The 129,094-nt window shown below is 38.1% G+C and overlaps 3 protein-coding genes, 1 long non-coding RNA gene and 1 other non-coding gene across 5 annotated transcripts; 3 read left to right on the top strand and 2 right to left on the bottom strand.

Moving 5' to 3' along the window:
* Positions 1-8: 8 nt before the first annotated feature.
* LOC147820594 (uncharacterized) lies at positions 9-10,864 on the bottom strand. Its single transcript, XM_087204024.1, has 3 exons — positions 10,800-10,864; positions 5,515-5,956; positions 9-1,090 (listed from the first exon to the last, which is right to left on the bottom strand). Exons 1-3 carry the CDS (start codon positions 10,862-10,864, stop codon positions 905-907), a joined length of 693 nt encoding a protein of 230 aa, XP_087060150.1. The 3' UTR covers positions 9-904.
* Positions 10,865-43,951: 33,087 nt separating this feature from the next.
* LOC101726718 (ankyrin repeat domain-containing protein 26-like) lies at positions 43,952-118,132 on the top strand. Its single transcript, XM_087204023.1, is given in 25 exon segments — positions 43,952-45,316; positions 49,431-49,545; positions 49,706-49,879; positions 54,660-54,766; positions 62,254-62,309; positions 63,161-63,196; positions 65,254-65,287; positions 68,096-68,168; positions 68,780-68,916; positions 71,250-71,322; positions 75,675-75,801; positions 76,005-76,021; positions 76,057-76,134; positions 78,375-78,468; positions 81,358-81,456; positions 82,014-82,042; positions 82,133-82,205; positions 84,178-84,315; positions 86,975-87,039; positions 94,658-94,827; positions 98,606-98,776; positions 100,518-100,551; positions 100,925-101,066; positions 115,490-115,703; positions 117,943-118,132. Coding segments are annotated over 25 exon segments (2,655 nt in total). The 5' UTR covers positions 43,952-45,107.
* Positions 79,302-81,351, top strand: LOC147820593 (N-lysine methyltransferase SETD6-like). The gene is made up of 2 exons (XM_087204022.1): positions 79,302-80,260; positions 80,363-81,351. Exons 1-2 carry the CDS (start codon positions 80,195-80,197, stop codon positions 80,990-80,992), a joined length of 696 nt encoding a protein of 231 aa, XP_087060148.1. The 5' UTR covers positions 79,302-80,194; the 3' UTR covers positions 80,993-81,351.
* LOC147820592 (U6 spliceosomal RNA) lies at positions 87,376-87,482 on the bottom strand. The gene has a single exon (XR_015448381.1). It is a non-coding gene; the product is annotated as a U6 spliceosomal RNA (small nuclear RNA).
* A 6,049-nt stretch (positions 118,133-124,181) lies between the features above and the next one.
* Positions 124,182-129,032, top strand: LOC147820591 (uncharacterized). Its single transcript, XR_015448379.1, has 2 exons — positions 124,182-124,323; positions 128,833-129,032. It is a non-coding gene; the product is annotated as an uncharacterized LOC147820591 (long non-coding RNA).
* Positions 129,033-129,094: the final 62 nt, after the last annotated feature.

Raw genomic sequence — 129,094 nt, 5'->3', positions numbered from 1 at the left:
ATGAAAAGCCCTGCTTTGTTCTTTGCATGCTTTTATATCCACCTTCTTCACACCTTCAATGACATTTAGAAACAGTTCTGGTCCCTGTCATAATGAACTCAATCAACAGAAAAGTATATAGTCTCTCTCTCACTCCAATACTGCACCAAGGCTTCTAAATCAACAGGAGTGTGGGGCCAAGCATTGCCAAAATTCTACTTTTATTCTAAGTTAACCTCATATGAAAATTTATGACAGTCATAACTACATCCAAGTAAAAATACTAGATGAGATTTTCAGTCCACATCAACTTTAATTCTTCCCGTATAGAACTCAATACTACGTATTTAAAATGGTCAGTTCATTTCCCAAGTTTCTCTAAGGTTGTATGTTCTAATTAACTGGTTTCTCGGGGTGAGGGGTAACTAGGAATCAAACTTAGGACCTTGCACTTGGCAGGCAATCATGGCACCAATGAGATAAATCCCTGGCCCTGGTTTGTTTTCTAATAAAATTGGGTTTTGAAAAAAATACTTGGTATACTCTCTAATTCCGTACCTAAAAGTGATTTCTATGTCACTCAAATACTGATGCACAGAAATCACCATCACTAAAGCGCCAAAGGAAAAAATGGAACTTCTATGAGAAAGCTTAATTTTGCTTGTTTTTCTTTATGCTCTGGGGTTTTAAGTACAAACAATTCCAAAACATATCTACTAATTCCAAAAACTACTTCCAAATTGACTGTTTCCATGTAACGAACTGGCTCAGGTTCTTCACCTATGGAGAAATCTTTCTTTTCCTATTCCCTAATTGAGCATGTTTGAGACAGGTTCAACTTTTAAATCTTTAAAGCCCATCGTTACAACCCTCTGTAAGAACTCACCCATACCAACAATCTCAGGGGCTCCCTAGTCACTATTCCTTACTTGTAACTGCTTTCAACTTGCCACCATTTAGATACCAACTTCAAGTAAATGACTGTTACCCACAAGACTGAACTCTCCTTCTTCTGCAAGGTGTCCTTCTTCCCTCTGCTCCTATTTTCTCGGCTGGACACAATTCCGTAGTCAGGCAGACTCAAACCTCGTGTAGGGTCACAGTGCATTACCTGAACAGGACAGCAGATACGAGAGTAAACAGACTCAACTACTCCACTGCTTCCTGTGAAAAGAGCTTTGAGAGGTTCACTTCTCGGAGCCTGTGGTTCTCTACCTATTGTCTGAACGGCTGAATAAAATAATGGAAATGCTGAGTCACAGAAGATAACCTGTCCCTTCTCATTCCTCATAGCTCATCACCGAATTCTGTCAGTTTTTCCTCCACATTAAACCCTTAAAATATGCACGCATAGCCATATTTATAGTAGCACAATACATAATAGTTGAATCTTGGAAGCAGCGTAAATGTCTGTCAAAAGATGAATATGTAAAATATGGTATTTGTCTATAAATGAGTACTACTCACCCATAAAGACGGGTAAACTGGTAGAAAAATGGATGCACCTTGAAACCATAATGTTAAGTGAAATAAATCAAACACAGAAGGGTAAATATTACATGGTTTCTCTTCTATGAGAAGCTCAAGATACAAATACTGTAAAGAGAAAATAAAAGACAGTAGAAGCGTCGGGAGCCACGCTACATAATTTTAGGGTAAAATCATTTGGTTAGCCTAGTTTTCTTGCCTACAGCCCAGCTATGGAATTCCGAGACATAATTCCATTTTGGCCTCCGGTCACAACTGAGACCTCAGTGATCCCGGGATGCTGTGATTCTCCAGGACAAGAAACAGCCTGGGAGCTGAAAACATCCTGGGAGGAACAAACATCTACTCCGTTTCTCATTGTTCTTGGATTGTTACATCTTGTTTAGGCAGGATGTGCTGAACTCTCTGCAAGTCTTTTGTTACATTTGTTTCTCCTGATGTGGTGCAGTAAGCTGGGGGCTTTCCTCTTTGCCGCCCAGAGCAGCACTGATCAGACCCAAAGCTCAGCTTCTTCTCAAAGTCTCAGGTTTCTACCTTTCCTGTAATTAATTCCCCTTGTGCTGCCTTGGCTCGCAGGAGACTAGGACTTACTGCAGAGGTTCTAGTAATGTCCCCTTTCCCTGTTCCCTACAAGGAAGTAGGGAGATGAGGGACTGAGATGTGTCATCTACAGGTACCAACTCCACCCAAGAAATGTAACTATTACCTACAGCAAACATGTTCTAATTTTAAAAAGGGAAAAAACTCAATCCTTACATTAGCCTTGTCTTCCAAATATTCAATTATTCAATAAAATTATCAAGTTTCTTGATTCCTGAGGTCTAATAACTTTGTCTAGTATCTCCTGCTTCTTCATAAATTACATAAACTTATTTACACAAAAGGCGTATTGCCCACACATGTGCCTACATATTAATTTTATTGTGACTCCAGCTCCTCAATTTACGGGCAGCTTCCCACTGCCTATTTTAACAATGGATGGATTGGTATTTAAAACTCTCCATATATTTACCCTTCCTTGCTTCTCATCACTACCATTAAGATTAAACAATAAATTTAGTGTCTAACACACAGCATTTGCATGCCTAGCTAATGAAACTGTCAATGTCTCTTGTTAGACCCCCTCCCAAGGGACCAGAGGGTCCCAAGCAATTATGTACCTATGATGTGTATTATTTCAGTATAGAGAAATCCACAAATTATAGAAGCTTCAGGACTCTACTCAGTAAATTCGAGCTGCTATTTGGGTTTTTTTGGTACCAGGGATTGAATTCGGGACCTTGCACCTGCAAGGGAGGTGCGGTGCCACTGAGCTAAACCCCCGGCCCCGAGCTGCTATTATTGTACCTGGAAGGCAAGTCTTCACCTTCGCTCTCAGGTTCATTCCCTTACTTCCCCATTTAACAATTCAGACAAGGCAATATTCTAGACACGACAAGAGAATCCAAACTCCTGTAGCCTACAGTCCAGCAAGCACAAATTTAAGAACAAAAAAAGATATATTTAGAACGAGAGTCAGAAGCAAATTAAAAAAAAACCACTATGGGAAATCAAGGGAAGGCTGTCTTCAATGACCAGCAAAGAAAAAGCTCTATGAAAAGGGCAGCACTGACAGAGACTCACAGAATTTTAGGCAACAGGTAGGGGTGAGGAGTCAGAAAACCACGGGGGAGATTGAGATAAACTTTATTTTACCAGGCTAAGCTGCTTTCAAGTCCTACTAAGGTGTAAGTCTTTTCCCAACAATGTTTCACCCTGACATGTGTGATGAGCACCTAAAATCACAATCTATCCACTATTCTGGGAAACTTTCATAAGGATTTCAGATTATTATATAGAAGAAAAAAACCTTGGACTGGCATATTTTTAATACAAATTCACATGCCCTCCTGTTTCAGATCCATTCTATCCTAGGGGAGAAGAAATTAGTATTGGGACTTACTGACATTACTCCATAGAAGGAAAAGAACAGAAGCTGAGTTGTAACTGTTGTTTCAGTATCAGGTACGGTATTCCTCATATGGTTCATAACTGTGCGGAGCCCAACTGCTTCCCCATAGCTACAATACACACAATATTTGACCATGATGAAAAACGAAACCTTTCTTGTGTCAAGCACTATAGATAATGATCAAGTAAGAACTTGAAATATGTAACGTGTACTTTAAACTTAAAAACAGGTACCATCCCCAGTGTGTGCATTTAATATAAAGTACTCTTGCTGCAGCTAGGGCTATGTAGCTCAGTTGTAGAACACTCAGCTAGCATTCGACAGCCCCTAGGTTTGATACCCAGCACCTTCAAAAAACAAAACACCCTTAACTAAAAGCTTCCACAAAACAGGTATAACCATGAATTTTTGAATTTCAGGGCAATGTCCTTCACAGTTATTAAGAATAATACCAAAGGGCTGGATTTAGCTCAGTGGTTCCGCCACCTGCCTCACAGGCGCAAGGTCCAGAGTTCGATCCCCAGTACCAAAAAAAAAAAAAAAGAATAATACCAAAAGCTTTATTCCTGTTGATTCTACATACAGAGCAACAGTCAAAATTGAACCTATTACCCTTGATAGTGGTCAAATACTGCATTTGTACACACTTAAATACCAAGGAGATAGTCTTCCCATTTTTTAATCTCTGGTATATCTACTACTCTACTCTGCATACAGTTAATACTGTACTCAGAGCAGGAGACCTTTATCCACCACTTACACCCCTCCTCGGCACCTTCAAAAAAGTGATAACAAGTCAAAAGTACAGCATGTTGTATAAAACAATATTACAATGATACTAATATGACAATCTGCTTCTCATCTAATGAGAAAAGTGATGAAACTCTCAATAAATCATTGAAAACAACACACTTCACACTTCCCCATCTGAAAATGTTTATCTATTACACGGTATGGTCAATGCAGAGTTCTAAATTGTAAGACACAGTTAATCTAAAGAAACCCTGGGGAGATTCTATCAACACACAACACAATTTGTCAGCTATATAACGAAAAGCCTTGAGTTTGACATACTCATGCCTTTCCTACACCGCTTCTCATACATAAAAGCCTGATATGAAACAATCCCACAAATGATGTCCAAATGACTCAAAGATGGAAGCAGAGTGATTTCTTAATAGCCAGTGGCTGCCCATGACCTGGTATCTGATGACCAGCTTGTTGAGGGACTGGCCTCAGCTCCCCCTCTCCAAGTTAACAGCTGGCTCCAGCCATTTCTGGAAGTTTCACAGGAAGGGAGAGAAGTAGAAAACGCTACGAGTCTACTCATAGCAAAAACTTTTTTAAAAAGCATTATCAAGAGATCACTCAATTTCAGTCCTGTACATGACTATTTACTTTGCTAAGATTTTGGAAAGGAGTTTTTAAAAACACAGAAAAAAATAGAATGTTTCTGCCTTATTCTGTGCCCCTTACTACAAAAAGACATTTTATTAAATACTACTCTTCTTCCTGGATTAAAGGTTGGTCTCCAATCTGCCAAGCTCCAAATTACTATTAACATTTTATACCCAAGGCACCACGTGTCAATTAAACAGTTCTTTTCTGAAACGGGGTAAGGAGGGACGGGGAAAGCACACAAGCGCTCCACACGGATACCTCGCACTACACCGAAAATGACTACGGCCTCAGACTGCGGGTCCAAACCCAGTCACCTGGCTTGTCTACACAGCCTCGGCAGCAGAGTCCCCCGAGCCTTTTCCGAGAAGCGCCTCCAGCCTCATCTAGTTAGAAAGGTCAGATTGGAGCCGCCCCAGCTCCTGCCGAGTACTATTTGGGACGCCGCCTTAGCCCAACCCAGATTCCCACGCCCGGGACAGCTGGGACTCAAGCCGCGGTGTGCAGCGCATCTCCCGAACTGGATCCCACTTCCCCGGTCCTCAGCGGCTCACAAGCCGCAGGGAAGGCGAGTACGGCAGTTCCCCGCTTCCCCAGCCCACCCTGACCTAGGCGCTCCAGCGGCGCCGTCAGCCCCGGGCCCCGGCACCTTCCGCAGCCCCCGCCCCGGGACGGTCCGCGGGCCCGCGGAGGCTCACCTTGCTCAGGGCCGCCGCAGCGCTCCACAGGCGGCCCGGGCTCCGTCTCCGGGTCCTCCTCGGAGCCCGACGAGTTCCAGCGCTGGTTATCCGACGGGGAGGCGCGACCGGCGAGCAGGAGACCGGCCCCCGCTCCGCGAGCAGCGCCGGCGGAGGCGCCCGGTCCCGGGGCTGAGGGTCGGGGGATGGCAAAGCCAAGAGCGCCCGCTGCTGCGCGGGGGGACCGGGAGGAGGGGCGAGGTCCGCCCGCCGCGCTGCCTCTGCCGCCGCCGCCGCCGCCGCCGCCCCCCGCCCCCCGCCCCCGCGCCTGACCCGGAGCGGCCGCGGGAAGGAGAACGAGCGAGGAAGGAAGCCTGCCCTTCCAGCCCTCAGCCGCCGTCGCCGTGACCCCTGCGCTGCGCCCGGCGCCGCCGCCACCTGAACTCCGCCCCCTGGTGCCAACCTCAAGGCGGGGAAGGAAAAAGGGAGAAGGGAACAGAAAATCCACCTGCGGGGATCCGGATCCACTCACACCTCCGCTACCGCCTCCGCCTTCCTGCCCGGCCCACTATTTCCCCTCCCCTCCCACCCCTCCTCCCCTCCCTCGCCCGGCCAGTCCCCCGCCCGCCCGCCTGGCGTCCGACGCCACGTGCCCGCATTTCTAAAAGTTGTACGTATATTAAATTACTTGATTCTCGTCTAATCTTGTGAGACAGGCATTGTTGCTGTCCTCATTTTACAGTTCAAGAAGGCAGAACTCAATGTGTTTAAGTAACTTGCTCAAAATCAGGAAGAAATTTAGTGGCAGCACTATTAGGTGCACCTAAAATCTCTTGCTCTGAAAACTTTGCAGACCTTTGCAATACAGTGTACCTTCTTGCGTGTTCAAAGACCTTGTCGAGTCCCTAAATACTTTATTAATTACCTCTATTTCATTACATTAAAACCTTTCACTTTACTCTTTTACGCATACTTTTCTCATTATTTCCATTTGTCTGATTTTGAATTCTCATTTAAAATGTAGCATTTGTTTATGAATGGTTTCGTTAAGTAATACGGCACTATTGTTACGGATGTTCTGCAACCGTTATGCTGAGAAATTACTTTTATCCTACTTAGAGCCATACAACATAACTTACAGACTTTTATTTCACTTAATTGTTTATAATATGCCTACTTTTAAAATAAGTTACACTTGACATACAATAAAAGGCATAGAGATAGTTAGATCTTGCATCAAAGTTTATATGTAAAAGTTATCCCTAAGCATTCAAAGAAGATATAGAAAGGAGCGAGAATAGAATGAATTAAATTTGGCATTAGATATACAATCATTATTGCTTAAATAAGAATGCCTAGGATTTTTGAAGAAATATGTGTGACATGTGAATTTTATGTCATTAAATGGCTATAATTTTAAAATATTTCACTTCCTAATAGCCAAGACAGAAAGAAGAACATAAAGATTTACATGAGCTTCATTATGTACATACCCAACATTTCAAATGTACTTAAGTGAAATGTAAATATTAACTAACCCTAGCTAACATTTAATGAGTCCTTATTAAACTGTGTTTGTTTTTCCTTTAAAACATATCTGTGGGTGATTACTTGATCCATATGTCAGCTGCCTGAACTAAGATATAAGAGCTAATATATATACACAATGCCATGGCTGTATTGCTTGACCTGGGACTCTGCACTACCACTAAGCAACTTGGTTGCTTGAGGCGAACATGTAATTCATCTCTCCCTTATGACCCTTAGCCACCAGACTGATAACTCAGAAAAAGAAATGACAAAAAACGGAAATGAAAAATAGACACTGTATAGGATGCTTCAAATACTTAGAAAATTTCATCAATCTACTACTTTATAGAGTTACTTTCTAAATTGAAATTTTACATTTAGAGTATTCTACAATGATATTTTGTAGGACTTATTTACTAGAATGGACACCCATAGTCCAAGTTTGTAAAGAAATTTATTTATGCCATTGAATGAACATATTTAAGTTAACTAAAACTTAAAACAACAAAGTGTAATATCCTGCTTCAAAACCAATACCTTCAATTTTAAAGTTTTCCTTTATAATTGGAAAGGATATTATCAAAATACTCTTCTAAATTCAGCACATAATGTTCCTATAAAATTATATATTACTAAGATATTTGAAGCATATATTACTGACAGTCTTGTTACTAGTTGAGCACATAAAAGTGAATTTAATCACATTGATAGACTCTGCGATCTGAGGAACTCCAAGGAGAAACATATTCAGTGTTAAAAATTCCAACCAAGTCGTGTTTTAAACAAAAGCTTTGTCATTTCATCTTAATACTTCTTTCTACAGATACAAGCCTGTATACATCTCTATAAAATTTGTTAACTCAGACGATGAGGTTATTGTATCGGGGCTATTTTGTTTTTTCTTATAGACTATGTACTTCATATGCAACTTTCTTAAGACCTTAATATAATTTTGTGACACTTTCTTAAGGTTTTCTTAAGATTTGGATGGTGAAAAGAACACAGACATGAAGAAGAGCTTGCTATCTTGGCTTTCCTCATGATAGCCCACCCTGCGTCCTCCAGGGTATACTTTTTCTCTTTTACTTGGCCCAAGCGCTCTCTGCGGAGCCAGTGTCTCCCTCACTCTTCCCTCTTACTGTTTAAAATAATCTTTGTTGCCGTTTCTCCTTGTTCTGTTCGATTCTTTATTTGAGATGGGAAGAACCTGGAATCCAACTGCAGAAGGACAGGCAAACAACCCTAAACCTAGTAACGTCTATTTGGGTAGCCACTTTTAGAAGGAGACTACCTGGTAAACGTGGGATAGGATAAAAAATTCAGGTAAATGAGCTCAGGAAAGTGGGTGATTGAAGAAGGATAGAGGTACATTGCACCTTGGTCAAGCTAAAGAGTGGGTAATATTTAAAACAGGTTTGGAGGAGTAGAATGAACTAATGTGAATTAAGTTAAATTATAAAATTTTTATTGATTCTTTATACTTGTCCATAAGTTCTTTCAACTTACATTTGTAAATTCCAAAATTAAAGTAATTTAGAGATGTCATACAACTGTTATAACCAGGTATATTAGTTATCTATGAATTATTATAAAATAACCAGACAGCATTAAGTATCAAAGCAGGATGACAAATTATATAAACAGTTCATTAATGACTCTATGTATAGCATGTCATAGGCAAATATAAATAGATGATGTGAACCTATTGAAATAGTGAAGCAGTTAATTCTGTACAAACCTAGCACATGACTTCATAAAAATTAAAGAATGAAGTTGTCAATCAAAAGGAGAAAGTTAAGATAGTTTTTATTGTAAATATGGAGAAGAAAAAAAGCCTCCTGGTTTTTCCAGGAGGAGAATTTGAAAAGTGGAATTTCCATGTGGCCTCTAAGTCTAGAACTTTTTCTGAGTGAGCAGAGCATGGGAATCGTTTAGTGAGCACCTGTCACCTACCACAGGGGGCTCTGTGAATTGCAAACGACCAGTTGGAACTCGGGGCTCTCTGACCCAACTACTTAGCATGTAGGGCTTAAAGGGAACTGGGATTTTAGAGAAAAACTGCTTATTTTGCATGTTAAGTTCCTTGAAACTCGGGTGCTTAGTAGGGAGGGGCTGAAGTTCACGTATGGCCCAAAGTCCTAGCACACTATTCTTAATTTTTATTAGTATGGTTTGTCACCCGACTCTCTCAGGCCCTTCCCCTAGCTAGCTGCCTTACTCGTAAGCTAACTAAACTCTTTTTTACAGCATGTTATGTCAAAGGTAGTATAGTAAACTTTTACTTGTAGCGATCATGTATTAGACATTAATTCTCCTCCCACTGTCTGCAGACTATAATGTTTAAATATTGAAATCAGTTTCTAATATTACTTGCTATATTAGCGGTCATATAATTATGATTAAATAGACAAAAAAGATAGCAAACAAGAGAGAACAGTGAATGCTTCAATCTATAAATATTAAGGATTAGGACTAAGACTTATTATTTCTTTTAGGAAATTATTGCCTGAGAAGATAGGACTTTAAATCAATAAAAATCTTTACTGTTTGCTTCAAGAAATTCTTGGTTTTATTCTTGAAAGCTAATTTATCTGAATAAACAGTTTGCTCATTTGAGCAAATACAAAATGTGCTCACTTGGGTGGAGAGTTTGATTGCCAAGCGGTCATTAGTGAACACCTTCAGGAAAATGCTGCTGGGTCCTTCAGGACTGGCCTACTTTGTCACCTACTTTGCCCAATTACAGTAAGTCTGCCCTGTGTTATGAACGGCTGTGTTGCCCTAATATTCAAATGGTGAAGCTTTTCTCTCTGCTTCTTGGGTGCCTGGAGGTGAGCTGCTCTCCGTTGCCGTGCCTTTCTGCCACACTGTTTCTGCCTCACCACAGGAATAAAAGCAATGTAGCTGACTGTGGGCTGAAACCTCTCAATGTGTGAGCCAAAACAAACTTTCCTCCTTTAAGTTGTTTTTCTCAGGTTTCTGGACACAGTGATGCAAAGCTAATACAGGGTCCTCACCGGAATCTAAACGTGCTGACACTCTGATCTCAGACTTCCAACCTCCTGAACTAAGAGCAGTCAATGTGGTTTACGCTACCCAGTCTGTGGTAATTTACTGTAGCTGCCCAAGCTGACCTAAATGCACAGCTCAGGACATAGGCTTTCTGCTTTTGCTCCCTGTGTGCTGTTTTTCTCTCTGACTTTCAGCATGCAGAAAAATCTCACCCTACTGCCTCCACTGTCCACTAGGGTTAGGCTTGGGGTTAGCATTAGGGTTATCCTGGAGTTATCTAACTTAATCTTATTTGAATCCAGTTATGAAGTCTTTCACATTTCTTTTCTGACCTTTTACTCCTTTTCTAAGAAACTACCGTATAAACTTATTGCAGTAAGTTTAATAAACTTAGTATTGCTTGATTAGTAGATTATGCCAGTGGTCTTCCTTGGGAGTAAGGAATTAAGAATCTGATGTGAAATCACGTGTAGAATAAGAATGTCCTTAAAATCAAGAGTCAAATGTCTCCAAGCCTTAGAAGATTAATGAAACACTATAAAGTCAACCTGAAACCCTGCCACGGTCACCCAAGTTGTCTCTTAGATTTCAGTGAACGTTTCAGGAACATACGTATTTCTAATAACCTTTGTGTACTTGTCACATCCCATTCAGCAACCACCACCCTTGACTATTCAGCTGGGAGACATTCATTTTTCCTTCCCCTGCTAACTGGACAGGAGTCAATCTACATTGCACATGTTATTGCCCAATTACAAGCTCACTTTATGAGCTTTTCTTCACAATCCCCGAGGTCTCTCTTCTGACACAGGCCACAACTAATTCGCATGTGGACTTATCAATATCTTGGTGTCCAACTCAAGTTCCAACTGAAGATCTCCTTGGAGTACTGAATTTCCTGTGAGCCCCAAACTCTGCAGAGAGTTTGAGAAGATAAACCCGTCAAGTTCAGATTCATCCATCCAAGCGTCTAATAATGTCTAATAACCAAGCCTGCAGAATGTCCTCTAACAACAGCTGAAACAAATCCGAATAGTGAGTTCAAGGCTAGCCTGAACTGCATAGCAGGATGCTGTCTCACCCCCTCCCAAAGAACCTTTTAAGAGTCTTCGTTCTGCATTAGCTTGTTCTCCATTGCCTTTTTGCCTTCTGCCATGTAAAGATGTAGCAAGAAAAACTTGATCAGATGTCAGTGCCTTGATCTTGGATTTTCAAGCCTCCAGAGCTGAGAGAATGCCTTTCTGGTTTTTATAAATTACCCAGACTGTTATAGTAGCACAAAATGTACTAAGCCATCCCTCATGCTATGAAAATTTATTCCAGATAATACACATTTTCAGCACAGAGGCTTATCTCTTAAGAAATTCTAACATTCTCCCTTGTCTTTTTCAAAAACTTGGTGTGCGCCTCTACAAATAGGTGATAGAGAAACTTATCTTTGTTTCCTAAATGCAGCAAAAGGAACCTGTGATGGGATTTCACCATCAGGTAGAGGCTATAATTGGATTTTGTCTTGGGTAGAGAATAGAACTGAATTTCACCAGGTGCCCATGATTTTTGCCTGAGGAAATGTAACTAAATGGGCCAGAACACCTTCTTTTCCAATTCTATGACAGTAGACTAGCAGAGCCTGAGAGGCACCTCTGTTGTAAGGTGAGGGCCACCCTCTGTTGTCACTTATCCTCAGCTACTGAGGACAAGACCTGGGCTGAGGCGTGTGCTGATGATTAGGTGCCTCTTTTCGGGCAGATGGCCGAAAACTGTAACATCGTGTGTTGTTGACTTGATAAGCAATAAAAACATCAGGACCTTTTGTGCAGTCTCCATTGAAATTCCATGCCCTTTTAATAGAAAGCCTAAGATGCAGTGGTGCTGAGTAGGAAGGAGTTAACGCATGGTATGCATTGTAGGGTCAGAGCTCCACTTAGCCAATGCAAATGCAACACAGCCATTTCCCAGAAGCCTTTCTCAGTTTTATTGGAACACAAACCCTTCCTGCAACTTTGCATGTAAATACGAATGGTAGTTTCCAGTTGAGATTTAAAATGTTTCTTCCACCTCTATTGAGAATGATGATTCCATGTGACGAGAGCCAAGGAAAGGTGCTAGCAAAAGATAAATGGAAAAAATAAACAGAAGGGAAAGAAAGAAAATCAGGGGAAGAAGAAATGAAGGAGAGAAAGAAGGAAGAGGGAAGGAAAGAGGGAAGGAAAGACCCAGATAAGATTTAAAAGCAAATTATAATTATGAAACACTGAATGACACAAAACTAAAATCGGGTTAAGGAGCAGAACTGTATTTGTGAACAAGGGATCTTTCAAGGCACCAGTAGTTCAAGCTGTTGTAACAGAACACAATCAACCGAGTGCCCTAAATAATCAACGTTATGGTTCTGGAGCCTGAGTAGTCCAAGGTTGAGATGCCAGTGGCTTTGCTGTTGGTGAAGGCTCATTTACTGATGTGCAGACAGCAGCCTTCTTGCTGTATCCTCACATGGATGAGGGACAGCAAGAAAGTTCTGGTGTCCCTTTTAACAAGGCCACAAATGTCAGTAATGGGGTGTGCACCCTCAGAATTATCTAAATCTATTTCAAGCAAAGGGCTCCATCTCCAAATAATCTCATGTTGGGAATTAAAATTTCAATGTACAAGGGAAACAATAGGAATGGAACATCAACATTCCACCCATAGCACTATGGTAGCTAACGCCTCTATCATTATCAAAATTTACTAAGAAGGTACCAGAGTTTTCTCTAGGGCTAATTTTACAATAGCAAATTGCATGTCTCACAAATTTTTATTTTCAAAACAACATAAAGAATGGTCACTACCATTTCTCTAGACATTTTTTCCTTATAATCTTTTAAAATATTTTTTCTTTTAAAAATGTATTAGTACATGTTTGTGGTACATAATGATTACATTCATTGTGGGGAGGTGGCACATGCACCTAATGCATCTTGTTTGTTTTCATCTCCTTTCTCTTCCCTCCCTCCCCATTCCATCTGTCCCTTGATCTCCTGTTTTTTGGAAAATGTATTCTTTTACTTCAAGTGATTTCAAGTGCCCTGAGTCATAAGTTTCAATATGTCCTCTTTCACATAGGAAGATTTCCAGGACTAAGTCTGGTTTGTCATATAGGAGGATATGGATTTCTTTTATGGTATATAGAGTTATTTTTTCAGGAGTCTAGGAAAAAAATGAACATTTAATCACAATGGTCTATCAACCAAAGTATATACAGGCCATGAAAGATCTTACTGAGCTTACTTGTATTGCAGATGTTCAAAGAGCTAATAAATAAGGTATTAGTATTTAATAAAAATATTAGATGTGATATAGTCACTTTGGCTTGCCTGAAGTTCGGGCCAATTTGACTTTGAAATCTAGTAGAAAAAATACTGGATTATGGTATTCATTTTAACTGAAGTACAGAGAGACAAAACAAAAACCATCAGAGTTGAAGAGCTCATGTGTGCCTCGTGTTTTTCGTAGTTTTAACCTCTTTTGTATAAAGAATTAGACAAAGCAATGAGAATGAGTTGAGGTCTCCTTCTTCCTTTTATACTTGTTTCTTGCTCCCTTGACAATCTATTCTTTCCAAGGAGATTGATTCTAGGACCCCGGTGGATACCAGATTCCATGGATGCTCAAGTCCCTTATATAACGGCACAGTAGTTGCGTGGAATCTAGGCACAGCTTCTTGTATATGTTTCATCTTCTGTGAGCCAGCCCTCAAGACAGGTGCTGGGATCTTGAAGATGAGTAAAGTCCATTTACTCCCTTGAGGAAGTGACATGTGATTTGAAGAAATATTGGAATAAGCAGCAAAATGCAACAAAGTGTGGCTCATGCTGTGGAAGTGTTTTCAGAACATGTGATCATGTCTGAGCTGATTTCTGAATTCAGAATGGCAGTTAGATAGATAGAAGGATGTGAGGTCCAGCCATGCATTTCTGCTAAGGATTTATTAATGCTGGGTTCCCAAAATAAGTAAGTAGAATTTCCTAGACACATAGAGGGGGTGTCTCAGTCCACCTCAGGCTCCTGTAACAAAACCCCATGGCTAGCTTGTAAACCACAGAAACTCAGGTCTCATCATTCAGAAGACTAGGAAGTTCAATAGCAAAGGAGCTGGCAGATTTGCTGCCTGGTGAGGGCTTCTTTCCTCCTTCATACATGGCACCTTATCTGTGTTCCTGCATCCTGGAAAGGGTCAGTTAGCTCCCTCCTGTACATTCTAAAGAGACATTAACCCCATCCATGAGGACTCTGTCCTCACAACATACTCACTTCCCAAGTCCTAATACCATCTCAACTTGCAGAATTACAAATTCACTACATGGGGTGGTGGAGGAGCAAGCATTTGGATGATGGCAGAAGATAGAACTCATGAAAAGTGTTCTTACCACAATAGAAGAAAAAAGTTGGTTTAAACTCAGAACTTTTTTTTTTTTTATTCTTAAGAGCCAGAATCATTTACTGCTAAGCCAGGGAGAGTTAAAGTGATTAATTAAAGTCTAACCCGTTCTAGGATGATATGTACCCTTAAAATTTTTCACTTATGAAACTGCTCTTTTATTGTTAGATCTTAATAAAATTGCCAATGGCAATGTCATATTAATAAAGATTATTACCTTTCCAAGATAAAAAAACAATGTTTTAAATTAATACCATATGAAGAACAGGAGATGTAATTCAGTGACAGAGCACTTGCCTAGCACAGTTGAGGCCCTGAATGTGATCTGTAGCATTGCAAAAAAAGTATTTCAGATTTCATATAATTAATATATTTTAATAATTATAATTAAAAAGTCTTCATACTAAGAACCAAGTATTTTACCATTATTTTTAATAAATGAAAGATTTCACATACATGATAACATTTGTTTCAAAGATTATTGTGAGGGTTAAATGAGCCAATACACATCGGTACAGAACTCAATATTATTCATTAGGTTACAGCATTGTAAGTTTTCCAGTAGTAATAAAAATGTTACTTGACTTATTTCAGCAATATTGATTTAGTTAAAATATTTCAGTACCTAAACTGCTTCCCATAGTTTCCACGGAATATCACCAATTGGACAGGCAAAATGGTAGATTTCTTAATCTGATCTTAATTAACTGTGAAAGATTTTCAAGAAACAGCTTTATGAACAAAGCGTTGATGTAATCCTTAGAAGTGAGCCTGAATTTTGTGAATTCAGACCTCCAAATCTGTGAGTTTCATATCTGAGTATTCAACTAAACTTAGGTTGAAAATATTTGAAAAAAAGTACATCTGTACTGAACATATTCACACTTTTTCTTGTCATTATTTTTAACAATACAATATAACAAATATTTGTGAGGCATTTACATTTTGGTAGGTAGTATAAGTAATCTAGAGAGGAATTCAAATATGTGAAAGGGTGTGGTTAGGTTACATGCAAATATTATTTTACACAAGGGCATCTATGGAGTTTGGTATCCACAGGGGTCCTGGAAAAATTTACCTTGGATTCTGAGGTCTGACTGTCTTGCTTGGTCATTTTCACAGCTGTTACTTCTATTACAATCTTAGGAAATGTACTACTTTATTGATATATGTGTATCCGTATACCAGATCATGGACACTCCTCTGAAGTTGATTCTGTGTGTTGGTGAGAGATAGGAGCTTGGAATGTGGAGATGTGAAGTGAGATTTCACAAAATTTGACCATGAAAAAGAAATACTGACAAGGAACTTACTCTGAAGAAATCACCAGTTTCTAACGAAAACATTTTATTTCATGGCCATGAACAGTTTTGAGGATGTCTTAGTAATATTTGGAAAATTTGAAATAGTCATTTAATGTCCTTCCTACCTGTTTTTGCCTATTTATAGGGCATTATTAGATTTTTCATGGCTTACCCTTGGCCTTTCTATAGAAAATAGTTTTTTGTTTCCCCTCTTCATATAGCATTATCTACATTTAAAACTTTGGTATAAATTAGTCAGTGTTTAGTACAATTTTTCACTGGAAGTCAATGAACTTAATTACAAACTTCCATCAGGGGTTTCAGATTATTTTCTGTATTGTTTTTCATTTTGTCTTGCTTTTTATTTTGTTTTTAAAGATACTTTGGAGATAATAATCCCTAGCACTTTCATTATTTTAATTATTTTTTGGCTTCTCTTTTCTTGGAACTTATAAGTACAGTATGCCATGCAAAAGTTCCCCCTAACCTAGTTTTTTATATATAGCCTTTAAATAATTAAAGTAATAAGGTCTCTTAAAGGTGTAATTATACCAGAAGGTGTGATGTCTAAATTTTTTAAGCAAATGAGACTATGCTATTTTATAATACTTTGGGAGGAAATATTTATTAGTTAAAGTCATTGGAAAGTTGGACCTAAATCAATAAGCTGTACACCTAGACTGCTTCCATTTGATCTTACATTAAAGTTTCTTCCCACAACTATGGTTTACTGTAATGCCCATGAATTTCACAGAGTTTCATATTAGAAGCAGCCAAATACAAAATACAGCTGCATATCAAAACCAATTTTCATCAAAGTGTCATTATTAGTTGTTTAAAATCTCAAACTAAAGATAATGTAGCTAAAGCAAGTTCCTTGCAGCTCCGAGAACTGAGATTCATTCACCAAATACTCATTGAACATTTACATTTTACCAAATCCTATTCCAGGCACTGATTAGATAACATTGAAGACTCCAGATAAAATCTTTTTCTCAGGCAACTCTAATTCCTTCAGGAGTAATTCCTTTTAGTGGATGATGATGGTTATGTAATTAGTCATTATTCTCTTTTTGCCTTGATTTCTGTGGAGCTGAGATTTATGTTGAAGTCAGGGAGCTTCCCATAAAAATACATTTTCCTGTCTATTTTATTTCTTGATGTTGTTTTATCTGTGAATGCCTAGTAGCCAGGTCTTGCAGCTCCTTTGATGAATAATCCCTTTAGTCATGTAGTCAAGTGTGCACATTTCCAGTCAACGCAGTTCATTAAGAGATTTGGCTCTTGTTATTGCAATAGTCATGAAAAGAGATGGGTAAAACCTTCAGAATGATATTATATGATATTTTCCTTTGGTGAGGAATATGGATTTTCCAGGCAACACAATACTACTGTACTCTTGCACAGGGAAATTAGCACATCTGAGTTGGGTAGATATTTAATGCCCTCATACTCCCACTGCATATTCCCATCTCAAGTTGTGAAGTGTCAGTTTTATTATCTATGCTGAAATTTTAGTGGAAGAAAATTTCCTGAGTTTAGATTAAGCATTTTCTGTAACTCAGTTACTCCTCCATTAAAACACTGACTTGAGTAAAAGGCTTTACCTCCAAATGAATAGATTAAAGGTCTTTTAAATACTGTCAAAAGGGCCTTGAACTGGTGCAACCATTGTGGAAATCAGTGTGGAGGCTCCCCAAATAATTAGGATTAGAGGTCCCATTTGACCCAGCTATTTTCTTGCTGAGTATCTTCCCAAAAGAATTAAAAGCATCATACCACAATAATATATATGCACCCATGTTTATGGCAACACACTTTGTAATAGCTAAATCTTTTTTAAAATTAATTTTATTGGTATATTTTAAGTATACAATACAGTGACATTCATCTTTGGAAATTTGTAGCTTTACATAATCTATCTTGGTTCTTTCTTTTTCTGCATTCCCCTGCCCTCCCTTCAACCCCTCTACCCCTCCTTATTTACAAAGGCTTTGTTTCCATTTTTTCATTTTCTCCCATTAATTCCATTCCCTTCTTTCCTTTTTCCCTACCCCTCACATTTCCCCTTCCCTTTGTCCCTTTTCTTCCTATTTCACATTATCTATTGTACTTTTTAGTCCTTATTTACACTTTCAGTTTCTCACACCAGAGAAACTATTCGGTATTTACACATGTGTGTCCTATTTATCTCACTCAAGAGTATGGCCTCAATGTGCATCCATTTAGCTAGAAATGTCTCTAATTTCTCATTCTTTATGGCTGAGTAGTACTCCATTTTATTAAAAAAACCCTACATTTTCTTTTTTTTCTTTCTTTCTTTTTGATACCAGGGATCGAACTCGGGTCTTGCACTTGCCCAGCAGGCGGCAAAACCACTGAGCTAAGTCCCCGGCCCCAACCCTACATTTTCTTGATTCAGCCTCCAGTTGATGGACAATTGGGCTGTTTCCAAGTTTTAGCTACTACATACTGTGCTTCTATGAACATGGGTGCACATATATCACTGTGGTATGATTCTTTTAATTTTGGGGGGAAGATAAGCAGCAGGGGAATAGCTGGGTCACATGGGACTTCCAATCCTAGTTCTTTGAGGTATCTCCATACTGATTTCCACAGTGATTGCACCAGTCTACACTCCCACCAGCAGTGGAGCAGGGTTCCTTTTTCCCCACAGCCCCTCCAGTATTTGTTATTGGTTGATTTCATGATAGCAGCCATTCTTTCTGGGGTGAGGTGGAATCTCAGTGTTGTTTTCATTTGCATCTCTTGAATGAACTGTGATATTGAACTACCACAAACAATCAACAGTGGGATCTCTTCTTATTAAAAAGCTTCTGCACAGCAAGAGAAACCACCAACAGTGTGAAGAGACAACCCACAATGTGGGAAAGAAAGTCACCTGCTCTTCCTCAGACAAAGGTCTACTATCTCGAATCTATAAAGAACTTAAAAAGATCAGACCTCCCAAATTTAAAGACCCAATCCAAAAATGGGCATCTGAAATGAACAGACATTTCTCAGACAAAGAAATAGAAAGAGCAATAAACAGATGAAAGAATGTAATAGCTAAATCCTGGAAACAACCCAAATGGCCATCAACTGATGAATGGATAAATAGATGTGGTTTTTTTTTTTTTTTTTTTTTTTTTTAGTGCAATGGAGCACTACTCAGCCATAAAGGAAGATAAATTTGAGCCATTTATAGCTAAACAGATGCAACTTGAGACTATACTCTTAAGTGAAAAAAATCAGATATGTGTAAATATCGCATTGTCTCTCTAGTGTGAGAAACTGAAAGGGTAAATAAAGACCAAAATGTATAATAGATAATATGAAATAGAAAGAAACTGTTCAAAAGGAAAGCAAATTGTGAAAGTGTGTGGGGGGGAAATCAATAAAAGAAGGAAACAATGGAAATAAACTTTCTGTAAATAAGGGGGAAAGGGGAGGTTGAAGGGAGGGAAGAGGAATCAAGAAAAAGTAATCAAGCTATAGCATGTACAGGTACAAACCCCTTTGATGAATGTGATTCTTATGTATATTAAAATTGTACCAATAAAATTAATTAATTTTTTAAAAAGGTGCCTTGAGCTTCACACTGGTCTATGAGATACTAGAGCATCCCAGGAATTGTTACTATTTTGTTCCTGGCTGGTGTGAGAATCAAAATAGGAGACATCTAATAATAATCAAATAATAAGTTTACTCTTAAGCCAGTTTTAACAATAGATAATAGATTAATACTGCTCAGAAGTGGGACAAAATACTGCCTTTAAAATCTACCCATATGAGGGATTAGGGTTAGAAAATTTATATGCCAGTTTCTAAGAGCCATTAACTAAAGGGTGTTCCTAGAAGAAGTTAATTTCTAACCATTGGTGGACTTCAACATACAAGGCTTTCTATAGTTCAAGGATAAAGGACACATCATGGAAAAACTTTCTGACACTGGCAGTTGAGTATCAACAAGAGCACATTAAAGGTTTTGAAGGCTAAGAATTGCATTAATCTCATGTGTTACAAACAGAAAAAAACAGAAAAGGACGAAAAAGATGAGGGAAAATATAGCAAAAAATTAAAACGTTTCAAACATGTTGAAATATTGTAATATAAATGAAATTCAAATTTTAAAAAGGACAAGGAGAATAGGCAGAAACAATATTTGAAAAGATAATGGCTGAGAATTCCCAAGGTTGAAAAGTGATATCAAGCGACAGACTTAAGAATTATGTGAATGTTAATGAAGATAGATAGTAAACTGTATGTAGAGAACATCATAGTAACAGAGGTGGAAACCATGATAAATATAAAATCTTAAAAACAATTAGAGAAAAAGAGATACAATGTCTTTAGAGGCAAAAATAGAAAGCCTTGGTGCTGACATTGCAACCAAAACAATGAAAGCCAGAAAGCAATAGCCTTTTATTGCTGGGACAAAATAATTGAAACAACTAACTAAAAGCAAGAATGGTTTATTTTGAGGCCAGTGATAACAGTTTCTGTTCTTTTCTTTTCTTTTCTTTTCTGCACAGCATTTTGTAAATTTGAGGCTTATAGAAGGGTCCAAGAAAAGTGGAAGCATGGTTTTAATGCACCAGAGGACCTAGGAAATGGGAGTAGAAGTAACCTAACTCAAAGGATCTTTTACAAATATAAAAATAATTAATTTGAAAGTCTACTTGTGCATAAATTACCACAATAATATGAATGATTATGATTTAGAGTAGAGACATGAGGATGAAACTAGAATTTTATTTTCACTGAATGAAACTATGGGCTTTCTTACCATTGCTGAACTTTTTCTTTTCCACTGCAGTCACTCCATCAGCATAAGTGCTCTCAGGTAAAAGTCTCATATTTAGGGATGCAACTATTTCATCCAAGTTTTTTTCAGCCAAATTCATTATTCAGATACAATTTCACAAATTCATGTTTAGTTCGGGCCTTCTTTTAGCTGAGGATTTTATTGCTGCTGTTTGGAATGTCACATAGTCTTGGAAGTAATGAAGAAGGCAATCTTTACATTGGCCAATTCTGAGCAAGGGAAAATACAAGGCTGAACGAGCAACACAGGTAATTTTATAATGTCTGGATTAGTGGAGGGTGTGGACACTATCAGAAATATACTAATTAGAATGTAGAAAGGAGAATACTCATAACTAGCACAGAAACATCAGCACAAAACTCATTAGTTGTATTGAATCTTTTTTCCCAGATTTATACCAGAAATTGACATTTTTCACAAAATACTGTTATCAAGTCTTTAATTTCACCTGAAATGAATGTACACTCAAAGAAATCAATGTAATTCATCCTAATTTTACTGTATCCTGTACCTTTAATTAATACTTACAATTTTGTAAATAATGTTTGGCAGACAGAAACAAGTATTTCCTTTCAGTATTTCAAAGCTGGACTACTTGAGTCAAGGCAAATACTAAGGTCAGTGCTATTTGATATTTGCAGAAAATGAATGGCTCTTGGGATATTTAAGGCAGGTCTGATAGTGGCAGAAACAAGGTCAGGTTGAGAGCCAAGCCAGTGATAGGGAGAAGGATATGTCAGCCCAGGGCCATTCACTATTGCCAGATTTTATTTCACCCTTAAAGGAGAATATAATGGATGTTTTGACACCCCACTTTGTGTAAATATGAGCATATTAAAGCAAAAATGTCCACCAGAATCGAAATATAAGTGGATAGTAAATGTGAGTCATCCTCTTGACAGAGTAAATATTGAATGAAATGGCAAACAAATTTAGCTTCCAAAAACAGCTGTTGTTGATGAAGATTCGACAACATGTAGGCCCTTTGTTTTTCTTTATCAATAGTTTTAAGGGGATTTAATCCTTTGACTCATGGGGAAATCTATGCTAATATCTTAATAATAAATATAGGTAGGTTTCTATGTACAAAGTTCTTAATCATGATAATATTTTTAAAGGTTAAAAATAGAGAAGTCATTAAAGATTGGCTAAATACATTCATTTGGGTCAATATAATGGAACATTACTAGCAGTTAAATCTGATGTTTTAAAATAATAAATAAGGGTATGATACATTCTTCATGAACTAATCACAAAGGGAAAATCCTAAAGTTTTATATCTATATCTACCATATATATATATGAGATATGTGGATGAAGAAACAACTGAAAAACATATAAAATATTTAGTATTAAAAATTTGCATTCAATACTATTCTGTATTTCTCAGAATTTTTATGTCAAGTATATATCTTTACTTTTGCAATTTAAATGAATGTAACCCAATAAGTTTTTGGAGGAAACCTAGCTATTTTGTACCTGTTGGAATTTCCCCTGTCATCTGTGCGTTCGCTCAAGCTCAAGACATAGCATGGATGCCTTGAATGTGTGTCTGAGAAAGGAAACAAGAACGCTCTGAGGAAATGAGGGGATGGTCTTTGTTGAAGAAGGGGGCAGAAGAACACAGCTGATTAATTGTAGTGCCCTCCCAGAAATACTAACAGGCTATGGGGCCTGGAGAGATGGTCCCTCCATCCCCAGACTGATCAGGGCTACTTCGCTGTGCTGCGTCAGTGAGCTCTTGCTGCAAATGTGGACTTTCTGTAATAAAGATGTTCCTGCCTGGCAGACAGCCATGATCAAAGTCAGATTTTCTTTTAACCAATTTCACTTAACACCTCAAAGAATAAAACAACCATGGGTGAGGCTCCACACTTGGGAAATACAGTTTGAGCTGATATGTGTTATTCATCCACAGCTTAATTAAAGCATGAACTAAAGCACAGTGATATCAGACAAAAGTCAACAGAGTTCAGATTAATTCATTTGATGGATCATCATGACTTGTTAACATAACTTCTGCAGAATTAAAAAAATGTCAAAGAATTAGCACAAAGAACCTTTCTGCCACTTGCCATAGAGTTCACGTTATGTATTCATTATCCATTTTTACGCAGACTGTATCTTGACTCAGTTTTACTACAGTGAGTCATATATTAAACTGCAAAAATTATCAGATGGACATGTTCATACAAGCAAATTATCCATTAGTCTGGTGAGGATCAGAAGTAAAATGAGATCAGTAAGATCCTAGATAGGGCAGTAGGCTCTTTTTTGCTTTATCAGATTACCTATTAATGTTCATTTACATAAACTAGCTTGAAGATCTTTTTTTTTTTAACCTATGGATTTACATCTTATGGCTCATAAAAATGTCTGAACCTTACTGTTTTTTTCTGTCTTCAAATTCATATTTTAGATTCCGGAATACTTTCTACCACCCTTAGTTATATTGGTTTTACACAGGTGTACTGTTATCTTATGCATTGTCCTTGCTCTGTGTGTGTGTGTGTGTGCGCACGCACACGCCTGCATGCCAGGGTGCATGTTTGTGTGGCTTAGTTTTACTATCTATGAAATGAAGCCTTTTTGATCAGGGGCTACTCAAATTTGAATTAAGGAGTTTTACACAATGACAAACTCTTGTGCATCTATTTTGAAGAGCCAAGAACCTGAACAACAGTACGGAGATGAGAAGGGAAAGGGTTGTGGGGGAAGGCATTGGACCAGAATGTAGGGAACTTGGTGCTCAAAGGGCCTTTTGAGAGCCACAGTTGAACTATACGTTCTCTGATTTGCCTTCTCTGTCCAACATCCTATGTAGAAGAAGAGGAGAAGGCAGGGGAGAGAAGGAGGTGGAGGAGAAAGAGGAAGGGGGAAGGAGAGGAAAAGGGGAGGAGAAAGAGTGGGGTGGGAAGGATAGGAGGAGAGAAGGAAGGAAGGAAGGAGGGAAAAGAAAAGACAAAAGAAAAAAATACCCTGGAAAGACAACTTTCTTGTTGTAGTAAGTGTGACACTAACATTGAGAAAGAATAATAAGAACAGAAGTGGCTCTCCAAAGATGATTACTTGGAAAGCACCTATGTAGACTCTGTTCCTGTCTCCTAGGGAGTTTGGGTCTTTGAAAAGATCATGAATCTTTATGATCAACTGCTCTTGTTACTTTCTTTTCCCTGTTCTTTCAGTAAGACAAGAAAATGAGGCACCTAGCTACAGAAGGCATTCGGGTGGAAAGTAATTACATGATCTTATCGAAATCTGACAGCCCCTTTTATATACTACCAGACTACCGCTCCTGGGTTTTGAGATTATTTGTCCTTATGTATCTGCTCAAGTTTTATTTAACACTTTGTCAAACTTTAATACCAAAATGAATGATGAAAATAATTAAACTAATACATTTAAAGGAAAGTAGTTTACACATCTTTGTAAAATTGTGAGGTAATCATTACTAGATTTATTGCAGATTATCTACCATCTGCATCATCGAACAAAAGAATGGCAAACAACACAGTCTGGAAAGAAAATCAATAGACTGGGAAGGCACTATAAATTTAGAGATTACAGAGAAAATGACAGAAACAAGATCATATTGAGAGTTATACTTTAAAACTCACAGCAGAATTAAGAGACAAAACATGCACACAGAATTCAGATGCATGCTCTTTACAACAAACTTAAAACATAATAATGCAGAAAATAAAAGCAGTCACCAAACAAATGATGTTAAAGAAATCAGGAATAGTAATATTAACAACAGATGAAGGAATCCAGGGAATCCAGTATTCACTGGCAAAAGAATCAATTGTCATTTAAAAACACATAAAGGAAAGAAAGCCAGTTTTCCAGATGTATAACCTGTTCAGAAACACAAAAAGTATAAAACTTCTATGTAGGGAACAGGGAAAGGGGATGTTACTAGAACCCCTGCAGTGAGTCCTGGTCTCCTGCGAGCCACGGCAGCACACGGTGAATTACAGGAAAGGTAGAAAAATGAGACTGAGAAGAAGCTGAGCTTTGAATCTGATCAGTGCTGCTCTGGGCGGCAAAGACGAAAGCCCCCAGCTTAGTGCACCTTTTATTCAGTACTCAGTACTGAATTGGGAAAAATAAAAGTAACAAATGACTTGGAGAGAGTTCAGTACATCGGGAGAAACAAATGTAACAAATGACTTGCAGAGAGTTCAGTACATCCTGCGTAAATAAGATGTAACAATCCAAGAACGAGGAGGAACTGAGTAGATGTTTGTTCCTCCCAGGATGTTCTCAGCTCCCAGGATGTTTCTTGTCCTGGAGAATCACAGCATCACGGGATCATTGAGGTCTCAGTTGTGATTGGAGGCCAAAATGGAATTAGGTCTCAGAATTCCATAGCTGGGCTGTAGGCAGGAGAACTAGGCTAACCAAATGATTTTTCCCTAAAATTATGTAGCATTGCTCCCGACACTTCTAAATTCCACTTAATGAAATTATCTAATTAGTGTTACAAAAATAGGTGAAAAAGTCACTGAGAAAGTAGTGGGCAATATTACCTATAAATAAAAAATTGTTTAAGAAACAGTAAAAAATTTTACCACAGTAAGAGTCTATTCTGAGAATGTAAAAATACTTAAGTGGACAATGGAAGGAAGGAGTTGAGAAATGAAGATTAAAACACAATTAAAAAATAATAATGTTGAAAGTAACATTTGAAACCAAAGTAAGTGGGTGGATGGGGGTGTAGCTCAGTGGTAAGACACTTAGCTTAGGTAACTTTCAAGTGTGAGGCCCTCGGTTTGATGCCCAGCATATACACAAAAAAGATAAATTAAAGTTTAAAAATCAGTGTAAGCAGGGTTAGAGCTGACCATGCAGATGTTGATACTGACCCTAGCCAGTGAAGGTGAATTTAATGGCAGAAACAAGGGGAATAGTTATGATGAAAGCGTGAAAAATATTCTTTCCCCATTCTTTCAGTAAGACAAGAAAAAGTGACAATTGGCAAAAAAAAATTGTCATATTGAAGATCTCTCAGAAATATGGCGTAATAAAAAGTGGAAAGGAGGAGAGGTGGCAAACTGACCCAAAGTTAGGAAAGAGAGTGACGCGTGGCTTAGGCACAGAGGAGGTAAGCACCTCACAGTGAAATTTGCATGACAAGCAGGAGGAGAAGGGGCATTGTTCAAACTTCTGCTCCTAGGTTTCTTACAACAGAATGAGTCACTTTCATCTTCCAGGTTTCTATACTATACCGAATGTTTGCTTAACTCATGTGTAACAGTAACTGACAGAGTTTTTCCAACACACCCATAGCGTTTTCAAAGGCTATGGAAGAATCATAACTTTTCCTTTACTTTTTGGGTCAGTTTATAGTTTCTGCATGCATTATGATTTTTATAACATGCAGAGTGAGGACAGTGTTCCCACATTCACACCAATCATCCAGTGGGAAACACTGAACCATTATCTGAATACCTTCTGCCTCCAGTAAACTTAGCACACATCCCTAAGAAGTTACAGGGGGAAAAACCCTGTAGTCTGAGAAGACACATTATAACATGAAGAAGAATATTTCAATTTTAAATCTAATAACATCTTTAGCAAATTCTAAAGGGCTATTTTAAAATTAGGGACAAATTTTATTTAATGTGGGAGTAAATAAGAGAAAATGATCACTTTTAAAGGTTATTTGATGACTGCTTGTTAGAAAATCTATCAGCACCTACTGAAAATTCATAGAAAATGTTATATGTCAATTTCTGAATAAATGCATAAAGACAATAATTTTTGTCTATTAGTAATAAGCAGGTTGAATCTCTTATTGGAATAAAGTATACTATTTGCTACAGTAAAATTCCTGATCTAGGAATCTGGGAACAAAGATGCTAGACAAAATATTTAAGACCTTCAAATACTAAAAAATTGCTGCTACGATAAAAGGGAATTAATGCCAATAGGCCTTTACTCTAATACAATTGTTAAATTTAAACATCCACTGTATTTTTATCACTTCTTATAGATAAGGGAAGAGTGTGTAATTAAGTTAGTATAATGGTAAAAAGAAATGTGTTTGGGAATTTCGGATTGGACAAGTTGTTCTTTAAGTCTTTATTCCCACTTCTCATTGACTTCTACACATAGTGAGTTTATTTGCTTTATTATTGTGGTTTTATTTAATAAGTAAATGATATACTGCACATAGATTTCATAGTACTACAGATGATTTCATTGTAAAAAGAAACTGACCAAGGGTCAGCAAGGAACTGAGATAACTCAGCAAGTGTGTTTTACCCAGTTCTTGCAATATTCCTGTAGCCAAGGTAATGAAATATTCATGTGCTTTCTACTTCATGGTATTCTATAAGGCTGCGGCAGTGTGTCAGGTTGCACCAGGCTGTCAGTATTGTTTAAAGTTCATAATGTGACCTTCATTCTCGGTCTGGGGCTTTCTCATGGCTGATCATGCAACCATGTGATCACCCATGATCCCAAGCTCAGTGGGCTTCCCCAAGTGGAGACATGTTGGGTACATCTTTTCTGTTTGCCACGAGGCAACACAGCACATCCAGGCAGCCCTTTCATGTGGAGTTGTATGATCTTTCCAGGGAGTCACCAAATTAATGAGGGGTCTAAGTACTTAATCCCCTCAAAATACTCCCCTACCTTGAACGCACATATCTCATCATTTTTGTCACTTTCTGAAGCAGTTCTAGAAGTCTTCTTTCATGAGTCTCTTGATGAAATGTGATTAAAATGTATAACGAATACTGTTGCCAAGTGCTGCCCCATGGAGAGGTGGGCTCATTAAGACATTACAGTGTGTCCTCACCAACTTTATTCACAGGATGTAGCACTGTGTGACTTCTGACACATTCTCAAAGTCAAAATTACTAGGAAAGGTAAATGTTTTGAAGTAATTCAGAGTATCAAGGCAGCCACAAGAGCACAATTGAAGACATTCAGGAAAGAGGACTTCCAGAACCGCTTTGGAAAGTGGCAAGAATAATAAGATTAGTATGCTTGAAGTGAGAGGGAAGTACTTTGAAGGGGGTTAATGACAATGTATGTTTCACTGTAATATGTTTTTTATTTAAACAGATACAATATTTTTGTCACACCTCTTTTACACCTACAAGTACTTGAAGATAAACTTCTATAGGCATATTTATTACAATGATTAATTGCTCATTAGCTACATCTCATTCTTCTTCAAGTGAATCAGTCTCCACTGTTTCCTCCACCTGAAGAAGTTTTCTCAATTTCTTAGTACGTTTGATCAAAATGAGTAATATTAAATGAAATATTTATATCAATAGCTAAATTTTACCTATAATACAAGTATGTATCGATATTATGCTATTCTTTTGTCTTGTTAGAAAATAATTGAATAAGAATTACAATATTCTTAAAATCATGTTAGTAGAACTGGACTTTTACTATATGCCAGATATGATTATGAACTAGGATTATCGCTAGTACCCACGATTCTATTATTTCCAGTCTAACTGGAACAAAACCATTTGCCTTCACTCAGACTGTTTGCACAAATACAGGTCTTGTTATGGTTTACATCTAAATGTCCCCCCAAATTTTCATTGTTGGAGGTGTGACCTGGGCACAACTGGGAAGGACATATTCTTGTTCCTGGCTTCTCCCTTCTTTATCTGCTTTTTGGCTATCCTGAGGTGATCAGATTTCCCCCACCTTGCCATTTCTATCTTGGAACCAGCCTACCATGCACTGTGCTCTCTAAAACTATGAGTCAAATGAAACCCCTCTTCCTTTAAATTGCGAGTGTTGGGTGTTGTGTCCCTGCAATGGAAAATGACTTCAGGTCCCATCTAATTTTATGCAACAGAAGCTTTCTTGATTCCACAAGAAGTACATGTGTCATTTGTTGTGGTCTCTATACAGTATATCATATCTCGATCTCTTCTTGTTGTGAAAGCATTTAGGGAATATTGATGTAAGTTATATTCACCCCAAGAAGATTTCCATAAGTTCAGTAAACCACATACACTCCAGAAATGTACTTCTGGAGTTTTCCACTAAAAATGGAAAGTCATTGTCCCATGAGTAATTTGGCCTCCATTTCGAGAATGATGGTCAAAAGACTTTGCTGGATTAGGTTGCATGCTGTTTTTGAAGATTGGGTTTTACTGTTTTCTAACATGATAGATGGAGTCTATGTGCCTCTATTAGATCATCATTAGCTTTCCAAATACACTGTCATCTTTGCCTTCTGAAGAGAATTTCTGTCAATTTGTCTACTTCAGTTACCTTTTTTCTTTTATCTATTTCAGCTATTTTATCCTTTTCTTTCACTTTACATGAAATGAAAACACAGCTTGTGCTCTTGTGCCTGCAGCCACACCTGTTCCACAGGGATCTATTTTTTATCGGCTGATGTAGTTTCATCGGCCGCACACTCATCATTTACAGAAGTTGATGCTACAAATGCTATTTGAGTTCCATTTGCCTGAGATTACATATTGTACCCCAAATTGTTAGGCCCTCTCTGCTAACCTCAAATACACAGTGATCACTTCTAAATTTAATTCACTTTGTATGTTTCACATTCAAATGTTCTGCTTCTCCTAACTTCCACTCTTACAATAGAGTCCTCTCCAGTTGGGATATGAGGCCAACATACGAGTCTAATGCTTTACTGGCATCGGAGATCATTGATTCTTTTAATCTTGTGTTTTATCTCTTCTGCCACAAGGGCAAAGCTCTAAGTATGGCTGCAACTGTTTTTCCCCTGTAATTCAGATACCTGCCTCAGCATTCGATCATCAAAATGAATGCCACAGTGAGCGATCTGTTTGATATTATAAACTGTGCCTCATAGCTATTCAAGAGGCAGGAATTCTCAGAGTTTCCTCCTCGTTTGCAGTCTGCGTTAGTGAACATATCCTGTCAAATAAGAACCGAAACACAAAATTCCACTTAGTTACCAGGAATGGTTCTGGTCTTCATAGTTACTTGGGACCCATGTGTTCCCTGCCGAGATGCCACTGAGGTTTGCTGGTTGCCTTTCTACGTAGTAAAGTTTCCAGAAATGGAGGCAACTTTGGCAAACATTGCTTCATCTGTCTGAGCATCTTGACTTTAAGGTGAGAGGGAATAATAGTTTCTGCTCTGAGAATCTCCCGGGGCACCAATGTAGTGCAAGATACTCCCTTTCATATTATCAACATAGGCAATCTTTGCCTTCATCTATTATCTTTTTAAAAAAATTGTCATTGATTTTGACCCCCAATTTTTCCCCTCTGTCAGGAACACCAGGTGCAGCTATTATGCACCAGATCATTGGTAGCTCACTGTGTCCCTTTCAGCCCATTCGTATGAAGTAAGTGTCACAGGTACAAAATTAGAGGATGGTCATGTCCACTAGGCAACACAGCCAAGCCCAGCTTACATCTTCATTTTGTCAGACGATGAGGAGGGGTTTGGCAAAGACCATGCTGCCTGAGTGCTCTCTGTGCCTGTCTGTACTGCATACTTTCCATGCTCTCAGGCCCGGCTTTTGTACTGAGTCCCGATTAATGGACTTAAAGGAAAAGGGCTCAAATTGTCCTCTGGCATCAAGCAGTCAAGACCCTGATATAGCTCTGACAGTTCTCTCTTCCTCTGCCTTGGAAACCTTAGAAGCCACTCACGATGTAAAAGAAACTTAAAACACTGTGAAATAGGGGGAAGCTTTAGGAGATTGGTAAGATGAAAGAATTTGGAGGAAAGTTATGACACAATGCAGCTTTTTAGCATCTTCACAGTTTTCCAAGAATATTCTGCAAGGAATGTTTAGTTGGCAATGGGTAAACTAAGCCAAGTCTCTCCTGGGGACCTAAGCAACTGTTGATGTCTTTGTGGGGATGGAACAAAATAATATGAAGTCTGCATAGACTGATCTTGAATCCTAAGTTTTGAGAGAGTCAGTATTACATTAATAAATTAAGAAAGTGAGGATCAGAGAAGTTAAATAACCTTCCAAAGAAACACAGGATTTGAACATGAGACTGGAAGATCACAGAGCCCAAGATCTTAATTACTGTATCCTGTCGACTCAGTACAATAAATACTTAGTACACAAAATAAGCAAAATTTGCTTTTATAAAGGTAAAATTCACACAACATATACTGAATCATTTTGAAATGCAGGATTTGCATTAAGTCTTGTAATGCACTCACAGTGTTATACCTGAATACTTCTCTCTAGTCACAGAACTGTTACTTCATTCCACAAGGACATCCCATATCCATGAAATAACTACTACCCCTTATCACCTTCATGACCCCTGGCAACAAGTCTTCTGCTTTAATTTTCTAGTATTTCATTATACTGGATATTTCATATAAAAGTAATTATATAATATTGTGGTCTTTTATGTCTGGCATTTTCACTTACTGTAGTATTTTCAATGATCATCAAAGTGGGAGCACATATTAGCACTTAATTCCTTTTTGTGACTGAATAATATTCTGGTGCATATCTATACTACAATTTGTTTATCCAGTCATTTATGGATGGATATTGGGGTTTTTTCCATCCTTGACTATTGTAAATAGTGATGCTATTAATATTCCCAGTCAAATATTTGTTTAAGTATTTGTCTTCATTTCTGTTAAATATATACCAAGGAATGAAATTCTGGGTTATAATGTAATTCTAGGTAACTTTCTAAGTAAGTCACCCAAATATTTTTCACAGCAATTACACCATTTTATGTACTCAAAGGCAGTGCTTGAAGGTTCTAATTTCGCTACATCTTGGACAACATTACTTTCCATTATAAAAATTATCACCATATCACATCATATTAGTTTTACTGGTTATAAAATGGTATTTTTCTTATGATCTTGATTTACATTTCTTTAATGACCATCTCTTCATGTGCTTGCTGGCCCTTTGTACAGAATTAGAGAAATGTCTGCTGATGCCCTTTGCTTTAAGTTGGGTTGCTTATCTTTTGGTTGCGGAGATGTAAGCATTCTTTGTGTATTCTGGCTGCATAGCCTGCAATATATGTGATTTCTGTGTATTTTCTTCCTTTGTGTAGGTTGTTTCTTTACATTCTTGAGAATGTTCTTTGGTGCACAAAACTTTTAAAATTTTGATAATGTGACGTCATCTATTATTTTGTTGCTTGGGCTTTTACATCAAATCTAAAACCCCATTGCCAAGTCTGATCTCTTTGAGAACTACCTACACATTTTCTTTTAACAATGTTACCATTTTAGGTCTTGAACTTGGGTCACTGATCCATTTTGAGCAATTCGGCATGTGAGGCTAGCCGGAGTCCAACCTCATTCTTATGTCTGTTTATATCCAGTAGTCCCGGTGTGATTTCTTGAAAAGACTATTATTGCTGTAATGAATGGCCTTAATACTTTTACTGAAATAAATTGGATGTAGATATTTAGGGTGGTTTCTGGATTCCTAATTCTATTTCATTAATCTTCATGTTCACCCTTATACCAACGTGACATTGTTTGGATTATTTTAGGGTAAAAGTGGAAAATGTGAGTCCCCCAAATGTACTTTTGTTTTCCATTATTGTTCTAGGGCCCTGACATTTCCATATAAATTTGAAAATCTTTTCTGTTTCAGTAAAAAATGCCACGAGCATTTTGGTAGCTATTACACTTAACCTATCGATGGGGGAATAGTCTTATCTTAACACATTGCCTTCTATGACATGAAAACAGTGGCTTTATATTTTCTGTACCGTTAATTTCTTTCAGCAGTATTAGGGACTGAACCCGGGACCTTTGCACTGAGATACACTCCTAGCATTCCCCACTCTTTTATTTTGAGGCAAGGTCTTACTAAGTTGTCCAGGCTGGTCTCAAACTTGTGATCTTCCTGCCTCAACCTCTCAGAGAACTGGTGTGGGGGGCCTTGCCCCCCCCCGCTAGAACTCTTGAGTGCCTTTTACGGACATATCCGGGCCTGCTGCAAATCTACCCGGCAACAAGGAAGTAGCCCCAGTACCCTCCTCTTGCTCCTCCCCTCTAGCCCTAAGGTATATATGTTGTAACAGCTTCTGCAATAAACGAGACTTGATCAGAAACCTGTCTTGTCTCCATCTCTCGTGTCCCCTATCCCCTCTCATCCTCGCTCCCCCTCTAGGGTCTCCGTTGACTTACCCGCGGGCCGGGACAAGTGGCGCCCAACGTGCGGCCAGAGAACGGGGGATCCAGTGAAGGACGCTGCTCAGGGGCCCTAAGATTAAGATTGAGGAACAAAGAGCACACTCGACACGGGAGAGGCTTGCAATTGACGTGGACCTGCCGTCTTTTTGCACCTCGGTAAGTTGAGCAGCGATTATGGGACAGGGCATTAGTCAGCACGAATTGTTTGTGCAAGGTCTCAAGAAGACATTACAGGCACGAGGGGTAAAGGTTACAGTCAAACAGTTGTTAAGATTTTTTGATTATATTAAAGATCTCTGTCCCTGGTTCCCTGCTGAGGGAACCATTGACGAACAGAGATGGAAAAAGGTGGGGGAAGCTCTCCAGGATTATTATGCCACTTGCGGACCCGGGAAGGTCCCGATTGCGGCGTTCTCATATTGGAATTTGATTAATGATATTATTTCTCATAAAGCGAGGGATCCACTGGTGGCGCAGGCTATACAGGCTGGGGAGGTAGCTCTCCGAGATGGTAAGGGGCTGACACCCGCCAGTGATTCTGACGCAGTCTCCCGGGCCAATATGGCGCCGGGGCCCAGGCCCGTTGAGACCACGACTTCTTTGTCAGACAAAGAAGAGGACTTGATGTCCTTTGACAGTGACGACGATCCCGCCCCCGACGGACATGATGTCCCTTCGGACCAACCCCAAACAGCCACGAACCCTGCCAAGCCCTGTAGGGCAGGGCCTCGCCAAACCCCTGCTTCCTTGCTTTCCGCCACCGCCTCTAGGACAGCCCCACCCTCGCGGAAGGTTCCGCCCCTATATCCCTCCCTTCAAGCCTATCGTGGCCCGCCTCCGCCCCCAGATCCGCCCCAAGAGGGCTCCGGGTCGGAGGAGCCCGCGGGGGGAGCATTGTGGGGCGACTCCGGATATCCCCCTCCTTATATCTCTTCAGGCCCCGACACTCCCACTCTGGCATGTCCTGTTGTTGATCCCCAAAAGGAACTCCGGGAGAAAATAGAATTTCTAAAAGAACAGATAAGGTTAGAAAAGGAACACCAAGAACTTATTACCCAGCTTGAAGGCTTAAGAACAGGCAAAGCCCATAAAAATGTCCGTAGAGAAGACAAACTTAAGCCACGACCCCCCGTTAGAGGGGCGGCCCCTAGGGTGCCATCCGGGTCGGGAGTATCCCTGAAACTTAAAAATGCGGAAGCCTTTCCTGTAACTAAAACTACTGACGCACAGAGACAGGCGTGAAGACACCACAGTGGTTTTGATTTTAAGGTCATTAAAAAATTTAAAACGGCTGCAGCTCAATATGGGGCCACTGCACCTTACACCATGGCTATTTTAGAATCGGTGGCAGAAAATTGGCTCACCCCAATTGATTGGCAGACTCTGGCCCGCGCCACCCTTACAGGAGGTGATTATTTATTATGGAAATCTAAATATGTTAAAAATTGCCGAGAAACTGCTAGGCGCAATGCTCAGGCGGGGAGTGGATGGGTGCTTGACATGCTCCTTGGGGAGGGGGGCCTACGCCGCCAACGACCAACAAATACAATTTGATGCGGGGTTATATGCCCAGATTCAGACCGCCGCCACTAGGGCCTGGAAAAAGCTCCCCTCCAAAGGAGACGTGAGTGCCTCCCTCACTAACATTCGGCAGGGCCCAGACGAGCCATTTGCGGACTTTGTCCACCGCCTTCTCACGGCGGCAGGCCGGATTTTTGGGAGCGCGGAGACAGGGACAGATTTTGTTAAACAGCTTGCTTTTGAGAACGCCAATGCCGCCTGTCAGGCCGCTATCCGCCCCTATAAAAAGAAAACTGACCTTTCCGGCTACATTCGCCTTTGTTCTGAGATTGGGGCCGCCTACCAACAGGGCCTTGCCATGGCGGCCGCCATGCAAGGCTTCACAGTCAAACAATTTTTGCAACGCCACGTCGGCAATAAGTGTTTCCGGTGTGGGGCCACCGGCCATTTTGCTAGAGAATGCCCCACCACAAAAATGCAGGGCCCCAATGCTCCGCCCCCCGGGCCCTGCCCCCGATGTAATCGGGGGAGGCATTGGGCGAGTGAGTGCCGATCCAAAACTGATGCCCAGGGCCGACCCCTTCCCCCTCTTAAGGATTCGAATTCGGGAAACGGGAAAGGGGGCCAGCCCCGGGCCCCCAACTCCAAACAAATTTACGGGGCGCTCAATTTTGCTCCAATAAACAGCAATCCATTTCAGACCTCATCAGAGCCACAAAAGGAAGTGCCGGATTGGACCTCAGTGCCACCACCCACACAGTATTGACCCCAGAAATGGGAGTCCAGGCCCTCGCCACAGGAGTCTTTGGACCCTTACCTAGAGAGACTTTTGGCCTCGTAATAGGCCGAAGCAGTAGTACCATAAATGGGCTGTTGGTTTACCCAGGAGTGATAGATAATGACTACTCTGGGGAAATTAAAGTTATGGTTTCTTCTCCCAAAGTTATTAATACCATTCAATCAGGCCAAAGATTTGCTCAATTGCTACTCCTTCCCCTTCTCTCTACCTCTAATAAGGCTCTAAACAACGCCCGAGCCAGCCAGGGATTCGGCTCATCTGATGTTTACTGGTCAGAGATACTTTCAGCACAAAAGCCTCTCGTGACCTTGTGGTTAGATGGGAGACAATTTTCTGGGCTGGTTGACACTGGTGCCGATGTAACTATCATAAAGGGAGAGGATTGGCCTCAGGCATGGCCATTAAAAGACACCCTCACCCATCTCGGGGGTATAGGTCAGAGTGAAAATCCTAAACAAAGTGCCAAAGATCTGACCTGGAGAGACCAAGATGGTAATCAGGGCACCATTCAACCTTATATCATTTCAGGGTTACCTATTAATCTATGGGGAAGAGACTTACTATCACAAATGGGGATAATTATTTCCAGCCCCAATGAAATTGTCACTATGCAGATGTTTAAAAATGGGTACATTCCAGGAACGGGACTGGGGAAACACCCTACAAACCTTACCCCATTGAGCCTGTCCCTCGGCCCCCTCGGGCAGGGCTAGGCCATTTTCCATAGGGGCCATTGACACTCCTGCGGCCCATGCTGAAAAGATTACCTGGCTCTCAGATGATCCAGTGTGGGTCGATCAGTGGCCCCTCTCTAAGGAAAAATTGTCAGCAGCTCAACAGTTGGTGCAGGAACAGCTTCATGCTGGCCATATTATTCCTAGCCACTCCCCTTGGAATACTCCCATTTTTGTCATTAAAAAACGGTCGGAAAAATGGAGACTCTTACAAGATCTTAGAGCAGTTAATAAAACCATGGTACTCATGGGAGCTTTACAACCTGGTCTCCCTTCGCCGGTAGCCATTCCCCTTGGGTATTACAAGATTATTATTGATTTAAAGGATTGCTTTTTCACCATTCCCTTACATCCTGCTGATCAAAAACGCTTCGCATTTAGCCTTCCAGCGACCAATTTCTGTACCCCAATGCAGCGCTTTCAGTGGCTGGTTCTGCCCCAAGACATGGCCAATAGTCCCACCCTGTGCCAGTCATTTGTAGCCGCGGCACTCCAATCCACCCGAGACAATTGGCCTCAAATGTATATTATCCATTACATGGATGATATCCTTGTAGCGGGGCAATTGGGAAGTGAGGTTTTAGCTTGTTATGCTGACCTTCGACGGGCACTTGAATCTCATGGCCTCCAGATTGCCCCTGATAAGGTTCAACTAAAAGACCCTTATAACTACCTCGGATTTCAGATGAAGGGACGTCACATTTCCTCCCAAAAGCTTACCTTGCGGCTGGACGGTCTTAAGACTTTAAATGACTTCCAAAAATTGCTAGGAGACATTAATTGGCTTATGCCCTATTTAAAGCTCACTAAACATGACCTGAAGCCTCTCTATGATACCCTACAAGGTGATAACCACCCTACTTCACCTCGACAGCTCACTGCCAAGGGGCGCAAAGCCATCAGTACAGTGGAACAAGCCATTCAAAATCAAACAATTACTTTTATGGATTATAACTCTCCTTTACAGTATATCATCTGCAAAACCTCCCTCTCTCCCACTGCTGTCTTTTGGCAAACCGCTCCCCTTTTGTGGGTTCATCTCCCAGTTTCCCCTAAGCGGGTCTTTTACCCCTATTATGTTGCAGTTGCAGACCTAGTTATCTTGGGCAGAGACCATGGAAAGATGTACTTTGGAAAAGAACCTGATGTCATTATCCAACCCTACCCTAAGGACCAGGTCGATTGGCTTATACAAACCACCGATTCCTGGCCAATTGCTCTTGCTTCTTATTCAGGGTTATTGGACAACCACTATCCTCCCAGCAAACTTATTGACTTTGCCAACAGATATGACTTCATTTTCCCGAAGATCACTTCTTGCTTTCCCCTGCCAGAGGCTCTACCCGTTTTTACAGACGGTTCTTCCACCGGAATGGCTGCCTATGTGTGGGATGATAACATTGTCCAGTTCCAAACCGCCCACTCTTCGGCCCAGTTAACCGAGCTCCAGGCAGTCATAGCGGTCTTTACCGCATTTCCTGCCCGAGCTTTTAATCTCTTTACTGACAGTGCTTACATTGCCCAATCTGTTCCCTTATTAGAAACATGTGGACTGATCAAACTTGCCTCTCAGACTGGTGGTCTTTTCCTCCAATTACAAGATCTAATCAGAAAACGATCCAAATCCTTTTTCATTGGGCACCTTCGCGCCCACTCTAACCTACCCGGCCCACTTGCAGAGGGCAACCGCTTAGCAGACCTAGCCACAAGACCTCAGGCTTTTGCCTATTCAGTAAATACTGATGCCCCCAGTCCGATTGACCAAGCACAGAAGGCACACCAATTCCATCATCTTAATGCTCACACGCTTCACCTTATGTATAAGCTTACTAGAGAACAAGCTAGACAAATTGTTAAGGCCTGCCCTACGTGCACTCTGCACCTTCCTACACCTCATCTGGGAGTTAATCCTCGTGGCTTGATTCCAAATGCCCTATGGCAAATGGACATCACACATTACCCTAAATTTGGAAATCTTAAATATATACATGTCAACATTAATACATATAGTGGATTCATATTTGCCACCCTGCAGTCTGGGGAAGCTACTAAACACGTCATTGCTCATCTCCTCACTGCCTTCTCAGTGCTTGGCTGCCTACAACAAATTAAAACAGATAATGGTCCTGGCTATATCAGCTCTGGCTTCTCCAAATTTTACAAACAATTTACAATAACACATATAACGGGAATCCCATATAATCCACAGGGACAAGGCATTATAGAAAGGGCTAATCTCACACTTAAAATTACTTTAGACAAAATAAAAAAGGGGGAATGGTATCCTACTAAGGGGTCTCCTAGAAATCTGATATCACATGCACTATTTATTCTTAATCTGATATCACATGCACTATTTATTCTTAACTTCTTAAATTTGGATGCCAAAGGTTTATCTGCAGCCAATCGTTTCTGGCAACCAGAGACGCAACGACAATTTGCCTCGGTGATGTGGAAAGACCCCCTGGACCACTCATGGCACGGGCCGGATCCTGTACTTATCTGGGGCCGAGGATCGGTGTGTATTTACTCCAAGGAAATGAAGTCAGCCAGGTGGCTCCCAGAACGCCTAGTAAAACAAGTTGATAGGTGTGCTGATGATGCCGATGACCTGACGTTGTCCAATCTTAACCAGTTAACAATGGCGCCTACAATTACAATCTAATAATCATCAAGAGTATAGTATAATTCAATTTGGCTAGTTATATTTGGGTGCACCCTAATTTTATACACTGTCTTATATGTTTGTCTATTGTCTGTTGTTTGTGTTTGTACAGTTGAGCTCAATATGTTCCTTCCTCTTCAAAGGATATTCGCCTATTGTTAAATTGACTTATAGATAATATTATTAAACTAAAGACATGCTTTTCTTCCCAGGTTGTTAATTGATCAAAGTACCACTGAAATTTATTTTATGAAAGTGACGTGCATTGTTACCCACACGCAACAATCAAATTACAATTAACAGTTATAAAATAAAAAGATATATATTCTTAATTGTTTGTCAAAACGATTATAGATGGGAACTCCCTTTGATGAATATAGAAGTGGCCACCCAGAAAATGATTATTCTGGTCTTAATTCATTAAAGGGACCCCCTAGTAAATTTTATATTATATAATCTTATGGGAGACATATCACAATGAATATTATCTAAATATGTTATAAATTGATTGTATTGGTTGTCCTTGATATTTAAGCACTAAATATGTTGTTACAAAACGTTCATATTGGTTAAGTTCTGAATATGTTATTGTAGCATGTCCACATTGGTTATCTTCAAAAGCTTAATCAGGGTAGCTTAACTCTCTTATTCACAGTCTAGCCTTAAATGAACATTCCTGTTTTTATGCCAACAAATCTGGGATCGTCAGGGGAAAAATTCGCGAACTTCAGGAAGATTTAAACAGATGACGACAAAAATTCACTCAAAATCCCCTCTGGACTGGCCTCAATGGTTTCCTCCCTTATCTCCTCCCTTTGCTGGGACCCTTATTGGGTCTACTCTTGCTCATTTCTTTAGGGCCCGTACTTTATAACAAAATCATGGCCTTTCTTAGAGCCCAGATAGAGGCAATAAAAACAGCGCCCATACAGGTCTACTATAATAGATTGGCAATGGCTGACCAGGACGAATGTCGGACCATCGATTAGGTCCTTGCCGTGGCGAAGTGTTCTCGCCCCACCTGGTGAGTGGGCTGGCAAGCCAATGACGGGCAACTGAGCAAGCGTGCCATGCAATGAGAGAGCCCTCGTGTGCCGCCTAAGACAGGTGCCAGAGCCTTGATTCTCTGGTTAACCGATGACGGGTAAGGTGCACGGTGCAGACACGTGTGTTGCTCTGACCCAAGACAGGCTCGGCCCCCGCAGGCTTGGCTCTCCTGACGCCTTTCTAAAATTATAATTTTAAAGGGAGGACCTGTGGGGGGCCTTGCCCCCCCCCCGCTAGAACTCTTGAGTGCCTTTTACGGACATATCCGGGCCTGCTGCAAATCTACCCGGCAACAAGGAAGTAGCCCCAGTACCCTCCTCTTGCTCCTCCCCTCTAGCCCTAAGGTATATATGTTGTAACAGCTTCTGCAATAAACGAGACTTGATCAGAAACCTGTCTTGTCTCCATCTCTCGTGTCCCCTGTCCCCTCTCATCCTCGCTCCCCCTCTAGGGTCTCCGTTGACTTACCCGCGGGCCGGGACAAACTGGGATTGCAGGAATGAGCCACATGGCCTAGCTTTCTTTCAGCAATATTTTGTGGTTTTTTCACAGTACATTTTCATGTCCTTGGTTTCAATAGTTTCACTTTCTTGGTTAAATATATTCCTAAATGTTTGATACCTTTTGATGCTATTATAAATGGGATTTTTTCCCTTACTTTAGACGATTTATTATTAGTGTATAGAAATGCAACTAATGTTTGAGGGCTGATCTTGTACCTTGTAACTTTATTGAGTGTGTTCATTAGACCTAGCAGTTTTGTTGCGCAGACACTGACGTTTAGAGATAAATCGTGTCATTTACAAATAGAGATATTTTACTTCATCTTGGCCATTTTGAATTTTTATTTGTTTTTCTTTCTTAATTGCTTTGATTAATGCTTCCAGTACAAAGTTCAATAACAGTGGTGACAAATCGGTATCCTTGCATTGCTCCCAAATCAGGAGAAAGGCTTTTAGACTTCCACCATCGAGTGGTACTGATTTGAGTTGATTCTCCCATTGAATGACATGGTTTCTAAGATTTCTTTCAATTATCTCTTCACTTGGAATATTGCTTTCCATCTTTTTTTCTGTTAACTTATTTGTGCTTTTGGGTCAAAGTGAGTCTCTCATTGACAATGTACAGATACATTATGTATTAATGTATGTATGTGTGTATGTGATTTTTAAAACTTATTCTGCTAATATCTCTTTTCATTGGTGAGTTTAAACCATTTGCAGGTAAAGTGATGACTGAAAGTGAAGAATTTATTTCTGCTGTTTTTGCTATTTGTATTCTATATTTCATATGTGTTTTGTTCCTCAGTTTCTCCCATACTGCTTTCCTTTGTGTTTTATTGATATTTTGTAGTGTTCCACTTGACTTCCTATTTTTCTCTTTTTTGGTAAACTTACTTTGTTAGTAATCATCATGAGGATTGCAGCTAACATCATAATTTGTAACAATCTGGTTTTAATTAATACCAACTTGGCTTTAGTAACATATATTTCACTGTGCTCCTATTGAGCTTCATAATCCCCCTTACATTTTATTATTATCACAAAGTACATATGCATGCATTGTGAACCTATCACTATACATTTATTGTGATTATTTTATCCAGTTCTGCTAACTTTAGCAGGAATTGGACAGCCATCCCCAAGTAGGCAGATTTAGGGACAGGGGATGTTGGATGATAGCTTCTATGTACAACATTGAAATTCACTGCAATTTATCATTATCTTTCTTCCTTTTCCTATATGTATCCTGTTTATTTCTTTCTCTTGCCTTATTGTTCTGGCTAATGTTTTGAGTTACTATATTGAACAAGAAAGATGATAGTGGACATCCTTATCTTGTTCCTGGTTTTAGAAAGAAAACTTTCAGTTTTTCCCCAATTAATATGATTTTGGTGGTAGGTTTGACATAGATGGCTTTTATGGCAAGCGACGGAGCCACTGAGCTGTCAAAGGCCTTTCCTGTGTCTATTCAGATGATGCCATGATTCTTCTTTTGAATTTTTTAATTTTTTTTGGTACTGGGGATTGAACTCGGGTCCTTGCGCTTGTGCAGCAGGCGGTGAAACCGCTGAGGTAAATCCCTGGCCCCCCATGTTCGTAGCAATGCAGTTTGTAATAGTTAAAACTTGGAAACAGCCCAAATGCCCATCAACTGGAGACTGGATAAAGAAAACGTGGTTTTTTAATAAAATGGAGTACTACTCAGCCATAAAAAATGAGAAATTAGAGACATTTATAGCTAAGTGGATGCACATTGAGACAATACGCTTAAGTGAAATAAATAGGACGCACATGTGTAAATACCGAATAGTTTCTCTGGTGTGAGAAACTGAAAGTGTAAATCAGGACTAAATGTATAATAGGTAAAGTGAAATAGGAAGAAAAGGGGCAAAGGGGAAGGAAGTGGGAGGGCTAGGGGAAAGGATAGAAGGGAATGGGATTAATATGAGAAAATGGAAAAATAGGAACAAAATCTTTGTAAATAGGGAGGACTGGAGGGGTTGAAGGGAGGGCTGGGCTAGGGTGAAAAATAAGAACCAAGAGAGACTATGTAAAGGTGCAAATTTCCAATGATGAATGTCATTATATTGTATACCTAAAAATGTACCAATGATTAGAATGAATAATCGATAATGTAAAATAGGAAGAAAAGGTCCAAAGGGGTAGGGGTAGTGGGACGGGCAGGGGAAAGGAAAGAAGGGAAAGGAAAAAATGATGAGAAATGGAAAAAATGGAAATAAAGTCTTTGTAAATAGGGAAGGGTGGAGGGCGTGAAGGGAGGGCTAGGAATGGGGAAAAAATAAGAACCAAGATGCATTATATAAAGGTACAATTCCCAATGAGAAATGTAATTGTATTGTATACCTACAATGTACCAATAAAAGAATTTAATACAAAAAAAAAAAAAGAAACTAGGGCAGGGATTTAGCTCAGTTGTTCTGCTGCCTGACTCGCAAGCGCAAGGACCCGAGTTCAATCCCCAGTACCAATATATACATATAAATAAAGAAACTACCATTGTATTGTGGAAACTCAGACCATCTGAACCCTTTCCAGACACCAGGGCTGGGACTGCAGACACCCATGCTGTGGCTAACCAACAGCATAGTTCTCACACTTCCTGCAATGCAGTTCCTTTCTTGTTTTGATTCTCCAGTTCTATGGATGGCTGTACTATTAGTTTAGTATAGACTTATTTTTTTCAATAAAGTGTTCACGTAGTTCAGTCCTTTGCCACAGAGGCTTTGCTACTTTGAAGCTGTTTGTATTATAAAAATCTATTTTCTCTATTCAATCTTTCCTTTCTGGATTATAGCCACATTTTCACTGTCCTGGACTAATTTCCAAAATTCCTCACATGTCTTATGTTTTACTATGTAGGTCAAGCATTTCTTTTGAGAAATAAGGTCCTACAGAGCAGAAATACACAACTTATGGCCTACTTAGCAGATTCATCCTACTTTCTATTTCTCTGTGACTCATGAGTGCCATTTTTCTTACTCTTTTGATCTTTTTGGTTCCCTCTCTTCCCACCCTGCCCACTATCAAAAACAGATCAACTAAAAAACCAAAACCAAAACCAAAAGAATAGATCAACTAGACAAAAAAATCAACAACAAAAACATCACTAAACCAAACCTTCAAACAAATGGGCATGACAAATAACTACAATGTTTCACCCAACAACCACAGTATACACATTCTTCTCAGCAGCACATGGAACTTTCTCCAAAATAGATCACATGCTATCCCATAAAGCATGCTTAAGTAAATGCAAAAGAATTAAAATTATACCACGCATATTTTCAGTTCATAGTGCAATGAAACTAGATAATGGCAAAAGACATCACAGAAATTATTAAAACACATGAAAACTAAATAATACCTTCTTGAATAATCAATGCATTACAGAAAACAATCAAGAAAATATTTCATAGAATCAAACAATAAAGCCAGTACAACAGACCAGAAATCTATGAGATACAATGAGAGAAGTTTATAGCTGTGAAACAGAGTGAGTCCAAATACAAACCCTAATAATGTGTCTCACATTCCTAGAAAAACAAGAAAAAGCCAAATCCAAAAGTAGTACTAGGAAGGAAATTATAAAGATCAAAGCAGAAATTAATGAAATTAAGACAAAAAATACAAAGAATTGATGAATCAAATAGCTGGTTCTTTAAAAGAATAAATAAAATTGACAAACATCTAGCCAGTTTTACCAAAAAGAGGAAAGCAAAGACCCAAGCTACTGCAATTAGAAGTGAAAAAGGCAAAATCACAACAGACTTTGCTGCAATCTAGAAGACCATGAGTAACTAATGGCCTCTAATAAAATGGAGGATTCAAAAGAAATAGAACCTAAACATATATGAACTACCAAAGCTGAACCAAGAATACATAAAAATCCTGAATCATCCAATATCAGACAATGAAATTGAAATTGCCTCTTTTTGGCAGTGCTTAATAGATGCATTTATTCTTTTCCCTTGTTTTCCAAACAATTTGTAAACCCTTTGGCTTTTCAGCTAAGTCAATCCCATTTGTGTCCTATGGTGGGTTTTACCATTTTGTTATTCTTCCATCTTGAAATCTGTGCCCTGGCTACACGTGATGCCAGCCCATGGACATTATAGGAGTCACAAGTGATGACATTCTAAGGACTAGCCTGATCCCTCCGTGCAGGTGGGGACACTGCGGAGGCCCCCAGAGACATGAGGACTCGGGCTGTAACTGCAAGAAGGCAGAACCAGGCCTCATATCAACTCTGCCTCCTCCAAACCAGGCCCCAGCAACAGGCAGCCCAGGGGCGGGGTCGGTGCTGGTGCAACTGTGCACAGCTGAGGAAGTGCAGGGCTGTGGGGGTGACCGGCCCAGAGGGACCCTGAGGAAAATCCTGTGGAACGAGGAAGCCCAGGCAAGGGGCCCTCAAGAAGGACCTCTCTTCTGCAGGGCGTGATGGTGCATAAACGATTCTGAAGGTGCCCGAACATGAACCAGGAGGTTGAGGGCTCCCGTCAAGAGCTCTGCGAGGGGATCCTCAGCTCCCTCCGGCAACCGCAGCCAGGGACAGGACAGGACAGACCACATCAGGCCATGGAAATCTGTATGCGCGCGTGCATACACACACACACACACACGCTAAAATCTGGGGACCCGAGAGGCCTATTTTTCAGTAGGAGGCCGAGCCAGGAAGGTTCTGATCATGATGCCCGCCACCTTCAAGCACCGCACGTGGTTCCTCCTCCTCCTCCAAGGATCTCCATGGTCCTCAGCCCTCTGCCTTTGTCAGCGGCCTCGCGTGTCGCCCGGCCCCACGGCTGCCCACACCGCTCTGGAGCGCAGCAGCCTGCAGGGCCCACGCAGACAGCCGAACCAGTCCACACCGCAGGCATGCGCACCAGCGTACTGAGAAGGCCTGGTGAGGGTGCCCGGCCACCGTGGAGCTGCGCACGCGCAGTGTCCATGAGGCGCGTGGCTTGGTGACTCCACCAGGTTGGAAGCCAGCAGCAGAGCCCCTGGGTTGGGACGCAGCGGCGCGCTGGGTCGGTTTAACTTCCGGGGTGGAGAAAGGTTGAAGCGGAGGGGCGGTGCCTAGGTTGCCAAAGCCACAGCCATGAGGCGGGTCTTCGGCCTCAGCAGGAGGGGCCAAGCGCCTTCGGGCCCCGCAGGCCAGCAGGGCAGCTGCAGGGGACCGTGGCCCGGCGTCCGCGTCAGGGCCGTGGGCAAGCTCCGTAAAGCTGCCAGCGCTGGCGATGCGGCCAGGGTGCAGCATCTCCTCATTCTGGGGAAAAGTGGCGTCCGTGACAGAGACAGGAAGCACAGGTAATGGGGCTGCGGGGGAGGGGCTGCGGGTGGGGCTGGGACTGTGCGGGAGCAGAGGAGGTCCGAGGGTTGTGAGGGCCGGAGAGGGTGAGGAGCGGGGAGAGGTGGGCAAGGGGAGGTCCAGAGGGGGTGAGAAGGGGGTGAGGAAGGGGAAAGGCGGGCAATGGGAGGCCTGGAGGGCAGGCGGGGAGAGGCGGGGAGGGGAAGATCCCACCACCCCGGGAGGACACCTTGGGGGGGAGGGGTGTCTATCCCTAGGCAGCAAAATATTTATCAGCCGCAAAGTAAACACAACTTTTTTTTTTTTGGTACCGGGGATCGAACTCAGGACCTTGCGCTTTCGAGGCAGGCGCGGTGCCACTGATCTAAATCCCTGGGGCCCAGCACAACTTTCAATCAACAGTTACAGATCACTTCATTGACTACTTAAAAGCGATTTAACCACAATGTGTGTATAGTATTTTAACAAATGTGTAGTATAGTATAGTAACAGATGTGTGTATAGTATTTTATTCTTCCTTTTTTTGTGTGTGTGTTTGTTTGGTACCGGATGGAACTTGGGTGGGACCTTGGGCTTGCAAGGCAGGCGGTGGAACCACTGAGTTAAATCCCCAGCCCAGAATTTTATTCTTAATATCACATTAAGAGAACTGTTGTATTCATTGTAAAAAAAAAGAAGACACTATGAAATATTTCCCATAATATATCAAATTCAGGGCTAAAACTTACTTTGTTAAAATCTAGTATCCATTTTCTATCAGTCTTCACCTGTGCATGTATGCTCTTTACTGAGGAATCTTACAAGGAAACTGAGATGGGAAGATGGCTCCATGTTCTTGACTAGAAGGATTCATTAGTCCCAAAATGTGAACTTTCTGTTTATGAGTTTTATATAAACCCAATAAAAATGTCACATAGCACTTGGGTTCACCTACCCTCTTTTGCTATTGTGGTGTCACTAAGAAAATGTAGTGGAGACCTGCCTTCCTAGGCATCAAAACAAGCTATTTTCACAAATTGTTTGCTAACAGCCAAAAAGACAGATAAATGAATGTAACTTAATAGAAAATCCAGAAACACTCAAATATCTGTAAGGATTTAGAATTTGATACTAGTGACATTCATATTAGTTGGAAAATCAGAATTACCCATGAATGAAATGCCTGTGAACTATTTCAAAATATAGATTTTTTTCTTTCACAAAAGATCCTAGAGTATAGATTAAAAATTTTAAGTAATACAAAATTAGAAAAGTACCAACAGCAAACATGAATGCCTATTTGTGCCTTCCTAAGAATGACCTCAGAAGCAAGCACTCTGTTTTTTTGTGCTGGGGGTTGCACCCAGGACCTGGTGCATGCTAAACACACCACCTGCATAAAAGCAGGCATTCTGAAGTTTGACTATCAAAAGCAAAAATAAACTCTCCTTTATGTTAGAAAAAACTTAACAAAATGAAAGACAACGTACTTGGAAAACATTTACAACATGCATCAGATGAAAAATGTATCTTCATTTTACAGAAAGATTTTTCAAAACATCAAGGAAAAATACTGAATTCTAATTTATTTATTTTGAAGCTGGAGATCACCGCTAAGCTATACTGAACTCTAAATTGGGTATTCTTTTGCAGATCTACAAGTGACCTATAAACATAGAAAAAAAAATGTAGAGAGTCTCTGGTAAGGGAATTTAATTTTCAAAAGGAATGAAGTCCTGTTTTACATCTACAAAGTTTGTGAAGATGAAGAGTGGTTTATACTGCTGCTTAAAATTTAAGATGGCTAATGACTTTTTCAAACAGAGTGTACCACATTTTTAAAAAGCGTGTTTCCACCCATCAGTTCCATGATACTAAAATATCTTTAGGACACAGAGACACATGTAATTTCCTTTTCTTCAGCATTGTTAAAAATGGCAGTGTATTAAGGAGACTCCATTGAAGAGATTGTATCAATTGCAGTGCATTCATAGAATAGAATAATATGACCGTTGAAGTTGGCATAGACATTGATGTGTGTTGACATGGAAAGATGCACTCTGGTATATCAAGTGAGAAAAAAGTGAGTTTAATTTTGCATACATACAAATAGACTGAAGTCTTCTGTTGGCCAAAAAACGTGTATAAAATGGGGTAATATTTGTTATTTTCAGGCATTTGAATAAGTGAAGTTTTCTGTTCCTTTTTTAATATTTAGAAATTTGTTCTGTTCCTAATAGTTAAGGGTTTCTCATTGTCTTTTTGTTTCTAACCTTACTTTCACTGACACCAGAAAATATACTCAGTATTCAGTATTTTGACATTTTTTACTTGATTTTTTTTGGGGGGGGGGTACTGGGGTTTGAACTCGGGACCTTGAGCTTGTGAGGCAGGTGACGGAACCACTGAGCTAAACTCCTGACCCTTATTTTGACATTTTTTTGAGTCTTGCCTTTTGGTTTATCACGTGACAAGTTTTGTCAATAGTTCCGTGTGCCCTTCTTTGCTTTCTCTTATCGTGATTTCTACAGTGAATATGTATAAGATCCTAATAAAAGTTTACTGTTAACAGAACAACAGGAATATTAATTAGCACAGATAATAACTTTTCACTTTCTGTGTGTATGTGTGTGTACTGGTATTTCTGCCAGCTCTTAGCTTCTTCAGAAATAAAGGGATCATCTGTGCTTATAGATTGTATTATGTGTATGCTTAATTATATGCATTTTCTTATAGATTTAGTACATATTTGCAAGTATAGATCATTTTAATTGTATCTTTATGGAAGTAAAAGATACCAAATATAAAAGATTATTACTATTACAGAAATATTGCTTTACTTTATACTCCCATTTTTGTTTATCCCATTCTTTCAATCCATTTATTCACCAAACATAACCTGAATACCTATTATGTATTTTATGATCAGGATCCCTCCCTCCTTAAACCATCATGCTTACCTGTTCAGCCTAGCAGGTTGAGAGATGTAAAATTGAAGTAAGAACTCAATTTCAGTTGAAGCTTTTCCTCTTTTTCAAACAAAAACATGCTCTGAAGATAGGAAATTATAAGAGACTCATGAACTGCTCTTTTGAAAATATGTGAGAGTACTAAATGCTAATATTAAGCATTAGAAATATTTGATTCCTCTACATTCTATAAATATACTGAGTAAACTGGGCCATACCTACCCATTTGAATCCTGTGTTTTATTCAGCTTAAAATGAAAATCAAAGTAAGGCTTGTTATTTTATTTTATCTTACTTTATTGTTATTCAGCCCTCTTTCCTTATAGTAGTTTTTATATACCAACCATGTGAGCACAGCTGCCAGAGACCTGTTGCTATATCACATTTTACTTAATGTATGGCACTCTGGAGTATGTGATGACTCTGTAGGAAGAAAACTTTTAAATGCCATTGCTGCAGGAGTTTCGTGTAGAGAGGGGAGACATCAAGGCCTTTTTCCCAGGAAGCAGCTTTATTCATGCCTGCACTGACTCAGCAGATTGGGATTCGTATCCAAAGGCTGAGTGCAGGACATGGCATAGTTTCCCCTTCTTATACAATTGATTTATTTTACTTGATAGAAATGTTGTCTTTGTTAAGTAGAAATTAAAATATCTAATAATTATTGAGTTATTTGTTGTAGAAACTGTTTTAAATATTTTGCATGGATTCTTCTTTAACCATCACAGTAGTGTGCTGTGAGATAACTGTTTTCAGTCATCATTTTGTAGGTGAGAAAGTTGAGGCATAGAAAGGCTAAAAGATAGCTAGAAAGTAAGAGCTTAAAGGAGAAATTAAATCCAAGTTGAGCTCAATCCAAAGCTTGCTCTTCCTGTAACAGGAGGCTGCTCTCAGCTGGGGAGGGGGAATGGCTCAGTGTAGAGCTCTTGCTGCAAGAGCCTGGCTCCTATCCCTGCACTACACACACAAACACAAAATCACCTGGCTGCTCTTCCATTAGCTGTTGAGTAATATGTATTGTACATTGTAGAAGAAAATTAGCTACTTGTTTTGAAATCTGTTTAGTGTTCACAATTACAAGAATAATTGTGCATTGTGAAGTAGAGCTCTGTAATTTCCTAATAATCTTTCTCACTGTTATAGATCATACATCTTTCTCATATAGGACTGCTTTGCATTTTGCCTGTGCCTACAGCCATCCGGAAGTGGTAACTCTCCTGGTGGAGAGGAAGTGTGACGTCGATGCCTGTGACAGTGAGAACAGTACCGCTCTGATTAAGGTAGGAAGCAGGCACCAATCACCAATTTCAGCATGAGATGGATTGTATTTGAATGCTGAAAATAACAGTGAATCGGTGTAATTTAAATGTCCCTACTTGGTGAGGCATGTGGAAGGTCTCTTTTGAGTTCCTTGACAGTCTCTTGTCACAATACCCCCAGGCTGTACAGCGCCACCAGGAGGAGTGTGTGACTATCCTCTTGGAACATGGTGCCAATCCGAATGTTGCGGATGCCAGCGGCAACACTGCTCTCCACTCTGCTGTCTATAGTGAAAACACATCGATAGCAGCAAAACTGCTTTCACACCATGCGAAGACTGAGGCCAAAAATAAGGTATAGATCAACCCATTTTATTTCCAAAATATTTGAAATAGATTCATGTTAACAGTGACATATAGGTAGGGTCCATTTTTCATAAGCTCAAGCATCCCATGAATGAAAATACAGTATTTAAAACAATTGTTAAAGATTTCACTTTAAGTGCTGATAATTTTAAAGAAATACTAGAGAATACAGGTTTCTTTTATGCATTTATGACAATATTTTTGAAAACACTGAATTTTTTCAAAGTAAATCTTTTTTTTTCTGATATTTCCACCAAAGTTTTTTTCCTCCCTTTAATTAGTGTAAAACAACACAGGACAGCAAAATTTGCCTTGGAAATAGGCTTTATTTTAAAACTTAAACAGAACAACAGCATCTTATAGTAAGTGGAAATCATGTTACTGTTGACAAGTCATAAAAGTGATTCATTTTCAGTGATCTCGCTTAAATGGGAAAAATGAAAAGGTTAAGTGATTAGAAATATGCAGGCCAATGGGGGTTGTTTGTTTTTGAAAAAATACTTTTCTGGTTTATGTATATAGACAAGAGCCTCTTTAATTTTTTTTTTAATTTTTTTTTTTTGGAACCAAAACGTTATTGTAACATTTTAGATATACAAATGATGACACTCATCATAGGGAATTTGCACCTGTACATGATATATCCTGTCTCTTCTTTTTTCCGGTCCCCTAATACAAAAGCTTTGTTTCTATTCTTTCCTTCTATTTTCACTTTCTTCTGGTCCCTTCTTTCCTATCCCCCTTCCCCTCCCTTGTTCCCTTTCCCATTTGAACATTTTTTTTTACCATTTCCCAATATCTATTACACATTTTAGTCCTTATTTCCACTTCTTTTCTCACACCAGAGAAACAATGCAGTGTTTCAACATGTGTGTTCTATTTTCAGTTTTGAGAATAAAAATTCTTTTTTTTTTTTTTCAATACTGGAGATTGAACCCGGGGCTTTCATACTGGGCTTTCATCTCCAGCTCTTTTATGTTATTTTTTTATTTTGAGACAGGGCCTCACTTAGTTGCCCAGGCTGGGCTTGAACTTGCAGTCTTCCTGCCTCAGCCTCCCACAGTGCAGGGATCCAGGCATGTGCTGCTGTACCTGGCTTGGGAATAAAAAGCCTTAGGAGGGCCAAGGATTTAGCTCAGTGATGCTGCTGGCAAGCACAACGTCCTGAGTTCGATCCCCAGTACCAAAAAAGATTCTTAGGAAAGAAACGTGTAGTTGCACACCTGCAATTTTAGGAGCACTCTGAGGAAGCCAGATTGGCATTGGCTGGATGGTGACTAGGTGGAAAACAAGGGGGAATGAACAAATAATTAGCAGACATTCTGTCCTTTCCAGGCAGAAACAGCAACCGATATAAGAGTCTAAATTCTGCTTTCAAACCTATAGAGTCTTGCTGGGAGCTGGGAGATGAGGGGCTTATACAATGAAGTCAGTTGCATTTTGAATTTACTAGTCCCTGTTCTGCCCTAACCAAGAGGATTAAATGGAGCTTTCAGGGAGTAACTATCTCTTACTTTCCCTGCTTTTGACCAAATCCCCAAATGGTGAAAAGAACTGGCTGTGTGGATGGGAGATGAGACTGAAGTGACCTTCTAGGTTCTCTAGTTCTCATCTAGACTTGTGCTTCTCAGTGGTCTGGGGAAAGTTTTGAAAATGTACACGTTGAGACTCACCCCTGAGATTTTGATTCAGTAAATCTGTTAAGGCCTGGACATGGATATTTTAAAATATTTCCTCAAGATTCTGATATAGCTCAGAACCATTTAATAGATAAGTATATTGATGAATTCCTAAATCTCAGAAACTTAAGAAATCTGAAAGAGTTTGATGAAATACAACTTTTCTTCCAATCTGTCCTTTCCAACACATTAGCACAACTTTCATTTGTCTTTCTCTACCTCTGTCAGTGGGAAGTTAAAAGGAGTATCATTGGTACTGTTGCCATGCAAAATACCACCACTCTCCCGCTAACCTGCAGTCAGTCACTGCCATTGAGAAGCTCTGCAGAAATTCACTTATGGTTAAGCTGAGGCTGAATCTGTAAGAGTTTTACATCTCTCTATTACCATTCAGGGCGTGAGGTCAACAAATGTTGATGATTTGCAGGATTTTCTCAACTGAATAGTAGCAACCATGAGCCTGTTTTTCGTTGAAGGCATGTGGTAGACTGTCTCAGTGTGGTAAGTTCAATGAGCCCTGGCAGAAATCAATGAAGTTAGTAAGAAAGTAGATGAGAATGGTTTTTTAAAAAATTTATTTGTGTGTGTGGTACTGAGGATTGAACCTAGGGTCTTGCTGCTGAGCTACATTCCCAGTATTCAGCACTCCTCGCCCCTTTTTAAAATTTGAGAGTGGGTCTCACTAAGTTGCCTCGACTGTACTCAAACTTGGATTCTGCTGCCTGCCCCCACAGAGTGATGAAATTACCTACCGGGATGCACCACCGGGCCCAGCTGGGAATTCTTTTGATAATTTAATTTGAGCACTCCTATGAAACAATTTAATTAACAGTCAGGGAGAATTGAGTACAAACGGAGAATAAATTAAAGTGTTAGGAAAATTATTAAAATAGGTATAATGAATCTTTTATTACATTGTGGGACCTCACTTTTTTTTGGTACCAGGAATTGAACTGAGGACCTTGCACTTGCCGGGCATGCACAGTGCCACTGAGATAAATCCCCAGCCCCTGGACCTCACTTTTTGGTAAAACATGATGTTAAAGGAAGGATTTTACATGCAAACATTTGCTTTGTACACAACCATTTTGGAAGCACATGCACAGCAAAGATATAAGCAAAAGACTATGGACTGAATGTGGCTATTAGCTATATTCAGTTTGCCTCCATACATTGAGTCCACATTGAAATTTCAGGAAACTCCACCAGAACTTGAGGTTTCAAGATTCTCTGAAAAGGGCCGGGGATTTAGCTCAGTGGTGCTGCCGCCTGCCTCACAAGCGCAGGGTCCCAAGTTCGATCCCTGGTACCGAAAAAAAAAGATTCTCTGAAAGAAGAGAATTAGTCTGTCTCTTCGGAGCCCATGTGTCTGTTGAGGCATGCCCCCTGTATCTGAAGCTCTTGTGTTTTCTTCAGTTTGCTATTGACCCACCTCTGTATTTCTTCCTGTCCACTACTGTGTCTTTATGAGTTTACAGCTCTTCAGCTATGGTATATTTTAATAAAGATAAGGAGTTTCATGATATTTTATATTAATTTATAAGAAGGTCATCTATATGCCTTGAAAGTACAAGGTCCCAAGTTCGATCCCTGGTACCAAAAAAAAATAAGAATGTCATCGATATTTTATGGTACCATCTTAGAAATGGAATTGAATTTAGAAGTTGTTTTAAAAAGCTTTTTCTTACACTATATGAATAATCATGTTCCTGTTAGAATGTCTGCAAGTGTTATTAGGTTAATTATGATTGCAGCTGGGAAAGTTATGCCTGTTATCACCAATATTATATCTTTGTCTCCAGCATTGTCCCTTGAAAATACAAGTGACTTAGTGACTTTCATTATGATAAAATTAATCCATATTGGGCAGTATTCGACTTTTTATTGATAAACCATCATAGTTTTGTCTCTGATTTATACGTATTTTGCATAAAACATAGAAATAACCTTAGCAATTAGGATGGAAACAGAATGAAAACTTATTAAAAGTTTTCATGCATGTGGATCCCAGGATTGTCATAAGTGAGAATCAGGGTTTTGTACTGAGCTTTCTATCAGCTAAGATAAAATTTTCATCTAATGATAGGAGAAAAACCCATAGGCAGTTTAGTAATAAGCAGTCAAAATTTATTTGGAGCCTATTTCCCAATTGAGTGAGCATGTCCTGTGGACTCATTCGGAGCAGAATTGGTTGACATTTGTATTTGGATCCTGACACCATGCATAGAATCCAGCAAGTTTCCTCCATAATCCAGAAGAAACTTCCATGTTCCTGGAAAGCTCTCAACACTGTATTGCTGAAACTCTGAATAATTCCTCAGATGTTGATATTTGCCAGAAAAAAAGTATTGTCAAATAGGAATAAAGCAAAGTTAAAGAGACTTAATGCAGTTTTATAATAATTTGTCAAACATGATCAGTGAATCTGTTGAGGCATAGAACTTTTGGAAAATTATTCTTTGGAATATAGACTGAGAAACCCTGCACTAGACATAATTTAGCTCATCAATTCAATAAAAATACTTCAATCTTTTACTGTTATGCTTTAGGGTATGGGGCTACTGAAATAAAAGCTACAGCCTCTGCCCTCAAGATGCTTTTGATTTAGGTGGGAGACATCGCATAACTCCAAAGTACCATGATAAATGCTGTGATAGAAGGAAAGATACTTGGAATCAGTGAATGTCTGAAGAGAGTTTTGACACTGAGTTCATGTAGTAACTTTAGGCAGAGGTGTAGTGCATTTCAGGAACAGCACATGTGGAAGCATAATGAGGAGGAAGAGACTGCTGTGTATTTATTCTCTATACAGTGGACCTTCAGGTTATGACTGGCCTGACATATGAACAACTTGGGTTAATTAGGTTAATGGAAGATTCATCTGCCTCTTGTTATCTGTAGTGTGTACGCAGGTAAATGTCCAGACCTCAGCTGTATTGAATTAGTTACAACCTGCCCTTGGAACTGATGAGTTCGTAAGTCAAGGGTCTACTGTATTAGGTCAGAGCGATGGGCTCTTTTACAAGGTTTTCAGTTCAGTTGAGAAGTAGGCACTTGTGTGGATTATAAATTGTTTCTGCTCGTTCACAGGATGACCTCACACCACATTTGCTTGCTCTAAGGGAAAACAGACAGCAAGTAGCAGAATTGCGTATAAAGAAAGAAGCAAATATTCACATGGTGGATAAGCCGGGAAGGTATAGTTGTTTGTTCTTTTTTAAAAACAAGACTTTAGTGGTATTCTAGAGAAGTAATAAGTCAAATAATCCACAGCCAAATAAATCAATAGGAAGAAGGCTAATTTACAATTACTGGGATATAATGAAAAATATCAACACAAACCTTCAGAAAGCAATTATTTGGATTGGGCAACACAACGAACACTGTATAGGAGGATTCATGCTCTGTTTTACAGGAATATTGACTGATGTTTGCTGTTTTTTATGAAAAAAAGTTTCATAGCAAAATAGTAAGAGAATAACAGTAGTTAATACACTGAGTATTGTTATCTTCAAAGTACTTCCTCAGAGTACAAGACAGAAACCAAAATGATTCTTACAGAAAAGAAACATATAACACAAAACTTTCTTTTCAGTGATCTAAGCTAAACTAGTAATATAAATGAAACAGATCAGTATGTATATTAAAATATTTTGAAACAATGAAATAGGTAATTTGGGGAAGTATTTGAACTTCTCCCTACTATTTTGCACATTTATATATATATTGTTTGTCATATAAGAGAATATTTGAGCCTGTGTGTCAGACTTATTTCACCTATCATTATATTCTGAGATTACATCCATTTATCTATGAATGCCTCAAGTTGATCTTTCTTTATGGCGGTGTAGTACTTCATTGTACATAAATCCATTTTCCTTTTGCGTTTATCTGTTGATGGACATGAACACTGTTTCAAAGATGTAGCCATTATAAATTGTGCTGCTATAAATATGGATATGCATGTATCCCTGTACTTTGATTTTAACCCTTTCGGAAGTTCTCTAGAAGGAGCATAGCTGGATCAAATGGAATTTCTATTTTTAGAGTTTTAAGGAATCTCCACACTGATTTCCCTAGTGGTTGTACTAGTTTACATTCCCAGCAACAATGTAGAATACTTCCTCCCTCCCCCTATTCTTGTCAACATTTATTATTAGATTTTTTTGACGATAACCATTCTTTCTGAGGTAAAAATGATATTTGCAATGTAGTTTTAATTTGCATTTCTCTGATGGCCAGCAATAGTGATAATTTTTTCATGTATTTATTGGTCACTTGTACTTCTGAGAAGTGTCTTTTCTTTTTGGTTGCCCATTTTTAAACTGGGTCTTTTATTTTGGGAGGTCTAATTTTTTTGGGTTCTTCATATGTTCTTCATGTTAGTCTTCTGCCTGTGGAATAGCAGGAAAAAATGTTTTCCCGTTATGAAGGTTGTCTCTTCACTCTGTTGGTTGTTTCCTTTGCAGTACCGAAGCTTTTTAATTTTATATGATCCCATTTGTTGATTCTCTATATTATTTCTTTATGCCTTTGGGGATCTGTTCAGAAAGCCCTTGCCTATGCCTATGTCTTCAAGAACTGTACCTATTTTATCTTCTAGCAGATTGTTTCTGTTTTAACGTTTAGATCTTTGACCCATTTTGATTTTAGTTTAGTACATGGTGAGATATATAAATGTAGACTCAATCTTCTGCATGTCGGTATCCAGTTTTCTCAGCACCATTTATTAAAGAGTCTGTCTTTCCTCCAGTGTATGTTTTTGGCTCCTTTGTGAGAGATCACACAGCTCTGTGCCTAGGGTTGTTTCTGTTTCTTCTGTTCTGTTTCACTGATGCACATGCCTGTTTTTGTGCCAGTACCATGTGGTTTTAAGCGCTATAGCTGTATAGTATAACTTCAAGTCTGGGACATGATGCCACCTGCTTTGCTTTTGCTACCCAAGATTGCTTTTGCTGTTCTGGGTCTCTTCTGATTCCATATAGGATTGTTTCTCTAGCTCTGTGAGAAATGATATTGGTGTTTTGCTTGGGATTGCATTAAATCTATACATCAGTTTTGGAAGTAAGACCATTTTGACAATATGGATTATGCCTATCCAGAAACAGGGGATGTCTTTCCATTTTCTGATGTCTTGAATTTCCTTTTTCAGACTGATGTAACTTTCATTGTAGAGGTCTTTCCTTCCCTAGGTTGATATGTAAGTATTTAGTTTTTTTTGATCCTATTGTGAATGTTATTATTTTCCTAATTGCTTTTTCAATGAGTTCATTCTTAGTATATAGGGATGCTATTGATTTTTGTGTGTTTATTTTGTATCCTGCTGTTCTGCTAAATTTGACTATCAATTCTAGGAGTCTTTTGGTGGAGGTTTTTGGGTCTCATAAATAAAGAATCATGTCACCTGCAAAGAATGATATTTTGACTTTGTCCTTTCCTATACATATAACTTTTTTTTTTCTTGCCTGATCACTCTGACTAGTATTTCAAGGACTACATTGATTAAGAGTGGTGATAATGAACTTCCTTGTTTTGGTCCTGATTTTAGAGGAAAGACTTTCAGTTTTTCCCCATTTAATATGATGTTAGCAGTAGGTTAGTCATAAATGGCTTTAATCATGTTGAGATAAAGACTTTCCATACCTATTTTCTTCAGGGTTTTTATCATGAATGAATGTTGGATTTTGTCAAAGGTTTTTTCTGCATCTATTGAGATGATCATGTGATTTTTGTCCTTGTTTCTATTTATGTGATGAATTACATTTATTGTTTTGTGTATATTGAACCATCCTTGAGTCCATGGGGTGAAACCTACTTGGTCATGGTGCATGATCTTTTTGATGATTTGTTGCATTTAGTCTGCCAGTATCTTGTTAAGGATTTTTACATCTATGTTCATTAGAGAAATTAGCCTGTAGTTCTCTTCTTTGGTTGGATCCTTGTCTGATTTTGGATCAGGATAATGTTAGCTTCCAAGAATGGCTTTCAGAATACTCTTTATCTATCAATTTTATTAAAAAGTTTGAGGAGTATTGGTGTGAGATCATCCCTGAAGTGCTTGTAGAATTTCACTGTGAACCATCAGGTCCTGGGTTTTACTTAGTTGGTTTGTTTTTTTTTTTTTTTTTTTTTTAACTAATTCTTAAGTTTCCTTGCCTGAAACTGGATGGTTCTTTTTGGTTCAACTTTGGTAGTTTATACGTAAAAATAATTGAGATTGGGCCAAGGTGAAAAGATGGTAGATGTTACTTATTCTCACAACATGAATCTTTCAACCATAAGCTCAGTTCTGAAGAACAAGTTTAAGATAATGGAACATGTGAAGTCTGCTGTGCCAATGAAGTCATTTTGTTGGACTTATAAACAAATCCAGCTTACAAATGTTCTTCTGGAAGAGAACTCATTCTTAAGTTGAGGAACATAATGTATATATATTAAGTCCATTTGTTCAAGGTTTGGTTCAACTTTGATATTTCTTTGTTCATTTTTTTTGTTTAGTTGATCTAGTTGTGATAATGGGGAATTGAGATTCCCCAGTGTAATTGTATTAATGTTTATCTGATCTTTTATTTCCATTAGAGTTTGCTTTATGAAGTTGAGTCACTGTGGTTTGGTGCATACATGTTTATAATTGTTATCTCTTCCTAATGAATAGATCTGTTAACTAGTGTATCTTGTCTTGTGTGTGTATGTGTGTGCATGTGCCTCCTTTGACCAGCTTTGGCTTGAAAATAGGGTAGCTCCTGCTTATTTGGGGGTTCTGATTGCATGGAATATTGTTTTTCATCCTTTGAGTTTTTTAGTCTATAATTTATTTTTGTGTTAAATGTGTTTCTTATACATCGCATATTGTTGGATTTTGTTCATGATCCTTTCTACTAATCTGTGCGTTTTGATTGATGAATTGAGTCCATTTACATAGGCAGTTATACTTGTTAGGTATTGATTTATTCCTGTCATTGTATTAATTTTTTGTTACTGTTTTGCTTTCTTTCCCTTTTACTTAGTTATTAGCCCTTCCTGACGTATTCATTTTATTGGATCTTTGGCATTGTTAGCTTTATTTTCTTCTAAGATATCCTTAAAAACTTTTTAGAGTATTTTGGTTTGCCAGTCATAAACTTCTTTAGGTTTTCTTCAGAGTGGAAATATCTTATTTCTCCATCAGTTTTGAAAGATAATTTTGCAGGCTGTAACAGTCAAGGTTGGAAGTTGTTTTCTTTAAGAGCTTGAAACACTTCATTGCATGCTCTCTTTGCCTTTAAGGTGTGTGTTGAGAAATCTGTTGTACTTCTGATGGGTTTTCCTTTACAGGTGATTCATTGCTTTTTCTCTAGCAACCTTAAGATTCTCTTCTTGTGTTATATTTCTAGGTCTTTTATTTATGTGGCATGGAGTAGTTTTTTTTTCTGATCATGCCTATTCAGGGTTCTGTATGCTTCATTTAGCTTATGATTTCTGCTATTACTTGCATAAACAGGTAATTTATGCTGTTTATGTGTCTTCTGATTTTCCACTAATTCTAATTGCTCTTATATTACTCCTCTTTGAGTCATCTAGGAGCTATTGGATCAACTTTTCATGTTCCTTTGTTGTTTTTAAGGTATCTCTCATTAAGTGATTATTGACTTCAGCCCTGTCCTCTAGGTCTGACAGTTTTCACATTGGTTTCTTCTGCTAACCATACTTTCAATCATGGTTTTGATCTCCTGGATTTCTTTTTGGACCTTTCTTATGGATTCCCATTCTTTTCTATCCTATGCATTCATATTTTGCATTTCTTTCTTTAGCTCCAAAAGCTGTTTATTAGTGTCTTTTCTATACTCACTGACCATTTGTTTCATTAGGGTCATTATTTGATTAATTATATCTTCTTTAAATTTGCCAATTACCTCGTTGAACTGTTTTACCTCCTGGTACCCTTTCAGACCTGTCTGCCATATAGTTTATGATTTCCTTCCTGAGGGCCTTCTGAACTGGTTTTGAAGGAGTTGGAAGGTTTTGGAGGCATTTTGTTGTCTTTTCATGTTTCTGGGTTTTTTGTTTGTTTTTGTGGTGGGGTTGGCAAATTCTTTGGCCTAGTGCCCTGTTTTTTGAGAGTAAGCCACAGTATGGTTTATTACCTGCCCCCTCAGGCCATCCAAATACTGGCATAGAGAGAAAACCGATTCCCAGCCACTACTATGTTGCCTTGGCTATTGTAGTAAATTCAGCAGAAACAATGGCATCAAATTTCAACCGGATACTGACAAATCCTAGGCCCCACTTATGAATGGCCCTTAACCAAAACAAAGAGGACCATCATTGAAGTGAAGACAATTAGACAACCCTTATGTTGACCTATAGTAGCTCACACCACTAAGTTCTGCTGGATGTAGGTGTCACAGCACAAACATAACACTACATTAAATGCCTTCTTCAGAACTACCCGCTCTGACTATTACTGCTACCAAAACTGGCCTCCCACAACAGAATACAGGCCCTATGATCTTCCGGGTCTAAACCTGGACCTCCCAGGGGATCCCAGGAGATTCCTGTTTAACTGTCACCCTCTCCAGCCTATCTCCCAAGGGTCTCTAACCCGGTCTCTGTGGTAGGCTATCACTTCAGTGCTGAAGTGGAACTGTTCTCCTGGGTATTGGTCTCTTCTTCGATCAGGTTGGCCTGTTGGTTATCACCTGTTTTCCTTATGCTGTGAGCAACACATGGGCTGGGTATGGGGTGCTCAGTTCTAGGTCCTCCCAACTCAGTATGCAGCCGAGGCAGGTGTTGGGTGAAGGCGGAGCACTCAGTTGCTGGATCCTCCTCCAGCTTAGTGCAGGGCCAGGTGGGCATCTGCGTTGGCTGGGGCTAGGGCACTCAGCCTGATATTTGCTCTTTATAATCTAATTTTGCTGGTCATTTGATTTTACATTAGCTAAAGGAGTTTTATATTAGTTTATAAAGTACAGAAGTAGGGATTTCTGATTAGCAACTTGGGTCTTGAAATGTCTAATTTAGCAGGAAATCTTGTTACTTTCCTGTGGGAACTATCTCCTACACCCTTCTCCTTGAATTTTCCAAGATCCTAAGAAATTCCTTAGGTCTAAGGAAGTCAGTCCTCTTTCACAAGTCGGTGTGATTTTGTTGTTTGTTTTGCTATTAAATTTGGTCTTGCAGTGCAGTGATGATTAACCTTTACTACCAGGTTGCCCTTACTGATCCAGATCCCTGAATCTTAATGGTATTATACACTTAGACTTAAAAGTTGCGGCTTTTTAAAGTTTACATGTAGGTATGTTTTTATGCTCAGTTATTGTTTCTGAACTAGCAGCCCTGTACTTTGGCAGCTGGTCCTTCTAGCTTAGTCACATGCATAGTAAATAAAATGATTCTTCCCAGTTAGAATCCAATGTGGAGCCTACATATTAGCCTGGACCTTCATGGTGGCTTATCTTTTGAGACCTTTGTTAGTCTTCTGCCAGCAAATATGAGTTGGGATCATTGTAAACTACTGGAGAGGTTCAGATAATGTTCCAGAAAAAGATAGGTGTTTCTTTTTTCCTTTCCTACCACATCTTTACCCAAAGGCCCCTTTATACTTTGTAGCACCTTAGGTTGTGAAAAGTCCCAAATCACCTTTCTCCAAAGTTGGTGCCTGCTTCCCATTGGCCCCTGAAATGATCTGTTTAGTAATGAATATCTCTACTTGTGTCTCAGCATCAAGTTTCCAGAATATCTTTCAAATTCTAGTTCATAAAGAAGCCATTAAATAAAATTACCTGAATCTGCAGTAGATTAGTTGGATTTAAGAGAGCTAAGCCTTATCGTGACTTAATCAGTCTCCACGTATAGAAGAGGGCTTTGTCTTCCAAGTCAGTTGGAGACATGTGGCGATTGAACCAGCAGATCTTTGTTAGAATCCAAACTCTGAACAAGCAGATGTGTGTTAGAATCACACTCAGAGTTTGGTTGGATAGAGAAGGAATAGTAGTGTATTCTAGGTCTTGACATCTGTTAGTTTTTTGTCCTTGGCGTGATTAGTTCAGTAGTATGGGACAGTTACATTATCTAATTTAATGAGGTATTTATAAACAAATTTAGTTATAAATTATTAAAAAGTTGACTTGGCATGAATTATAAGCAACAGAGAATAGAACAGCTGATAATCAAAATTAGGGCCTAATATTTTCTGGTAACTACATTTGAGTATTAGAACTTGTGGAAAAAATACGCATTGGGTTTTATTTGGGATTCCAAAATAGTTCAGCATTAAAGCACAGATCACTCCATTGCTTCACTATTTCTGGGAGCAAGTTTTTATGTTAGCCCTTCAAATCTTCATAACAACCTGGTGAACTAAGCAGTAAAATGGTTATTGTTTAGAAGACTTTGCACCTAAGAGAGATGACTTGTCCAAGAAAAAACAACTGATGGTTTCAGAGCTGGAACTTCTGAGTTCGAGACAGTTTCCCTTAGGTTGAGCTAATCTTTAATTCATGGAGCTGTCTTGGCCTTTTTGGTTCATGACTGTTTCACCTTACTTATTTTCTTCTTTAATTACATGGTTAATAAAGGTTTGTAGATCTTACAAATTTGAAGTGTGTGGAATAAAGTTCTAATATTAGCTCTGATATTGGCTGAAATACACTTAATAATTTAATATATTTTATATCAATATTAAATCAGTAATTTTTTCATATAGGCACATTTTTGAATATGAAGATAAGAGACTTAAAAATCCTCAAAATAGTCATCCAGGTAAGACTTCTCATAGTGAATTACACTTGGTGGTCCTACCCTGATTAAAAAAAAAGTAAGAGTAGGGCGAGGGATTTAGCTCAGTGGTTCTGCTGCCAGCCTCACAAGCGCAAGGTCCTGAGTTCGATCTCCGGTACCGAAAAAAAGGAAAAAAAGGAAAAGTAACCCTGGGCATAGTGGTGCATGCCTATAATCCCAGCACTTGGGAGGCTGAGGCAAGAGGATCACTGTGAATTTGAGGCCATCCTGGGCTACATAGTGAGTTCAAGGCCAGCCTGAACTACAGAGTGGGACCCTGTCTAAAAAAAAAAGTAAGCAAGAAAGTTTTGAACCTAGAAGAGCAGTTTAAAAAAAATCACTGTTTAAATTGCCTTTATATATTTTAAAAATTTCTTTCTTAATAGTCTAGAATTCAGAGTTATGTAAGAAATGAACTGTAAGAAATTTATGATCTAAAACATTTCATTTATTTAATTTTGATTCCTGAAATCCTGTACATGAAAAAGATTTTTAAATTAGTGTGTCTGTTTTCTGTATACTAACATAATAAACTTTAAAATTTTTTAGTAAATGGATTGCATTTAGTAAATAGTATTGCATGGTTGTGTCATTAAAAAGTGATTTGTGTCACTAAAAATAAAATGTTATGTCACTTTTATCAATTATTTCTTGCCTAAGTATGTAATTTAAATTATTCTATATATTTTCATATTCTCCAGTAGGAGAGTATACTCTGTTACTTTGCTCTTTAATTACCTCAAATTTTAAAGTGACTGTGACTAGCTATGATGTGGTAATAGCAGGTTCGGTGGCTATTTTTTTAATTAGTAACTTTTTTTTCTATTTTGCAGTGCTTGGACCTGAACCTAGGACCTCACGCATGCTAGGCAAGTGCTGTACCACTGAGCTATAACCTATCTACTAATAACTTTGTTCTTTAGAGCAGGTTTAAGTTCACAGAAAAATTGAAGATACAGAGATTTCCCATTTACTCTGTGCCTCCCACGCCTAGGTTGCCTCCCTCCATTGCCAGTGCTCTCCTCTAGAGTAATACACTGGTTACAGGTAACTTGCACTGGTCCATCATCATCCAAAGTCTGCAGTTAACATTCGGGTTCACGCTTAGTGTTCTGCATCCTGTGGGTTTAGGCAAATGTGTAATGATTGGTATCCATATTGTAGAGTCATATATAGAATAGTTTCATTGCCTTAGGTAGCTCCTGTGTTCCATCTGGTCATAGCCTCCCCACCCCCCGACCCCCAACACTGCAACCACTGATCTTTTCACGGTCAGGAGAGTCTTGCTTTTACCAGAACAACTACATAGTTTGAATAATACAGTGGATATTTCTTGAATATTTAAAACAATAAATTTTCAAAGCAACCGAGTATAATCATTCAAAATGTTTTATTTGAACGACTTTTTCTTTGGGTGGGAGTGTTGCTAGTGATTAAAGCCAAGGCTTTGAGCATTCCACACAAATGCTTTAACACTGAGATACACTTCTAGCCTTGGTTTTTTGTGTATGAATGTGAGCTGATGGCATATGCTGTACATATTGAGAAAGCATGCTCTTTATGGTGATTCCCATAATTAGGAGGGTTGAGAAAAATGATATTATGCTGAACTTCACAGCACTAACTAGACCATCCCGCTCTATTGGGTCCAGAGAGGCCCTTTAAAGATGGAGGGAGACACTGTCAAGGGCTGCACTTCACAAAATGCATCAGTCTTTCATACCTGCCTGGCACTGGGAAATAAGACCAGGGAATGAAGAAAACGGTAGGTGAATCAAAACGCTCCTCTTCATTTGAGGGCTAAGTATGAGAACTGTATTATTATAACATGACAGACTTTCTTTATCATTATTATTATTGGTCCCCACCCCCCAGTGTTGAGGATTGAATGGTCTTGTGCGTACTGTTCCAGTGTTCTTACCGCTGAGCCCCAGCCCCAGCCCTGAGTGTCTATGAGTAGATTCTCTGTCGTGAGAGTCCAAGGCTTTTAGTTTTTTTGTTTTCTCATAGTTTACATGAAGTAGAAAAAAAATTTTTTCTTTTACTTGACAGGTTCTGAGAGATTGAGTGAGTTAATGGCTTTATTTTTATGTATTTTTTCATATAAGATAATGCTCCTTGGCACTAGGTTGCAGCCTTCCCAGTGCTGGCTTTTAAGCTTCTCTGACTCTTTGGAGTGGACAGGCCTTTAAGGGACTGATCTTTGCAGTGGTTCTTTCCATGAGAAGTAAGGTAGCAGATAAACTTGAGTGTTGCTTCCATCACAGATAAGACAGAGAAAATAATTAGAACTAAGAGAGCTTATTAGCACCTTCCTTAGAAGAATATTAGTAAGGGTAGGTACACTGATTTTTTGTGAGCTCTTCTCCACTGGGACCTGGCAGTCTCTACAAAGATCCTTGTTTCAGATCTGTTTCCTGTGTTTTGCTATGCTGCAAATTAGAGTGCCCATTATAGCTTCCTTGTGATAGAATGCTTCCTCCTAAAATTCAGCAGTTTCAACTGAAAACCTGGAGCAGCAGTGTTGTGTCATAACAAATAAGTGTACTCTTATGTGATTGTTCCTAGTGCCATTAGTCCAGAAAAATCATGCTATTTGTTTGACGCTGTCAGCTTATGCCACTGACACTGCTAATGATACCATTTCTGTCTGATAGCATTCAGTTAGGATTGAGTCATTGTACACAGCAATTTGCTTGCTTTTAGCTATCAAATTTTGATAAATTCCATTCTTCCATGTATTTGATAAATAAAAAATGGAAAGAGTTCTTAATGCCTTACCTATCAATAGTATAATTAATATTCATTCTAGAATAGTCTACAGGTGCAATCCAAAAGAATACTTTCTAACAAAGCATCCATGTTTACTTTTAATATTTTATATTTCTTGTTGATTCAAAATATATTTTACCTTTTTCTTTAATAGTGGATGAGAGTTCTGAAGATGACTCTTTAACCAGGTAGGAATTTATAGATTTTTAAATATTATATGTTAACTAACTATGCAGAGAAAAGAAACGAATGTTTTTTTAGTGTTCTGATCCAGAATAGACAACTCTGTCTATTCTGTGCTCTTATAATGTATTTTTTACTAATAAGGCAGTTGTTATTAAGGGAGCTTGATTACATGGCCCGTGATCCCATAATTAAGTAGCTGATCCATGCTTTAACTGTCAGCCTGCCTGTCATTCCATTGCCTGCAATGCTGGGATCAAGATACAGGTCATATGAGATCATTTCAGAAAGTCACAGTTAGATGTGTGTCAAGTCTGTTTAGTTTTCCTGAGAAGCCTGCGGAGAATCAAAAGAGTTTTTCCTAATAATGCTTGCACTGATAACCAGTATCTTGTTTTTAATCATCAGAGGTTTTAGGTCAGATCTGAAAGTGAAGACCATCTATATGTAAACCATGTTATATTAATTATGCTGAGCATCTATTGGGATATTTTTAATGCATTTCTCTACTTGCTGATTTCCCAGTTTGGTTTTCCTTTCAAGCTGCTACTCTTGCCTACTTCCAATGAATTTTTTTCCTTCCTATTTTTTCCCCCATGAGTAAAATCTTTTCTTGATTTTTTTTAAGCTTTCTCTTCTGCTTTTCTTGGTATATTTTTCACTTCTGTTATCTTAGTATTTCTTATTGTTTTCTAGACAGAATCAAAACCATACAGAATTTCAGGATTTTAAGAAATCTAAGCGACCAAGCAAAATCCCCTCTGATGCTTCAACCTATGCTTAACATCCTTGCCAAATGGTTGTGATGGAGAATCTGAAACTCAGTGATATTAAAGTGATTTTTCTGAATATAGTACATGGCACAAGTGAGATTTTGAACTCGTTCCATAATTCCTAAGTCTAGTACTCTTCCTTATTTCTCATTCTGTGAGTGTTTTAATAATAGAGTAGAGGAATGACTCTAGTTTGCCCAGTGGTAGAGGATAAGAATGGAATTAATACGGGAAGGACAGGTTTGAAGAACAACATCATTAGATTAGACAGGAGTAAGGTTTGAGAGAAGAAATCAGAATATTGAGGTTTAGCACAAGCTTGATAAAAATAATACAGGAATTAAGGACACAAGATATTGGAAGTTATCTAGAAAGGCATATTAAAATTGGGGTTCAGGGAGTCCTGAACAGATTGTTCCTTTTTTGTTTAATTGGAGAAACTGAGAGATTTCAAGATTTCTACTGAAAGATGTAATTTGAGCCACCAGGAAGTCTCTAAATAACAAATAGGAATGTACCATCACTTCCTTCCTCCTCAGTTTACTGAGCAAGCATAGCTTAGAGCCCCTAACTCTCCCAGGGGACTGGAAGTGGCTGGACTTCATGACTCTGTGACCCAGGACAGTTGTCCCTCACCCCCACCTTTTTTCTCAACTTGCTGATCTCCTTCCTGTAGGGTAGGGCTGGGGTAGGATTGGCTGGAAGGTAGTTGTGGAGCTTCAGTTGATAGTTGGTAACATGCCTCTGCTGAGGCTGTGATTGTGACTCCATGTAGCTTTCTTTCTAGGAGCAGGGAAATAGATCTACTGTTGGTAGTTGAGCCCATCCTTGTTGCAGGAATCTATGCCTTTATAGACTGAAGATTTAAGTGGAGATTGCCACGGAGCCCTGCAAAGAGCAACCCGGGACTAGGAGCACTTAAAGGTTCTTTAGATTGAGTTTAGAGTAACAGCGGTGCAACTACCAGGGCCGATTTTCTGGCCAACTCCCACTTCACTGTCAGAGTGTCTATGAAAGGTTTGCTGCTTTATGTGTACCTGAATAAGGCAGAACCACACAGGAAAGATAATTGGATTTTATACTTTTAATGGACAGATTTATCTAACTATTGATTTGATTTTTCTACATCTAGCTTTCAAAAATGTTTAAAGTTTCAGAGGTCTCCCTTACTGTTTTAGGATAAAGAGAAGTAATAGAGTTGTCTTACTTAGTAAGTGGTTTCTGTACTAAAAAACAAAGAGTGCCATTTCTGAGTTACCCAGTGTTAATCACTTTCAATTATTTTCCCATCAATGGGACAAAATACCCAGCCCCCACAGCTTAAAGGAGGAAACATTTATTTTGACTCAGTTAGCTGGCCTCAAGGCAGAAACAGCATGGTCGGGAGGCTTGGTGGAGGAAAGCTGCTCACTCCACAGCAGGAATCAGTGAGAGGGCAGAAGAGCCAGGGACATGGATATACCCTTCCAGCTCATGGCCTAGTGAGCAGTCTCCAACCAGGCCCCACCTCCCGAGAGCATGTTCAGGTACTGAACTTGCAGATGGATGAGTGCACTCATGCGTATGGCATCCCCATAATCCAGACACCTTCCACACAGAAGAATTACAGTGGACATTTTCAATCTAAATCATCACATCCAGCCTAGTCGTTGAAACACAGATAGACTACACAAAAGGGCAGTGTATCTTTCTACCTTAAGGTTATCAGGTTTGCTTCAGTCCAGGTAACAAAACTTATGTCAGCCATTGATTGGATTTTCAGTTCAGCCTTCAGGTCGGCCAATTTGTAAAGACAAATTATTCTCAGGCGCTGCCAGTCTGTTGGCTGTCACTCTTTGAGGTGGGAGTGAAAGTGAGTCTTCGTTGACTGTTTCATAAATTGGAAGGAGATAGAAAAAAGTGACTAAAAGCTTTTTAAAAAGAGGTCAAATTTTAATTGTATCAACCAAGAAACACCATTCAGTGTACAGATAGCCAATCTTTCGCCGGGTTTTAAGGACAAAATTCACCTGCTTTTGTTTTTCTGTTTTCGCCTTAAAGGTTTTCTGACAAACCTGATCCTGATGATTCCTGGCCTACATCAGAGGAGGATGACTTTAATTTTGATAACAAGGTAAAGTACTCTTTTGTGAAATTCATTTTCTTCCTCTAAGTTTTGCTTTGTATAGTGCTTCGTCTTAAAATTTAGCAGTAGTGTACCTACCATGGTTTTATATGGAAAATTTTTTTTCTTTTTCCTTTGGTAAATAGCTGGTATGTACTCTGAGGTACTGGGGACTGAAAAAAGTAATGGGTTCGAAAATACGTAGTGACAGGAGAATTGAATTAGGCAAAGCTTTCTCACAATAGAGGAAATAGGAAATTTGGTCAAGGATTATTTTGGTAAGTATACCTTACTGTGACTTTTAAATCATACTATCATAACTTTTATAATTCTCATGCCTAAATAAATCTTAAAATGGATCCTATTAGTCTTTATAATAATCATGGAATTTTGGTGCCTTGATTTTCAAAACTTTACAGCACATAAAATATATTTGTTTCTTTAAACAACTAGAAATTGTTTAGACTTAGAAATTTTAAATATTTCTTAAAATTTGTATTACTAAAGAATTACAGTATTTTTTGGTTGTTATTTTGCTTCTGGGAGTTGATTGTAGGGCCTTTGCAATAAGCTACATCCTCAGTCCCCTATGTATTTATCTATCTATCTATCTATCTTAGTCAACAAAATTGCCTCACAAAATTGCCCAAGCTAGCCTGGAACCTGGAGTCCTTGGGCCTCACCTCCAGAGTGCTAGGATTAATGTGGCGCCACATCTGACTGCACTGTGTTTTCTGAGTCATTCTTCCATTAGAAGGTACTGTATTTAGGGTTCTTCACCTGATTGAAGAATACATGTTTTACCCAAAATACTAACCAGTTCTAGGACTAGATACTCTCAATATGGTAAATCTTGAAGAATTTTTGTTTTGCTTTATAGTTTTTAAAAATATCCAATCAGAGGGCTGAGGATTTAGCTCAGTGGTTCTGCCACCTGGCTCGCAAGTGCAAGATCCTGAGTTCTATCCCTGGTACCAAAACAAAACAAAAAAATCCGGTCAGAGTCCTTGTATCTCATTCTAACATTTCAAGTTTCAGGAGTTTTTCTACTTCAAAACATTCATTTTAAAGCTCTTGCATTACCATGAGCTACTAGAGATTAAGAAATATGTTTGTGTGTATCCTGAACACTTGGAATAAGGTGTTTTGTATCTTACTACAGCAATATTTTTTTTAATGTCAATAAATGGATTTCTACATAGTAGAATTTTACAAGTAGTATATGCGTAATTTATGTAATAGTCAAGTCTTTTAAATTTCTGAAAGTATAGCCTAAATTATATTTCCTTTTAATGTTTAGAATATATAATTTCAGGTGAGTTATCTTGAAGAAATATGTCATAAATAAGAAGGAAACAAATTAGAGGTATAGAAATAGGAATGAAGGTTACAGTACATACTAGTATCCTTTAACTCTGAACTTAGGTTAGGATTTTATATTAAAATATCTTAAACTTTTTTTAGCACACTCCATGTTCTACTAAATACATCTTTTCAAGATGTACATTTCTCTTTAGAATTATGATTAGTAGTTCTTTCTCTAAATGGAAAATTGGTGGAACAATTTGTTTTTTCTTCTCTCTCTAGTATGAATGCTACATTTCTCAGGCAGTGGTAGATGGCATGTTTAATTGAATTATGTTATAGTAATTAAATTAATCTATTTTAGTATTTATAAAAAATAGCTATAGTGTAATACAAACTGGTAATTTTTTAAAAAACTGAAGAGAAGTCTTAGTCCTTTACATACCATATTCTTAATATTTTTCCTTACCTTCCTTGGTTTAAGTTAATATTCTGTTGATTGCTCCTCTCTCCCTTCTCTCTTCTCTGCCTTCTCTCTTCTTCCCCCACCCCCATGTGTATGTGTGTGTTTGTCCTTTCTTACCTCTTTTAAATGATTTACCTCTAACCCTAAGTTTTTCTTTGCAGAAAACAGGCAGTGTCTTTCAGTCCACCTTCACGTTCATGACCTATTTAGTTACATCTTTCTCTTTGGTGATTGTGTAGCTTTGATTTATCAATCACTGCTCCACAGGATTTATTCTTGTCTTTTCTTCTGTCTTGGAAGGAGCTGAATTGATACAATCATTTGTCGTTAGCTATTTGGCAATACAGAATAGAAGCAATTTATACTATTTGTACTTCTAAACCACCTCAATAAGTTACTAGTAAAAGCTCAACTTACCTTTTCTCCTCATGAGGTAATTCATGCGAATATAAATCATGTAAACAAATTCAAAATATAACAAAAAATGAATTTTTATTTCATAAAATGTTAGTTTTCTCAAAGTACCCTAAACTACAGAGGGATAACTATTAGTTTTTGGTTATTTTAGTTAAGAAAATACTCTAGTAAATGTCCTAGTATTTATATAATTAACTAGAGGTACGGGGAGTAACATTTCTGGCTGTCTCTGTCCTCTTTCATAGCCTTCACCCCATGAAGAAGATGGGGATTAGAAAATGGCAGATTGGGTTTGAATCTACATCTGAATAATTCCGCACCCTGTGCTCTTACTGTTAGATCGTGTAGTAATGGTGACTATTATTTTATCAGATTTGATACTTGTGATTCTTAAAGCTATTTTTTTTTTTTTTAGAATGTCCCTAAAATAAACCTAACTGAGCTGTGGGCTGCTGCTCAGCAATCCGGGAAAAATCGCAAGCTATTTGATAAAGATTGCCTACTCCTGTGCTATTGATCTGAAGTTGTAGATATTTTTATGTACAATTTACTTTGTTTTTGTTGTCATAGAAGCAAAATATAGCACTGGGGAACCAGGAAACAGAACCTTGCTTGATAACAGTATTTCTGATAGTGAAAACAAAGATGTGGTTGAAACCCTTCCTAAAACATCCGTCAGTGTCCAGAGCTTTTCTCAGTCTTCCTTTTTATCACCGTCACCTGAGCCAAAAGTAGGCTCTTTTCTAAAATAGTTTTCCCCATGCTTTTAGCCACATTTTATCCTAGAAAGATAGGGCCATAAGATCATAATAGAAAACAAGTAGAATAAGAGAGATTTACGTACAGAATTGAGGTCTGTAAAAGTTGATGGGATTAAAATAGTCTTGGGTATGTCATTTCAGAATGAAAGGATTAGGAAACAATAAAAACAATGAGTGTGAAGCTGAGATTGAGAAGTCTCATTTACAAGGCAAGGTAAGATTTCATAATAAGACTGAGTAAGAGTCAGAATCAGATATTATAAAAACAAGGGTTGAATGACAGTCGAATCTCTATTATAGGTTAGAAATTACATACTTTTAAATTACCTGTAATTGATTTTAAAGAACTGAAAATGTGATGTTTATTTTTGCTAAATTCAGTGAAGTGATATCTCCTATTTAATCCTGCGAATCTTATATTCGGAGATTATAGAGAACATTATCTTCTATTTAATCCTGCAAATCTTATATTCATAGATTATAGAGAACATTGTCAGTGACCCCTGCAGTGGGTCTCTGTCTCCTGTGAGACAAACACATTGCCTGCAAGATAGGAAAGAGATAGAGAACAAAAGACACAGACCCAGAGGCTTGAGAGAAGAAGCTGGGGCTTGGGCTGATGTAAGCTGCCCTGGGCAGCAAAGACCCAAGGCATCAGGGCCATCCAGGGTTTATTCGTTACACGTGTGGGAAGGAGGGGACCTGGACTCAGGACTCCTGCTGATAACAGGTATGGCAGGCAGGGGCGCTAGCATATCTTTACTGAAGAGAACAAATGGTTAACTCAGGGAGGAAGAATTTAGTTGGAGTCACTTGACCTTGGCTGCAAGTGAACTCATCCAAGCCCTGCTACTTGATGGAGTTAAGCATTGGTAGCAGCTATTATTAGCAAAGGAGCAATACCAGCCCCAACTCTGCTATCTGACATGCCCATTTGAGTCACGTAAGGCTTCGGTCAGACTCCTAAGATATTACAGCCGAATTATAGAGGGGCAAGAAGCTTATGCCACGTATAGCCTGCTAATACTGGGCAGAATTATCTGCTACAGTAAATAATGCAAAATGAAATCCATTTGAAACCTTACTAAACTTATTATGAATTATTAATATTTGACCTTTCATTTTTAAGGTTTCTAGTTTCACTTAGTGCTTGGTGTATCTTTATTTAACGTATTACTGTTGATGTATAATCTTGGCAAATGCTTTAGATCTTCTTGAGAATAAAGACAAAATAAATAAGCATTGTATTTAATTGTTTCATGAGTTAAAATTCCCAGTTACATAATTGAGAGTCTTCTCCTATTCCCCAACTCTGGGGAACCCAGGGCCTCATGCATGATAGGAAAGCACTCTACCATTGACCTACACCTATCCCTCAATATGATTTTTTATCTGTATGCATTACATGAGAAAATAAATTTTAACCTGCACCATTCTTTTTTTTTTAATAGCAAAACATTTACTGGTGCATTTTAGGCATATATAATGGTAACAGTCATCATAGAGAATTTGCACCTGTACATGGTACATCCTACCTCTTTTTTCTCATTCCTCCCCCTACAAGCCCCCTCCCTGTGTACAAAAGCTTTGTTTCCATTTTTTCCTTCTGTTTTCACTTTTTTTTTCTTGTTCTTTACTTTCTTTCTGCCTCCCCCCTCCCTTGTTCCCCTTCCCATTTGAACATTTTCTTCACATTTCCCAACATCTGTTGTACATTTTAGTCCTCATTTCCACTTTTGGTTTCTCACACCAGAAAAACAATGCAGTATTTAAACACGTGTGTCCAATTTATTTCATTTAAGAGTATGGTCTCAGGGTCTATCCATTTAGCTATAAATGTCTGAAGCCCATCCTTCTTTATGGCAGGGTAGCACTCCATTGTATGAAAAAAAACACATCTTTACCCATTCCTCGGTTAATGAGCATTTAGGCTGTTTCCAAGATTTAGCTATTACAAACTGTAAGCTGCACCATTCTTAAAGAAAAAAATGTAGAAGAAATTTCTTTCTGGAAAGATTGTGATTTGTCTTTTCCTAATAATGTCTTCCATGTAGTGGAATGCCATATGAATACATCAAATAAATGAAATCACAATTTGTGATTTTTTTCCCCCCAAATACCTGTTACCATAGAATCATCAGGAAGAAAAGATTGCTAAGAGCATGCAAAATTGTCTCTGGTGTTTTAATTTTTAAAATCTCTCCAGCGATGGGGGCATTTCCTGTTATTCTAAGGAAGCATTATTAGATTCAGTAGTCATAGGTTTTGGAGGTTTGCTTTTCTGACTTCGGTGCTTAGGATCAAGCCCACCCCATGCTAGGCAAGTGCTGTACTTCTTTGCTACACCCCAGCCTCAATATTACTAAGCCTTCCACTTAAATTTTCTCATCTTATCACTCAGGAATCCTGTTGATGAGCTAGTTTAGCCCCTTCTTCATATGAATGTTGAGTCCTGATTGACAGGTACTTAAACAGTATTTGAAAAGTATTTGAACACTGTTAAATCTTCAGTCTTGATAATGATGGCTTTACTTTTTTATCCTAGATCCTTTCTTCAATTTTTGTTTTTTGAGACAGGATCTTGCTATGTAGTTCAGGCTGACTTTGAGCTCACTATGTAGCCCAGGCTGGCCTCAAACTTATAGCGATCCTTCTGTTTTAGTTTCCTGAGTGTGCTGGGATTAAAGGCATGCACTACAAAGTCTGGCAACCTTTCTTCAATTTTTAGCTACCATCCCATATAGTATAAATAGGAAATTAGAACTATTGGTATATGCTATCTATGGGGGAATAGGAAAGCAATGTGAATTTTGAAATAGGGTTTTGCATTTCTTTCTTATGTCATACTGGTAATTAAAAATGCCTAATTCTCCCTCTCTCTCTTTTTTTTTTGGTACCGGAGATTGAACTCAGGTCCTTGTGCCTGCGCGGCAGGTGGCAAAACCACTGAGCTAAATCCCCGGCCCGAAGAACTTTTCTTTTTTTTTTTGGTGCCCGGGATTGAACTCGGGACCTTGTGCTTGCGAGGCAGGCGTCGGAACCACTGAGCTAAATCCCTGGCCCAAAAAAAACCCTAATTCTGTAAACCATCAGCATTTCTCTTCTACAATTTAAAACTTCTTTTTTTTTTTTTTCTTTTTTTGGTACTGGGGATCAAACTCAAGACCTTGCATTTGCAAGGCAGGCAGTGTCGTTGAGCTAAATCCCTGGCCCCTTTTTTTCCTTTGAGATGGGGTCTTGTTATGCTTCCCAGGTGGGCTTCACACTCCTGGGCTGAAGTAATTAATCATCCCACCTGAGCCTCCCACAGAGCTGCGACCACAGGTGCACATCACCATGCCTGACTTACATTGAAAACTTACAAGATTTGCTTGTAAACAGGAATCTTTTTGGAAATTTTTAAAGATGGTATTTCAGAATTAAATCTCTTTATTAAATTTAAAAATTCATATTAGCATAAGATCCCATAAATAAATATTTGTATATATTAATGGCAGTATATGTTTATTCCTTGAATGAAATCTTGGTGTATGTAATTGAAAATTTGAATCTCCTGGGTTTTCGCCCTTTTTGTTTTCATTTCAAAAATTTCAGAGTTCTGTGTAGGTTAGTGTTCTCACATCAGTTTAATGTATTTTACAAATACTTACCTTCTTGAGTCCATATGCTTTCCTGAATAAGGTCATCTACTCCTTCTCCTAATGTTTTTACTCAGACCTGTCTTCTAAGTCCTCTGAGCCCCTCAAATTTGATGTTCCACCCTGAAGACCTTGACATTGACCCTTTCCTGACTATATTAATAAATGGCACTGAATCTCTGAAGCTAGGAAAATCCTGGACCCTAGCCATCCTTCTGATCACCCATCCAGCCTCTCACAATCTGTGTTTCCTACCTGCTCACACAGATTTTTCACATCTGCATTCATTTTCTTACCCATCATTTTGAAATAATACTCTTTTTCTGCCCCTCCTTCCCCCATTTTGCTCATCTACTTTACACTGCTGCCAGGATATCCTTTTCTAAAGAATATTGGATCCTCATTACACAAAGGGCAAGGTCCACATTCTAGCCTGAGACAAGTCTTGTGTGGTTGGCCCCTGATGCTCCTGTCTTATCTGTCCATGCCATTTGCGGGACTGTATTCTGGTTTTGTCACATTACTTGGGCATCCCTCATTTGCTGAGTTGTTTCATGGCTCATCTTTTTCTTTATGCTGCCCTGTTTGGAATGCTCTTCACACCCTTCCTGTACAATTTTTCTCCCTTTCAAACTGGACCATAGGTTTGTGGCTTTTCCTGAGCTTCCCAGGTCGAACTGACTGTTTCTTGCTTTGATCCCCAGTTGTAGAACCAATGAAATACATTTTTCTGTTCTTGTTTTCATATATCTGTGCATGTGCTTGCACATAGAGCAGAATGTGTTTTCGGTTCTCACTTCTCCCAGAGCAATCCCTGTGATTTGACTGATGTGTCTGTGATTGTTTCCATTTGACTGAGTGGATGGGAGGGGAAGTGTCTTAAGTGTGTTTTTTGATGTTCCATGATTTTTCTTTTTTTTGTATATAGGAAGAAGCAACAAGGTCAGCAATTAGAAAAGAAGAAAATGGTACTTGTGTTAATAAAAATGATTCACAAGAACAAACAAATGAGAACTTAACTCATGTTGATGGAGGGCACAAAAATTATAAAAGTGGTAAGTTAGTGATTATCTGTGAAAGTTTTTTGTTTATATACTATTATTTTTTAAAGTGTGTAGATCCAAAAACATGATACCCATTTCTTTTAAAATTTTTTCTTTTCCTATTTTCCTTCCACAACTTCTTCCTGAAACTGCTTCAACCATCTGAAATTCTTTTTACTGTTACTTTTATCTTATTGAAATATTCATGAGTGCAGATAGATTTGCACATGTATTTAAAATTCACAGCAGTAAATGTTCTCATTAATGTGTCTGTGGCAACGTTTTTTACATATGATGTTTGCACTGGGATTAGGAGAAGATGATGAATCACCTTGGGATTCTGAGGTCTTTATAATTATTTTTTAAGTAAGCATTAAGTGAGCTTTAAATATAAAGGAGAATAATTTGACTTTACTTTCTCACCTCTGCCATATGCTTTTAAGAAATTATTTCCTCACATTTTTTAACACGTAGTTAATAAAGTAATCCCCTGGACAAGATGGCACATGTCTAGAATCCCGGCATTCTGGGAGGCTGAAGCAGAAGTAATCTCCAACTCTAGACATTCTAGCAATTTAGTGAGTCTCTGTTTCAAAAAGCAAAAAGGACTATGGTTAAAGACCCTGGGTTTAATCCCCCCTACTGCAGATGAAGGAATGAATGACATCTAAGTACCTTACTGCTACATAGTACATTTCTGCTAATTTGTAGGATTCATTTAATGAAACCAGTGCAGTTAAAAATTAAGGCTTAGATGTCACAAGCAGTCAGCTTGGATTCTGAAATTAAGTTGATCTAAAACCTGAAGGATTATTCCAGGTCAGCCTATGGCCAATGAAATTCAGAGAAAATGTTTAGATCATAATTTTTACAGCTTGTAACTTGAAAAGTTAATGAGTGGGAATTGAAAGTGCTACTATATTTGGATTGCCAACTATTATGATTTGGGTCTGGATGTCCCCTCAAAGCCTTATTTGGTCAGAGGTAGCTGAATGTGGAATGTGTGATGTTGGTATTAACGTCATGTGATTACTTAAGCACTACACATGAGTGATTTAGCACTGCCCTAATCCCAGTAGTCTGAATGGGATAAAAGAGGCAGAAAGATGCGGTGAAGGTCCTTTGTTGCAGAAACCAATTTTGAATGTGAAATGCATTGAGTATACCCTTTATGGCAGCCATGCCTGTCGTGACAAAAGTGTAAATAAGGACAACTTTTTTTTTTTGGTACCAGAGATCAAATTCAGGTCCTTGTACTTGCGAGGCAGGCAGTGGAACTACTGAGCTAAATCCCCGGCCCCTAAGACAACTTATTTTAAGAGCACCATTGAGGGAAAGGCCTGATCTCTTAGGAATAAGCAGCTGCTGCATCGCCTGGGGAGGTTAGAGAATTTTGAGAGGGTTTGTAGTTAGGATGGGAAAGAGAGTGAACTGCTGCCAAATTAAGGATGAGAAGAAGCCAGCCATGTCAAAGTCTAGGAGGACATTCTGGACAGAGAGAGCAGTGAGGCACATCTGTCCATCGTTTTAACATACTAGAATGGCCAGGAAGCAGAAAGTACAATAACTTTCATCATAATCACTTATAGTTTTATAACATATAAAAAAGGAAATGTATAAATAAGTGCTTGGGACATTTTAGACACAATAAATAAAAGTTCTTATGCTGCCCTTTTTATTAAGGCTTTTTATACTTTTTTGAAGCTCTTAATTTGAAAAAAGTTGCATACAGTGTCTAATATTTTTGTACAATTATTTGAATATAACATAAACTTATTATGAGTACATTTTTATTTTCAGCCATTTTTCCTATCAACAAAATTTTTACCAAAGCCATTATATATTTTCCCTGAGCCCTTGTTTACATAAATGAAGTTTCTTAGCTTGCCAAGTGTTTTAACACTAAAATGGCTTCTGTAATTTGAAATATTTAATGCTGAATTATAGCAGGTGTACTTCCAAAAATCTGTTTAATCAGCAAAGGGAAAGGGATAGTAGGGGGTAAAGGGAACAAAGGTGATCAGGAAATGATAATATGTGTACCAGTTCCTCAAAACAAATGTAATTATTATATATCACAAACATACACTCATCAAAACAGCTTATAGTTTAAAAATATTTTATTTAAATCTGTATTTTTAAAAACTGTTATCCTTGTTGGGGAGTGCAGAGTAGAGTTAGGTATGCTGAAGCCAGATTAAAATAATCCACATCAGACAATATGTTCTCTTATGAATCTCTCCTGTGGCTTTCCAAGCTTGCTTTAAAGAGTCAGGACCCATGAGGCGATACAAAGTGGGCTGGACATAAGGTTTTCTTTGAAATGCTCTGGTTTTCAGTACATGCTTCCCATTATTAAAGCTAATTGCTCTTTTTGTCTTTTTGAGACAAGGTCTCCCTGTGTAGTTCAGGCTGGCCTCAAACTCATGGCAATCCTCCTGTTTCACCCTCCCAACACTGTGATTACAGGCATGCGCCACCTTGCCCAACTCTTACTGCTTTTAAGATAGAAAAATCAGGTATCTTCGTAGACAATGATAAGGAAATCTTTGTGTAACTCATTCCTGATATACTAATTTTAACAGAGTGTCTCTGAGAATCTTCCACAGAAGTCTGTTGATCATTTATCTGGGGCTGCAGACGAAAAAGGAAAACATACAGGAAATAGACAAGTAGAAGGTAAGAAATATATATAAATATATGAATTTTTAGAAAAGTCATTTGACAGCATTTTTATTTAAAACCAGAGCATTGCTGTATTCTAATAGCCAAAGAAAATTACCTATTAGGTGCATAGTAAGGAAAAAGAGAAGTAAAATAGTAGTAAGTTACATATATCAAGTTTCAGCAAAAGGTTGAATTTGAGAGAAACAAAAGGAGCTGAATTATTAGTTCCATTTCAAGCTATTATAAGGTCTGAGGGAAATTAGAAAATAAGAAAAGGAGAGAAAGGAGTGAAGAATAAAAAAGAATGCAAGGAATAAATGAAGGAAAAAGAAGAAAGTATGGAGGGTGGAAAAATAAAGTAATTCTTTAGAAAACAGAAGAGCAAGGTGTGAGAAGTGTAAGAAGAATATAAAATGAGCTTTCAGTACCAAATCTTGATGGAAAAGTAGAGCAGAATTTTTCCACTTACTGTCTCATTGTTGGGAAGGCATTGAGGATTGAAGTACTGGATTATGGAGAGCTGTGTTTTATTCATTACAGATAAATATAAACATACATGGTCAGCCATACATGTGTTTTCAGTGGTACCTTGGTTCATGAACATATGATTCTGGTTGCAGAATTTCATACAAAATGTTGCCACTTTTAAAAGTTGCTATTTCACCAAGTAGTATACCCATAATAAGAGCATTGAAAAAAAGAAAGGAATAAGATTCATTATGGAGAGGTCAGGAAAGTCATACCATCTTTAAAAAGTCCATTAGAAAGCTTATGACTTCTTATGCTTTTTCAGTTTGGGGGACATGATGAGGAGAAACTTGACACTAGATTCTGGAAAGGTAAGTTTAGGTAAGGGGATTTGGAAGAGATGTGGTGTATAGGCTAGAGCTTTTCAACTGCAATGAAACCCCATGTTGGGGACTGTGTTAAATCATAACTCTGATTCAATAGGCCTTGGATCTTGTGTATCCAGTAAGTTCTCAGGTGATGTCGATGCTGCTTGTCCTCAGCCCACTGGGAATGGCCGGTTATCAGCTTCCCTTTAGAGAAATCTGGACAAAGATCCATTGGATAATAGTTCAAGACAAAACAGGGTCAAGGGAAAGCATACATTTTGTTTTTATTTCTGAAAATGTTTCTAGCCACAGGAGAAGGAGCAAAGAAGAGAAGAATAGAAATTATAATCCTACGATACCACTGCCAAATAAGTAGGAGGAATAATCCATAAAAAGAAATAAATTGTCAGAATTGAGATCATAGATCTAGAGATCACTTTTGAAAGGCAGAGGGATTCTTTAGGGGAAAGAAGAGATGAAACAAGGAAACTAGACAGGTAATTTGGAATTAACAATGAGGAAACTTGAGAGAACTCACTTCCCATGGCCTCAGCGTATATAAACACAAGTGGAAGAGTAGATTATTGCTGCTCCAGAGATGATTAGAAGGGAGGAATGCTAGAATGGGGTTGAACTGTAGCTCCTCACCTCCTCTCCATCCGTAACTATCAGGCATCAGAGCTTTAGGTTGAATTTATAACTGGTTATTCACTTGAGCTTAACTAGCATATAGAAGGATTGACTTTTTTTAAGATAACTCATTTTTGATACAATAGCTTTTTGATGCAATAAAGGATATTCACACAAATCATTTAAAGACTAACAATGTACCAAACCAGTTTTGGAAACAGACATAACCCCTGGAGGAAGAGGAAGAGGAAAAGGAGCCAAACTCCCCTTTGATGGTGCCTGCAGCAGACATACTAAACCACTTAGCCAATCACAATTCCAATCTAGAGTACTCTGCAGTGAGTGGATCCCACCTAGTTCTTGTTATTGCCTTGATGACTGGGCACCTGAGTCAAGCCATTGTTGTCACTGGGCTCTGCTTTCCTACTTCTAAAAATGAGGATTACCTTCGGATGGTGGCTACTCGGTCCATTCCTAAAGGCCATGAGATTTTCAACACTTATGGGCAAATGGCTAATTGGCAGCTGATTCATATGTATGGTTTTGTTGAGCCGTATCCTGACAACACAGATGACACAGCTGACATTCAGATGGTGACCATTCATGAAGCGGCCTTACAGGGAGTGAAAGGGAAAGCTGAAAGTCTCCTCCTATTTGAGTGCTGGGATTTCTTATGCAAGATGGAGATGGTAGGGGAAGAGGGGGCATTCGTGATTGGACGTGAGGAGGTGCTGACTGAAGAGGAGCTGACCACCACACTCAAGGTACTGTGTATGCCTGCTGAGGAGTTCAGAGCTTTTAAGAACTGGGATGGATGGGGAAAGAAGGAAAGGGAAGAGAGCAGCTTGACCATCACCAGTATCCTGAAACTCAAAGCATCGTGGAGACGGCTGCTTCGAGACAGTGCTCTTTTGACCCTGCAGACCTACACCACAGACTTAAAAACTGACCAAGATATCCTCAGTAACAAGGAGGCCTATGCCAAACTCAGCTGGAGGGAACAGCAGGCCTCCCAGGTTCGCTATGGGCAGAAGATGATCTTACATCAGTTGTTGGCATTGACAAGTTAGTTCCTGCTGCCTGAAGGAAAAGCAGTAAGAACATTATTCTAAGCTGCCGAAAAAGGAAAGTCTGGACCTTTTGCTTTTATTAAATACCCAAAGGGAAAGTAGCAATGGTGTTAACTCTAAAGTGAGGGTGACTAAAGTAAAGCTGGTCAGCAGAAAAAAAAAAAAAAAAAAAAATTCATTCCTTGAATGAATTCATTCCTATTCATTCCTTGAATACCAAAATTGTTACTTTTTGGTGAATATTACAGTGATTTTGAAATATAAAAGGTTATTGCTATCTAATAATTCTATGACAATTCAGCTTATTTTTCCCTTTTTGATGACCGTATTTCAATATTGAAAACTTACTGTGCATTATTTCTTAGATGTGATTTATATACCTTCTTGTATAAGTGGATCAAAAAACTTTAAGATGGCTAAACTGGAGGACACAGGAAATGTAGGCAAACCAGTAGCCCACAAGGGTATGGGAAAAATGAACATTTTTATGAACTATTATTCTACAAGTATATGTCCAAGCCAATCAGTTCAAAACCTTTATTTGATAAGAAATGAATGATATATTCCAGTGAACTGTTACCACAAGTTTGTACTTTCTGACAAATCCAGGACAAATTCTGACAATTTCAGGACAGATGGAAGAGCACAGTTAACATACTTGTAGGGTAATGGTATACCATCAGCTTTGACATTTATCCTCTCGGGGTCATGACTTGCTGAGATCACTTTCTCCATCACTCGGCATGTATGTGCATATTGGAATATGCTCACCTTTCTATTTTAGTTATGGCCTTTGGAAGCATAATCTCACTTTGGAAATCTTCCCTGCATGTCTTATTAGACCTGTATTCTGATTTTTCTGTCATGTTGTCCTAACCAATGGGGAAGAAAACCCAAAACCTAAAGTAATCATTTCCAAAGCAGAGCGTGAGGATTCAGCTCCATGCTAACTCTGCATGAGTGTGTGTTTGGCTTTCTCATATTTACATATAATTGATTATGTTTCCCTTTTGCTTTTTAGAATCACCTGAGAAATGTCTTCACTTGAAGGTAATAACTTTATATTTGCATCTTGAATTAACTACATACTTCATGAAATACATAGTATTTATTAAATATCTCACTTCAAACCCCATTCAGCCTGCCATTGAAATGAAAGATTCTGTTCCAAATAAAGCAGTAGCAGTGGAGGATTTAAAGACATGCAAATCAGGTAAATTTTGCAATACAGATTACTCTGGAAAGAAGTACAGTAGATTACAATGTTAGAGATGCCCACAATTTTCTCATATTTTTCCCCAAATTTTTGGAAGGATTTGACATAGATAATTCAGATTTGATTGTTGGTGTCCATGTTTGCAAATAAGGTGTTTGCAAGCATAATAGAAAAAATTTTAATGTAAGTGTTAAGCCGTTTCTACTTATGTTTCAATACCCTAATGTCCCCAGCTTGGATCCTTATACTTGATAGGGATCCACAGAGCTTATTACAAGATTTCAAGATGATTTCAAAGTTGGCAGATGCTCACTGGAGAGCTGGGCCCTGTGTTGCAGGCCTGAGTCCTGGTTACTCAGCAAGTTGTGGCAAGAGGTTCCTTGGTACCCAAGATCCCTTTTCTAAAACAACAAAAACTGCTTACTGTAATTCTGATATTTACCTAGAGTAAAGCTTTGCTTGCTAACATGTCAACTGTGTTTCAACTTAATCATTTAATCTGTGTCAATATAATGATGATCGTAAGCATACAGATGTTCTCAACAGACTGTATGAGTATGTATGTATGGTATCTCATATCTTTGATTATTAATAATGGGAAATATAATCATTCCGTTTTGGGGTTTTTTTGGTTTTTTTGGTACTGGGGATCGAACTCTGGACCTTGCACTCGCAAGGCAGGTGGTGGAACCACTGAGCTAAATCGCCGGCCCCCGATCATTCCTTAATGACTATTTGGTAGACACAGTCCTTCAAGACAGTGATTCTGAAACTCTTTAGCCATAGTATTAAAAATTAGTACAGATTCTATGGAACTTTTGTTTAAATACATTCACTCTATTGACATTTACTCTACTAGAAATTAAATCTGAAAGAGGTAAAATGCAAGCATGCAGTCACCCAATCCAATACCCATCAGAGCTGTGACTCACTAATCATTAAAATTGTGACATGTGACACATGACATCTCTGAAAACACCACTGGCAAACCACGTTTGGTATTATTTGTGCCCTTAGACCCTTTGAATGGATCTTGAACTCTAGGGATTCTAACTCACTGTTAAACTACCATTTAAACAACATATAAGGTTCATGAAAGCCACATGATACAGGGGTTCTTCATGATGAACTAACTCTTAGCCTCTATATTTCCTTTTTCTTTCATTTGTCTTAAAAAGTGTAAATCTGACAATTTTGTCTATAAATAAAAAAGGACATTTTTCTTACAGTTTGATTTCCTGTCTCCTGGCACTTTGTAATCTTTGAATTTAGCATGGACCTAGACCAATGATGGTGAACCTTTTAGAGCTTTCAGTGATAACAAACAGCCCACACGCCGTGGGTTCCCCACCACTGACCTAGACTAACCCAGTTTTTACATGGGAACAACTGGGTCACTTAAAGCTACCAGTTTTCATATAAATTATGGTATTATCCAAGCCTTAAAAAGTGAATTCTGAAGATATTGGGATATTGAAGAAAGAATATCTTACTGTAGTTTTTTAAGTTTACAGTTTTCGTTTTCTTGGGTTTTTTTGGTACTGGGTATAAAACTGGACCTTGCACTTGCGAGGGTGGAACCACTGAGCTAAATCCCCGGCCCCTGTAGTTTTTAAAATTTAAAGTAGCATATTCACTCAAGTCCATGTCTTTAGAATGTACAAAGAATATTGTGTATGTTTATATTTAAAATAGACAGTTTTTAATATAAAATTCATATCGCTAAAGGGTTAATCTTAATATGGGAAAGTATCTGAAAGATTGCTGGGTAAATCAAAGTAATACTAATAAATGAAAACAGAAGAATGAGACGTGACAATGATGTCAGACTCACAGGACCTGTAAAGTACAATAAGCCCTAGGCAGTAGTGTGTTGTGAAGCTGGGAGTGCATCTGAGGAAAGAATTTATACAAGTTAGTTACATTTTTATTATCATTTACATCTTAATAAATAAAGCTTTATTTTCAGATTTTTCTGATTGGAGTTCTGTGAGTTTGACCCTCAATAAAAAGACTTGTCAGAGATTGGGGAATTTGAAAGTTGATGACAAACATCCACTTACAACACAAGCAGTGACTAAAAATCTGTCAGCATCCACAGAATTAGGTAAGACAACCTTAATAAGTAAGAAGATGATGAATATTGGAGCTGTGTTTCTGTTAGGGAATTGTACTCACCATGTTGCATGAATCACAGCAACCAGAAAACACCATAAAGAAAGTAATAAAAAGCATAGAGAATTCAACCTGGAGCCACCTCTGTAGGATTTTATAATTCTGTAGTTCTAACTTTGCAGAAATCATTTGGTGGTACAATTGGCTTTGTGTTTTATTCTTCCTAAGCAACCAACAACCAAACTGTATCTTTTCACAAAGCAGTTGTACTCTTTCTATAACCAAAGCAAGGTACAAATTATAAAAAAATAATTAGGCAGAGTAATTTCGTTTAGACAAGTATATAGCATAAACTTGAGAGTGGGTGCCAAGATGCTTAGAACTTCAAGAGTTGATGGAAAAACTGGGTAGAGATCTACAGATTGCTACTCAGACACAACACTTCTTTATTTTTATACCTCTGAATTCACAAGTATTATTAATAACTATGTGCAGTGTAACTCAAAAAAGAACTTTCCAAAGCCATGTATTAAATTATTTCTTACAATTTTTGTTTGTATAAATTGATTTTCACAATATTAATGGAAATCATGAATAATTTCCTATATAGGATCTCTTCAGCCATGTCCTCATCAGTGAGTAGTACACAAGGAATGTTGTTGTAAGAAGTACAGTATCATTTAAAAGTGATATATGAAAATCTAGCCAGGCACAGTGTATATGCTTTTAGCTCCAGCTATTTGAAAGGCTGAGGCAGAGAGATCACTTGTGCCCAGGAGTTTAAGGCCATCGTAGGCAGCATAGCAAAACCCCACTTTTCAAAAAAAAAAAAAAAAATCAATTACTAGGACACATAGTCTATTTATTAATGGCATCTGATATGTATTCTACTTTATGTACCAGTTTAATGCCCTTAATCATGCCATCATGTCTGTAGTAACAAATCTTGCAACATAATAGATGATGAGTCATCTTCTGGAGTAGTGACTACAAGCTGTAAATCCAAAGTTATTTACCCATACAAGTGACATTTTTGCCCCTCCTCTTCTCCTCTCCTCTCCTTCCTCCTCTTCTTTCCTGCTGAGGATTAAGCTCAAGTAAACTCAGAGCCTTGCACATATGGAGCACACACTCTACTACTGAGCTACACCCTCAGGCCTTATGTGTTAATAAGCTTGGTAAACTCAAGAAGCGGGACATTTTAAACAAAACCCTTAAATGAGCTCCCTCAGCTTAGGAAAAGGTGAAACAAGAACTACAAAGTAAACTCAAGCAACTTAAACAAATTCAACTAGTTGGTTTCACATCTCATTTGATACCTTTTGATAAGTAATGAGCAGAGTCTAGTTCTCCAGGGACCCAGGTTTATACATTTATTCATTTAATAAGAATTCACTCTACAATGGGCACTTATAATTTCATACCTGAAATATTTCTGGGAACAGAATTTGTGGGATCTTTAAGAGATTCAGGCCTACGCTAGGTTGATTTGGCCTGTTCCCTTCCGTTAATCTGCCTCGCTTTATTCATACGGCCCTCACATTCATCCTCGTCGCTGTTGAGAGTGATTGATCTCCAAAACAAATCTAACCATGAGGCACTCTTCAAAGCATTAATGACCAAGCATCTTAAAGTCACCTATAGGCTTTCATGATTTGACTTCTAATTCTCCATCTTCAGCCCTGTCCTTTTGTCTGCCCTCGTCAGTCTCTGGCTTTACTAACAGCTAGTGATATTTTCCTTTGTACTCCATTTTTAGACAAAGCACTATCTCCATTTCATACTTTCTGTTTTGCTACTGCCTTTTGTACTCTCTCACTTTCCTTCCCTCTGTCTGGCCAACCTCACTCTAATTCTGAGCTCAGGCATTACCTCTAGAAAAGCCATCCATGATACCTTTTATTTGTACTCTTTAAACCCCAGTGCCTAGCACTTAGCAAGAATTCAATAAATAATTATTGATTAAGATGAAGGAAGACTATGTATACAAAGATGATTTCAAAGATTGTCCCGTCCAGTCCAGGAGCAAAACGGTTAATAAAGAAATAAGTTTGTAGTTCAGGTAGTAAAAATCCAGTAGTAACATTGATAAAAGTACCAAAGAAAGAGGCAACTATGTATCTAGGGTAAATAATCATATCAAGGAAAACTTCACATGACAGACTGAGTCTTAAGAAAAAGATTTTTTTTAAAGTTGCCAAAAGCGTGAATGAAGACATCTCACTGATAAAGGTGTAAAAAGTAACTAATTGTAGAGACCATTAATGATAACATACTTACTGGGTTGTTCAAAAGTAGCTGTGATGAGGTGGAGAATAATGTGTAGTGTATTTTTGTGTTCCTGTGGTATTTTAAATGTTTCAGAGAGTTCATCTGTGCTGAGTTGATGAATTCATGATGAATCTTTTAAGAGATCTATGTGTCTTCAATGCGGTGACATAGAATGTCTTTCCAAATGATTTGTTAACTTGGGGATAATTAAAAGTATTTTTAAGTAAGTTTTCCAGCTAAAACAGGCTTAATTCAAATTCTTAACTGGGGAAATAAAAATAAATATGTATAATTAATTCTTTTTGTATTTTATAAAGACCTTTGCTTTTTATCTAACTGTTCTAAGTAGTTTATTTTACCTTTATATATACGTATTTCAGAAGAACCAGAAGAAGAGCAAAAAAGGCTTCATGGCTGTGAAAATAGCCAGGAACAGGCAGGTAAAAATTTAAATTTATATTTCTGGTTTAATATTGTTTTCTTTGCTTTGTTTTTAAATTGTTTATTGGTACATTTTAGGTATACAATACATTTATATTTCTCATTGGGAATGTGTACCTGTACATGACGTATCTTGGTTCTTATTTTTTCTCCATTGCCTGGCCCTCCCTTCACCCCCTCCACCCTTCCCTATTTACAAAGATTTTGTTTCCGTTTTTTTCCTTTTCTCCTATTTTTTCTTTTCCCTTGTTTCCTTTCCCCTACCCCTCCCATTTTCTTTATTCCTTTAGACCTTTCCTTCCTATTTCACATTATCAATTATACATTTTGATCCTTATTTAAAAATATGAAACACTTCACAAATTTGAGAGTCATCCTTGCGCAGGGGCCATGCTAATCTTCTCCATATCATTCCAATTTTAGTATATGTGCTGCCGAAGGGAGAACTGTTTTGTTTGCTTTAATAAGGTAGTTTAGGCCAAATAAAATTACTTTTCTGACTAGCCTTTTAGAATCAATAAATCACAATTTAATATTTAATTTTTTAATATTTTAGCTAATTATAGACAAGCTGTTCTTAGAATCTGTAGGACCTTATAGCTAAACTTAAGAATTGAGCCAAAATTTTTTTTCTGAACGATGTCTGTGCTTCTGTCTGTGAAATCTTCAATGTTAGAAACAATGTAACAATGACAACCAAGTTGGGTGCATGTTTAAGGTTGATTATCCCCAGAGCCTCAACATTGGAGTTTCATGTTACCAATTGCTAGGTTAAAGATTCAGTTCGCCTCCTGGTCAGATTCAGTGTCTACATTGAGGGGTCATCAAATCAACCCAGCTACCTATTAAGAGAATCATACCTTCCAAAATGAGACTTGGTGTTAGGATACAAATAATAACTTTCTTATTTCATTTCAATATAAGGAATTGGTAATTATTACTAAAATATTTTCATCCACTCTCTTTGGTGCAAATCAGAATGTGTTAGAACTGGACTTAATAGAGGTAGTTCGTATAGATGCGTAACACTGTCATGGTTTATAATTTGAGTCATTCTTATGGCGATTTTGTCTCTTAGTAATTTAAAGTTTGCCTATCCTCCAGTTACTAATCTTTAGAAAAAAGATTTTAGTGCACTGTAAGGGCTCATTGTTTAAAGAATGATAAAGTAAAATATATGAAAAAAGATTTATAATATTAAGCATCATCTAATTTATTTTTGGTAAATTTAGTACATACTTAAGTTTAGTCCAAACAAACATGGACAAAGTTAAGTTTGCTGGTTCATGTTTTTCTCTTGTTTTAGAGTAAGGAGTTATTTTTCACTTCTTTGTTAGAATCCATTTCTTCATATATATGAAGAAATCAAACCAGCTAAATTTTAATTTTCTAGTTTTCCTTTTTTCCAGACCTTTTGATTAAGAATAAGATTATTGGGCCAGGGATTTAGCTCAGTGGTTGTGCTGCCTGCCTCACAAGCGCAAGACCCGAATTTGATCCCCGGTAACAAAACAAACAAACAAACAAAGAATAAGATTATTTTAAAAATACACACCTTTACAGAAAAGACATCTGAGAATCAAACCAAGGAAACTAATGTTCCATTTTCACATCTGCAAAAAGTGTCTCAAGAACCAGAAAGGAATATAGCTGGTGATAGAGGGGATATATCTCCACACTTGGGGCCTCCTTATGTGAAAAAGCATGAGGAAATATTGATCCTAAAAGAAAACTTAGAGCAGAAAAATAATGTTCAGCTTATCCCAAATTAGCTAAAGCAGAGGATCGGTGAAATCTGTGAAAAATAGAAAATTGCTTTGTCCTGAGCAGGCGCCACCACTTGAGAACTCTAAAGGTGGAACAAACTTTTATTAGTAATGTTTATGATATATAATAAATTCATTCATCTTGGGGAGTTGGTACAGATACATATTGCACATATCCTAATCCTTTTTGCTTCCCCTTCCCCTCCTCCTCCTTAAATCCATCTGTAGGTCTCTTTCTACTTGCAAAAGATCTATCTCCCTGTATCCTATAATCTTTTATTTGCTGTTTGAATTATTTATACTTTGGATTCCCCATGTAAGTGAAACCATCTGATCCATTAAGCTTCTGTGACTGATTTATTTCACTAGCATTTTGGTCTCAGAGTACATCCATTTTCCTACAAATAACTATATAACTTCTATATAACTGAGTAGTACTCCATTGAATACTTTCTTTACTTATTCATCTGTTGATGAACATGTGGGCCACTTCCAAGATTTAGCTTTTATGGGTTGTCCTACTATTAATAATGAGTATGCGTGTATTACTCTGTGATGTCTTTAACTCTTTGGGGAAGATACTCAGAAAGAGAATAGTTAGATCAGATGGAATTTCTAATTTTGGTTTTTGGAGGAATCTCCATGGTGATTTACATAGTGGTTATTACTCTTTACACTCACACCAGCAATGCGGAACAGTCTCCTTCCCCGCAGCCTGTCCAGCATGTGTTGTTTTTGAGTTCTTGATGATTGCCACTCTTTCTGGAGTAAGGTGGAATCTCATTGTTATTTTAATTTGGATTTCTCTAATGGCCAGTGATTTTGAACAATTTTTGTTTGTATTTCTTTTCAGAAGTGTCTGTTCATTTCAGTAGCCCATTTTTTATTGGGACTTTTATTTTGAGAGGTCTAATTTTTCTTGAGTTTTTTATATATTGTAGATATTTCTCATCATTTGAGGACACTTTTTCCCATTCAGTAGGTTGTCTCTTCACTCTGTTGTTTGCTATCTTTGCTGTGAAGAAGCATTTTAATTTGATATAATCCGATTTGTTGATTCTTTCTGTAAATTTTTTTATTTTATTAGCACATTTTGCATTTCATGTAGTTTACGGTCATCTTGGGGAATGGTTACATGTACATATTACAGCCTGTTTCTTTCCTTTTTATTAAAATCCCCTCCCAGAGGTCCCCTCCCCTTCCATCTCCTTCAGTTTTTCTATCCCATTTTTCATTCCTGTTGATATTATTTGCCTTAGCTCATATTAGAGCATACAATGTTTACATTAATTGAGATTCTTGGGTTCCTGTACATGGTATATCTTTATTATTCTTAGTTCCCCTTCCCCTCCTCCTCACCCTTTGCCCTTGCTACCACTTCCTTCTTTTAAGAGATCCATCCCCTGTACCTTTCTATCCATCCTTTATCATTCTCTTTGTTTCTCCTTTGCCTCACTCAAATGAGAGATCCCGTACAGTATTTAAGCTTGTCTGTCTGGTTTATTTCACTCAACATTATGTTTTCCAGGTGCATCCATTTTCCTGTAAATGTCTCAAATTTGTCATTCTTTACAGCCAATTGATATTCCATTATATATAGATAGCACATTTTCTTTATCCTGTCATCTGTTGATGGATATACTGGCTGCTTCCAGGATTTAGCTCTTCATGAATTTTGCTGCTATAAACATTGCTATGCATGTATCACTGTACTATGAAGTTTCTAGCTCTTTGGGAAAGATACCAGTCGGGAAGATAACCAGGTCACATTTGTTGATTCTTGGTGTTCTTTCTTATGCAATTAGAGTTCTGTTCAGAATGTCCTTGCCTATGCATATGTCTTCAAGAGTTTAACCTTTTTTTCAATCTTCCAGCAAATTGTTTTGTTTTAAAATCTATGTGTTTGACCCATTTTTGTTTTACGGCATAGGGAGATATGTGGATCTGGATTCAATCTTCTGCGTATGGTGAACCAGTTTCCCACACAGTTTGTTAACGAGGCAGTCTTCCCTCCAGCATATGTTTTTGGCCCCCTTGTCAAAGATGAGATGTCTGCGTGTACTTGAGGCTGTTTCAGCATCCTCTGTTCTGTTCCACTGATCTGCATGTCTGTTTTTGTGCCAGTGCCACGCTGTTTTTAATCACTATCGACTTGTAATATAGTTTGAGCTCTGGGATTAGGCTGCCTCTCTTCTGGTTCCATATAAATTTCAGGATTGTTTTTTCTAGTTCTGTGAAGAATGTGGTTGCTATTTTCATTGAAATTCCATTAAATCTGTAAGTTAACTTTTTGGTAATATGGCCATTTGGACAGTATTAGTTCTGCCTGTCCAGGAACAGAGGATGTGTTTCCATTTTATGGTGTCTGTAGTCTTCTTTATTCGAGTATGAAAGCCTTTGTTGTAGAGATCTTTTACTTCCTTGGTTCAGTTAATACCTGGTTATTTAATTTTTTTTTGAAGCTATTGTGAATGGTATTGTCTTACTAATGACTTTCTTAGTGTGTTTATTATTGATGTACAGTAATGCTACTGATTTATGTGTGTTGCTTTTTGTATCTTTCTACTTTGTGGAATTTGTTTATTCCATGAGTCTTTTGGTGAAATTTTTTGGGTCTTCTATGTTCAGGATCATGTCATCTGCAAAGAAGGATAGTTTGTCTTCTTCCTTTGCTGTATGTATCCCTTTAATTTCTTCTCTTGCCTCACACTCTGGCTAATGTTTCAAGTGCTATATTGAACAGGAATGGTAAGAGTGGAAAACTTTGTCTTATTCCTGATTTTTGGAGAAAGGCTTTTCATTTTTTTTCCATTTAGTCTGATCTTGGCAGTGGATTTGTCCTAAATGGCTTTTATTAAGTTGCTATACGGTCTTTCTATGTCTATTTTGCTCAGGATATTTATTGTAAATAGATGTTGGATTTTGCCAGAGAGTTTTTCTGCATCTGTTGAGATGACCTTGTGGTTTTTGTCCTTGCTTGTGTTTATGTTGTTTATTAAACTCAGTGCTTTACATATGTTGAACCATCCTTGCATCCTGGGGATGAAGCCAATTTGGTGATGATGTATGATCTTTTTAATGATTTGTTGCAATTCTGTTTGCCAGTTTCTTGTTGAGGATTTTTGCATCTTATCTTCATTGAAGAGGTTGGTGTGAATTTTCTTTTATTGTGAAGTTCTTGTCAGGTTTTAGTATCAGGTTAATACTAGCTTCAAAGAATGAGTTAGACAGTACTCCTTCCCTTTCAGTGTCAGTGAAAAGTTTGAAGAGTATTGGCATTGGATCCTCCCTGAAGTTCTTGCAGAATTCAGCAGTGAATCCACCAGGTCCTGGGTTTTTCTTAGTTGATAGTTTTTGGGGTTTTTTTGTTTTGTTTTTTATTTTTTCTGCCTCAGTTTCATCGCTTATTACTGGACTACCTTCTTGGTTTAGTTTTGGTAATTCATATGTATGTAGACATCTATCTATTTCTCCTAGAGTTTGCCAATTTATTAAGTTTAGGTTTTCAAAGTAGCTACTTGTAGTGTTCTAGATTTCACCAGTATTCATTGTGATCTTGCAAAAGCAGCAAAGGTTTAAGAATGACATAGGCATGTTACAAGTAGAGTTCTTGGCTTTGGAGAAAGGAAAATGTAAGTGAGCTGAAGGTGGTGGCACAGAGCTGTTATCACAGCACTCTGGGAGGCCAAGGCAGGAAGATAGCAAGTTTGCACCCAACCTGGGCAACTTAACAGCTTAGCAAAACCCTGTCTCAATATTAAAAATTTATAATAGGGATTCAGCTCACTGTGACAATCCTGGGCTCAATCCCCAAACAAAGTAGTAATCAACACGTGTCCTGGTCCCCACTTGGAATCTCAGGTACTTAGAGGCTGAGGCAAGAGAATTACAAGTGCAACCCCCTTTGGGGCACCTTCGTGAAACCCTGTCTCAGAAATAAAAAGGTCTGAGGTGTAGCTCAGTAGCAGAGCACCTGCAGAGTGTGCAGGGTAGTTCATATACTGCTGGTCCATGTTTCCCTTTACAGTTACATTCTGAGTTTCAGCTAATGAAAAGCTCAGGTATAAAATGGGGTTATCTAAATATAAAAATGTGTCTATGCCAGGGATTTAGCTCAGTGGTTCCGCTGCCTGCCTTGCAAGCACAAGGTCCCAAGTTCGATTCCCGGTACCAAAAAAAATTTTAAAATTTAAAAAATAAAAATTTTTTTTTTAAAATGTGTCCAAAAGTAGATAATTTCTGCTATCTCAATAATTGGAATTCACGGCTGGGAGTTTAGCTCAGTGGTTCCAGTGCCTGCCTCGCAAGTGCAAGGACCCGAGTTCGATCCCCAGTACCAAAAAAAAAATAATAATAATAGGAATTCAGAAATTCTCATAACCCTTGTTCAGTCCTTCAGTCTTTCTGTGAGTCTCCCAAGTGGCATGTAACCTGGGAAACTAATTTAGCCACATACCTGGTGACCTGAATCATGGTAAGCGTAGAGGAAGTTGCTTTAAAAAGAAAACGATAAGCTCTAGGGTTTTATTTTTCTACTGGCCTAAAGAAAAATTGCATTTATTATGTTTAAACCATAAAAGAGGATGGAAATGAAACAGAAACAATGGGTGAGAAGAGATATAAAAATATATCTTTAAGATATACAAGTCCATCTGTTGTGCTTTCATGTATGCACATTTACCCTTTGTACTCAAATCCTTGGAATGTATAATGCCAAGGTGACTACTTGAGGTGATTTTGACAAACCCATGCTATATCCTTCCACATATTTTTTAGTACTGCTCTGAAATTTTGTTTCTGTTAAATTGGCCCTTTAAATTACGTTGTTTTATAAAGTTTGGGCATATGTGATTTTATCATGAGTAGCATAAATGTTCAGTCAAAAATTTGGTATTTGACTCCTACATAGCAAACTAAGTTCTCAAGTACACTAGTTTTAAAGGCAAACAAAAATCTAGAGATATTCTTTAAAAGCAGATGAGGCTTCTCATACAGCCATTCCATCATTTTGTCAAAAATCACACTTGTAATTTACTGGATTGATTTGATGAATTCATCTGGTAATTTGTCTGGTCCACCGTTATGGAAATATATCATCTCTTTTGGTGACATAAAATGCAGGGCAATGCCACTGAGGAGCTTTTCAGGAATCCTTTAAGCTGAGTCACTCCTGTACTTCTTGTGTTGTGGCCAACTAAGTATATATTTCAGTGAGTTCCTTCACTGTCTTGAAATCCCAGTTCAGTATCCAAATGGAAATGCAGAGAATGTAAGCTTTCTTTGTTACTGAAAGCCCCACAATAGCACATTCTCTAAGACAGAAGAAAACATACTTTGTCTTTTCCCTTTTGCTTCTACCAATCTTACAGGAAATGGAAATGTTGGAGAGCAAAGTGATTGAAAATAAAAGCATAAAATTAATCCTTTTTGAAATGTGGAAATTTTTTTTCTTTCACTCAAACAGAAATGGAACAGAATTTACAAAAACTTCAATGACCTGTAGTGATAAATTAGACACAAACGTTTTTTATCAGTTAAGCATGGTGGCACATGGCTGTACTCCTATCTCTGTGGGAAGCTAAGGCAAGAGGATCACAAGTTTGAGCCCAGCCCCAGCAACGTGAGCCCAGTGAGATCCGGTCTGAAAATAAAAACTAAAAGGCTGAGGATATAGTTCAGTGTGAAGGGCCTGGGTTCAATCACCAGTACTGCAGAAAAAGAAACAATATTTCTATGGACTGAAATAATGACAGTTGAACTGAGTTAAGTGATAAAAATCAATGAATACAAAACAATAAAAAAAAATCAAAACCAAGTGAAAAGTATGTTATCCTTTATATCAAACTTTCTTTAAAGGTTGAAGAAAAAAGGAAGCAAATACATAATGACATGGAAGTATCAGAAAACAAATATAGTGGCACTGTTACCACTGCTGATGGTGACAATGATGGGTTAATTCAACAAAGAAAGACTGGCAAAACTGATAACCAGCAATTTCCTATTAAGGAGAATGAAGAACATGACAGGTAAGACTATGGAAATACTAAATTATAGATAGTTGTTATTGTTTTATAAAACTAATTCTAATTTGAGCCAGTATTTGTGATTAAGAAGTTACATGCTTTTACTAGATACTCAGCTTTGTATGCCTGTCAGAAAAATATAAACAGTGTTAGATACCATTTTTTCCAATTATATTGACAAACATTTGATTTAAAAAAAAAGACTTGGGCCAGGGATTTAGCTCAGTGGTTCCGCTGCCTGCCTCGCAAGCACAAGGTCCCAAGTTTGATCCCCGGTACCAAAAATAAAACAGAAAAGACTTGGTCAGTGTGAGGAAACAGACATTGTCACACACTGTTAGTAAATAAAATTATTAAGTACCTTTTTTTTTTTGCGAGGCAGGCAGTGGAACCACTGAGCTAAATCCCCGGCTATCAAGAACTTTTTGAAGGGTAATTTAGTAGCATTAATAAAATTTCAGGGCCAGGGAGTTAGCTCAGTGGCACCACGCCTGCCTCACAAGCACAAGGTCCTGAGTTCAATCACCTGTACCGCAGAAAAAATTTTTTTTCAAATATATCATTCTCTTAATCTAACCCCTTCCCTTCTGGGGCTGAATCCTTCTGGGAGAGGAAAACATGACCTGTAAGCACACACATGCATACAGGTATTAAAGACATTTACTATAATCACCTATAACCTAAAATAGGTCAGTGTATATATTTAATATATATATAACATGAACATTAAGGCTGTATAACATGTAGATAGTACTTATATAAATATGTTACATATGTACATTTGTACATTAAAAGGGATTTATTAGCATTCTCATAAGGTTGGAGATAGTCAAAATACTTGTCAGGAAATAATTGAATTGTTATATCTATAAAATAATGTAACATGCAGCCATTAGATAATTGTTCATTCTTATTATTTCACAAAGTATATTTATAGCATCTAGTTTAACAATATATCTTTAAGGGCTGGGGATTTAAGTGCAAGCTCCTGAGTTCGAACCCCGGTACCAAAAAAAAAATCTATATCTATATCTCTATATATCTATAGAGATATAGATATCTTTAGTAAATTTTGTTGTAATATTTGTAATATGTGCTGAATTCCAAAAGGAAGTTGCGTGCTACACTGATACTCTTACCTTATTACCAAGAAAATTAGTAGCTACTACACATGTTTTTTTGTTCTCAGGACATAATTGCTCTAATCTGGACCTTCACATTCATCTGACTATTGCTAAGGGATTGTATGAGGATCCATGATACATTAGTTTTCAGTATATTGGGTAAAACCTCTTAAAAGTGCCATGGAAGACTAAACCAGGAATTGGCTTTTTTTGCAAAAATCCAAATAGCAAATATTTTAGGCTTTGTGGCATGAAGTCTGTCTTGTGATAGTCCAGAATCTGGTGTAGGCAATAAATGAATGAGTGTGACTCCATATCAATACAATTTATTTACAGAGCTGAGGATAGTTCAGTGGTAGAGCACTTGCCTAGCATGCAAGATGCCATAGGTTCCATCCCCAGCACCACAAAAAAAGAAAAATTTATTTACAAAAACAGGTAATAGGCTAGATTTACTCCACAGGCACTAATTTGCTGACCCTTATGCTAAACCCAAGTTTGCTGCTAATGTACCAAGTCTTCCTTTCAAAGACTCCCTGCGTGCATGTCATTATCCTTTTTAAAGATAATGCACTCCATTGTATTTTTCAGCAGTGACTCCATATATAACATACAAAAATTCAGTTTATAAAATAGTTTCCCTCCTCTAACATGCTATATATCTTGCCTGTCTTATTTATTGATATTGAGTATATACTTCACTCTCAGGTGGAATTTGTGTTTGCTTACTACCATATCCTCAGTGCCTATAAAAGGCCCTAGCATACAGTAAGTAGCTACTCAATACCTACTAGTGAGTGAATGGAGTTTACTCTATCTTTTAAACAGTAGATTGATTTCTCAATTAGAAAGTTTGACTTGGGAAACTGAGGCAGGAGGATTGCAAATTTGAATCCTACTTGGGAAGCTGAGCAAGACCCTGTCTCAAAATAAAAAATAAAAAAAGACTAGAGGCATAGCTCAGTGGTAGAACACGCCTTGGGTTCGATCCCCAGTACTAGAAAAAAGTTTCATGTAAGTTCATTCTGACAGTTTACCTGGCAAATATAGGGACCCTTGAGTTATGACCAGCCTCCCATATGAGCAACTTGGGTTACAACTGGAATTTTAGTTTTAACTTACAACCAAAGTCTGAGTTACAATCTGAATGTGGGCTGCTTGTGCAGTTGAAAACAAAGACTTGTGATGCCAGAAAAGCATATGTAAGCATCCGTAAATGTCAGTCTGAGCCCAGATGTGCATGTATGTGGATGTGATTTTGGTCCGTGCTTTATATAATTGCTATGATTACTGCTATCAAAATGGCCCCCAAAAAGCTAGAAAAGAAGTTTATTTAGCTTTTTCATCTTAACAAGAGTTATTTCTATAACTTTTTTTATAAATAGTTGTGTTTTGTTGGGGGTTTTTTTGGTACCGGGGATTGAACTCAGGACCTTGCGCTTGTGAGGCAGTTGCCAACACCACTGAGCTAAATCCCCAGCCCAATAGTTGTGTTTTTTACTATGATCCTTTTAGAGGCTCATGCTCTCAACATACTCTCCCATGGAAAATTTTACTCTCTTTGTAAATTTGTGTAGATGTGTGATAGTGTTTATTGCATAACTGTTCCATGTGGGTTTATTCCATAAAAAAGAAATTACAGTGATCTGTTTAAATCCAGCCTTTCATATTAGGCTTAGGTACTAGGCTAGTATACAGAAGTTACAAAGTCTTATTTTCAAACAAAATCATAGCTATTCAAAATGTTCCTTTTGTAAACTATGTATAATGATGTGATTATTTTAAAGTAAGGTTTTGTCCTCAAGATATTTCCCCAATTTCTTCTCTGATACTCTCATGAAATTTTTTAAACTTTATTTAAATTCAGTATTGTTATATTTAAAAACAAAAACAAAATATAGCACAAATCTAGTCACTTCCATGCCTAAGAGGCCTTTGGTGCAGTGTTCCGGTTCAGTGAGCTGTAGTGTGCATCTCTTACCTCTTGCCTCCTTTCAAGCTCCTGGGAAACACTTCGATGCCATGTATCTAACCTTTGTCTTACATTCTGTTCTCTAAGTGGAATGGTTTTCCACTACTTTTTTGCCTAGTGATCTCCTCTCATATTTTACCTCTTCTGTAAAGTCTTCCTGTGTTCAGATACAACTTTTCATTTATCCACTCATATCACATTGTACTGTTTGTATATTCACTTGTTTTTTGAAGGAATAAATGTCTCCTTGTATTTAGCTAGTACTTCATAACTAATTTGTAATTCATAAGTGAATGAGCATTGGGAAGTCTTAACATTTTTCCAAAATTGCTTTTTAAAAAATTCTTTCAGTATAATGTGAAATAGGAAGAAAAGGGGCAAAGGGGAAGGGGAAGTGGGAGGGGTAGGGGAAAGGAAAGAAGGGAATGGAATTAATATGAGAAAAGGAAAAAAGGAAACAGTCTTTGTAAATAGGGAGGGATGGAGGGGTTGAGGGGAGGGCAGGGGAAGGGGGGAAAATAAGAACCAAGAGAGTAGGTAAAGGTGCATATCTCCAATGATGAATGTCATTATATTGTACACCTAAAATGTACCAATAAAAGGATATACAAAAAAAAAATTTTTTAAAAGTTCTTTCAGTTGACTAATTAGAAAACATTGGTTTTTTTTAAATGTCTTTTTAAAGTAGTGGCCCTGCCTTGCCTGTGAGGGAAGTAAAGAAAAATGAAAATGAACACTGGAGCTCCACAGAATCTATGACTTCCCCAGTGTTTGAGAAGGCTAATTTCCCTTCTGGTGTCCTACTACAAGTGAAGGGTGGTTGCAACTTCCATGACACAGATGAAAATGAAAGAAGGTAAAATATCTATAAATTTTTTATTTTCCTTTAGAGCAATGTTAGCAGGAATTACTTTTTCTGGAAGTAGAACAGTGTTATCAACAGGGAAAGCAAGAGAATACTCAGCCACATTATTCCTGCTGAAAGGTTGGTTAAGGTAGGAAGTGAATTTGACAAGGAGCAGTTTCAACAATGTTCACACTGGAAGCTGACTTCTGTGGACAAATGTGGACAACGCCTCAGAAACATTTACTGGAAAAGGCTGGGGAAGTAGGTGTTATTGAAGAAGAACATGAGGTTTAAGAGTTTTTCTCTTAAGAAGGTTTTAAAGTATATTTGCATACTGGAATTTTTAAAAATATTTGCAAGATTCAGAAAAGGATGATAATATAAATCAACACATTCACAACAGGCCATACATGCATGACTGTCTGATCTGACCAGTGCTTCAAGCCAGTGGGAAATGTTCATGTGATATTATATCACTCAAAAATACTAAACACATGAAGATAAATATTTCACAACATACTGTATACCCCTGCAAAGTTGCAGTTCAGAGTTCGTGACCTCAGTCATTCAGGAACTTTTCCTTAGAACCAAACTAATAGTTATTTGAAGAACCCCCCCCCCCAATTTCACGGAAACTGCAAATATCCTCTGCAACCTTTTTTGGGGGTGAGAGGTCTGCAAGTAGCCAATCCAAGAGCATTAGTCAGTTCTCCTTGCTGATTGGCTGCTGTCTTGTAACCCATTTCTGGCAGATGCACCAGCATTCTGGCATCATAACAGCGTTCTCAATTTTGTTCTTCTTGAAAGATCCCTAACATGCCGCCAAAACGCCTTGTGCCTTCTAAGGCTTTATTAATATAGTATTTCATTAAATTACATAACTGTGGGAAACTTAGCACATTTAGGGTTTAAATTATAAAAACAGGCATTATAGTCATTTTTCTGAACATATTTGAAATTTGGTTTTTCACAGTTGCTGGTGCTCTAGAAATGTAACCCCATGAATTTCGGGGGTCTACTGTACTGTGAAACACATTCCTAGGTTTAAATTCTTACCACCTCTATGCACTTGGCCTATCTTCACCTAGTTTATTCCTCTATAAAATAATGTTACCTGCCTCACAGAATTGTTTTTAACACATATATATGGTGCTTAGAATAATGCCTAGAAGCTACATAGTAGGTCCTGAAAAGTTAGCTTCTTTCATCATTTTCAAAGGGTTTCCTTCCTATAGTGATGTAAGTAATGTTTTCTAAATGGGTTTAAGTGTCTGTAAAAGTTTGGTTTTGGTTTTATTAAAACTGATAGTAATAAAAAGGTATGTTTTTTCTGTCAAATAATGTAACATTTTTCTTCTGCTTTGACTGTAAGAAAGTTTAATCTAAATTTAATTGTTATGATATTATTAGTAGTAGTAGTATTCTTTGTCCCTAAAATGTTACACTTTGTTTATAGTTGAATACCCCTTCTAGAAAATCATCTTTTTTTTTTTTTTTGTGGTACCAGGGATTGAGCTCAGGACCTTGCGCTTGCGAGGCAGGCACCAGAACCACTGAGCTAAATCCCCAGCAAAAATCATCATATTTTAAATAGCCTGTAAACTTTATGAATGGGAGAAATAAATTACAAATGCTGAGATTTTACATAAAAAAACAGTCGTTTTAGGTATTCTTTGTGTTTTACATATTCAGTATTTGCCTGAAAGTATTGTACAGGTTTTTAATTTTTGTTTTTTTATTTTTGTCTCAGGTCCACAAAGAAAATATCTAATGAAAAGAGCAAGGTATTGTAAAAAAATAATCAAAAGTAGTATATTATTGAAAATATACTATTATTATATAATAATATACTATTATAAATAATAAATTATACTATTATTAAATATACTAATATTATTGAAAGGCAGTGATACATTATCATAAATACAGATACACAGTTTTAAAGATGCATTATAAAAAGTAAATTTTAAAAAAAAGAGAAACAGAAGAGAATCTTTTGTTATGTAAAGACACTTACTTTGAAAAAGTTATTAAGAATCAGTAGCCAGTACTTGCGTTTCTGTTTACACGAGAAGAGGATATTTACTACTTCTGTATATTTAGTACATGGTATAAATATTTGGGGGACATTTTGAAATAAGATTATTTATTTTATAGGTCAAAGAGCAGATAGATGGTGTGGATGACCTTGATGATTTATCTCAGCCATCTGAAACAGCTTCAGAGGACTTTGAATTGCTTTACCCTAAGTATGAGAATATTTTGCTGCTATTTGAACAACTTAGAATGGAGTGCAAAGGTAGGACCACTGCAAAAATGCAGGGCATCCTGCTGGATATCATAGTAGTGGGTGCACCCATTGCTCAGCACTGTGCCATCGAGCACAGATGTATTACGGTGCTGTTTGTGCCAAATCGTGCTTTCTGCTAACATGCAGTGAGAGGTATTGTACACTCCAGCCACAGAGGAGCAACCACTCCCACTGCACTTTCTCAATGTAAATAACACTCCCAGACTTTCTGTTGACTCTGCTTCTCTTCTGTGCCTTCATCACTGTCAGGTCAGGAAACCATAATCTCTCCCTGGAATACTCTAATTAGATCTGTTTTCCTTGCTAACCCACCTCCTGAAACCAAGATCTACTCTGTAACCATAATTATATCTTTTTAGACCCGATCCTATTAACCCCTTGCTGAAAACCGATCACTTCTTGCTGTAAGGTTAAAGCTCTCACTCTTCCATCTTCATCCCACAGCACTATGCCCCAGCTGCCGGCTTAGATGTTTGTTCTTGCAAACTCTTTGTTTTCCATAGCTTGAAACGTAATGACCTGTGCATATGTAAAGTGTACCATTTGATAAGTTTTGACATGTATTAAACACATTTAATCACCACAATCAATATAGCTAACAAGTCTGTCACTCACCAAAGTCTCCTCCTCATGCTATTTTGTATTCCAATGTTGAGAAACTGCCAAATTGTTTTGCAGAGTGTTTGTACCACCTTCCATACCCATCAGTGGTATATGAGAGTTTCAGTTCCTCCATACCTCCACAAACACATAGTATTGCCTCTGTGTGTGTGTGTGTGTGTGTCTGTGTGTGCATGTGTGTTGCCATTCTAATAGGTGTGCATTATAGATATTAGTATAATTTTAATGGGCATCACCCTTGTTACTAATAATGTTGAACATCTATCTGTGTGCTTATTTTTCATTTGTATATTACCATCGGCAAACTGTCTTTTCAAAAATATTAGGTTTTTATTTGTTGAATTTTAAGAATTTGTTCTATGTTGTAGATACCATTCCTTCATTGGCTGTATTTTTTGCAAGGATTTTTTTTCCCCCCAGTTTATTGTTTGACTTTTTATTCTCTAATAGCATTTTTTGAAAAGCAGAAGTTTTGAATTTTGAATGTCAGATTTATGTATTTGTTCAATTATAGGTTGGGGCTTTTATGTCATATCTAAGGAATCTTTGTCTAGCACAAGGTCACAGATTTTTCTTCTCTGTTTTCTTTTAGAAATTTCATAGTTGTAGATCTTACATTTAGGTATGTGATTCATCTTGAGCTCAGTTTTCAGTATCCAGTTGTTCCAGCTGGGTGGGTTAAAAGAGACTATCCTTTCTCCACTGCACTGTTGTGCTTTTGTCAAAAGTAAGTTTGCTGTTTATGTGTGGGTCTAATTTTCTACTTCCTGTTTTATTCCATTGATCTTTGGCTTTATGTCAGCATCACTGTTTTGATTAATATAGGATTTAATACTTGAAATCAACCTTCTTATCCCTCCTATTTTGTTCCCTTTTTTTCAAGATTACTTTTGCTATTTCTAGATCCTTTGCATTTCCATGTGATTTTTCTTTCTTAGTGCTGGAGGTCAAACCCAGGATCTTGTGCTTTACCACTGAGCTGCATCACCAGTCCTCCATATGAACAGTAGAATCACCTTCTCAAGCACCGGGGATTTAGCTCAGTGGTTCCGGCACCTGCCGTGCAAGTGCAAGGTCCCGAGTTAAATCTCCGGTATCAAAAAAGAAAACAACATAGAATCACCTTCTCAATTAAAAAGGAAAAGCCTGCCAAGAACTAAATAGGGGAGAATTAACATCTTAATAATGAATCTTTTCTATGTAAATAGGGAAGGGTGGAGGGGGTGAAGGGCGCACAGGTAATGGGGAAAAAATAAGAATCAAGATACGTCATGTACAGGTACAAGGACCCAATGATAAATGTAAACGTATTGTATACCTAAAATGTACCAATAAAAGAATTTAAGAATAAAAAAAGAAAATGAATCTTTTGACTTCTGAACAAAGTGTATCTATTTACGTTGATTGCATTTAATTTTCTCAGTAATAATTTGTAGTTTTAATGTTTAAATTTTTCCATATTTTATCAGATTTATCTGTGTTTCAGGTATTTTTGATACAAGTGTAAACTTTTCCTTTTCAAAATGCTTTTTTCTTTTTCAGTTAGTCCATATTAATTATATAGAATGGACTTCATTTTGTCATATTCATACTTGTATATAATGTACTTGATCATTTCCACCTCCATATTATCTCCTCACCTTCTTGTGATGATCTGGATCCATTTTTCTGCAATGGCATGATTTTGTTCTTCTTTATTGTTGAATAATACTCCATATATTTTTTTCTTTATCCATTCATCAGCTGATGGGCACCTGAGCTTCTCCCATAACTTGGCTATTATGAATTGTGTCACAGTAAATGTGAGTGTGCAGGTATCTTTATATACTGTGCAGAGTTTTAATTACTTCAGATGTATACCAAGAAGTGGCACCGCTGTATCAAATGGTAGCTCTATTTTTAATTTTTTGAGGAACTTCCATGCTGATTTCCATAGTGGCTGCACCAATTTATGTTCCCACAACAACATATAAGAGTTCTTATTTCCCCACATCTACACCAGCTTTTGTTGTTTTTTGTGTTCGTTATAGTAGCCATTTTGACTGGAGTGAGAAGGTATCTCAATGTAGTAGTGGTTTGCATTTCCGTGATGGCTAAATAAAGGTTATCATATAACTGTTAGGCATTTGTGCTTTTTTTGAGAAGTATGTGATCAGTTCATTTGCCTACTTAACTGTTGGAATTGGGGGGTAGTGCTATTAAGTTTTTTAGTGCAAGATTTTCTCCCATTCTCTAGTCTGTCTCTTCACTCTGTTAGTTCCATGGCCATGCAGAGGCTTTTTAATTTGATTCAATCCCATTTAACGATTCTTGCTATTATTTTCCTACCTGTTGGAGTCCTATTCAGGAAGTCATTGCCTGTGCCTATATCCTAATGTATTTTCCATATGTTTTCTTCTAGCACTTTCAAAGTTTCAGGTCTTGGATCCATGTTCAGTTCATTTTTCAACAGGTTAAAGAATGGAAATCCAGTTTGTCTTCTAAACATGGATATCCAGCTTTCTGTAGCACTGTTTCTTAAAGAACCCATCTTTTCTCCAAGGTTTATTTTTGGCCCTTTGTCAAGAATCAGATAACTGTAGGTGCATGAGTTTATTTCTGTGACCTCTATTCTGCTCCATTGATCTACAAATCTGTTTTTATGCTGGTACCATGTTTTTCTTTGTTTTTTATATTTGTACATAATATATCTTAATTCTTATTTTTTCCCCATTCCCATGCCCTCCCTTTAATCCTTCCACCCTTATATATTTACAAAGATTTTGTTTTCATTTTTTCATTTTCTCAAGTTAATTCCATTCCCATCTTTCCTTTTCCCTACCCTTCCCACTTCCCCTTTAAACCTTTTCTTCTTATTTCACTTTCACCTATTTAACTTTATCAGTTAAACATTTTGATCCTTATTTACACTTTCTCACATCAGAGAAACTATTCAATATTTACACACGTGTGTCCTATTTATTTCACCTAAGAATGTGGCCTAAATGTGCATTCATTTAGCTATAAATGTCTCTAATTTCTCATTCTTTATGGCTGAGTAGTACTCCACTTATAAAAAAAAACAAATTTTCTTTATCGAGTATCTAGTGAATGGAAAATTGGACTGTTTTCAAGTTTTAGCTATTACAAACTGTTTCCCTGTGAACATAGGTGCACATTTATCACCGTGGTATGATTCTTTTAATTCTTTTGGGAATATACCCAACAAGGGAATACCTGGGTCAAATGGAAACTCTAATCCTAGTTCTTTGAGGTATCTCCATACTGATTTCCACAGTGGTTGCACCAGTCTACACTCCCACCAGCAGTGGAGCAGGGTTCCTTTTTCCCCACAGCCCTGCGAGCATTTGTTATTGGTTGATTTCATGATAGCAACCATTCTTTCTGGGGTGAGGTAGAATCTCAGCATTGTTTTCATTTGCATCTCTTGAATGACCGGTGATGTTGAACATTTTTTCATGCTTATTTGCTATTTCTACTTCTTTGTCCGAGAAATATCTGTTCATTTCAGATGCCCATTTTTGGATTGGGTCTTTAAATTTGGGAGGTCTGATCTTTTTAAGTTCTTTATAGATTCTAGATAGTAGACCTTTGTCTGAGGTACAGCAGGTGAAGATTTTTTCCCACATTGTGGGTTGTCTCTTCACACTGTTGGTGGTTCCCCTTGCTGTGCAGAAGCTTTGTAGTAAGAAGAGATCCCACTTGTTGATTGTGCTAGTTCGCAGGCAACTGAGGTTTTGTTCATAAAATCTTTTCCTTCACCAATGCCTTCAAGAGTTTTTCCTAAACTCTCTTCCAGCCAGTTTAGTGTTTCTGATTTAATATTTAGATCTTTAACCCATTTTCATTTTAGTTTAGTGCATGGTGAGAGGTATAGGTCTAGTTTTAATCTTTGTCAAGTTGAAACCCAATATTTCCAGCACCATTTATTAAAGAAGCTATCTTTCCTCCAGTGAGGGTGTTTGGCTCCTTTTTGGAAGATGAGGTGGCTGAGTGTGTCTGGAGTTGTTTCTGCATCTTCTAATCTGTTCCACTGGTCCTCAGGTCTGTTTCTTTGTCAGAACCATGCTGTCTTTATCACAGTAGCTTTGTAGTACAGTTTCTAGTTGGGGATTGTAATACCCCCTACCTTGTGTTTCTTGCCTAGAATTGCTTTTGCTATTCTAGGTCTCTTCTTGTTCCAAATGAAGTTTTGGATTGTTTTTTCAAGGTCCATGAAGTATGCTGATGGAATTTAATTGGGATTACATTGAATCTATATGGCCATTTTGGAAGTGTGGCCGTTTTCACTATATTGGTTCTTCCTACCCAGGAGCAAGGGATGTCTTTGTATTTTCTGATATCCTCTTTGATGTCTTTTTCAAAGTGTTATAGTTTTTAGAGTAGAGGTCTTTGATTTCTTTTGTTAGGTTGATTCTTAGGTATTTCAGTTTTTTTAATGCTATTGTGAAAGGAATTGTTTGCCCTATTTCTGTCTCAGTGAGTCTGTTGTTTGTGTACAGGAAAGCTATTGATTTTTGTGTGGTGACCTTGTATCCACTTACTTTATTGAATTTGGTTATTAATTGTAGAAGACTTTTGGTGGAGTTCTTGGGGTCTTCTATATAGAGTATCATGTCATCTGGGCTGGGGATTTCGCTCAGTGGTTCTGCCACCTGCCTCGCAAGCGTAAGGAACCAAGTTCAGTCCCTGGTACAAAAAAAAAAAAGGTATGTCATCTACAGATAATGACAGTTTAACTTCTTCTTTTCCTATCTTTATTCCTTTCATTTCTTTCTCTTATCTAATTGCTGTGGCTAATGTTTCCAAAACTATATTGAACAGGAGTGGTGCTAGTGGACCTCCTTGTCTTGTTCCTGATTTTAGTGTGAAGGATTTCAGTTTTTGACCATGTAGTATGATATTGGCTGTTGGTTTTTCATAGATGGCTTTTATCAGTTTGAGGTAGAGACCATCTATTCCAATTTTCTGTAGGGTTTTTTTTTTTATCACGGCATATTGGATTTTTGTCAAATGCTTTTTCTGCATCTATTGAGGTGATCATATGGTTTTTGTCATTGGCTCTATTGATATAGTGTATTACATTTATTGATTTGCATATGTTGAACCATCCCTATATCCCTGATTTGAATCCCTCTTGGTCAGGGTGTATGATCTTCTTGATGATCTTCTGCATTCTATTTGCCAGTATCTTATGAAGGATTTTTGCATCTATGTTCATTATTGAAATTGGCCTATAGTTCTCTTTTTCAGTTGGGTCTTTCTCTGCTTTGGTGATTAAGCTGATGCTTGCTTCCAGGAATGAGTTTGGGAGGATTGCTTCCCTTTCAATTTCACAGCAGAGCTTAAAGAGTAGTGGCAATCATTCTTCTATAAACGTTTTGTAGAATTCAGCAGTGAAGCCATCAGGGCCCGGGCTTTTCTTCACTGATCATTTTTTAATTATGTTTTCAATTTCATTGATATTGGGTTGCTTTGAATTTTTAGGTATTCTTTGTTCAACTTTGGTAATTCATACATATCTATCAATCTGTCCATTTCTTTTGTGTTTTTTATCTTATTGACGTAAAGTTTCTCAAATTAAGTATTGTTGATTCTCTGGATCTGCTGGGTCCATTTTAATTTCACCCTTTTATTCCTAATTGCATGGATTTGAGTCTTTCCTTTTTTTGATAAGGTTGGCTAAGGGTTTTCTTCATTCATTTTTTGTATTGTTCTCTTTGTCTTCATTGCATTGATTTCTGCTCTGATCTTTATAATTTCCTCCCTTGTATGAGCTTTGGGCTTGTCCTGCTCTTCTTTTTCTAGAAGCTTGAGTAAGGTTCAGCATCAGGTTGTTTAATCGAGCTCGCTCTGTTTTCCTAATATAAGTATTCACTGCTATGAATTTCCCTCGTAAGACTGCTTTCATTGTGTCCAATAGATTCCGATATGTTGTATTGACATTGTCATTTAATTGTAGAAACTGACTTCTTCTTTAATTTCCTCTATGACCCATTGGTTATCCAGAAGTGTGTTGTTCAATATCCATGTGTTTATGAAATTCTTGCAGTTTCTTTTGCTGTTGATCTCCAGTTTCATCTCACTATGGTCTGATAATATACAGGGGATAACTTCAGTTCCTTTGCACTTACTTAAACATGTTCTATGAGCAAGTATGTGTTCTGTTTTGGAGAACAACCCATGTACAGCTGAAAAGAGTGTGTATTCTGATTTTGTGGGGTGGAACACTCTGTAAACATCTGTTAAGTTCATTTGTTCAGGAGTTTGAGTTCTAGTATTTTGTTGCTTATTTTTTATCTAGTTGATCTATTTGTAACAGAGGGGTATTGAGGTTCCCCACTACTATTATATTAGTGCTCATTTGATTTTTTCTTTTTTTTTTGGTACCGGGGATCAAACTCAGGACCTTGCGCTTGTGAGGCAGATGTTGAAATCATTTGGTTTTTTTTTTATCTCAGTTAGTATTTGTTTTATACAGGTGGGCGCACTAGTATTTGGTGCATGTGTATTTATGATTGTCATCTCTCCCTCTTGGATTGTTCCCTTTACAGGGATGTTGTGACCTTTTTTGTCCCTCTTAATCAGTGTTGGTTTGAAATCCATTTGATCTGCAAAGAGGATAGCTGCTACTACTTTTTTTCAAGTTCTTGTCACATGGAGTATTGTTTTTCACCCTTTAACTTTCAGCCTGTGTGTTTCTTTTTGAATTAATTGTGTTTCTTGTATGCAGCATATTGTTGGATCTTCCTTCTTGACCTATTCTGCCAATCTGTTTCTTTGAGTGGCGAATTAAGACCATTAACATTGATGGTTATAACTGGTATGTATTGACTTAATCTTGTCATGACTTTTTCTTTTTGTTGGCTTCACCCCCTTTGCATTTAATTTCTTGTTGTGCCTGATGGATTCATTCTGCTGGACTTCCTGGGATTGTGATCCTCATTGTCTTTTCCTAGGATATTTAAAATTTTTTGGAGTGCTGGTTTGGTATTCATGAAGGTCCTCAGGTGCTCATTGTCATGAGAGTATCTTATTTTTCTATCTATTTTGAAAGGCAGTTTTGCAGGGTACATCAGTCTGGGTCAGAGGTTGGTTTCCTTTAGGGCTTGAAATAATGTCTCTCTAGGCTCTTCTTGCCTTGAGGGTTTGTGTTGAGAAGTATGCTGTGATTCTGATAGACTTTCCTTTGCATGTGATTTGTTTCTTTTCTCTGCTTGTAGAATTTTGTTCTTCTGTTGGGTTTCTGGAATCCTAACTTGTATATGCCTAGGTGTAGATTTTTTTTTTTTTTTTAATCATGGCTAGTTGGAGTCCTATATGTCTCACTTATCTGTATGTCAAGTTCTTTTCCCCTGTTTGGGAAGTTTTCTGCCATTACTTTCATGAACATATTTTTATGTCATTAGCAGTATCTCCTGTTTCTTCATTGACTCTGATCAGTCTTATGTTATTCTTCTTGACATCATCTAGCAGCTGGTGGATTGATTTCTCATGGTCCCTTACTATTTTTAAGAAATTTTTCTTTTCCTGATCACTTATTGCAGTCCTGTCTTCTGTATCTGAAATTCTGCCTCACATTGGCTCATTCTGTGGTGTAAACTTTCAATGGAGGTTTTTTTTTTTGTACCAGAGATTGAACTCAGGACCTTGTGCTTACAAGGCAGGTGGTGGCACCAATGAGCTAAATCCCCAGCCCTCAATGGAGTTTTTAATCTCCTGGATATTTCTTTGCATCTGATTTATGGATTCCATTTGTTTCCTGTGTTGTGATTCCATCATGTTCCTTAGCTCCTCTGTTTTTTTAATCTGTGTCTGCTCTAGATTTATTAAACATCTCTTGCACTATGGACACAATCTCTTTGTTAAAGCAACTTTTTGCTCACCCAGTCATCTTCAGTTCTCAGCAAACCACTGAGGGGACTTTTCTCGGCTGCTAACCTCTGCACCAATTCCTGGGTTCAGAATGATGGCCTTCTGGATCCCTGCACTGCCCTGTTGTTTGGGTAGTGTCCTGGCTGCATCCTAGGCACACTTGGGATGTTATCTAGGCATGCATCTGGCTAGGGCCTGCCCTCCCTACATAGCTGTTGTCTGGGAGGGCCTTTGGCTGGGGACATGCACCCCAGTGGCTGCTGTCTGGGCAGGCTTTGGCTGGGGTCTGCACCCACTTACCAGTGGTATCTGGGTGGGCCTTGGGCTGTTGCTTGTGCACCTCTGCAGCTCGATTCCAAGCAGGCCTTTCACTGGGCCTGTAGGTCCCACCTGCTGGGGTCTGGTTGGTGACATGGCTGGGACCTGCCCACATCTGTGCCACTGTGGTCCATGCAGGCTTCTTGCTAGGATCTGTGTGCACTTACTGATGGTATCGGGGTGGGCCTGTGGCTATTGCTTGTCTGCCTGTGCAACTCTTTCTTTTCCAGTCGGGCCTTTGGTTGGGCCTGTGGGTCCAAGCTGCTGGGGTCAGGGCAGGGCCCTGGTTGGGACCTGCCTGCAACTGCAACGTTCTGGTCCACATGGGCTTCTGCATTCTTTTTTTTTTACTATGGCTTTGTGGTATATTTTGAAATTGTGATCCTCCATCTTTGGTGTTTTTGTTATTGTTTTGGGTTTTTTTTGTTTTGGTTGTTTGTTTGCTCAGGATTGCTCTGGTTGTTCTGGGTGCTTTATGTTTTCATATGAATTTTAAATTTGTTTTTTTCTAGTTCTTTGAAGAATGTCATTGGTATTTTTTTTTTTTTTGCTTAAATTCTTTTGTTGGTACATTTTACGTATACAATACATTTACATTTATCATTGGGTGCTTGTACCTGTACATGATGTATCTTAGTTCTTATTTTTTCCCCATTACCTGTGCACCCTTCCCTATTTACATACTTTGTTTCCATTTTTTTTCTTTTCTCATAATTGTTCCTTTCCATTCTTTCCTTTCCCCATCTCCTCTCACCACCCCTACCCCTTTGGTCCTTTTCCTGTTTCAAAGTATCAGTTATTAGTTGCTAATCCTTTTAATCCTTATTTACACTCTCAGTTTCTCACACTAGAGAAACTATTTGGTATTTACACATGTGTGTCTTATTTATTTCACTTAAGAGTATGGCCTCAATGTGCATCCATTTAGCTATAAATGACTCTAGTTTCTCATTCTTTATGGCTAAGTAGTACTCCATTTTATTAAAAAAACCACATCTTTATCCAGCTATTCCCCTGCTGGGTATTTTCCCAAAAGAATTAAAAGAATCATACCACAGCGATATATGTGTACCCATGTTTGTTGAGGCACAGTTTGTAATAGCTAAAGCTTGGAAACAGCCCAAGTCCCCATCAACTGTCATTGGTATTTTAATGAGTATAGCATTGAATTTATAGATTGCTTTTGGTAATATGACCATTTAAAAAATATTAATTCTGCCAACCCAGGCTCATGAAAGGGCATTCCATTTCTACTGCCTTCTTCAATTTCTTTCTTCTGTGTCTTGTAAATTTTATTGTAGAGGTCTTTCAAGGTCCTTGTTGGTTACAGTTATTCCTAGGTATTTCTTTTTCATAAGTATTATGAATGGAATTGTTTTCTTATTTCTTTCTCAACAGCTTCATTATTAGCACAGAAAAAACTTTTGACTTTCCTATCTTTATTTGTCTCTTGCCTACTTTGCTGAATTTATTAGATCTAAAAGTCTTCTGGTAGAGTCTTGAGGGTCTTCTAGATCATGAGTCCCCAAGCCACGGGCCAGAGACCAGTACTGTTCTGTAACTTATTACGAACAGGGCCTCACAGAAGGTGAACAGCAGGTCAGCACACAGCTTCATCTGTATTTATAGCTGCTCACCATCCCCTGAACTCCATCCACCTCCTGTCAGATCAGCAGTGGCATTAGCTTCTCACAGGAGTGTGAACCCTACTGTTAACTATAAAGTGCAAGGGATCAGGCTGTATGGGCCTCTAATGCCTAATAATACGGGGTGGAGTTGAGGCAGTGATGGTAGCACTGGGAAGCAATTGCAAATACAGTTTAATATTAGAGAAGTTTGACTGCACAGAGACCATAATCACTTGCTTGCAGAATTATATCAGTGAGTGGCAAGTGACAAATAAACTACATCTGTTGGCAGACCTTGTAGTGGTATGTGGGTTGATGTACTCTGGTTGTACACCTGCATCTGTTGGCATGCTTTAAGCCAAAATCCAACACTTAACTTTAGTCCATGTTGGCTCACTTATTATTTTATTTATCACTTCCATCCACTCATCTTTCCTGCACTCCACAGCCTCAGTTGCAGGTTTAGTAAGCCCAGAAGCTAACCCTAGGTAAAATGAGTAAAAAACCAATGCCACTGGGGAGCTGCTTTGAAAAGGGGAGAATAACCAATGATGAGACAGAAGAAAACTAAAGGACTGCTAACAAACCAAAAGCTGCATTTAAAAGAAAATACTAAGATTCTCACTTAAGTATGGATTGATGGCAACAGTTGACTCACATTCTCCTGTATAGTGTGTGGTGACCAGCTATCTAGTGAAGCCATGAAACCTTCAAAACTGCTTCACCATATGGAGACCAAGCACCGTGCATTAAAAGATAAGCCTTTGGAGTTTTTCACAAGAGAAAAACTGAACGTGAAGAACAGAAGCAATAATTGAAGACCACCACTTCATCAAATGTGTCTGTCCTGAGAGCATCACTCTTAGTGATTAACCACATTGTTCAGCAAAGAAGCCCTTTTGCTATTGAGAGTTGATCCTGCCTGCTGCTAAGGATGGTTATTATAAAGTTTTAGGAGACGGTGCAGTTCAAAAGGTAGCATATGTTCCTCTTTCAGCTCGTACCATAACTAGACAAAATGATGGAACCGAGGATATTGAGGCACAGTTGTATTAGGATTAATGAGTCACCATGGTATAAAATCCAGGCTGATGAGTCTACTGATGTTGATAACAAGGCAACAAGGCTTGTTTTTGTGTGATATATTTCTCAGGATGTGCATGAGAATATGTTATGTATGCTTTGGTTGCTAACCAACACCACAGTGTCAGAGAACCCACCAACATGTTCAAACTGCTGCATTCAATGCTCAGCACAGGTTTAAAAGAGAGAATAACTACCAGTAACTGACAACTGAAAGTAATTCCATTAACCAAACAGGACAAGGAGAAATAGTAATACAGAATAGATTTTTAAAATAAGCATTAGTGAAAGTAAAATTTATACTAAAGTGTATTTTTAAAAGGAAATAATTAAGATATGTTAAGTACATCCCTAAGATGAATGTTACATTGTATACTGCAAACATGCTAATTAATAGTTATAATAAGAGAACAACTGTGTGTGTTCAAGTTGGCAAATAAAGTGTCTGCATTCAAAGCCAAACGAATTATGGAGGCAATAAGTGAACATTGGGTTTTTGACATGTTTCAAACATTAACACAGATTCCAAAAGAGACTGAGCCAGGGCCTCTTTGGTCCCAGCTGAGGCATTATCACCTATCTCAGCTTTCAAAAGTTTGAGCGTTATGCCTCAACCAATGAAAGAGCCCCAGACTTGGAAGGAAATGGATCTGTAATCCACTTGTGAATCAGCTGGGTGAATCAGCTTTGCTCATTCTAGAGGATGATCAGAGATCATGCTGGAGATAACAACTGTTGGTAGCCTGAAAAGTATGTTTGAGACAAGTTTCAATTTCCATACAGTCTGCTTTAACATCAAGGTGGAATATCCTGAGACTTCCTTAAAAGCACTGAAAAGCTTGCTTCCCTCTCCAGCATCCTATCTTTCTGAAACAAAAAAAAAACAAAAATGAAAACAAACCCTTGAGGAAAAATCCAGTCTTTTTTGTTTTTCTTTTCATTTCTATTATGATCTGTGTCATTATTCTCTAATTTTATATATTTTTTCAAGATACCTTTAATTAGCTTTTTCTCTTTACTTCCTTCTCTTATTATTCCCTTTCCTTCTAATTTTGCTTTCTTTCTCGTCTCATTTCTTTTTCTGTCTCTTCTTCCTTTTTCGTTTATTTTCTTATTTCTTTAGAATCCAAGGCCCTAACACTGAGCTACATCCCTGGCTCCATTTCCTTTTCCTAATTTCTGTTACCTCTTTGATCTAGTTACTTAGTTATGTGTTACTTAGTTTCCATGTGTTACTTAGGTAGATGATTATTTTCCAGACATATTTTTGTTATTGATCTCTTATTTGATTGTTTTGTGATCAGGGAACATGTTTTGCACAGATTAAATCATTTTGACTTAATCCTTTTACTAATATGATCTTAGAATATGTTCTGTTTTCTTAAGAATGGTGATGTTCAGGTCTACTCTATTCTGATTTTCTGCTACTTATCCTATAATTTATTGAATAAGGGGTATTGAAATCTCAGATCACACTTGTGAATTTGTCTATTTCTTTTTGCAGTTCTATCAGTTTTGGCCTCAAGTGTTTTTGAAGCTGTTATTGGGTCCATAAATGTTCAGGATTATGTATCTTCTTCATTAATTAAACCTTTTATCATTATGAAATGACCTAGTTTGTTGTAGATGATAGAATTTTATTGTGAGAGGCCTACTTTGGTATTAATATAGCCACTTCTGTCAGCCTTCTTTTGTCAAGTGTTAGGGTGGTATTTTTCCATCTTTTTAACCAATTTGTGTCTTTAAAATATATTTCTCAAAAGCATCATACTTTTCATGCATTCTGACAACTTGCCCTTTTTTTGCTTCTTTTTTTTGGGTGGTGGTGGGGGTACCAGGGCTCAAACTCAGTACCTTGCACTTAGAAGGCCGGCGCGGTGCCTCTGAGCTAAATCCCTGGCCCAACAATTTGCCTTTTAATTGAAGTTTTTAGGCCGTTTTCATTTAACATGAAGTCCCAACCCCTATGCAGTCAAAATCTGTATGTATATTTTGACTCTTCCAAAACTTTACTGATGCCTGCTGTTAAGCAGAAGCCTTACCAATAACATAAACAGTAGATAAACATAAATTTTTACATGTTAAATGTATTACATATGGTGAAAAATGCATGAGAACTGTAAGAAATCCCTTTTCACTGTGACATTTTACTGGAGAGACAAGCTGCTCACATGGAGATGATTATCCTTCTGTGGCCTTGTAAGTGGATGCTCTAACACGTGAGCTCACCACAGTAGCAACAGGAGGTGTCTCTGAGGTAACAGGTGATACAGACCTATATTTTTGTGTTTGTATTTCTCTTGACTTCAGATTAAAGTCTGTGTGCATAAATGTTGGCAGATTTTAACTTTTTATAATGGATCTGTATCTATTCTATTATCTACATATATTGCATGCATTTGTGACATTCTTTTTCTTTTTTTAATATTTCTAAACTGTGTGGTTCATCTGTAAGGTTTTTCAAATTATCTGAATACCAATAAAAACCTGACCTGTACAGTTCACATCTGTGTTGTTCAAGGGTCAGCTGTAGGATTGTTTTTCCTGCCATTTGATTGCTGTCCATTTCCATTGCTACAAATGCAATTTGGATTTTTAAAAATACCTTTCATGACTATCTTCTCCACTAGATTTTAAGATAAACAAGAGTAGAAGGGGCCGGGGATTTAGCTCAGTGGTTCTGCCATTGGCCTCACAAGCACAAGGACCCGAGTTCGATCCCCAGTACCAAAAAAAAAAAAGAGTAGAAGTCTACCCTATCTGAAGAACTCATCAAAATGAGCTCACACACTATATACACACTTACTCAGTGTATGAATGATTGAATTGAAAATGTAATCTTAATACACAAAAAGTACTCATTTCCATCTTTTCTCCCTGATACAGATTCTGTTAGTGTATTAAAAATTTGGGATGCGTTACATTCATATAAAACATCAGTAGACCTTAAAAAAGATCATGATGAACTGCTTATAGGGAAAACTAAAAAACTGGAAAATAAGGTTAGAACACTATAGAAGGAACTAACAGAAACAAGAGAAGTGAAATCACAGTTAGAACATGAGAAACTACATCAAGAAGGAGAACTTGGCAATTTAAGGTGTGGTATCTCTGTTTTAAAGAAATGTTTAAACTATATAATGAATATGTACAGGAAATTTTGTAATTGGTGCTTGTCGTTTTGCGGGGAAGAAAACTTACTAGTCTGTAGAGTACGAGTTCTTGGAAATGATATAACAAGTTGATAATTGTGAATATATCTAACAGTTAAATGCATACTCTTCTAAATAATAATTTTAGTGGTTATCCAGAAATCTCCCTATTTAGCAAATAGAATTTTGTGGTTTTGTTTTTGTGTTGTAGTATTTCTAAACTATGTGGTTCATCTGTAAGGTTTTTCAAATTACCTGAATTTCTCCCAATAAAAACCTGACCTGGGGCTGGGGATTTTGCTCAGTGGTTCCGCTGCCTGCCTTGGAAGTGCAAGGTCCCAAGTTGACATCTGCAGTACCAAAAAAAAAAAAAAAGAAAAAGAAAAATCAAAACCTGACCTGTACAGTTCAAATCTGTGTTTTTCAAGGGTCAGTTTTAATCCTTAATGCAGGATTATTTTACTGAAGTATAAGAACTATTTAAAAGGTCTTTGATCAGTATTTCTGAAGTGTTCTCAAGAAAGTTTATATTAATTTACAGTTTCTCCAACAATAGAAATGGCCATTGTCTTTGTTACTTTTCTTGTTGCTGAGATACCCAGAGTTAAAGCAGGAAAGGTTTATTTCAGCTCACCATTTGTAGGAGGTTTCAGTCCATAATCGGCTGGCTCCAAGGCAGGGTGTCAGGGCAGAGGAGCATCACAGAGGAGAAACAGTCCATGGCAAAGCAGGGCAGGTAGAAGTCAGTAAAGCAGTGAAGTAGAAAGCCTCAAGTGACAAATGACCACATTAGCCCTCTTTCTATCCCTTATATTTTACCCAAGCTACCCGCCCTTACTTCGGGTAGCACTCACACCCAGGAAGGGGCACCCTTAATCCCACTCAGAGCTATGCCAAACAAATCAGTAGACCAATTTAGTAATCACACATCCTTAATCCCAGCATCACACACTAGATTCAGCCACCTCTGAAAAGGTTCCACCTGTGACCTCATGAAGCTTTGTAGGACATTAGACACAAGCATAACAGCCATTTTTTTCAACCTAGAAGAATGTTTTAAAAGTGTAGTTTGCTTCCTCTTTCTTCTCCTCTTCCTTCTCCTCATTTTCCTCCCCCAGCTGTTATTCTCAGCATGCATGAAATAAAAAGCAAATGGAAAATGACACTGATTAGTTTATCCAACTTCTCTCTCACAGGTAATATTAATTCATGTTTCTGTATTGAAAGAATATATTACTGTTTGGGGTTAAATATTTAGATCCTGTCTTATTCCAAAGAGATGTTTAAATTGTTTATAAAATACCTAATAGTCAACAAGTAAGTTGAAATTATCCCCCCAAATAAGCATAGGAAGTGTGATAACAGGTACTAGACTCCTTAGCCTTGTCTTGGATTATATAGTGACATGTTGTGTAAAAAAATATCTGAAGGTCCTGTCTTACAGTATAAATCATCTTAGGGATACCTGTAATGTTTCATAAAAGGAAAATTTTATCTTTAATTTGTAAACATTGAATTTTTTTTTTTTTGTTACCAGGGATCGAACTAGGGACCTTGCGCTTTCAAGGCAGGTGCTGGAACCACTGAGCTAAATCCCCAGCATAAACATTGACATTTGAAAAACCTAGTTAAGTTTATGTTTAATTGAGGAGTAATGACTATGTAAAAAAGGGGTGTTTTTGTTTTTGTTTTTGCTTTTGCTTTTTTGCTTCTCTTTTTGTTTACCCGTACCAGGGATTAAACCCAGGGAGTACTGAGCTACATCCTCAGCCCTCTTTTTCTTTTTTGAGACAGTATCACCGGGTTGCCCAGGCTGGCCTCAAACTGATGATCCTTCCACCTCAGCCTCCCTAGTACCTGGGATTGATTACAGACATGTTCCATCACACCCAGCTAAAAAATAGTTTAAATTTGTAACTTTACTAATTTCAAAATTCCTTTTCTATAATATTTACAAGATCTAATAGTAACAAATTCAACAGAATATTTATTACTACCCTTCAAGTGTATGTGTCCTTTAGAAGAGATTGAAGTGAGAGAATTAAAATATGAGAACTAGGAACAAAAAATATTTGAAAATATAGAAATTTTATTAGGGTAACAAATCAACATATGCAGAGCCAGATCACTAATGAACTTTTTATTCTCTAACAAACTGCATTTTTAAATAAGCATATTTAACTGCAGATTTGCCTTACAACAAGAAGAGGAGAAGAATAGAAATGTTGATCAGTTTTATGAAAAAATTAAAGAACAGTTAAGAAAAAAAGAACAATATTATCAAGAAGTTGAAGCAAAACAGCAACTTGAAATTTCTTTTTGAACACTAGATATTGAACTGAAGACTGTAAGAAATAAATTGAATCAGGTAGATTAATCTTTGATAAGTTTCATATTTCTGTCATCGATATTATAGTATTTCTTTGATTTAACATATAGACATGTGTTGCTTAACAGGGATACGATCCAAGACATGTATTTGGCAATTTCATTATTATGCAAACATCGTAAGTGTATGATCATGTCCACTTACAGCATCTGTCACATCACTGAGCAATGTAATAATATAATCTTAAGGGCCATAGTCGAGTGTACCATCCATTGTTGAACAAAATGTGGTTATACACCATATTACTATATTATTAGGTTGCTGGGATTAAGGGTGCCTCGCCGTGGTTTGGCGTGCTATCCATCCTAAGGACGGGTAGCTTGCATAGAATATAAGAGACAGAGGGCTGTTGTCATTGCTTGTCCCATTGTTCTTTTTCGCTGCTTCGCTACTTGTTGCCTTACTGCCATCTGCCTGCCACAAACTGTTTCTTCTCTAGAATTCTCTCTTCAGGTTACCTTGCATTGGAGCCAGCTAACCGTTAACTGAAACCTCTACAAACTGTGAGCTAAAATAAACTTTTTTTCTATTTTTGAGTGTTGAGTATTTTGTCTTGGCAATGAGAAAATTAGCTAATATCCAAAGGAAATGAAACCCAGTAAGTCAAAATTATATTTGCACTACCATGATTAATGATCTACTGTTCCTAATAGCCAAAAAAAAAAAAAAAAAAAAAAGAGGAAACAAGTATATGAGACCAACAACTGATCAGTCAATAAAGAAAAAGTGGTATATATACAAGGAGAGAAAAGCTGGTTGAGATCCCTTTATTCCTAGTTAGCAAAGCACAAATGCAGATCATTTCCTGTTATCTGTTCTGTCTAGAGAGGTGTGGTCGAGTAGTGAAGCAGCAAAAGTTTTAAAGTTGATTCCCAACAGCTTTGGAGATTGTACCTTATTCAAGATTTGTCAAACAACTTCTGCTGAGTTACTGTTTTCTATTTGTGTCTATCTTACTAGCAGAGAGAGAACAGTCCCATCCTGTAGCTCAATTCTTTTTTATAAATCTTTTTATTGGTACATTTTAGGTGTACTGTATAGTGACATTCATCATTGGAAATTTGCACCTTTACATAATCTCTCTTGTTTCTTAATTTTCCCCCTTCCCCTGCCCTCCTGTCAACCCCTCCATCCCTCCTTATTTACAAAGACTTTGTTTCCATGTTTTCATTTTCTCATCTTAATTCCATTCCCTTCTTTCCTTTCCCCTAGCCCTCCCACTTCCTTCCCCTTTGCCCCTTTTCTTCCTATGTCACATTATCTATTATACCTTTTAGTCCTTATTTACACTTTCAGTTTCTCACACTAGAGAAACTATTTGGTATTTACACACGTGTGTCCTGTTTATTTCACTTAAGAGTATCACCTCAATGTGCATCCATTTAACAATAAATGTCTCTAATTTCTCATTTTTGAGGGCTGAGTAGTACTCCATTTTATAAAAAAAAACCCCACATTTTCTTGATCCAGTCTCCACTTGATGGGCATTTGGGCTGCTTCCAAGTTTTAGCTATTACAAATTGTGCTGCTATGAACATGGGTGCACATATATCACTGTGGTATGATTCTTTTAATTCGTTGGGGAAGATCCCCAGCAGGAGAATAGCTGGGTCAAATGGGACTTCCAGTCCTAGTTCTTTGAGGTATCTCCATACTGATTTCCACAGTGCTTGCACCAGTCTGCACTTCCACCAGCAGTGGAGCAGGGTTCCTCTTTCCCCACAGCCCCGGCAGCATTTGTTGCTGATTGATTTCATGATAGCAGCCATTCTTTCTGGAGTGAGGTGGAATCTCAGCCTTGTTTTCATTTGCATCTCTCAAATGACCAGTGATGGTGAACGTTTTTTCATATGTTTATTTGCCATGTCTACTTCTTTGTCTGAGACATGTCTGTTCTTTTCAGATGCCCATTTTTGGATTGGGTCTTTAAATTTGGGGTCTGATTTTTTTAAGTTCTTTATAGATTCGAGATAGTAGACCTTTGTCTGAGGGACTGCTGGTGAAAATTTTTTCCCACATTGTGGGTTGTCTCTTCATTCTGCTGGTGGTTTCTCTTGCTGTGCCGAAGCTTTTTAGTAAAAAGAGATCCCACTTCTTGACTGCTTGTGCTAGTTCACAGGCAACTGAAGTTTTGTTCATAAAGTCTTTTTCTACCTCAATGTCTTCAAGAGTTCTACCTAACCTCTCTTCCAGCCATTTCAGCGTTTGTTTTTATATTTAGATCTTTAATACATTTCGATGATAGTTTAGTACTTGGTGAGAGATAGAGTTTTAGTCTTTTTTTTTTGTATTAAATTCTTTTATTAGTACATTGTAGGTATACAACACAATTACATTTCTCATTGGGAATTGTACCTTTATATAATGCATCTTGGTTCTTATTTTTTCCCCATTCCTAGCCCTCCCTTCATGCCCTCCACCCTTCCCTATTTACAAAGACTTTATTTCCATTTTTTCCATTTCTCATCATTTTTTCCTTTCCTTTCTTTCCTTTCCCCTGTGCCTCCCACTACCCCTACCCCTTTGGACCTTTTCTTCCTATTTTACATTATCGATTATTCATTCTAATCATTGGTACATTTTAGGTATACAATATGAGTGACATTCATCATTGGAAATTTGCACCTTTACATAGTCTCTCTTGGTTCTTATTTTTCACCCTTGCCCAGCCCTCCCTTCAACCCCTCCAGTCCTCCCTATTTACAAAGATTTTGTTCCTATTTTTCCATTTGCTCATATTAATCCCATTCCCTTCTATCCTTTCCCCTAGCCCTCCCACTTCCTTCCCCTTTGCCCCCTTTTCTTCCTATTTCACATTATCTATTATACATTTAGTCCTGATTTACACTTTCAGTTTCTCACACCAGAGAAACTATTCGGTATTTGCACATGTGTGTCCTATTTATTTCACTTAAGAGTATTGCCTCCATGTGCATCCACTTAGCTATAAATGTCTCTAATTTCTCATTTTTTATGGCTGAGTAGTAGAGAGTTTTAGTCTTTGGCAAGTGGAAACCCAATTTCTCCAACACCATTTATTAGAAACACTATCTTTTCTCCAGCGAGGGTTTGGTTCCTTTGTCAAAGATGAGTTGGCTGAGTGTGTCTGGAGTTGTTTCTGCATCTTCTAATCTGTTCCACTGGTCCTCAGGTCTGTTTCTTTGACAGTACCATGCTGTTTTTAATCACAGTAGCTTTGTAGTATAGTTTCAAGTTGGGGGTTGTAATACCCCTTGCCATGCCTCTGTTACCTAGAATAGCTTTTGCTATTCTGGGGCTCTTGTTGTTCCAAATGAATTTTTGGATTGTTTTCTCAAGGTCTGTGAAGTTTGCTGATGGGATTTCAATTGGCATTGCATTGAATCTATATACCAAGTTTGGAAGTATAGCCATTTTCACTATGTTGATCCTTCCTACCCAGGAGGAGGATATGTCTTTCTATTTTCTGATATCCCCTTCAATATCTCTTTTCAAAGTGCTCTGGTTTTCAGACAAGAGGTCTTTTATTTCTTTTGTTAGGTTGTCTCCTAAGTATTTCAGTTTTTTGGATGCTATTGTGATAGGAATTGTTTGCCCTATTCCTCTCTCAGTGAGTCTGTTGTTCGTGTAGAGGAAAGCTATTGATTTTTTGTGTTGACCTTGTATCCAGCTACTCTACTGAATTTGGTTATGAAGTCTAGAATGTCGGAGCCCGCCATCACTTGTCGAACAGCACCTGAATGGGGGAGTGAGGATGAAGAAAAAGAAAGACAAAGAGACAGAGTTGGGGGAGCTCCCAGCATCTGAGCTACTTTTTTGACTTTACTGCTCTCTTTTATGGCACTCAAGAATAGGAAACATCTTACATAAGGCACATCTGGAAATTCCCCAGGCCTTGAGACAGTCCCATGTTTTCTTTTCCCTAGCTCCGTGTCTTTGTGCTGTTCTTATCATTTTCTCCTACGCCTAACTTCAGAGCTGGGCAGCAAGCTCTACAATATTTCACTTAACCCTTTCATAGGAAATCCAAGTTGTCCACCTTAATACTTACAGAGCTGTTGGCTCTCCACATCTCCCCCTGTTTAATATATTATGGTCAAGGTCCCTTGATCATGCAGATAGACTGTGCCTATCTTAGGTGGGGAACACAAAGAAATCCCTTACCCGTCATGGAGTCAAGAGTGTCACAGTACTCTTGCTCTGTCTTAGGTTGGTGATTTCCTGTACTCCTCTTACCCGTCATTGACTACCAGCCTCTGCAGGGGATTACACCATGGGCCTAGGTGGCGCAGCATGTAATTGTAGACCATGGATACTTCCAGCCATCCTTATTAAAGAATGCAAAAACACCCACAGTAGCACCGGAAGGATCATGTATCCAAGAAGTAACCCTCCTCCAGTGGTTACTGTGGAAATGAGTTACCATGTAAATGTAGATGTGGATGGCAGAACTTTTCTAATTTGTTTGAAAAAATCCTGTGCAGCCTGGGCTGCATCAAATTTTAGGGGTTCTGCAATTTAAATATCCAAATCTAAGAACACATTCGCAAAACCATTATCTGATTTTCAGTTCAGGTGACACAATTGCTTATTTGACAATTGAAGTTAATTACATTATAATAATCATAATCTTTTTGAACATTAATATTTCCTACAAGCAATACCTAAACGCATGACATATGCAGTGACTTTTTTTGGGGGGGGGGGGATGACAAGAATTTTCAGACCAGTCCAAAACATAAGTATCAAATCCAGTAATATTATATCTCACAGGGGCATCCGCCACACATCTGTTCTGTGGAACAGTCTTATTGGAGCATTAAAAGTTTGAGGCACTATCCTGTATAGTTGAACAATCAGACCTTGTTCTTGTCAGGTGCTGCCTGCTCATCTCCATTTTTTCAGCTTGTTGGATGTACAATAGGTGGATCAGGTACATAAGTCCAATAAACTCTCCCATTAAGAGTCATCATCGGATTTATCATCAGGACAGTTGTCGAGATCTCCTCCTCCCCGGGCCACAAAACCGCGGAATCCTTCACTTCTGATCCCCCGTATTCAGGTCCCTGTTCGGGAGCCCGCTGTCACTTGTCGAACAGCACCTGAATGGGGGAGTGAGGATGAAGAAAAAGAAAGAGTCAGGGGAGCTCCCAGCATCCAAACTACTTTATTGACTTTACTGCTCTCTTTTGTAGCACTCAAGAATAGAAAACATCTTACATAAGGCACATCTGGAAATTGCCCAGGCCTTGAGACAGTCCCGTGTTTTCTTTTCCCTAGCTCTGTGTCCTTGTGCTGTTCTTATCACTTTCTCCTACGCCTAACTTCTTCAGAGCTGGGCAGCAAGCTCTACAATATTTCACTTAACCCTTTCATAGGAAATCCAAGTTGTCCGCCTTAATGCTTATAGAGCTGTTGGCTCTCCACACTAGAAGACTTTGGTGGAATTCTTGGGGTCTTCTATGTAGAGTATCATGTCATCTGCAAATAATGACAATTTGACTTCTTTGTTTTCTGTCTTTATTTCTTCTATTTCTTTCTCTTGCCTAATTGCTGTGGCTAATGTTTCCTAAACCATACTGAACAGGAGTGGCAGTAGTGGACATCCTTGTCTTCTTCCTGATTTCAGTGTGAAGGATTTCAGTTTATGACCATTTAGTATGATATTGACTGTTGGTTTTTCATAGATGGCTTTTATCAGATTGAGGTAGAGACTGTCTGTTCTGATTTTTATAGGGTTTTTAATCATGAATGGGTGTTGGATTTTGTCAAATGCTTTTTCTGCATCTATTGAGATGATCATATGGTTTTTGTCCCTGGCTCTATTGATATAGATTGATTGAACTACTATGATTGCCATTTAGGCATCCCTGGGATGCTGCAAGTCCCTTGCATCAAGGAAATAGCCCAGTACCTCCCTTGTTCCTCCCCTCTAGCCCTACGGCATTATGCTGTAGCAGCTTCCACATTAAGAGACTTGATCAGAAACCTGTCTAGGTCTCCACTCTCATTCTCTTTCCCTGGTCATTCTTTCTTCCCCCTTGGGGATCAAGGTTGACTTGCCTCCAGGAATGAATTTAGGAGTATTGCTTCCCTTTCAATTTCATTGAAGAGTTTAAGCAGTGGCAGCAGCAGTTCCTCTCTAAATGTCTTGTACAATCCAGCAGTGAAGCCATCAGGACCTGGGCTTTTCTTGGTTGGTAAGTTTTTAATTACATTTTCAATTTCATTGATTGATATTGGGTTGTTTAGAATTTTTACAACTTCTTCATTCAACTTTGGTAATTCTTAATTGTCTAGGAATCTGTCCATTCTGTATTGTCTATCTTATTGGCGTATAGGTTCTGGAAGTAGGTATTGATGATCCTCTGGATTTCTACTGGGTCTGTTGTAATTTCACCCTTTTCATGCCTAATTGCCTGGATTTGGGCCTTTTCTTTTCTTTTTCTGATAAGGTTGGCTAAGGGTGTGTCAATTTTTTGATTCTTTCGAAGAACCAACTCTTGGCTTCACTGATTTTTTTGTATCATTCTCTTAGTCTCCATTGCATTGATTTCTCCTCTGATCTTTATAATTTCCTCCCTTATATGAGATTTGGGTTTGTCCTACTCTTCTCTTTCTAGAAGCTTGAAGTTCAGCATCGGGTTGTTTAAATTGGGCTCCCTCTGTTTTCTTTTCTTTTTTTTTGGTTGTTGTCTTAATATGATTATTCACTGCTATGAATTTCCCTCATAAGACTGCTTTCATTGTGTCCCATAGATTCTGATATGTTGTATTGTCATTGACATTTATTTGAAGGAACTGATTTCTTCTTTAATTTCCTCTGTGACCCATTGATTATTCGGAAGTGTGTTGTTCAATTTTCATGTGTTTATGATGTTTTTGGAGTTTCTTTTGCTGTTGATCTCCAATTTCATTGCAGTATGGTCTGATAATATACAAGGGATAACTTCAATTCCTTTCCACTTACCTAAATATGTTCTATGAGTGAGTATGTGTTCTATTTTGGAGAATGACCCATGTGCCGGTGAAAAGAATGTGCATTCTGTTTTTGTGGGGTGAAACACTCTGTAAACATCTGTGAAGTTCATATGTTCAAGAGTTTGATTGAGTTCTAGTATTTCATTGCTTATTTTTTGTCTAGTTGATCTATCTATTTGTGACAGTGGGGTGTTGAGGTCCCCCACTACAATTGTATTAGTGTATATATGACTTTTCATGTCCGTTAGTATTTGTTTTATATAGTTGGGTGCACTAGTGTTTGGTACATAGATATTTATGATTGTTATCTCTTCCTCTTGGATTGTTCCCTTTACAAGGATATAGTGTCCTTCTTTGTCTCTCTTAATCAGTGTGGGTTTGAAATCTACTTCATTTGCAAAGAGGATAGCTACGCCTCCTTTTCTTCAGGTTGCCATCACATAGAGTATTATTTTCTACCCTTTAACTTGCAGCCTATGAGTTTCTTTTTTTTAATTGTGTTTCTTGTATGCAGCATATTGTTGGATCTTGCTTCTTAACCCACTCTTCCAGTCTATTTTTTTGATTGGTGAGTTGAGACCATTAACATTGATGGTTATAACTGATATGTATTGAGTTATCATTGTCATGACTTTTTCTTTTTGTTTGATCCTCCCCTTTGCTTTTAATCTCTTGTGGTGCCTGGCATATTCATTCTGCTGGGTTTCCTGGGGTTGTGATCCTTGTTTTCTTTTCCTAGGATATTGTCTAAAATTTTTTGGAGTGCCGGTTTGATATTCATGAAGTTCCTAAGATGCTCTTTGTCATGAAAGTATCTTATTTTTCCATCAATTTTGAAAGATAGTTTTGCAGAGTACATCAATTTGGGTTGGAGGTTGTTTTCCTTTAGGGCTTGAAATACATCACTCCAAGCTCTTCTTGCCTTGAGGGTCTGCACTGAGGAGCCTGCTGTGATTCTGATGGGCTTTCCTTTGTATGTGATTTGTTTCTTTTCTCTAAGTACTCATAGAATTCTGTTCTTCTGTTGGGTTTCTGGAATCCTAACAATTATATGCCTATGTGTAGATTTTTTTTGATCAAGGCTAGTTGGAGTCCTGTATGCCTTGCTTACCTCTATGTCAAGATTTTTTCCCCTGCTTGGCAAGTGTTCTGCCATCACTTCTGTAAACAGTTTTTTTTATGTCATCTGCACTCTCTTCTGTTTCTTGACTCCAATCATTCTTATGTTATTCTTCTTTGCATCATCTAGCAGCTGCTGGATTGATTTCTCATGGTTTTCTTTTCCTGGTTACTAATTGCAATCTTATCTTCTATATCTGAAATTCTGTCTTTACATTGGCTCATTCTGCTGCATAGACTTTCAGTGGAGTTTTTAGTCTCCTGGAAATCTATTTGCATCTGTGTTATGTATTCCATTTGTTTCCTGTGTTGGGATTCCATCGTGTTCCTCAGCTCCTCTATTTTTTTATCTGTATCCTCTCTAGATTTATTAATCATGTCTTGCACTATGGGAACAATCTTTGCTGTTATGTCAGAAAGTATTTCTGCTTTCATTTTTTCCAGATCCTCTTTCGTTGCTAGTTCAGGTAGTCTAGGTGGTTGAGTATCAGCGTGTTCCATCTTGTTTCCCTTTGGGGTTGCTATAGGTAATCTGGAAGTCTGGTTCTGTGGCTTGTTTACCTATCTTCTCATTTTGACAGAGGTGTGGTGTTGTGGTGTGGTGTGTGTGTTCCTGGTCCCTGCGCATCTCACCTTCTCTATGTTGGGAGCCACGGCATACCTACCCGGAAGCCTCCTCCTGCCTGGGAGCCATGTCATGCTGACCCAGAAGCCTCCTCTATGCTGGGAACCCTATTTTATTTCATAGAGGTTTCAGTCCATAATTGGCTGGTTCCAAGGCTGGGATGGCAAACAAGCATCACAGAGGAGAAACAACATGGCACACACAAGGCAGCAAAGATGACAAGAGCTGTAGCTCAATTTTTAATGGAGGCTTGAGAAATGGCCCTACCAGCATCTCTTCAGGTCACTCTGAGACAGAGGATATCTGATGATCATGGAAAGTGTTACCTTTCACTTCACTGAGGAGTCCAGTTAGGGAACAATAGTTATGCAGAGATTTTTCTACTGATTACCCATTCCAGTGGTCAGGAGCCAGTTTCCACTGAGGGACCTTCAAGCATCTGCCAGAGAGTAGCCCTGGACATGACGTTTCAGATGTAACTCCAGTTTTCACTAGTTCCACCACAAATCAGAGATCTGTCTCCAGAAAGGAATCTAGCTGCCTGTCTTGCCAGCATTTAGTCTACAATTTATTAGCCAAAGTATCTTTCTCATACATAATTGATAAGAGCCAGACCTATGAAGAGAGAGAAGATTCTCCTTTAAACTAAATGTGTTTTGGTCCCTTAAGTGCTGTGCTTATGGTTTTCACCCAGAAGTGGGTTTTTTCCACAGGGTCTCAGGTGCAGTCTCCCAAGGAAGACTGTTGCCCAGAGCACTAAGCAGGGACATCACATTCATGTGCTTTCCTGGACAGACAAAACCTCAATGTCTCATCTAACCCAAAGAAGGGTGTTTCCTGATCTAAAATGACTTCCCTATCTTTGGCGTTGGCAAATCAATCATTTTCTAAGGACTTAACTTAAAGGCTCTTAGGAGAAAGACATTGAGTACTTCAGAGATCCTTTCTGACTTTACATCTCTCTATAAAAAGGAGAGTATAAGATTGGCAGGAGAGATTGGAAATGAGACCGGGAAAGGAGGTCTTTTCTTTTCATACTCTCGGTGAGTTATTCAAACAACTTGCCCCTGAGTCATCACTCTCAACCTGGAAAGGTGAGAGTGGGGAATCTCAAGAGTTAAGACTGCCTCCCCACCAGTGAAGATGAGACCAGAAAGGAAACAGGCAGAGCTGGCTCAGCATTTTCTCTAGAGTATAGAGAAGGATTGGGCTGGACTGCTCAGTGAAACCTGTCCCCCAAGTCTTAAGAGCAGCTGGCGGCCTAGTGCCTTATTAATTGACAGCTGGGGTCCCACATTTTATCAATAGGCATGTATATTTTTCAACTACAAACTAGATTTTGGAAAGAGACTTATTTTTACTACATTTTCAAAATACTTGTAATTATTGGTAAAGGCTGTTAGATGGGAATCTAACATTACTTTTCCTCAGCATTGTCTAACAAGTCAATCAAGCAATCAATATATAATAGAAACATAAAACCTTGTCTACAAAAGTAAAATGTCCTTTTAAAGAAACACCACCATTTTAACAAAATGACAATGTATAAGAACTTAAAGTACAAAGCATTTATAAGGGGCACAAGCAGGGCCAAGCAAGAGAGACAATTTTGGTTACTTAATATAATTTAGCAATCAATAAAAGTAAATTCTTACCTCCTATTAATTATTATCTTGGTGGAACTTCCAATAATATCATGGGACATATGAAAATATTACATTTCCCAACCTGTTAACTGTATGGTATGCTGAGTTCTTGTTCTCTAGAAATTGAAGAATGAGTCCTAGGAACATGGGGTTTAAAAGTAGGAAGATATTTATTGATAGGAAAGCTCTTGAGGGGCAGGAGGGGTCCGAGTGGGCAGCCCTGCACTTTCAAATGTATACTCAGGAAGCTGTGACTGGGAGCCATCTTGAGAAGGTTCTATTGAGGTGGGACGGGCGATCCTGACACTTCTCAAGAGGTATTCCTCATTTCTTCCCAGGGCTGAACTAACACAACCAGGCACTGCACAGCAACTGAAGGCGGCATTTACTTTGACTTTAGCAAGTTTCAAAATGCAGACCCATTCCTGATGACTCTGCTATGAAGACTCTGGATGATTCTGTCTCTGTTGCCATCCTCAGTTAGGTCCTTGAAGGGCCCTTTGCCTGTTCATGATCAAATAGAAAGTCTGATGCTGCACATGCCGTGAACTGTTTTATTTCCTAGGTTATCAAACTCTGAATATCTTTTTCTGGTTCAGT

Source organism: Heterocephalus glaber, unplaced genomic scaffold (genome assembly GCF_053883595.1).
Source record: "Heterocephalus glaber isolate CG9 unplaced genomic scaffold, H.glaber_assembly_v1.0 deba00001837, whole genome shotgun sequence".
NCBI classification, from domain to species: Eukaryota; Metazoa; Chordata; class Mammalia; order Rodentia; family Bathyergidae; genus Heterocephalus; species Heterocephalus glaber.
Note: the sequence above shows the minus strand (reverse complement) of the source record. Positions and strands in the feature narration are given on the sequence as shown.

Bases quoted from the DNA above. Each gene is read 5' to 3' on its own strand.
- LOC147820594 (XM_087204024.1), bottom strand. From the start codon at position 10,864: ATGCGAATTAGTTGTGGCCTGTGTCAGAAGAGAGACCTCGGGGATTGT. The intron at 5,957-10,799 runs GTGAGCTTGTAA...CCCCGCCTTGAG, and splicing joins TGTGAAGAAAAGCTCATAAA to GTTGGCACCAGGGGGCGGAG. The intron at 1,091-5,514 runs GTGAGCCTCCGC...TGTCCTGTTCAG, and splicing joins CTGCGGCGGCCCTGAGCAAG to GTAATGCACTGTGACCCTAC.
- LOC147820593 (XM_087204022.1), top strand. From the start codon at position 80,195: ATGGTGCCTGCAGCAGACATACTAAACCACTTAGCCAATCACAATTCC. The intron at 80,261-80,362 runs GTGAGTGGATCC...TCTAAAAATGAG, and splicing joins CCAATCTAGAGTACTCTGCA to GATTACCTTCGGATGGTGGC.